This window comes from Diceros bicornis, unplaced genomic scaffold, assembly GCF_020826845.1.
Source record: "Diceros bicornis minor isolate mBicDic1 unplaced genomic scaffold, mDicBic1.mat.cur scaffold_184_ctg1_multi, whole genome shotgun sequence".
Taxonomy (NCBI): Eukaryota; Metazoa; Chordata; class Mammalia; order Perissodactyla; family Rhinocerotidae; genus Diceros; species Diceros bicornis.
Window position 1 is genome coordinate 75,921 of NW_026691079.1, and position 131,838 is coordinate 207,758.

The 131,838-nt window shown below is 42.3% G+C and overlaps 1 protein-coding gene and 6 long non-coding RNA genes across 7 annotated transcripts; 1 reads left to right on the forward strand and 6 right to left on the reverse strand.

Annotated features, from left to right (window-relative positions):
- Positions 1–11,265: 11,265 nt before the first annotated feature.
- LOC131402605 (uncharacterized) lies at positions 11,266–37,183 on the reverse strand. Its single transcript, XR_009218809.1, has 3 exons — positions 37,098–37,183; positions 12,090–12,177; positions 11,266–11,316 (listed from the first exon to the last, which is right to left on the reverse strand). It is a non-coding gene; the product is annotated as an uncharacterized LOC131402605 (long non-coding RNA).
- A 1,540-nt stretch (positions 37,184–38,723) lies between these two features.
- Positions 38,724–46,210, reverse strand: LOC131402603 (uncharacterized). The gene is made up of 3 exons (XR_009218807.1): positions 45,849–46,210; positions 41,166–41,284; positions 38,724–38,873 (listed from the first exon to the last, which is right to left on the reverse strand). It is a non-coding gene; the product is annotated as an uncharacterized LOC131402603 (long non-coding RNA).
- A 5,874-nt stretch (positions 46,211–52,084) lies between these two features.
- LOC131402604 (uncharacterized) lies at positions 52,085–54,144 on the reverse strand. The gene is made up of 3 exons (XR_009218808.1): positions 54,074–54,144; positions 53,438–53,540; positions 52,085–52,208 (listed from the first exon to the last, which is right to left on the reverse strand). It is a non-coding gene; the product is annotated as an uncharacterized LOC131402604 (long non-coding RNA).
- Positions 54,145–54,961: 817 nt separating this feature from the next.
- LOC131402602 (uncharacterized) lies at positions 54,962–59,179 on the reverse strand. The gene is made up of 3 exons (XR_009218806.1): positions 59,112–59,179; positions 57,047–57,158; positions 54,962–55,308 (listed from the first exon to the last, which is right to left on the reverse strand). It is a non-coding gene; the product is annotated as an uncharacterized LOC131402602 (long non-coding RNA).
- Positions 59,180–59,224: 45 nt separating this feature from the next.
- On the reverse strand, positions 59,225–98,899 carry LOC131402607 (uncharacterized). Its single transcript, XR_009218810.1, has 3 exons — positions 98,704–98,899; positions 97,031–97,338; positions 59,225–59,433 (listed from the first exon to the last, which is right to left on the reverse strand). It is a non-coding gene; the product is annotated as an uncharacterized LOC131402607 (long non-coding RNA).
- Positions 70,956–74,718, forward strand: LOC131402601 (adhesion G protein-coupled receptor E1-like). Its single transcript, XM_058537260.1, has 3 exons — positions 70,956–71,322; positions 71,443–71,547; positions 74,481–74,718. The coding sequence occupies exons 1-3, from the start codon at positions 70,981–70,983 to the stop codon at positions 74,484–74,486; spliced, it is 453 nt and encodes a 150-aa protein (XP_058393243.1). The 5' UTR covers positions 70,956–70,980; the 3' UTR covers positions 74,487–74,718.
- A 3,951-nt stretch (positions 98,900–102,850) lies between the features above and the next one.
- Positions 102,851–106,714, reverse strand: LOC131402614 (uncharacterized). Its single transcript, XR_009218816.1, has 4 exons — positions 106,608–106,714; positions 105,781–105,872; positions 103,243–103,278; positions 102,851–102,872 (listed from the first exon to the last, which is right to left on the reverse strand). It is a non-coding gene; the product is annotated as an uncharacterized LOC131402614 (long non-coding RNA).
- Positions 106,715–131,838: the final 25,124 nt, after the last annotated feature.

The window sequence follows — 131,838 nt, forward strand, 5'->3', positions numbered from 1 at the left end:
CTTCATGTTTGTTAATAGCAGTTTATGACTATTAAGATACCTCATTGGATCCCTAAATTTAAAAACATTAGCCCAGTCAATAGTCAACTACATAAAGAATCCATGCCTTTTTCAGGGAAGCAATAAATTAACAAACATAAAAACCAATTTTAAATTGGTTTTAACTCTAACCTCATCAAACCAAAGGCACAGATGTGTGTACAGTGTACCCATTGGATGTATATCCCAAGAAAAATTGGCACCAAGGAGCAGGAAAATGTCAAAGCTCTCATGGCAGCATAAGTCAGGATTTTGTAGGTTAGTGTTTTTCATCCATGGCCACTGCTCCCTTGTCGAGTGTCCCACAAGGACACGCAGGAACGTGCACGTTCCTCTTGTTAGCATAGCAGAACGTCAGGAGACCCCAGGGTCTCTGTGCCGAAAGTTGGAGGGTGACCGTGGGCCTCCATTCATCCATCTGTAAAATGAAAGGACGACCGGGACCGTGTTCTGAACTCCCCTCCACTCTAACAGCCCAAAGGCGCAAAACATGGCGCCTCATCCTTCCGCTGTACAAACTCGGAAGCTGTGTTCCCAAACATTGCCTTTTTGTAGAGATTTCTCCTGTATTAGTGAGCTATCTACTGATGTAAACCAGTGCATTTAAAATACTGTCTCGAGCAGGCTTACCTCTAGAAACAAATGCATTTGGAATTGCGATTGTTTTCAAAAATTACACAAAAACACCAATTCGAGCTGAGACAGAGGAGCCTCCCCATGAGTGTGCCCTGCTTGGTGGACGCCCTTGAGAACAGCCCTAAAAGAAGTCATCGCTTGCCCCAAAGACCAGAGAGTGGGTTGAAAAAAGAGCAAAGGAGTGTATGCCCCGGCTGGCTTGAATTCGAGTGTCCTCTGCAGTGTTGCGCTATCTTCAGGTTCAAAGGTCTCTTGAAAAGGAACCCATTGTGTCCCTGTGTGGGCCGTCCATCACTTGCCCAAGTCAATGGTTGTGAACCAAGTTAGTTGAGACAAAATGTGTCAAAAATGTTGTTTAAGATCCTGGGATTTTGTAATAGCACACAACTCAAAACTCTTCACCATTCTTTTATTTCCTTCTCCCCAGCTGATAAAACTCTGAAGGGTTGTGGCTTATTTTGTTTTCGTTTCTTTGGTTTCGTGCAATTTTCTTGTAACTTTACTTGTACCTATATTTTCTGTTTACAATTTCTTTTAAAGGGGAGGGATAGGGTTCTAAGATCTCGTTGTTTACTGTAGATCAAAAAATTTCTTTTCATGTTGTAGAAAAGCATGGGTTATATGTTTGATGAAAAAGGCACTGTATTATTTACCAAAGGGGTATTGTTTTCACATTTGTTTATAAATGCATTATTTTGGTACTGTAAATTTGGACATAATTTCTGAGTTTATTACTACTGGCATTTTCTTTTCCCTTTTTTTTTTTTAAAACTGTAAGTGCGCGATGCAGGTGCACAGGTCCCAGACCAAACCAGACCACCAGCATGTTCTCGTCCAAACTTCGGGGATGGCGCACGCTGCTGTGGGCGCCTCAGTTCCTCCACCGTTGCTTTGTTTGTTTTCAATTCCAGCATCCTGCTTTGTTTTGCTTTCCAAGCAAGATCTGTTGAGATTCCTGGTTGCAGTCTAACGAGCTCACCCTCGTTTGCCTCTCTTATGTATTTGGTGTATCAGATTGTGCAGGAGGTATTCTAGAAGGCATTAATGGTTTGCATTCAAAATGGTGTGGTTTGTCCAAATTATTTTCTCTTTATTATTGAGATGGATTAATCTCCTTATGTTTTTTTTTCTTGATGATTTGAAGTTGTAAGAGTTGTCCAGCTATTGCTTAATAAAATATTGCAAATCAAAAAAAATCAATTACTGGTGTGCAAAATTCAGATGTGGGTCTTGAGTCCTGTGAGAAGAAATGACCTTGCTCTGTTGGCATGGCCCATCCTTCACTTGCCCCTCCAATCCCTGGGTTACTGCCAGCTCCGTGAGTTACTGCTGACGGTTACTGGACACCCTGAGATCCTTATCATCATTGCTCTTTTCGAGAGGTCAGAGGCTGTGCTGTTGTCTTGACAAGTTGGTTTGAGTTTGTGTTTGTTTTTTCGTGTTTTATTAGAGGGGGCCCATTCAGGATGCATCTATCACAGTACCTACAAGACCAGAGGTGCTAAATACATTGACACCTTCTTTGTTACTTTGTAGGAAAGTTAATAAAACCAGGTTTTGAGCAATTCCACTGTAAGTGCTAATAGAACTGTTCATTGTTGTTATTACTAACGAGTCTTAGGGCACCTCCTTGCCCTGCCCTAGAGTTCCCTCTGACCATGGGAGGGGGCAGGGACAGGGGTCATAGGAGGCTCATCTGTAAACACGGTAGTTCACATGCACATGTGCAGAACTGCCCTTTTGGTTTTTTCAGAGATAAAAATAAACATGTGATCACTCAGGCTTTAGAGACAGAAGAACCAAAAACCACTGTTGGCTCTAACAAATTCTAATTATGCATTGTTTTAAAATAATCATAGGACTATAAATCTGTGCTTTAAGTAGTAGTAGCCATACAAAGCTAACTGACCTGAATTTTGTATAAGAATCAAAATATGTCTTATTTTGTTATGAAAGTTTGTGAACTTCAAGTTAACATTCATTGTATCTTCATCACTTAAACTAGGTAGCAAGGAGACGTGGTCGAACAAAAATGCCTTCTCTCCCTCCCCCCAAAAATACAAGAGACCCCAACCGGAGCAGCCAGGCCGTACCTGGGTCTGTGCCGCGGAAGAGTGTGTAGGAGTGCCCTCCCCACCAGCCCCACAGTCAGATTTGGGGCCTTTCAGTGTGAGCTGGCGTCTCCAGAAGTGAGTTATTTATTTATTTATTTATTTATTTATTTATTTATTTATTTATTTATTTATTTATTATTTTGTGAGGAAGATCAGCCCTGAGCTAACATCTGTGCTAATCCTCCTCTTTTTGCTGAGGAAGACCAGCTGTGAGCTAACATCTATTGCCAAGCCTCCTCCTTTTTTTCTTCCCCAAAGCCCCAGTAGATAGTTGTATGTCATAGTTGCACATCCTTCCAGTTGCTGTATGTGGGACGCGGCCTCAGCATGGCCGGAGAAGCGGTGCGTCGGTGCGCGCCTGAGATCCGAACCTGGGCCGTCAGTAGCGGAGCGCACACCCAACCGCTAAGCCACGGGGCCGGCCCAGAAGTGATTTATTTTTAAAGCCCTGCTAAGAAAACTTAGCAAATCCCTTTCCTTCTACAAACTTATTTTGAAAAGGAAGCTTTCTATTTTTATTCTAGCGTTGAGTATTCTTTTCCTGGTGGTGGTAAGAGAATCTGGAATCCGTTTAGCTCTCATACGTTAGCCCCAAAACTCATTGTAGAAGAGAAATAACTGCCCCATGGAGATTGCATTACCATGCTCCAGGAATGCACAGCTGAACCTCCAAACCTCAGTATCAAGTGGATACCTTTTGCCTTTCCTTTCAGAAGAAAATTGAAGCACTGAGAGGTTGAAATGGTTTCTGGATTCCACAGCAGACGCCGATGCTGAAATAGAACCCAAGATTTCTGGGTCCCATTAATGAATAGACCTCGTTTATCCCCAGCCTCTCACTCTGCTGCTTGGTAATGATTTGCCTGCAGTGAGCTCTGAGCTACTTACACTTAGTCATCTCTCGAAAAAAGAGGCGTTACAGGAGGGCCCCCCGGGCGGGCAGCAGGTGAGCTCACCCAAGGCAGCTGAGAGGGAGTGCTCCTTCTCGACTTGTCAGAAGACGGCACGTGTGGCTCACAGGCTACACTGCTCACCGGGCGCCACAAGGGAGCAGGTGTGGTGTGGACTCGCGTCTCTGCGTATCTTAGAAACAGTTGCTCCGTGCGCCAAAGGATGTGAAGCCATCCATCTGAAGCACAGGCTCATTTCTTCAATCTGCTTCAAGTTCTTGTTAGAATGATAGCTCCAGATAACAGAAGGTGCACCAGCATGGCCCTCAGTGGGAAGCTGGGTGTCAGGTGTGCAAAACTGTCATACCTCATCCCTTCTGCTCTCCTTTTGCTCTCCACGTCACCTCTCTCTACAGGGAATGGGTTCCCCGTGCTTCCAATGACGTTAAAGCCACCTCTCTTGACGCTTCTCTCGAACGGGGATGGGAGCCTTCAATGCAGTTTCAAGACTTGATCCTTGAATCCTTGTACTGAGGCAAAGTAAACGTTCTTTGGGAAACTATAAAACTATAGGAGTGAAATTATGAGTTTATCTTAAGGAGAAATTGGTCTGAGGGATTTATGACACTTCGGCCACCTCTCAGCACTGTCCAAATACCTTGCAAAGCATTTTCCTCTCTGCCGGTTGAAACGTCTGTCCTCTTCCCAAGTTGGTGTCATCAGAAATCCAGAGCTCCAGTTTGCCATAGAGCGCTTGCCCTCTTCCAGACACTTTCTGAGCCCAGTGATGAGGCAGCATTTGCACTGCATCCACAGTCATGGCTCCCTCATGCCCTCCCCAAAGATGGCGAGCGTGGCGGATAGAGGCTGACCACGTGGCAGCGTCTCAAACTGTTGATCCGGTTGCCTTCTCAGTCACAACAGCCGGTCTCCCATCGTCAGCTGCAGGGTCTGGAGAACCCGAGCTTACTCTTCCCACTCTTCAAAGTGGAAAAAATGGCCAGCCCTGACACCGTTCCCCGGGTGTGCAGGAGAAATCTCTTTTCCGTTTGGCCTGCAGCTCATGCAAATAGTCTGTGGTTTCTCATTTCTCATGAACGAACTCCCCAGGTGTGGCCTTGTGGGCCTTCTCTGAACTACCTATCGAAATCCTGCACTTTCACGCAGCACTGGGTGCAATCCCTGTTACTAAAGGGAGGAATCCTTGAATCCTTAAATCCCTGTTCTTCTGATGTCTGGTGTCATGGAAACCTGGGCTTTGCCAGTGTTACATTTTCTTTCTCTCCCTGGAAAAAGGCGAGCAGCCCAGACCCCACAGTACTTGAGAAGCAAACATGTAGTGGACTCCTACTGTAAGGAGAAGGATCGTCCTCCAGTAATTCCCTTCTTTCTGTGCTTGAGCCCCACGGATCCTCTGCGGCCCGCTTCCTGCTGTCCTCAGTACCTGTGCTGACTGCAGGAGGCCCTTATGTCCTGGGGTTACGGTTTCTCACCAGGGCTCCAGTCTGACTCCTTTGTTTTAAATCCTGAGAAGAGACATTCCTCTGACAGGAAGAGGCTGTCTCGATTCATTCCGTTGGAATACCTGCCCCAGCCGAGGCTTCGTGTCCAGCAGTGGAAGGAAGTCTCTTCAGCACCAGACAGTTCATCTGATGACCCTGGATCCCAGGCCAGTTGGGACGGGAAGTTGCTCTAAAAGGCGCAGAGCATTCCATCTACTGAACTCTCAGGATCTCTGTCCCTTCTTGGCCAGGTGGAGTTAGCCTCCCTCTCCAGCCTTTCTGTTCCCATTGGCTACACACCAGTGGGTCTCACCTTCACTTCCAGGGCCTCCCTCCCATGGGGTCAGCTGATCAACATTCTCTTTTCCAGCACCCACACTTCCTGGCATGTGCTGAACTCCTGGGAGGCTGAGAGAGAGTGAGTGTGACAAACTTTTGAGGGGATCAGCCAGTTTCTCCACAAACAGCTCCCAGAAAGAGCAATGTCCCCAGGAAACCCTCAGACTAGACCATACCAGCCTCTGGAGAACGTCACGTTCCAAAGACCTACTCGGTTCCTGGCGTGTAACTCACTGGGTGGGTTCAGCCCACTGGGAGCCAGATGCGGTGAAGGTGGACCTCCTCCTCTGTTCCCGGTGAGATCCCTGTGGCAGCTCTGCCCTCCATGCAGATTCTGACAGTGGCACAGGGCGCTGGCTCTGCTAACCCAGCCTGTCTCGCTTCTTAATGTTGTGTTTTCATGATGTGTGTCTCTCGAGAATGTGCTTGAAAAACCTGATTTCTCTTTCTGCAATAAAGAACTGGTACACTTGTATTCGAAAAAGTAAAATTTTCCAAAACCAGCCAGATATGAGTGCATCTGTACCAGAGACTCTTATATGGAGACTGGTGCCTTTTTCCCCCTCAGTACACCACAGAGACATAGCTAAAAATAATTTAATTCGCTAAGGTCTTGTCCCCTCTAAATGGCACCACACAAGAATGTATGGCTTATGTGTAGTGTTCAAAATAAAGCAAAGGTGGAAATGACACCAACAACCCAGCCCCATAATAACAGCAAGTTCTGCAAACCCCAGTGGGAAGGTATGCCCTCGTGATGTCATAAATCCCTCTTCACAAACCCTCTGTGGGCAGGATTGGTCCCAGTTTAGAGAAGGGGAAATCTAACGTAGAAAATCTTCAGGGGTTTGCTCAAAGCCAGGAAGTGCTGGAACAAGTCTCGGAGCAGCCCAACCACAGCTCCTCTTTGACAAGGGCTCCTGGAAGCTTCCTAAATGACAGAACAAGCAGCGAGTCCCTGGTGAGTGGAAACCTGCCCTGCCCAGACCAGAGCCCAGGGCGAGGCCACAAGCTGTCCTGGACGTTGGCTTTCAGCCTCCTGTGAGGGACATGCGGCTGCAAAGACACGAGTTCATCTCATCCAGACCCCTGACCTGGACATCTCAGAAGTGAAAAGAAACTCAGTGAGTCAAGAATTAAGAGAAGAGAGGCCACTCTCCAGGGCAGCTGACTTTTTATCTGAGAGCCTGAGCTGCGCACAAGAAAGACCTGCCTGGAGAAGGGGGCCGGGGAGACGGGGCAGGGAGATCAGATAGAGTGGTTGTAAAGGGCTCTGGTCAAAGAGAAGAACTGGAGAGGACAGTATCCCCAGAATTTTCCACACCAGCCACCCTCCTCAGGGAAGGAAAGAGTGGGTCTTCAAACCTCCCACATGCGCAAAGAGCTGCATGAGACAGAAGAGACTGAGGCCTGACCCAAACTTGCCTGCACAGAGCTCTCCTTTACGCTGCGTTATGCTGTGAAATGTTCCAGACTCCCTCCCCTCTTCTCACAGAAGCACTCAAGTGCTCTGCCAGGGGCCTGGGCTCCTAAATGCTTCAGCCTCCATCTGCCGTGTGCCTGGCCGTCCCCACGGGAGGCGCTTGTGCTGTGCATCTTTGGAGCTCCAAGGTCACAGGTAAGGGATGGGGGCAAATCAGCAGGATTTGGGCATTCATCCCAGGCGCTTTTCTTGGAAGCAGTGTAGATTTTATAAAAAACCTCTGAAGTATGTGTCTCCTTGAGAAGCATAATGCTATACACACTTAATCTACCTATAAGCACCATTGGAAGACAGAGTTATAATTGAGACCAGACTGAATGGAAAACCATTGGGAGGCTGGGTGGGTCACAGGCATTCTCTTTCCACGAGTAATGACAAAACCAATAACTGTGTGGAGAGGACTCTAGATCAGTGAGAATACCTGGTTGGGCAAGTCACTGGCCAGGGGATCATGGAGAGGCAGCCTGGTGCAGTATGAAGGGTGCTACTCTGAAAGCCAGAAGGACAGGGAGCGTATCCTGGATCTCTCACCAAAACTGTAACTGGTAGGCCACTCAACCCTGGGCTTCATTTTGCTCAACTAAAAAATGAGGAGATTGGCCTAAATCAGTATTTCCCAAGGCATATTCCATGCTTCCTCAGTAATTGTGCACACTGATTAGAGTAAAACAGGCTTCCTTTATGTAGAATTTTCCAGAAACTTCAATATGCTAATTTGTTGTGCATGGTGACCACCAAGGGGAAGAAACTCGGTAGAGTGTTACCCAAACTTTTTTGCCCTCAGAATCCTACTTTAAAGGAGCGTCTTGTAGGACCAGTGACCCAAGGCATAAATAGGCTTTGGGAAATAGGACTGGATGCTCTAATTCTGTGCTTCTCTGCATTTTATTGAAAACCTAAAGCAGGTTTCTTTCCTCCATCTTCTGCTAGAATAAAAGATCTACTTTGCTTCCGCTCAAACAGGCAAGAGACCTTTGCTGGAGTGTGAATTAGTTTGCCAAGCTGTGAAGTTGTTTTGCTCCTACAGTGTACTTTCTCACAAAGCCGAGCTGATTGAAGCAGAAATGAGCTCTTGTCCGTTACAACCTACCAAGATGCAAATATTTAGCTTGTTCCATTTGCAATTCTAACTCATGCAAATACTGTCTTTCCTAAGACAACTGAGATCGAGGATGCCAGACTCATTCTGACCTAGGTCATCTTCTGTTCCTAATTAATACTTTGAGACTTCTGCCTCCCACTTAATTGAGGGCCCTGGACATCATCTTTCACTCAGTTTAGAGAAGAGAACCACTTAGGGTCAACCAAGCATTCATCTGGGTCGAAGCCAGTGGATTAAACCGGGCGTCATGTTGAGGTCTGTGCTCTCCAGGGGCTGGGAGTTCATATCCAGAAATGGGGTCATACATAGAACTCCAGCTGGCTGGGTAGGTGATTTACAAAAGTGAGTGTCTCTTCTGAACTCTTGCAAAAGTCTTCCTGTTATTTCACTTGCCAAAAGTAAAGAGCCAAGGACTGAGAATATTCATCGGACCTGAAAGTCAGCAAATAATGTCCCCTGGGAGCCCCTACAGGCTGGCAGCCACCTCGGGACTGCCTAAAGGGAAGGGGAACAGCTGGTGTCCACCTGGGGACTGCCTAAAGGGAAGGGGGATGGGGCCTCACTGTGTGTTCCCGGGAGGTCCCCAAGCCCCTGGTGACGACCTCCCTGGGAGAGGCCGGGTGCTAAGGGCCCTGAAGGCGCCACTAGAAAGATGCTGAATTGTGCCCATTGGTTCTGGGGAGACAGCCTAGGGTTCAGGGTTGCCTCAAGATGATCTGGAGGGATTTTTTCTTTTACTTTTGTGGAAAAATAAAGACCAACCAAATGAGGATAAGCAAAGGCTGTTTATTCAGAGCTTGCTAAGGGAGTCAGCCACCGCCACTTGTGTTCGGCAGAGACTCAAGGCAGAGAGAAGAGTGGGAAGGCTTCATAGTGGAGAAGAGGGACGGCTTCAGGCGTGTGCTGATGGAGGCTGTGGGCACGGAGATGCGGGAGGCAGCTAACTAGAAGCAGGGCATCCGTGTGATCGCTTAGGGGTGCATGTTTTGCTTTCTCTGGTTGGTCCTAAGTTGGAAGCAGGGACAAAAACGAGGGAAGCTGTCAGTCATTAACCATGTCCTCGCCATTTGGGGGCAACTGTTACAGAGGTCATTATTTGGCTTCCTGGATTGTTGACAGAGATGGCAGTCTGGCTTCCTGGGATGGTTACTGTAGATTGTAGGTCAGAGTTTTCATATATGGTCTGGCCACTGTCCATTTGTATATGCAATCTCTCAGTTTAAATAAGCAAATTTCCAGTTTTCCTGAATTTTATCATCATAAGAATGAACCCCAATGAACAATAGATTAATTGACATTAATAAGAATATCTTACAATTGCATAATTATACTCTTAAATACACAAGAAGTTATAAATGCCCTCCAGACAACATGCATCTTGCCCCAGTGTCTAATTAGACCTTGCAAAAATAGGAAGGGTGTGCTGAACCGTGGGCCCATGCAGAAACAATTGTAAGGGAAAAACATTGTAGGAGCCGCTAGAAGTAAGGTGAGAAAGATAGTTACGAAATACTCTGTAGATCATATTCTAGGTACAATAACATTTTATCACAAACCTCATTTTCATTTTATCGCCTTAGTTTGCCCCCAAGGAACACGGAAACAGTCCCTGCAGTGCTCGTGGTGAGTTCTCAAAAGCTTCAAATTTTCCAGGGCAGAGTTGGAACGATGCTTCTCTTCACTAATAGTGATTAATTCAGGGAAATCTTGCTCACCCTGTCACAGGGCTGTGCCGTTAGTTACCAGGTTGCTTGCTTTGGAAATGTTTAAATAAGAATTCTCCCACCTCTAAATAGTAATACCATCCTGAAGAGGAAAACGGATTCTGAGTCCCACCGTGGGGAGGGTGGGAAGGTGGTGTAGCAACTTTGAGAGAGCTTAGCAGCAAATGAATATTGAAGCCAGCATGTTCTCAGAAATTCACAGAGCATCTAATTCCCTACCGATCCAGTCGCCGTACCTGCAAGTCTCTCAGTAGAAGGCGTGGTAAGTAGGAAATGTAAATGTCTACTTTATCAGAGCTCTGACTTCTCGTTACTCTGGTACTCTCATTTCAGTAATTCAGCCTGCCCGTGTCCCGCTGCTGGATAAACATGATCCTCTCCACCTCTGCCCGTGCGTGTTCTCTGTTGTTTGACATTGTCCCCTTCGTGCTAACCTCTTTATAAGAAGAATTTTTGCAGCAAAGGTCGAATGCAGTGGCCTGCTGGTAAATGCTTAACAACCGGCTCTCCAAAAAAAAAAAAAAAACAAAACCCTGAATGCATAAATATACGTATAAGCATTATAAATTGTAACGATATAAAGGATGTGAAGCACACCATTACAAATAATAAAATATGCAATACTCTTCATTATGAGTCCAGAGAGCCAATTGATTCTCACAGAATGCCTTTGTTGATTGTTGCCAAATGCTTGTGTCCATAGCCAATCTATAGTTGCAACTGACAAACAAATGTAATTCCAACACGAATGTTGACTGATATTTTCATTTACATTTATGAGCGAGACAGTAGCGAAACAACCAAGATGTGTGTTCAGTGAAATGTCAGAACTTTACTTGTACATTAATGATATAAGTAATTTCATATATTTTTTTTTTCTTTGCTAAATTGGATAATGGTTTTCGAATACTGGAAGAAAATTTCCTCGATTTTTTATCCTATTCACGATATAATGGCTATGGACATGATACACTTTTCTATTTAAATTGCATTATTAACATCGTCTCCAGCACTTTCTTAAGTCTAGAGCCTAGACTCAAAACAATAAACAAAACCAAATCAACCCCTGATTTTTGGCTTTGACTGATTTCCATGGTGTAAATATTCCCAGCAGAGTCAGTTTCAAGCAATCAACATAATGCCACCGAATGAGGAGTTGGAAAGAGATGCGCAGTAAGTAGCAATTTAATGTTTAATAATGACTGTGTTTAACAATCAGCCCTCAAGATTCTTGAAAATTTAACCATCAGCTGTCATGAGGCAGTACCAGCCGACTCCAGGACGTCACAGGCTGTGTGTGCTGTTTTCAGAACGCAGAACAAGCCTGGCCTCAGAGTGGACGGCAGTGCAGGGATTGTTTCATCTACAGAGGCGAAGTGCTTCACCGTTACTTAGCTGGTGGGTTGAGGACACAGATTTTTTGTTGTTCTTCCATTAATTCAGCCAATATTTATGGAGCGCCTGCTACATACTAATCAGTAGGATGCCTGTTGAGACAGTAAACCCATGGTGAATAAAACAGACACAGCCCTGCCTCACGGCGCATATGTTCCCCACTAGCTCTCTGTCTACCAGACTCTGCTGAATCCCTTCCCTCCCAGGTCGGCTCATGCTCTCTGCTCAGCACCTCGTGTTCTGGAGCCCGGTGGAAGGGCTCACAGTTGTGCCAGACAGCCAGGAGCCAGCCTTGACCACTCCCTCGCCTTCCTTTTCCACAGCAATTCACCAATCCTGGCCATTTCCCTTCCTGCCGGAGCTGCCAAGCCCTCGCACTACTCTCCCCCTCTGCTGCCACGACCCTGGCACAAGCCCTCATCATCTCTCGCCTTGACTTCTTCAGAAGCCTCCTAACTTCCTGCTCCGTCTTCCCTTAGTCCGCTCTCCACCCAGCAACCAGGAAATTTTTTTAAAAAATAAAAAATCCTGTTTTTCATTTTTTGTTTTTTTGGTGAGGAAGACTGGCCCTGAGCTAACATCTGCTGCCAATCTTCCTCTTTTTTCTTGAGGAAGACTGTTGCTGAGCTAACATTTGTGGTAATCTGCCTCTATTTTTTGTATATGGAATGCTGCCACGGCATGGCTTGATGAGTAGTGCGTGGGTCCACACCCGAGATCCGACCCCATGAACCCTGGGCCACTGAAGTGGAGCACGCGAACTTAACCACTAAGCCACCGGGCCAGCCCCCAAAACCTGTTTTTGTGTCATTCTTCGGCTTAAAACCCTGTAAAGACAGTCCAGCATGGTGGTGCAAGGCCTCACCTCTGGATCCAGCCCACGTGGGTGTGTGGCTCACCAGCTGGGTGACCTGGGGCACGATTATATAGCAGCTCTGTATCTGTTTCCCCACCTGCAGAAGGAGGATGATATAATATCCACTGAACAGGGTAGCTTTGAGGATTAAATGAGTTAGCATATGTGAAGTGCTCAGAACAGTGCATCGTCCTTATCATCATCATCGTCGTTAGGATAAAGACCAAACCCCTGACCCCAATCTTCCAGTCTTGGCTGTCAACACTCGCCCTGCTGCTCTGTGTTCCAGAACCCAGTCCCTCTCTGCAAGGTCCTCACCACACTTGCCCTTGCCCGAGCTCATCTCGCCATTGCCATGACTGCCAGCTTTGCCTTTAACTCAACTCGTCCCTCAGAGCTCCTTCAAGACCATGTCTGCAGTGAAGCCTTCCCTCACCCCAGTCTAGATCAAGTCTTGTTATGTTCCTTCAGAGCATGTGTCCCATTGAACTCAATTAGGATGCGTATATAACAGTCATGCCCCGTCTACACTGTGGGCTCCATGAGCATTCCCAGTGCCATGTACAGTGCCTGTAACATGCTAGGTGCTCCATATATATAAAACCTTTGTAGTAAATAGGGCTTATCTAAGACCCATCTGAGAGAACACTTGTTGTAAGCCATGTCTCATTCAGCAAAATTCCAGTATGAATTAGAAGGTTTGGCTGTATGCATGGATTTGATTAATGGTGGTATTTGACATCAACTCTTCACCCTGTTACTCCCATTTCCCAAAACTTCCAAGGGCCCTGCTTAGCCTCTACCAGCGCTCTACGAGTGCTCGGCATGGCAGGAAAAGAACAAGGATAATATCAAGACTTTGGGGCCTTGCCAAAGTATTTCACCCTATAGAGTTGCTAGCTGTGAGCAATCTCCACTTCCCAAGGCCATTCCTAGAGATTCCAGTGAGTAAGTAGTTGTCACAAACACTTATTGAGCACTCACTGGATACAAGACATCATAGCAGCTGTTTCCTACATGCGACTAAACTGGAGAGGGGGTCAGCTTTTCAAAGGAGAGCCTGAAAACCATGGAGGTTCACCTCACTAGGATCGAGCGATTCTTCCCTTGTGGGCACCTGACACAGTGGCTCCAACATATTTTATTATGTGTTTTAAGTCTTATCTATTAGGGAAACATACTAAATTATTGGAGTGAAATGTCATATCTGGGATTTGCTTTAAACTATCCCAACAACAAAAATGGTAAGGAGAACAGATGAGACAAGAATGGCAAAATGTTGGTAACTAAAGCTGGGTGAGGGATGATGGATACATGGACAGAGAGTGGGTGACGGGATTCATTAGACTAGATTCTATTTTGGATTGTGTGTGAAAATTTCCATAACAAAGTTTTTAAATAGCCTCAAAATAGCAAAATAGCTAAAACTGATAGAACTGTAGGAATTCATTGACAAATCCACCATTGTGGTGGGAACTTACAACATACTTCTTTCAATTACACGTGGATCTAACAATCAAAGCTTAATTTCATGGGCACAAAACTTAGCACCCAACAACTAGAGCATACAAAATCTTTAGAAACACACATGGATGGAACATTTATAGAAATTGATCATATACTAAGCCATAAAACAAGTATCAACAAAATTCAAAGAATCTGTACCATATAGACTATGTTCTTGGAACACAATGCAATTATGATATAAATCAATAATAAAAAGACAAATAAAACTGTCTAAATATTTGAAAGTTTGAAATGCATTCTAAGTAACCCATAGGTCCAAGAAGAACTGTCTGATAATGAATCAAAACTTGTGAAATGCCATGAAAACAGTACTTGGAGATATATTTATAGCTTTAGCTTTATTTTATTTATTTATTTTGTGTGTGTGTGTGTGTGTGTGTGTGTGTGAGGAAGATCAGCCCTGAGCTAACATCCATGCTAATCCTCCTCTTTTTGCTGAGGAAGACTGGCTCTGAGCTAACATCTATTGCCAATCCTCCTCCTTTTTTTTTTCCCCCAAAGCCCCAGTACATAGTTGTATGTCATAGTTGCACATCCTTCGAGTTGCTGTATGTGGGACGTGGCCGCAGCATGGCCAGAGAAGCGGTGTGTCGGTGCGTGCCCGGGATCCAAACCCGGGCTGCCAGTAGCAGAGCGCGCGCACTTAACCACTAAGCCACGGGGCCGGCACAATAGCTTTAGCTTTAAATGCTTATTTTTACCTGAAAATTAGTGAGCAAAGTACACATCTTCAGACATTGGAAAAATAACAGCAGAAAAACTTTTTAAAAAATGAAGGAAACAGATAAAGAAAAAGAACAGAATTTTATGAACATGAAAACCAAAAATACGTTCAAGAAGACTTATGATGTCAAAATTAATTCTTGGAAAAGGTTGATGAATTTGACAAAATATCTGGCATGATATATGAAGAAAAAATAGAAAGGACAAATCGATGGTATTAAGAATGAAAATGGGACGTAACTTCAGATAGAGTTTTTTTGTTGTTGTTGAGGAAGACTTGCCCTGAATTAGTATATGTTGTCAATCTTCCTCTACTTTGTATGTGAGCTGCTGTCACAGCATGGCCACTGATAGACAAGTGGTGTGGGTCTGTGCCCAGGAACTGAACCCGGGCTGCCGAAGCAGAGCGCACCGAACTTAACCACTAGGCCACTGGGGCTAGCCCCAGATAGAGGTTTTTAAAAGTTAAGAGAGCAAGAATATTATGAACAATTGTATGACGTTAGATTTGAAAACTTAGAAATATAATCATTAGTAGAAAATCTTCCTACAAAAAAAATACCCAGCCAAATGGTTGCCGTGGTAAGTGCCATCAACTCTCAAGTAACTTATCCCTCCACTCTTATACAAACAGTTCTAGAATTTTTTTTTAAAAACAAGAGGAAACACTTCTCCCCCACCCCCACCACGAGGCTAATACATTGATACCCAAACAAGACAAGGACCAAATCAAAAAGGAAAACTCCAGGCCACCTCACTTAAGAAATGCCTGGCACATTTGCATTTCATTTTTCTTTCTCCTTCCCTCTAGAAATTGGTATTTCAATAGACAAATATCATATTAGCCAACATTTAATCGCTTAAGTGCAAATTTCCTTTTTTGAGTTAACTCAGAAAAACTTGGGCAGACCAGTCTAATGCTTAGAATTGCTCTCAAGGTCCCATTTATTTCACCTACTTAAAGAAATTATTCTTGGTTCGACATTTTTCACACTGTTCTTAGTTTCAAGCAAAAAGAGAAACAAGTTAAATTAACCTAAGTTTTTGTGTGTGTGTGTGTGAGGAAGATCAGCCCTGAGCTAACATCCAATGCCAATCCTCCTCTTTTTTGCTGAGGAAGATCAGCCCTGGGCTAACATCCGTGCCCATCTTCCTCTACTTTATATGGGACACCGCCACAGCATGGTTTGACAAGCGGTGAGTTGGTGCGTGCCTGGGATCCGAACCTGCGAACCCCGGGCCGCCGAAGCTGAGGGCGTGAACTTGACTGCTACGCCACCGGGCCAGCCCCTAAATTAACCTAAGGTTTTATGGAGATAGAAACAAGTTACCAATTTTGGTTGTCAATTATCCTCTTCAATCCTGCCTGGGCTGTCAGGATGGGCTAGGATCCCTTCCGGGAGGGGGAGTGGCTTGGAGGGGCCTGGGCTCAACCCAAGTTGAGTGCCTCTGAATTAAGTAAAAAGGGCATAGCTGCTTTCAAAGCCCAAATACCAACTCCCAGAACAGTTCCCTACGATTAGGAAGTGCCAGGCCCATAAGTCTCCATAAATATTTGTTAAATAAATGCAATACAAGGCAGATTTATTTCTTATTTATTCTCTCCTCTGGGGAAAATGGAGTCACAGGTAAAGTTTATATTTCTGTAAAATAATTAGATAATATACATTTCTAGGGAAAAATGCTCAGCTACATTATATAATAAGATACCTTGATAAACTCATAACTTAATAAAAGCCAAAAAAGAGAGGGAGAAGGGAAATTTAAGCCTGCTAAATGATAATGCTTCTTATTATTTTCTAGGTATAATCTAGGAATCCATTTTCTATTACATCAGAAACAAAAGCCACAGGATAGTAAGCATTCTTGCTTAAAAGACCAGTGTCCAATAACATCAAATTAAACAGCTATACATTGAGTACTCTAAATTAAATGAATATCAGCGTTGAGTTGCATAGGTAGAATTTTATATGAATGAAAAAGTATCAAGGAGGTAGGTAAGCCCCCAGTACAAATGCTATGGATGACATTTATGAACTGACTCTCCATCCATAATATCAAGATAAGTGGGTGGGAATGAGCAGCTAAGATAAAATGTATATCTGGAATTCAATTTTGATGTGTCAATGCCAGCAGAGATATAACACAAAGTAATCAGTGAGCTAGAATATGTATGACTAGGAGAAAGGAAAAGAACATTTTCTCCTGAGTCTTGTTTCCTGTGATGAAATAATTGGCCCCTCATGAGTGAGTGTGCAGTACAGATTGGGTGTAGAGCTAATCATTGGAAACGAACTCGTTCTATTAGGTTGATGTCAATGAAAGTCATTACTGAGGGTCAAAATGATTGACTATGGGTAATTCTGTCTGGTTCAACATAATACATCCCTGAGCTATTGATCTGAATTTGATCCATGTGGCATTGTGTGTGGCTTATCTGAAAGTGGCATTTAGCTATCTTCATGTCTAGAAGACCATTGAGCTGTGGGCGAGGAGGCAGCAGCAGAAAGCAGCCGAAGAACCAGACAACACAGAGCAGGATGTGACTTAATGACCACAAAGACCTAGTTAGTAATGGCTAGAAAGACCAAACACACTAGTTCAAAAGCCAAGATGTACAAGATAATTAGAAGAGAAAGAAGCGAAAAGAGATAAAGAGAGTAGGGAAAAAGATGATTGTTTTTTTAATGAACGGGAAGGAAGGGCAGATGGAGGTGTGCCATGGAGGATGGAGAGCAGCAGACCCACTACAGGGATGAGAAGAAATAGCTGAGGTGGACGCGAGAGGCCAACTCCAACAACACTGGGGGCCAGGGCAAGTGGTCGACATATCCCCTTAGGGTCTCATAGGTGCTTATAGGTCTGTGGGGACATTGGGTGGATAGACAAGCTAAGCCTGTCCCTTCAGTGGCCTCTGGGGGCAGGATGTGTTTCACAATGCCCCATTGTAACAACTAGGGGCTAAAATGAGGCTGAGATGACCCAGACCTGGCAGAGGGAAGAGCTCTGGGTGGCCAGGCATAGCTTCCACTCCCACTTCGGGGAAAGCAAAGGGCAGAAGCAGAAGAACGCTGCCAACCCTACAGGAGAAAATGGACCTCTCTCCAGTCCTTGAAAATGATGAGAACAGGAACACATCTCTCAATACATCATCTACTCAATCATATTATGTATCACAAAGAAAAATATCAAGTCGTCTTTAGATTGAGTCTACCAAAGGCATAGATCCCTGCCTCCCCATGACAGCGGATGGGACTAGAGCCTGACAGGGAGTCTCCTAAGGGGATCAGAAACACGGTTCTCTCTCTATGGTGCAGCCCATGGGTGCTGCCCACCTGGGGTGTCCGAAGCCAAATCACCATCATCCCCAACAATCAGCACTGCACCTTCAGTCACCAGAGCCAGATAACTGAATCACCCGAGATATCTCCTCCTTTCCCACCCAGTGCCAGGCTTGTAAATTCCACCTTCTAAATGTTCTCCATACCACTATCCCTTGCGTTCCATCAAGACTTTTTGCCTGGACAACTCTAACAGCCTCCTAACTCACCTCATTGCCTCTGTTCTGCCCTCCTATTCCCCAGGAACCTTCCTTCTAAAACTCATTTAATCCAGCCACTCTCTGCCCAAAGTCCTTAAATGGCTCCCATTGCATTCAGGACAAAGCCCAAACTCCTTATCATGGTCCAGGTCCCCCATGGGTCCTCTGCCGACTTGACTACACTCATCCCTTGCCACGCTGAAGCAGACCCTGTGTCCACCCGTGCTGAATTATTACTGATTTCTCAACACACCACTCTCATATAAGCTGTGTTTGTACATACTGTTCTCCCACTTGGAATTTCTCCTCCCCTTATCCACTCAGGGAACTCTTCATTCCTGGTTTCTCAACACAGGCATCACCTCCTCTATGAAGTCTTTCTAGATTCACGTACCCTGGACTTACCTCCACTATAGACTCAATCACATCGCCTGGCTCCGTTTACATGAGTCTCCCCCACCAGACTGTGAATCCCTAGTGGGCTGGAACTGATTCTTACTCGATTTTGAATTTCTAGTACCTCATATTGTCTGGGACAAATGGGTATTTAATGTTTATTAAGATTAAAATGAAATTAAAGTGCTCAATTCTGCCCCAATGTTCAATTGAAAAATCAAGATCTATCTATTATCCAGTGTCATTGGCCCAGCCGCCTGTGGATTCTGATGAGTGGCATGGGCATTTCAGTGTGAGAGATGGCATTTGTGATGATGGTTGATGAGAAATGATCAGCAAACCGTGAAGCCAGGAAGCTTCATGTATACTGTGTGACTCAGCTCTGAGCCCAGAATCTCACTTGACGAAAGTGGTGAAGTCAGAGTGTCTGGTCCTGCTGACCGACATCTCAGCTGCTGGTGCCCGTAAATCAATCTCTTTTGAGTCTCAGCTTAAAGGACAGGTTGGCTAGACAACACTTAAATTAAACTCCGGTGGAAGGACATTTTTATTGCTCTAGATCTTTCACAATTGTTACTTACGAACGACCAGTCAAAGCATAGATAGACAAAGGCTATTTTCTGTCATCTTTGCATGCTGTCAGTGACAGGTCATCTCAGGACTACACACTTCCCTCAGAACGCTGCCCTTTCCTGCAACAAGGCAACCACAGAGCTGCCCTGAGAGCTGAGCAGGTGATGGCAAGTCCCTCGCCACCCCCTTGCCCACCAGTGTCCCTCAGTGATTGCATCCACAAACCAGAGAGCTGGTCCTTCTATCGAACACGATTAGATAAAATTTCCCTGACACGTTTAAGTCATCACAAAGCACCACTGTTAATTTCATTAAAAGACACGTGGTGCCATTTTTGTGTCATTTGTGGCTGAAACCGTGCTAAAATTAAATGTGATGGAAAGTTTAGGAAAAACTGTGGCTTTGTGTGAGATTTCCAGAAGTGTCTGGTGATGGTGAAGAAGAAAGTGAAGGCTTACAGGGACTAGATATGCCTTGAGCCCTCTTTAGAAAAAGATGGAGTATTAGTAATATGTTAAAAACCCTGCACCAGGGGTCAGGAAGACGGGGTCTAGTCCCTGCTCTGCCACCAACAGTGCTGTATTGTATTAGCCACTTAATCCTGTTGCGCCTCATCTTCCTCATCCTGCAGAGTGTTGATCTCATATTCTGTTCGATGGCTTGTAAGCCTTTTCTTCAAATGCTCTAGTGTGGATCCATGAAAGGGGACAATAGCTCTCCCCGTGGCCCCAGTGTTGTCCTGGATCAGCTAGCACCCTTCCCTCTGAGCCGAAGCTACTCCTGGGGCTGAGAAAGGGGCCAGGATTTTATTCTCTTAAGTCTTATTTACTCTCTACCATCAAGCAGCAAACCTCATGGGTTCAGAGGTTCATTCTGTGAGCAGGGTGTGCTGAATATTCTCTTTGGTCCCCTTCCCAGATCCACGTGCCTCCCTTCTCCGTCTAGTTCTGTGTCTCAGAAGCCTGGAATCTATGAATTGCATCACACGGCCCCCTTGATCCCTGGGTTCCCTTCAGGTTTGGTCAATGGGAGGCATTGGCATGAGACTGGCAAGACAGAGGACATGAATACTGCTGTTCATGAATATATATGCATGAATATCACTATCTATTACAACTGTAGCTAGAGTCTAGAAGTTTTGGCCTTACTTGTCCTTAGAGATAGGGTATATCTTCAATGCGTTGTGTGATGCTACATGAAATCAGGGAAATAGAGCTGTTTCTTAATGGAGCTACGATACCTCAATCTCCAAACACCATTGTTCTTTGATGGGGCGCCTCTGTAGAGGCTGTACCCTATGCTGGGTGAAAGTGAATTCTCTGAAGTCAGACACGTCTGGGATAAAATATCACTCCTGTTACTTGCTGTGGAATTATGAGCAGATACTCAACCCCTCTAAGCTTCAATTATATCAAAATGGCAATAAGAATAGTAGCCACCTGAGATGGTTAGTTTTATGTGTCAACTTGACTGCCACGGGGTGCCCAGATTAAACATTATTTCTGGGTGTCTCTGTGAGGGTGTTTCTGGATGAGATTATTTAAATCGGTGGACTCAGTAAAGTAGATCACCCTTCCCAGTGTGGGTGGGCATCATTTCATCTGTTGAAGGCCCAAAGAGAACAAAAGTTGGAGGAAGAAGGAGTTCGCCCCTTTTTTCTGCCTCACTGATTGAGCTGGCACATCTTATCTTCTCTGGACCTCAGTCTAGAACTTACACGGTTGGCCTTCCTGGTTCTTAACCTTCAGACTCAGAGTGGAACTATGCCACCAGCTTTCTTGGGTCTCCAGTTTGCAGAAGGCAGATTGTGGGACTTCTCAGTCTCCTTAATCGTGTGAGCCAATTCCTCGTAATAAATCTCTTTATATATTTATATATCCTATTGGTTCTTATTAGTTCTGTTTCTCTGGTGAACCTAACTATTACACCACCTCATAAAACTGTTGAGATTACTGAGCAAAACACTACCATGAGGTGCTTATCACAGTGCCTGGCACACAGTATGTGCTCAATAAAATAGGTCTATTATTGTAATTATTGGTAATAAAACTACTGTTAATAATATATCCAGGGAGTATCTCAGTTAAGAACCAGAAAACTTATTGTGTGATTTCTTTGAGAGCAGAGACAGAAGTGCACATTTGGCTGTTTGTAATTCAGCAATAGTAAATTGCACCACCCATATTCATTGCCCTTCCCATCTCATCTTCTAGTTAGATTTCCTCATGACTTTCCTTTATTTTATCCCTCTTAGAGGATGAAAATGATCTGAAGAGTATTTTTGATTTGATGATTCTTTGCAAAATCCCTTATGTTCTCAGAAGGAGCAATGCCCTTTAAAATCTAATCAACAAATAAACAAGCCAGTGACCACAGGGAAGCCTGCACAGAATGGAAATGTGTATCACATGGAGGTCTCTTATGATTTCATATTTTAAAAAGACAGAGATGCAAAGGTTTATTTTTAAGGGGTATTTATTTATTGCTACCAACACCTTTTAAAGATGCATCAAAAATATAAAGATTTACAAACTATGTATTCAGTTCATTTTCATTTAGACAATGTATAAAGCTTGTTGGTCTCAAATATTTTTGAAAACCCCATTAACTTGATCTTGATTTTTAATTGAACATTGAGGTAGAAGTGGGGCACTTGAAATTTATTTTAATCTTTAGAAATATGAAATATCTGTTATGTCCCAGACAATATTAGATATGGAAAATTCAAAATTGAGTAAGAATCAGTTCCTGCCTTAGGAGTTTATAGTCTAGTGGGAAAGACACATGTGTAAACAGATCCCAAGGATGTGATTAATTCTGGAAGTCTACCCTATCAGTATACTAGGATATTTTCACCAGGTTTAACCAAATCAGAAAAGGAGCCCACTAAGTTTCTAAGAGTCTTCAAGGCAGCATTTATGGTTTTATTGATGGCAGGTTGATGGTATTAGGTTAACTTTTTAGTCTGGGTGAGACCTATTGTTTGAGTTCCCCATCCCAAACATGAGACTTGAGTGTTGTCCAGGTAGAAAGGAAGCATGGACATACCCTTACATGCCTCTGTGTTCCCTCAGCTTCCTGGAGTGGCCTCGAGCTCACTGTAATTATCTTAAAAGGTAGATATTAATAAAATGCTTATCCATTTGACTTTATGCCTACAGACTAATTTTCATTGGTGTTTGCGTAATCCATTTTAGTATCTCTTATTCCTGGCTGGATGTCTGTTTGCAGGTAAAGTTCACAGAGTGTTAACGTTATTCAGTCAATCAACAGTTGTTTATTGAAGACCTGTTTTGGGGCCCAACGAGGAAGAGGCAGCCTTGTTGGTAGAACAAGTGGTTACCTGCTTTGTGTGACCTGAGAGGCATTAACAGGAAGGTCCCTCTGCCACAAAAAAGAGCCTCCTTTCCAACACATATTAAACTAGCAGCTGTTGCCCTACATTCCACCACTAGAGACTCATTATTTTGATTTAGCAGGCATCCTCCTTTAAATGTCAATTCCAGGTTAAATCTGGTTGATAAAAACACGGGGTTCATTAACTCTCCTCTCTATATGTTTGAAATTTTCCACGATAAACTTTTTTTTTTCATGTTTACACTCTTTTTGACCTAGCAATTTCATTTCTGATCCTAAGGGTATAATCTGAAATTCAGAGATTTGTGCATGAAGATATGCGTTGCAGCATTATTCATAGCAAAAGCATCAAAACAACTAAGTGGCCAAGAATAGGGGAATGATTAAGTCAATTATAGTCCACCCCTGAGCTAGAATACTGTGCAACATTAAAAGTGATATTTAAGAAGGGTTTGTGTAATGATGTGTCACTTATATTCATAAGTGTAAAAGCAGGACCCCAAATAGTTTATATGATACAGTTCCAGCTGTGTAAAATGTTAAGGATTGAGGAAAACAGAGTTCTAGGAGACAACAGAAAGCCCTGGGTGTGACATGTGGAAAGTAATATGTATGCTGTTTCTGTGCTCGACTGCAACGAAAGATGTACCAGGACCAGGCACAGAGTGAATGAGGACATTTATACACACACACTGCCCTAGAGTTATTTTGTTTTGTCTTATTCTTCTTTTTTTTTTTTTTTTGTGAGGGAGACTGTCCCTGAGCTAACATCTGCTGCCAATCTTACTCTTTTTGCTTGAGGAAAACAGTCCCTGGGCTAACATCTGTGCCAACCTTCCTCTATTTTGTATGTGGGATACCGCCACGGTGTGGCTTGAGGAGCAGTGTGTCGGTCCACGCCTGGGATCTGAACCCGTGAACCCCAGGCCGCTGAAGCAGAGAGTGTGAACTTAACCATTGTGCAGCCAGGCTGCCCCTGCTCTGTCTTATCCCTAAATGGGAAGTGGAATAAGCCACGTGGCAAGTGCGAGTGGGCCAGCCTGGTGACGGCTGCGTCAATTACAAGGAGACTGGATGGGGCGGGACTAATGAACTATCTGAATGGAAATGACCAATCCTGCAGAGAAATGGTTTCTGCTGTCACATTAGCAGTGAGCGGCTGGGTATTAATGTTGGCAGGGAGAGGGTCTCTGATACACCAGTGAGTGCGGTTTGAGTTTGTGCCTTTCCAACTATGGTCTAAGATATGGAGAGAACCCAGCCAGTCACTAAAGAGACTTGGGCAGTAATTTAATGTAGTACACATATGACAAGAAAAATGTTTCAAAATGTTAGCAGTGATTCTCTCTCGGTGATGGATGTATGGATGATTTTCATTCTCTTGCCTAAGCTCTTGCGTGTTATATAAGTTTCTATAATGAGAAAACATGGATATCAGTAATCTTGTGGGGAGGAAATATGTAAATGTCCTGGGGGAGTCAACCCATTAGTGAGCACTTACTATGGACCAGGCATTGTATTAAGTGCTCTACAGAATCCTCTCTGCAAACTCATGAGGTAGCCAGCATTATCATTCTCATTTTACACATGAAAGGAGCCAAAATCTAGAGATATTAAGTATTCAGCATTAGCTCACATTTCTAACAAAGCGGTAGAGACAAATCTTTCTGATTAGAACCTGTGCTCTTAGCCACGACTGAACGAACATGCTCTCTTTCTCGTGGTTCTGTAAGAGCATCACCATAAGATAGTGGTCCTTTCGATGGGTGAAAAAGTAGAAAGGGTAATTTGAGGGCGTTCAACCGACGTGTATTAAGTGCCATAGGACACGGCCAAAATGAAGGTGGAGGGTTGAACACACATTACTTTTGCTGAAACCCCAGTAAAACCCCAGTAAAGGGAATTTTTTTAAGCACAATAAGGACAGAGAGAATGGGGAAAGAGAAAACAACAACAAATTTTCGCAAATCATAAAGCAAATGAACAAATATGTGAAACTTAGACCCTTAGCCGGCAGCCAGAAAAACCAAAACCAGCCCAATCTGCACCATGGATTTCTCAAACTTTTCAGGAAGCAGCAGCAGCAGCATCCTCTTTGGAAGCGAGAGTGAAGATGCTGCAAAAATCAGGAGGCTGGACCACTACAGACCACCAGAAAGGCTACAGGTGAGAGACTGATGAGATCAAGGTTAGTCAGCACAGCAGCAACTGGAACTCTCACGCATTGCCGGGGGGAGTGTAAAATGGGACAACCTAGAACGGGACAACTTTGGAAAATAGTTTGGCCATAGTTATTAAAGCCAAATATATGCCTAATGTATAACCCAGCGATTCCTCTACTAAGTATAAACCCAAGTAAAATGAATGCATATGCCCCCCCAAAAAACATGTACAAGATTGTTCATATTCATAATAACCCAAAATTGGCAAGAGTAGAACACACAAACTGTACTATGTCCATACAGTGGCATGCTATATAGCAAAACACCCCAAAAACTACTGCTCCATGAAACAACATAAAAAATTTTACAGACATAATATTCAGCAAACAAAGCCAAACAGAAAAATGCATACTGCATGATTCTATTTATGTAAGATTCAAAAACAGGCAAAATATATTTACAGTGATAGAACCCAGAATAGCGGTTACCACTGAGAGGAGGGTGGCTGGGAAAGGACAATACACAGTCTTCTGGGGTGTAGGAAATGACCTATATTTTCATGTTGGTGGTGGTTACATGGATGAATATATATATATAATTTGGATAATCTATACATTTAAAATTGTTCACTTTGTGTATGTTATACCTTAATCTTCAAAAAAAAAAACAAGAGGATTGATTAAAAGTTTGAGAAGCAGTTACATTTCCAAATCTTTTCCCACTTTGCAACCAGGCAACTTCCATTCCCTAATGCTGGCAGGAAACTAGAGGTTGATCCTGTAGAGACTATAAAATAGAGGGAATCTGGACTGGGACATACTGGCCACAATTTTGGGCAGGGAAGCTGTGCTGAAAACAGGGGTATAGAAGACCATCTCTGAAAATAACCCCAAACAATTGCACTCCTCCCTATACGGGCATGCTGCTGCTCCCATCAAGAGGTGGACTCATGTTGACTCCATTGAATCTGCACTGGGCCTATCTTCAACCTATAGGATGCAGATAGTGACATCCTGGGACTTCCAAGCACTGGCATTGAGAAGCCCTGTCAGCCTTCACTATCTCCTTCTGAGAACTTCTTGCCATGCTGTGAGGAAGCCCAAGTAGCCACATGGAGAGGTCGACATGGAACAGAGTCAGGCCCTTTGCCCAACAGCCCAGCTGGGCTCCCAGCATCCAATCGCCAGCCATGTGAGTGAGCCATCATGGAACTGGATCCTCCAGCTGGGTGGGCCTCCCCAGCTGATGTCATACAGAACAAACACAAGCTGTCTTTCTAAGCCTAGCTCAAACTGCAACATTGTGAGTAAATATATGATTGTTATTTTAAGCCACTAAGTTTTGCAGCACAACAATAGATAGCCAAAACAAAGGGGAAGTGACTATGAATACTAAATGCATAAGGACCCCTCCCATCCTTCTTCCTCCATTCTGCTTCCAGAATGCTGGCAGCCAGTCTTTCACCTTCTAGTAAGAAATGAGAGAGTCCTTCTCTACACAATTGGACTAGTTGTATCAGTTTTCTAATTGTGGCAAAACAAACCATCTCAGAACTTATTAGCTTAAAACATCAACATATCATGATTCTGTCTGTACGTTGGGCTGAGGTGGGCATTTCTTCCTCTGTATGTTCTTCCTTAGTGTTACTCACGTGGCTGCCTTCAGTTGAGAGCTGGGCTGGGGCTGGAACATTAAGATCCCCTTGCTCACATGTTTGGCAGTTGGTGCTGGCTGTTTACAGGGGGCACCTCAGTTCTTCTCACACAGCCTCTCATCCTCTAGGGCACACCGTCTCTCCAGCAGCAAAGCCCAGACTTCCTTACGCAAAGACTGGCTTTCAAGAGGCTGAAAACAGAAGGTGCAGCTCCTCTTAAGCCTGGACCAGAAGACGTACAGTGTAACTCCAAAACCAGTCTGGATTCAAGTTAAGGAGAAATGGATTGCACTCCTTGAGGGCAGCAGTGGCGCAGTCACGTTACAGCAGGGTGCCCTTTGGACACCAATCTAAGAGGAAAGAGCTAACGATATTGACATGGGAGTTCCTCAAGAAGTAGCTCAGCCATATGATGGACAACAGAGGCCCCTTCCTCTGGGGCCTGTTGTTCCAAGTGCAGGAAGAAAGGGCAAACCCCAATGTGCAAGCACTTTTCAAATCTCTGCTCACATCCTGTTGGCTGCTGTTTCATTGGCCAAAGCCAGCCACTTGGCCAAATTTAAAGTCAGCATGGAGGACTACATGCGAAAATGGGGGAATTCTTGCATCTGTTTGTGCAAATAATCTGTCACATGCAGAATTAGGCTGTGAGCACATGAAATGCTCAGAATTTCAGGGACTTCTCTTGGAGTTAAGCATTTCAATTTAATATTCAGACCATTTTCACTTTAGCCCAGCTGACAATTATAGGCATAAACCCTCTTTCATTTGTCATTCAAAAGAAACATTTTGAGTATAACATAAAGCAAATATTTTGTGTCTCACATGGAGAAGCTGACTGCCAGCCCACCTAGACAACCAGATCTAGGTGATTAGTTGAATATTTTATTGCATTAGCTCTAATTTACTTATAAAAATAAATGGGAAAATGAAAAAGGAAGATGTTAATGTTAGGGATAATAAGGCCACATTTCATAAATGTAATAAAACCAAGACAAGGAGTAAATCACTAAGCGTGTATTTTGACTTGTCAAACTAGGGGATATTTGCCATATTTGTGCTGGATCGGAAAACGTTCTTCTAATACAAAGGAGAAGAAAATTTCACGACACCATGGAAATGGGAATTTTGCCAGCCATGTAGATGAGTGTTATTATGTTGGATGACCTTATCTCAAAGACCAGGAATATGGTACATCATTTTCCCAAGGTGGTAAAATGAGAAGTGATACCGTGAGAGGGACTGGGTTATACATAGATACAGTGACTCTCTTCCACATCCTGGCCTTCAACTCTCTCACTAAGAAGTTCACCATATTAAAGGAGCCTCCACATAGTTGGACCCATTTTCTTGGTGTAGATGGAAGTTGACACCACTCTTCATTATGGGTTTTCCCCGTTGGACACCATCACCATTTCCAAGTTCGTTTTCTGAGGCACCTTAGTAGGGTCCACCCTAGTAATGTACTATTTAAATTACTTGAATGAAAAGAGAACTAACAGACCCTGCATTATGAAAACTCCCCACCCAACACTCCCAGCCCTCTCTGCCACCCACAAGACTCCTTGAAGAACTGGACCTCAAGATGAGAAGCGACATATTTCCTCTTTTGTTAGCTCTGAGAAGCTTCCAGACTGGATGAGAAGCCAGAACTTTTCATCTTGTGGGTAAGTAAGAAGTGGTTTAGCGTCTTGCCACAGAAAATAGATAATGTTTCACTTGCGATCTTGGGTCTAGAAAAATGTTCTGCCTTTGGAAAAATTTTCAAGGAGACCTCGTTACATGTCCTGTTGCTTTATTTATTGAAAGTTGTTATAGGGGCCTCTATCTTACCTTCATTTTCGCACCTCTGCTTGGGCAAGGAATGTGTGTTTTAAGTGGTAGTATGGAACTCACTGAAATGCTTTAGCACGCTCAAAAGAGATGGTGAATTGTGTATTAAGGGGCTTAAGGTGAATTAAAATAAGAAAGTTTTAAGAAACAGAGTCTGAAGCCAATGTGATGTATAAGCAATTTGTCATTAAAAATGAATAAAACAAAATCTAAAAAGATGAGTGAGTTTACTGAAGTTGCATAGCGAATTAACAACCTTTTTTACAAGCCACACACCTCATCTCCAAAATAAACACATCAGGGCAGTTAAATGCCAGGCTCACAGTGAAAGAATTGTGTGTTTTATTCACAGTCAAAGTATCTACAGGTCAGTATTTTTCAACCAGCGGCTTATGACCAACTGGTGGGGGGCGGGGCCATGAAACCAACGTAGTAGGTAACAACCAGCATTTTAAAAGAAATGAAAAGGACTATAATTATAAAGTATCAGATGCTGCATGTGGTGAATATTGATTTCTGAAACTTGGCTCACTTCCCTCTATCTCTGTGATGTAAAATGTATTTTTCACAGTGGGTCATGGCCAGAAGTCCCTCAAATCAGCATTGCTAGACACTTGTAAAAAGCCAGACACAGAAAGGCAAATACTGTATGATCTCACTTGTATGTGGAAGTTACAGTAGTAACTCATAGAAGAAGAAACTCATAGAAGCAGAGAGTAGAATGGTGGCTGCCAGGGGCTGGGGGGAGGGGAAGATGGGAGGTGGTGGTCAAAGATGTTAAAAAACAAAATTCAACGAAGTAAATTTAAAGATCAAATTGGCTTTATTTGATGATTCATGCATCAGGCAGAATCCCATCTAGCAAACAGAAAGGAGCTCCAAAGAGCTTTACAAAAGGAAAGGTTTTTGAAGGCAGAGAGGGAGTGAGACAAGGAAGTCGTGAACAGAAAAAAAAGATTCTTTCGAGCAAGTTCACCTTCTTTTGAAGGACAAAAGGGGTCTATTAGGAGGATTATCTCACAGCGCTGATTGAGAAATTCCAGACTGATCAGTTAAGATTACTTTCCTGGGGGAGGTTGAAACTGCAATTAGATGAGGTATTAAGTCACATTTTGGTGACGTGGGCTTAGCTCAAGTGACTCCATCTTGGGCCTACTGTCTCTTTTTTAACCATTACCCCTTTTTGATCAGACTCTCATGTTAACTGAGAGATGTGATGAAAATTTAAGGCATTAGCACCACTCTCAGCTACTGCTCTCAGCTTTTGGGGATCCTTTGCGTGGTATCCATAGGTCATGACATTTTTTGTTTAATCACTGTGACATTCACAGGTCACATCTTCAGGTTCACAATCTCTAAGTCAGACATTCTCTTTGTTCCTTTTCTGATGTTCCACCCTTAGCGAGATCATTTGTTTGGTGGTCAGCAGCTGGCAACATGCATTTAAAGCTTGTGAGAGAACACAACACACCAGGAAGATTGTTATGATTATCATGAGCAGGATAATTCCCAATGTCTGGGGTGCATCTCAAAGCCAGGGTCCACAAGACTCAATCCAATCAAAATCAAACGAGTCAAAGACAGACCCAATCGAAGGAGTCACCTTTTTAAGCCAAATGTCTTGCTCAGTGATCTTATGTAACTGAGTTTCAACTTCCCCAGAAGCGTTAATCCAGGAGCAGCAGGTGGTGTTCGCCACAGCGCAGACACCTCCCTGCTCAGTTAAAAGATAATCAAGGGCTTTCCTATTATCAAGAACACTTTGGCCAGAGAGTCTAAGGATTTTTACTGGGCAGGTTGTTGCTTTAGCAGCAGATTCTACAATCTTTCCAAGAGTTAAGAGGAGGTTTCCAATCAAAGCTTCATTTATATTTACCTCTAACCAAGAAAGTAGGGTTCTGCCAAAGGAAGAGAATCCTGAATCATGAATGCCTCCTAGTAATTCCCATTTGAATCTGTGGCTCAGGACTGGAAAGGTGACAGCCTTGGAGGCCGGTGAAATTTAAGTGTCTGTAGACCATACAGATGGTTTTATTCTGGTGATTTTTGCCTGTGTCCCTTTCTTTGCATAGATCCTGGATGCAAAGTTCCCTAAGTTTGGGGTTGTTAACCAGAGACAGGGAAACGGACCAGGGGGTCTCTAGCATTATGGACAGATGTGTTTTTTGATGACAAATGAAGCAGTCTGAAAAGTGACCCCCCTTAGCAATGGCCTAGGAGATACAGATGATGGCATTATCTTTCTAGGCCCATGTCAGAATAAAGAAAGGAAGAGAAGAGGACAGGGTTTCACATTTAGTTAAAGTATGAAGTCTTGATCTGGCCTCTTGGGAGGAAGCAAGTCTTCCTTGATGTTGGCTACTTCTCTTCCTCGTCACTTTGCTTAGGAGGTCTTCAGCATCTGTACAGGACCAGGTGTCAGGTGGAGGCTTTTTCATCTGTGAGAAGTGTACCCAAGCCTCAAGTCCCTGGAGTTTGACTGCCAGCTGGGTGGTGAGGAGGAGCTGGTATAGTCCCTTCCAAGGAGATCCAAGGGCAGTCTTTGTTCTGAGTGATTCCGACTCAGAAGGGTAAGAGAAAATTAGAAATGCTAGTTTGGAGATTCATAGCCAGATATTTTAGGAAACTGGAAGAATTCAGGATCCAGTCCAGTTTACAGATATATAGCAAAACCTCAAAGAGATAATAGGATTAGAATCTTATGTAGACAAATATGCAAGCATAATTTTTCTCTCTATTTTTACTCCCCTTTTATCAAAGATAATCACAGTAAAACTAATTGCTTTGTATTAAACTCATCCGGATTATTTTCATAAGTGCAGGAAGAATAGTGATTGACCGTATAAGCTCTTTTTAAGACTGTTTGCTGGAACTTTGTAAGCAAGATATCAGGCTGATTTCTCCAAGGGGCTTTATTGGCTCCATAAAGCCAACTTTAGTTTCTTAAAGGTTTCTGGGCATCTCCAAATCTATGTACATCTCCCCGAAATATGGCATTCTAGTCAAAGCCTTAGTAATATAACCAATGTGTTCAATTGTGTTCTGTTACAAGGATAACAGATTCTTACTGAACTTATGCAAATAACTATATTGCCCTAAAAAGAATACTCATGAGTTTCTGAATTGTGGAGAGATCAAGTAGGGAGAAAAAGTAAATGATTCATCTTTATTTAAAAGGGTGTACTTTACCAAATTGCTGGTATTCATAGACACCTTAGGAGAAAATGTTTCCTTAAATCTGGAAAAATAAAATATCAAGGAACTGGTAATATTTCAAAGAAAAAGTTATTAAAATTTTAATCATCCTCCTCAGTTTAGTCAGTCCCGTGTGATTAATTTTTGTTCTGTGAGAATCCAGTTTTCCATTATTTCTGGAAATTCTTATCCAGTTCAGTTTTATGATTTTAAAGTTATTAAAAACTTGAACTTGTCAAAAGCCCTTTCCATGAATCTCCTTGAAGATGAAGTACTTTTGTGGGAACACTTTTGCAAAACATCAGAGTAAAACAATAACTGTCTGTGAAAAGTCTTAAAGATGCTCTTTGTTAAAGATCTGATGGGAGTTCATTATAATGGAATTGACAAGGAAATTTGGTTATTTCTGTAACATGCAACATTTTAAGATAATAACTGGAATTACGACTGATAACATTATACCAGGATGTACTAGACATTAGGAATTTCATATAATTTCTGGAACACTTATAACATACCTGTACCTATACGAATACTCCATAAAGGAGGCTTTGTACTAATTCTTATTTGACAATGCTTCCCATATGATTTAACATATCAAATAAGCCTAATTAGTTTAACATCTCCCTTTTTGCAAGGAGAGAAAACAAATCTTTTGAGATGTTCCAGGAACCCTCTGGAAAATCTCAAAGTTAATTTGAGGTCAAAAAGACTTCATTTAGAATTGATTTTTGGGAAGTTTGTCAAAAAAATAAGAACGGTTTTTGAACACTTGGTCAAATAGGATCATAGGACACTGTGTAACAATACCTAGTTATCTATTTAACCATAGTGACAACTAAAGACTTCACATGCAAGTATAGAATGTTACCCAATTGTCAAAAACCTTAACTCTTTTAATAAAGAAGATTCAGTAGTAATCAAAGACCTGATAAAGATAGCACAGGAAATTATTTTGACAGGTCACAAATTCTTTGTTTTCTAAGCAGATTACTTAAGAGGTAAAGAAAAACCTTTCGAAATCTCTAATCAGGAGCAGACTAAAAGTCTAAGAAAACCTTGTCCTTTTATCAGATGAAAGAAAATTATGTTCTAGTTTTACATAAGTACATTGCTGATTTTAAAACTTAATTTTATGTCTCTTATAATAAATTCATTTGATTTTAGCCAACTTTACACAATGCAAGATTCTCTCTCTCCCTTTCTCTCTTCCCAATTTTCTATTTAATTAGTCCTTATTCTCTTCCTTCCCATCCTGAAATAACCAGCCTCACTTTAGGACAAAATTACTTTCTTTTCCCTCAGAAAATGCATCTCCATTCATAACTTCTCCTATCAAAAACAGATACCCTACTTTCCTAGCTTACAGACATGTTTCCCTTATTACTTCTAGTAGTTTAAATCACATATGTTAGAATTTTTTAACACTAAAAAACCTTAGTTTTTTAGTGAAAATAAAGAAGTAAACAATTATGAACTGTCTTTTATAATAGCATTCTGTGGCTTGGTAAATTTATAAATACTGTTGATAATTTTTGGAAACGTGCTTTCTTGTAGTAAATTTCTCAGTGTGGCACAACACATGTCTACTAATAGGCCCAAATATCTTGAATTCCTTTGTAAAGCAAAATGTGGATAAACCTATGTTCAGTAATTAATATTTCAGTATTTTATCTTATTTAGAAATGATCTAAATATTCAATGCATTTAACTTAACTCATCATTTAACGTAACTTAGCAAAACTTTAAAGTTTCAGGTTACCAAAAAGATTTGGGGAAGCTATTTTAAAAGTTCACATAAAACTTTTTATCCTACTTAGATCTATTTAATTTACTTGTTCTTAACAACCATGTTTAGACTACCTCAAAAACCTTCATGAGAAGAGTCATAAGACAGAACAACCAAACCGAATTGGCAGTCCAAAACAAATGGGACAAGAAACAAAGGAAATGCAAAAGAACCAGAAAATAAGTGACAAAACAGCAACATTAAGCCCTCATATATCAATAATTACCCTAAATGTAAATGGATTGAACTCTCCAATCAAAAGATACAGAGTGGCAGGATGGATTAAAAAGCAAGACCCAACAATATGCTGCCTTCAGGAAACACATCTTAGCACTAAAGACAAGCACAGGCTCAGAGTGAAAGGATGGAAGACAATACTCCAAGCTAATGGCAAACAAAAGAAAGCAGGTGTTGCCATACTCATATCAGACAAAGTAGACTTCAAGATAAAACGGGTTAAGAGAGACAAAGAAGGGAAATATATAATGATAAAAGGGACACTCCATCAAGAAGACATATCACTTATAAATATATATGCACCCAACATAGGAGCACCAATGTACATAAAGCAACTATTAACAAACCTAAAAGGAGACATCAACAACAACACAATAATAGTAGGGGATCTTAACACCCCACTTACAGCAATGGATAGATCATCCAGACAAAAAGTCAATAAAGAAATAGTAGACTTAAATGACAAACTGGAGAGATGGACCTAGTAGACATATACAGAGCACTCCATCCAAAAACAGCTGACTACACATTCTTCTCAAGCGCACATGGAACATTCTCTAGGACAGACCATATGTTGGGAAACAAAGCAAGCCTCAATAAATTTAAGAAGATTGAAATCATAACAAGCATCTTTTCAGACCACAAGGCTATGAAACTGGAAATGAACCAGGAAAAAAAAACTGGGAAAGTGACAAAAATGTGGAGATTAAACAACATGCTACTGAACAACCAATGGATCATTGATTAAATTAAAGGAGAAATCAAAAACTATCTGGAAACAAACGAAAATGATAACATGCCATATCAAACCATATGGGATGCAGCAAAAGCGGTCCTGAGAGGGAAACTCATAGCGATACAAGCCCACCTTAACAAACAAGAAAAAGCCCAAATAGGCAACCTTAAATTACACCTAACAGAACTAGAAAAAGAAGAACAAACAAAGCCCAAAGCCAGCAAAAGGAGAGAAATAATAAAAATCAGAGCAGAAATGAATGAAATTGAGACCAAAAAAACAGTAGAAAGGATTAATGAAACAAAGAGTTGGTTCTTTGAGAAGATAAACAAAATCGACAAACCCTTAGCCAGGCTTACTAAGAAAAAAAGAGAAAAGGCTCAAGTAAATAAAATTAGAAATGAAAGAGGAGAAATTACAACGGATACCATGGAAATACAGAGGATTATAAGAGAATACTATGAGAAATTATATGCCAACAAATTGGACAATCTAGAAGAAATGGATAAATTCGTAGCCTTATACAACCTCCCAAAATTGAACCAAGAAGAAATGGAGAATCTGAATAGACCAATAACAAGTAAAGAGATTGAAATAGTAATCAAAAACCTCCCAAAAAATAAAAGTCCAGGGCCAGATGGCTTCTCCAGTGAATTTTACCAAACATTCAAAGAAGATTTAATACCCATCCTTCTCAAACTATTCCAAAAAAAAGAGGAAGATGGAACGCTTCCTAAATCATTCTACGAGGCCAACATGACCCTGATACCAAAACCAGACAAAGACAATACAAAGAAAGAAAATTACAGGCCAATATCGCTGATGAACATTGATGCAAAAATCCTCAACAAAATATTGGCAAACCAAATACAACAATACATTAAAAAGATCATACACCATGATCAAGTGGGATTTATACCAGGGACACAGGGATGGTTCAACATCCGCAAATCAATCAACGTGATACATCACATCAACAAAACAAAGAATAAAACCCACAAGATCATCTCAATAGACGCAGAGAAGGCATTTGACAAGATACAACATCCATTTATGATAAAAACTCTCAATAAAATGGGAATAGAAGGAAAGTACCTCAACATAATAAAGGCCATATATGACAAACCCACAGCCAACATCATACTCAACAGGGAAAGACTGAAAGCCTTCCCTCTGAGAACAGGAATGAGGCAGGGCTGCCCACTCTCACCACTCCTGTTCAACATACTACTGGAGGTTTTGGCCAGAGCAATTAGGCAAGAAAAAGGAATAAAAGGAATCCAAATGGTAACGAAGAAGTGAAACTCTCACTATTTGCAGATGACATGATTGTATATATAGAAAACCCTAAAGAATCTGTTGGAAAACTGTTAGAAACAATCAACAACTACAGCAAAGTTGCAGGGTACAAAATCAATCTACAAAAATCAGTTGCATTTCTATATGCTAATAATGAACTAACAGAAAGAGAGCTCAAAAAGATAATACCATTTACAATTGCATCAAAAAGAATAAAATACCTAGGAATAAATCTTACCAAGGAGGTGAAGGACCTATACAATGAGAACTACAAGACATTATTGAAAGAAATCCATGATGACATAAAGAAATGGAAAGATATCCCATGCACGTGGATTGGAAGAATAAACATAGTTAAAATGTCTATATTACCTAAAGCAATCTACAGATTCAATGCAATCCCAATCAGAATCCCAATGACATTCTTCACAGAAATAGAAAAAAGAATACTAAAATTTATATGGGGCAACAAAAGACCCTGAATAGCTAAAGAAATCCTAAAGAAAAAGAACAAAGCAGGAGGCATCACAATCCCTGACTTCAAAGTATACTACAAAGCAATAGTAATCAAAACAGCATGGTATTGGTACAAAAAACAGACACACAGATCAATGGAACAGAATTGAAAGCCCAGAAATAAAACCACACGTATACGGACAGCTAATTTTCGACAAAGGTGCTAAGAACATGCAATGGAGAAAGGAAAGTCTCTTCAATAAATGGTGTTGGGAAAACTGGACAACCACATGCAAAAGAATGAAAGTGGACCACGTGCTATCGCCATTCACAAAAATTAACTCAAAATGGATCAAAGACCTGAAGGTGAGACCTGAAACTATAAAACTCATAGAAGAAAATATAGGCAACACACTATTTGACATTGGTTTTAAAGGAATCTTTTCGGATGACATGCCTACCCAGACTAGGGAAACTAAAGAAAAAATAAACAAGTGGGACTTTATCAGATTAAAGAGCTTTTATAAGACAAATGAAACCAGAATCAAGATGAACAGACAACCAACCAGCTGGAAGAGAATATTTGCAAAACATACATCTGACAAGGGGTTGATCTCCATAATATATAAAGAAGTCACACAATTGAACAACAAAAAAACAAACAACCCGATCAAAAAATGGGCAGAGGAAATGAAGAGACAATTCTCCAAGGAAGATATACAGATGGCCAATAGGCACATGAAAAGATGCTCAACATCACTAATCATCAGGGAAATGCAAATCAAAACAACACTAAGATACTACCTCACACCTGTTAGAATGGCTATAATCACCAAGACAAAAAACAACAAATGTTGGAGAGGATGTGGAGAAACAGGAACCCTCATACACAGCTGGTGGGAATGCAAATTGGTGCAGCCTCTTTGGAAAACGGTATGGAGATTCCTCAAAGAATTAAAAATAGAGATGCCCTATGATCCAGCCATCCCACTACTGGGAATCTATCCAACGCATCTGAAATCAACAATCCAAAGAGGCTTATGCACCCCTATGTTCATTGCAGCATTATTCACCATAGCCAAGAAGTGGAAGCAACCTAAGTGTCCCTCGACTGACGATTGGATTAAGAAAATGTGGTATATATATACACAATGGAATACTACTCAGCCATAAAAAAAGACAAAATCGTCCCATTTGCAACAACATGGATGGGCCTGGAGCGTATTATGTTAAGTGAAATAAGCCAGAAAGAGAAAGACAAATACTGTATGATCTCACTCAGATGTGGAATATAAACCAACACATGGACAGAGAAAACTGGACTGTGGTTACCAGGGGCAGTGGGGGTGGGAGGTGGGGGGTGGGGGGTGGGCACAAGGGGTGAAGGGAGTCATATATATAGTGATGGACAAACAAAAATGTACAACCCAAAATTTCACAATGTTAGAAACCATTAAAACATCAACAACAAAAATAAATAAATAAATAAAATTTCACCTTAGGAAAAAAAAAAAAAAAGGAATGATGTCTAAATTTTACCTTGCCAGGCATATTTCTTCCCATTTAAATCAATAGCAAAATCTTCAGGGTAGAAGTCAATTATACTAGAATCCTGTATCAGGGAGAAAAGCGAAGATTCAAAACAAAAGTCACATATTTCTGTTATAAAGAATTTGATACAACTTTCATTCAAGTTATCAGGCCTGATAAGAAAATGAAGTTTCATTCCTTTTAAAAAATGTTATTAAGATATCAGGTCACTAATCCCGGGCCTAGTAAAAACAAAATTCACAATTTTATTTTAAAAGATGAAAATAAAAAGGCCTTATTATAAAAGAATTTTAGAACTGACGACTGTGGGCCCAAGACAGTGAAGAGTTTATTAACTCTAATAATTCCTACTTCTCAGCTGGGTGTCACTCTTTCTAGCTAGGACACAAAACACACGCAGCGGTGACTGCAGGTAAACCAGCCTTCATGCTCTGGTACCCACCACACATGGCTAGAACCAATAAAAATAATGACTTACAGGTATGCTGAGAACAAAATGACTGTTATAAGAATTTCTCCCAAACACACATCAATTTTATTTACTGGGTAGGGTACTGATGGCCAAGGAAAGCAGGGGAAAAAAAGTAGTAAAAAATATACAGAAGAATCCAAATACTTTTACTTTGTTTCTGGACTTCACTATTTTAACTATAAAAAACAGTAAGTTATATTCAAAGAAAAGAGAAGCCTTCCTGAAATGAGTTTTGACTCTGCGCCTAGTGAATTAAAATCCTGAGGGTCAGAGCGGGCCCAGTGGCACAGCAGTCAAGTTCACACTTTCCACTTCAGCGGCCCAGGGTTCGCCGGTTTGAATCCTGGGCTCGGACCTACTCATCGCTCATCAAGCCATGCTGAGGTGGTGTCCCACATAGAAGAACCAGAAGGATTTACAACTAGGATATACAACTAGGTACTGGCAGCTTTGGGGAGAAAAATGTTGAGGGTCAGAGTAAAACACGAAATGAGAATATTTTACAATTGATACTTAGTGTATTAAATTACTTTCTACTTTCCAACAAACTTCACCTATTCCCAAGTCACATCAAATTTGCTTCACTCCCCAAGCACGAAACCAGGTATTATCAGTGCTACAATCCCCTATATGTCCGCCTAATCTCTCACCAATCTGACATCTCATTTATCAAAAGCTTTAAGTCAGATACAGATTATTCCAATGAGAATGCACTTCATGTAACATCACTACACTATATGGAGGAAATGGTATCCTTCAAATTCCTTTCAAATTCTTACCAGTTATTTTCCAGGCTTTTGTCCTTTGTTCAGCCATTTAGCGACTGTGTATTAGTTACTCTGTTATTTTTTATTCCAACTAAACAAAACAATAAACTTTAATAATTTTAAAGACCAAGTACTCTCAACCACAGTATTTAATGCTGAAATTCTTTAGCATAACAAAAATTAGCTTCGTTTATATATTAACACCTAAGGAGCTTCAAAGGCTTTACAAACAAATCTTATTTAAAGTAATGAATTTCTTTATAGGAAGCTTGAAAATATGAGTCTGGGTTCAATTTCAGAATATAGCTCAACAACACACACTATTATAGAAATAACTATTTTCTTAAAATGATTAACTAGAGATTTAGAGGAAAATATTCATTTTGTACCAGGTAATAATATCGAAGAACCCAGCAGAGCCCTTCAACGTAAGACTGTACAATTTTACAACGGAATTTGTCATCAGCTGCATCAACGTCAAATTTGTTCTTGTAGTACCGCTGCTTCCAACCAGCTTCCCAAAGCCTAAAAATCAGGCAAAGCCAGTTCATGTTGCATTCATACACTTTCAGTAACTAGCTACCAATTTATCATCCAAATCAATTTATACTTAATATCCAGGTAAAATGTAAATGAGTTAAACAGGAATATTAACATAGCTTCATTTAATTATTTCTAAAAAGTCCACTTTCACAGGATTTATTATCAACTTAAAGATAGTTAAACGTTAAAAACTTAAACACGGATTCTAGAAAGATCATTACAAAACTACAGTAAAAAAAAAAAGAGAATAACCATTTATTAAAGTAGATACACAACACTTGTTTGCTCAGATTTTCATACTGTTTTACATGTTTTTTTGATTGTAGAACAATTCTAAAACTACATTTTAAGATGCAAATACTGAAGATATTTTATATAGTTCAAGTTCCTCAGTTTGTTAAAGTATATCTAAATTACACAAAGAAAGTCAACTAAATTACTTTTTTAAAAAAGAATAATCTAGAAGCCAGGCAGAAATTAGGTATATACCTACTCTCCCTATCCTTGGGCCTTCTCCCTCATTCAACAAAGCGTTGTTGGCATAAGTGAAGGACACGGACACACACACACACGTTCTGGTAAAACTTAGAAGGAGGTCATCAATTCACTAAATTTTCATTAATCACTGAAAATACAATGTGAAAAACCACATTTTCACTCAAAGTATATTTCTTTATTTTTTTAAGTACTCATTTCTCAATCTCTGAAAGATTTAAAGATGCCAAAGAATACTAAAAAAAAATCAAGAACGATCAAGAACGTCAGGATGATTCTCCATTAAGGGCTCTTTTCTACCATGTGCCAGATCTTACTAATTAATTGCAGTCATGTTTCAGAATACACCATATCAATTTTTTTATTTACATTTTTTTTTGAGGATGATCAGCCCTGAGCTAACATCCAATGCCAATCCTCCCCCTTTTTGCTGTGGAAGATTGGCCCTAGGCTAACATCCATGCCCATCTTCCTTTACTTTATAGGGGATGCCACCACAGCATGGGTTGACAAGCGGTTGAACCTGCGAACCCCACGCCGCCGAAGCGGAGTGTGCACACTTAACTGCTGTGCCACCGTGCCGGCCCCTACACCATACCAATTTTAACTTTGCCCCCACGCAAAAGATTTACAGAACATCAATTAGGAGAAATATCTTCTATCCATAATGTTGAATATCACTATTTTACAGAAACTATTAATGAAATAAATGCTAAGAACTCCAAGCATTTCTTGATAGAAGCAATTCTACTTTGATTATCTTCAGCACCAAAATTAAACAATAAAGTACTAAAAAAATCAAGTTAACTATTAAGCTTATATTGATCATGATGGCTACATGGTAAAACAAAAAATATACTCCAAGACTTGCAGAAGCAGAGGATAAAAACTCAGATCAGGTAAATGCTCAATCACAAGTCACCACAGATCTCTGAATCTGACATCAAAAGTTGTTGGGAAAATACAGAACCAGACATCACACTTTTGAAGTTTCTAATCATAAATACAAACACATCATCCACATCCTATAAAAGAAGCATGAGCTGTGAACCACTACTGTTTAACTTTGAAATAAATCATTTTGCAAAATTCTAAATGAGTTACAATTATTGAGGTTGTTGGCCCTTTGCACTTGAGCCCAGGGTTCAAATCCAGATTTAATCACACAAGAAGCTGTTAATCTTATTATATAATGATCTCAAACTTCTGTATAAATTAAAGAATCCAATATTCCTATTATAAATTTTAAGTATATAGCTAATGGGAAACTTCTCTGTCATGAAATATAGTTGTGCATATGCAAGTTCGTGGTTTTTAAAAATACATTTCTCTCTTAACCGAAAGCTTTTTGCATATTTCATTTTAAAGAAGAAACTTTTCAATTGAGATGATTAAAACAAACTATATCAAGTAACCAAATGTAACTGAACTTTCTGGGTTAAGCAGCTTGAAAATTTAATCTCATAACAGTAACATTCAGATCACATAGAGCTAAACACCTCATGTCTAGCCGATCTAGTGCCTGGTCTCAGAGGGAAAAGGGGCTTGGAGGACAAAAACCAGCATGCATACTAATCTAGATACTTAGGTTTAACAGCTATAGCTTACACATCTCACTGGAATTTACTGACTATCCTAACCCTCCACATTAATTACTGGTGGATAAAAAGATCACAGGCAAGCATCTGAAGGCACTGCTGCTCTAAGCTAAACAGCATTAATTAGACGGCGTCTATTTCAGCAATTTGCTAACAAAGTGCTACCAAAAAATGGCTTCACCTGACGTTATCCTCTGGTTCAGGTTCACTGTCACTGTCTTCTGCTTTTTGCTTAATTCCTCCTATCGGAGTCGGGGAGCCATCAGAAGTGAAACTCGTATTAGGAGATACTGAAGGACTCTGTAGACAATTATGACATTACAGAGGAAGGATTTAATTATTCATTTCACGTAAGAAGTTACATCCAACTACTGTTACCACCATGCTTCACAGTAATACATTTTTTTAAAGCTATTAAATAGATATGGTAAATATATTTAGAAAGTATAAAGACTGATCTTGGCCTACTCCACCTCTCCAAAAAAGAATAATATAGTACCAAGCCTCCTACGCTTAGACTCAAAAGAATTTGAACATTAGGGTAAAAACTGCTTCAGAAGAAATAAGAAAAACTTAATTTCATAGATTTTTTTTTTTTAATTATAGGACTTGAACATTTTTTTTCTTTGGTGGTTCCCTCGTGTTATGAATTTGTGATCACGTTCCACCAATTAACTAACAAAGCTGTAAGGGGAAAAATATATATATATGTATATAAACTAATACATAAAATAATGCTGGTGAGAATAAAGTTAGATGTAAGTGGTTCAACCTAGTACAACCATTCTAGAAAGCAACAGTTTAATGAGACTCCGCCAGATATCTGTTAAACTATTTTATACATGCTGTTTTAAAATTCATTGTACAAATAAAATCTATTAGTCATCTTAGAAAAATGCAGCTTTTATTATTATTTCAAAGACTTGGATACCACTTTAAATTTACCATTATCTTCCCTTTGTACCTAACTCAATGAACATAGTAGCACCCTAAAGTATTTTAATATTTAACTAAAAAATTAGGGGCAGCTTGGTGGCATAGTGGTTAAGTTCACACACTCCGCTTCAGCGGCCCAGGGTTCACAGGTTCAGATCCCGGGCGCACACCTACACATCACTCAGCAAGTCATGCTGTGGTGGCATCCTACATACAAAATAGAGGAGGATGGGCATGGATGTTAGCTTAGGGCCAAATTTCCTCGGCAAAAAGAGAAAGATTGACAACAGACGTTAGCTCAGAGCCAAACTTTCTCACACACACACACACACACACACACACACACACACACACAAAAATTAAAATGTTCTGCAACTTTAATGTTAAATGACCAAAAACCTAAGTGGCAGAAAATGTTTTCATGGTAAAGTTTTTCTTCTGTTATTCACAGTATATTAGATATTTCAAGTAAGTTATTTTTAAATCGAGAATTCAGGAGCCTATTTTAATGATACTGTAACTAAAACCTCAGCATGAAGGTAGTTCACACCAAAGGCCAAGAAAAGTTACAACAAAGCAAAACTATATTTCACATAGAGCTCACAACACTTTCCTTTAATAAATGTATAATATCAATTTTATTCATGATACTGTATGGCTAATACTATCAAAAAAAAAAAGAAAAGAAAAAAGAAAACAGGGGCCAGCCCTGTGGCCTAGTGGTTAAGTTTGGGGCCCTCTGCTTCAGCGGCCCGGGTTCAGTTCCCGGGCACAGACCTAAAACACTCGTTGGCAGCCACCTATATACAAAATAGAGGAAGACGGGCACAGATGTTAGCTGAGGGCAAATCTTCCTCAAGCAAAAAGAGGAAGATTGGCAACAGATGATAGCTTAGGGCCAATCTTCCTCACCAAAAAAAACCAAAAAAAAAAAAAAAAACCACAAAGAATAAAAATAAATCCAGGAAGGCACTGTTGTACTTGGAGAATGAGATGGGTATTTTCAGTCAGACACATCTGAGTCTGAAATACCAAGTCCAATCTTTACCAGCTGTATGGCCTTGGGCAATTTATTTAACCTCTGTCAGCCTCAACTTCAAACAGGGACGATACTGTTCTATCTCTTTACAGGTTATAGCAAGGAGTAAATGAAACAATATATGTGAACCATCAAAGCTGCCTGCCTGGCGCATGGCGGTTAACCATTCAGGAAGTCGTCCCTATTAGATTTTAAACAACACTAATCCATTTGGATTAAATTAGGAGACTGATATTCCTGTCAATCATCTAAGTACAGAGAAGGTGTAAACAAAGCAATCTTTCCCAAATTCACAAACAAGATATAAATTATCTTTAGACAACAAAAATAATATACCTTCGAGGGAAGAAAAGAAGAAAAGAAGTTGTTTGCTCTTTAATGCTAAAGATCTGCTGCTCTTTTCTGCTCTATCTCTACTAACAAAAGTATTCAGAAATATTTTTTCCTAAACATACCAGAGTCATACCAATTCATTCAAATTTCTTTTTAAAAAGCTGTTTTTGCAATCAAAGTTGATTAAACTGAGAATGGTCGCAAATATAATGAAACTACACTTCAGAATGCAAAATTTAAAAACATATTTATGAGGAAACAGAAGCTATCTAATAAAACATTAACCATGTTGACCATCAGTAGATACCAGTCAAGCACTGGAGCCCAGCACACCCAAACAGCTCAGAAAAAACAACACAGCAAAAATCCATAACTGTAAAGCCTTCCTTTAAATAAACTGGTAATTTGGCTTCATGATTTCCTTAAATTCAACACATTCTAGATGAAAATTCCTCTATGCAAAGATTCCAGTAGAAAGAACGGTCTCAAGGAGAATTAAGACAGGATCAAATAAGCAACCTAATCACCAATCTCCCCATTCCCATTCCCATGGCAGACATTATTAATCAATATAGTCTAATCCTGTGGAGCCTGAATATTGGAATCTTTCTCAAAGCAATCATAGCTGGCAAAGTTTAAACCTACCTGCCTCCCTGAGAATAAGAAAAAAGCATTTTATCATCAACGTGGTCTTAGCAATACTAGTCACTCTCAGTTCATTCTGTGAGGACGGTAGTCACTATAATCTTAAATGATGGACATCAGCTTTTTCCATTCTACACAAGCATCTCACTGCAAAACCTTTCACTGACTCTCCATATCCCACTCTGTTAATGGTGTAAGGAATAAGACAAGAAAGCAAAAACAGAACAAAAACACAACAGAAACTCCAGCCGCTTCTCTCAGAAGATGCAAAATCTGTTTCCAAATTCCAAATCTAAGGTCCTAAAACTTCTAAGTGTGAATTTATGGGACTATAAATTCAACCAGTCTCACGATATGGCAAAAATTTCACATATAGGGTTGCCTTGTAATAAAGGATTTGAGCATCAATAGGATAACTATTAGAATAATGAAATTTAAATGTCCCAACTTAGGTAATTTCCTTGGATATATCACAGCAAAAGTTTACATAGGATACTGTACCTTATATAATATCTTTCCTCCCTCTACAACACTCTCTCTTTCTCTCATGCCTACTATCCTGAAATAAGCAATAGCTTTGATTACCTTTTGTCTGTGTACATTAGTTCACGGTCTGTTCCCTTATCCCTGCTGCTGCCCTGCCGGGTGCTCTGAGCTCATGGTCTGCTGCCATTACAGGAAGCTACTGGACAGAGCACAGCCTTGCTGGCTGAGATGATTTGCTTCTGCAGTCTGGATTACAACGTTCAAATAAGGAGGAATACCACGAGGCAAATCCATTCAGTTCCTGAGTTTATAAATAGGGAGCAACTGAGCCAGCCCTGATGGCCTAGTGGTTAAAGGTCGGCGCGCTCAGGGCTGGCCCCGTGGCTTAGCGGTTAAGTGCGTGCGCTCCGCTACTAGCGGCCCGGGTTCGGATCCCAGGCGCGCACTGACGCACCGCTTGTCCGGCTGTGCTGAGGCCGCGTCCCACATACAGCCACTAGAAGGATGTGCAACTATGACATACAACTATCTACCGGGGCTTTGGGGGAAAAAAAAAAAAAGGAGGAGGATTGGCAATAGATGTTAGCTCAGAGCCGGTCTTCCTCAGCAAAAAGAGGAGGATTAGCACGGATATTAGCTCAGGGCTGATCTCCCTCACAAAAAAGTTTGGCGCGCTCCGCTTTGGCAGCCCAGGTTCGGTTCCCGGATGCAGAACCACACCACTTGTCTGACAGTAGCCATGCTGAGGTGGCGGCTCACATAGAACTAGAAGGACTTATAACAAGAATATACAACTATGTACTAGGGCTTTGAGGAGGGGGAAAAAAAGAGGAAGACTGGCAACAGATGTTAGCTCAGGGCAAATCTTTCCCAGCAACAAAAAAAGAGCTTCAAAAAAAATTTGGATAATGAGAGCTACCTTAAAATATGTATTCAGATATATTCCACATCTGAGTTGGAGAGTGAGAGTGTAGACAGTGAGGAGTACCTGTATTTGACAAACTGAAGAATACTATTCTGCAAAATGCCCATAACTGATCCCTGGGAGGAAAGGGGAAATACGGCAGTAAAACCACCCTCTTCTCTTGCTCTAGCTATGAGACATTTGGATGTCCTGTCATGCTTCTAGCACCATCACCACCCAGTACCTTTGGGGAAGCAGGAAGCACTGTGGCCCGACTGCATTAGAGAAACACTGCAGCCACTTAGCTATCCACATTTACATGTATGTTCTTTTCTTTCACATCATTTAGATATTTTCATATTAATAAGGATTTAACAGAGTTAAAAATATCTCAAGGCAAAAGAAATTGAGAAAAACTATAAAACAAAACAACGCCAGGCTAAGTGATAAATTCACACACAACTGTAAGAGGCATCTGAAAGTCACCACTCTTCAATGCTACATAAAAACAAGTTACTTACAGAATTATTCTGCATCCTCATTTCATAGGCTGCTTGTCTCGGATTACTGGCTACTTGAGAACCTGGTGAATTTCTTGAACCCAAGGCATGAGGGGTTAATACTCCACCAGGAGTGAAAGCTGGTTGATCTCTCTAACATAAATGGAAATGAATGTAGAAATTAAAATTAAATCACAACACAGTTAGATGACAGGAAGAAATGAAGGCAATGGAAAAGAGTCCCTGCTGTAAGCTCTTTAAAGATGAAATGGATTTCCGTTAACATTACAGGGTTGTCTACAGTTTGATTTGATGGTAACTTACCCTGTAAACAATAGTCTGTAATATTTAATAACTCTGCTATAAAAGTACATATAATACACTTTTCTGATACACAGAAGCTATTCAAATCTCATTAGGTTATTCCCTTATGTTCACTTACAATTTCAAAATGCATTCAAGACACAATTTTAGGCAAATAAAGATAACTATTAAGGTAAAAAAATAAGCCAAGAGTTTGATTTATACTTAGGAAATACAACTTCTATTTACCCTTCACCTTGATGGAATTTAACTCTTTGTTTCCAATTAGTCAGAGCTATGATTATAGCTACAGTAGATGACAGTCATGGCTGACTGATAAAAGATATTTTTTAAACAGACAATGACTGAAAGAAAATAATAATATATAAGGTAGACATCAAACATGCCCTTCCCGATCTAAGTGGTTTTGAACCCACCTGCAACAATCAATAACTCTACTTTTCTCCCTTATAGGTTCCTGAAATTGCTCGATTCTAATAAAATATAATAATAAAAGGTAGTCCCCAAACTCCATTTGTTTAAAATCCAGTAAGGAAGACAAGAAAAACAAAAACTTAAGAAGTTAAGTGACTATAAGTGTTATGCAATTAACTAAGAAAACAAATATCACAAGCGAGAAGCACTCGAGTTAAAAGAAATGACTGCTCAACCCGGATTACAAGCAGAAGCAATAGGGAGGCCTCGTGGAAAATGTAAGATGGGAGGGAGCCGTGAAGTCAGAAACCCACTTAGAGGGACCAAACAAAGGCAATGCTCGGAGTCAGGAGGGACTTGCTATATTTAGAAGACAACTGGGGAAAGCAGGGTGAGAACTTGACCAGATCATAGTATGCTCTGCACGCCAGACTAAGACAGAACTGGATTCTGCGGGAACTAAGGAGTCACTGGTAATTTCTGAGCAGAGAAACAACAAAGTTTCGAGTGTTGTCTTCTATGAAGAGTAACCTGACAAGGATATAGACAGAGTGTAGTAACTTTCAAGAAGATACAAAGAGCTAACTATTTTTGTTACAAAAACAATACCCAATTACCGTAAAAAATTCAAACAGCTAAGTGCTACCCGGCCCCTCTGGCCCATCAAGTGTATCCCCTCAGACTCTAGAGCTTAGAAAGGACTTCTTTAAAACTGACACCAGCATTCTTTCTCCAGGTAAGAGGCAGCTGGGTAGACATTACGTCCCTAACAAACTACTGGATAAGGAATAAAAAGCTATCTTCCTCCCAAATTGTAAATGTATGTTATTGCCAATCTGATGAAATTAATTGAAACTCACCTTCATTCTTTCTCTTTTCTTTCTGTCGTCTTCTAAAACTGTCCTAAAAGTATAAAATCCACATATTCTGTCAAATAATTACACAAAAATCATTACCAGGAATGATTTGGGAGACAAAGTTTTAAAGGAAGACCCCAGAAACGTAACTAATTAAACTAGGCAATGGACTATATGTTCAAAGTGCTGCTTATCAGAACTTTAGATAGACAGAGAGCATTCTAAATTGAGTTTAGATACAATTTAATTATTCCTCTTAATTTTTTTCAGATAGTTTTTGATATCATTTCAGGAAAGAATGCAAGAGTCATAACAAAGACCCTCTGTTTTACCCTGGAGCAAGTAGCCCACCAATACGGAGAAGATACAAATAAGTAACTCCCCACTTACTTTGGGCCACTGAAAGGCCTCCTTTACCCCAGAAAGCACTCCTCCCACGCCCAAGTTTCTGTGAGCATCAAGGCACTGAGACGACAGCTACGGTGGCCAGGGCTGCTGCTGTGGACTGAAACAGGGGCCAGCAGGTCCTGTACTGACTGTCATTCTACCAGCAGCTGCACTTCCATCACTTCCAAGTCAGTACTGCCACCTGCAATATAACACCCTATTGAGATCTGAACTTTGTGCTTTCTGCCAGGAGAGGGGCTGAATGCTGGATACATGGTGACTGACGACCTTAAAACCTCCTAAGACAGCAACACCACCAATTTCTTTAATCAAGCTTTTGTCCCATTTTTAAACTTATCTAGCTCACCAATGACCCACAGACTGTGAAATCCATTATTCAGTTTTCAGTCCGTATCTGACCGTGACTCTTCCTTCTTGATCCGTGCTCTTCACTTGGCTTCCAGGACACTACACTCACCTGGTTCTCCTCTTTCACTCTTGCTGAATGCCTTCACTCCTCAACTTCCCAACACCTTAATACTGGCGTTCCTCTTCACCCAGTACTTGGACCTCTCACTCTCATGGGAGTGATCATCTAGTCTCACGGCTTTAAACACCATCTACGTGCTGATGACTCCCCAGTCAGGACCTCTCCCCACTCAACATCTCCACTTGGGTGTACAAACTTCACATGCCCCAAATGGCATCCCCACCCCTAGCTTTGTGCCTCCCAGTCTTCTTTATCACAGCAGCTCAGACCATTTTTCAATTGCTCAGACAAAATGCTTTGGAGTCATTCTTAATAGCTTTCCTTCTCTCACCCCTAGCATTTAATTCACCAGCCAAATCCACTAGTTTTACCTTCAAAACATGTTCAGAATCCAATTACCTCTTATCAATCTCCACTGCCACCACGTTGGCTCCCTTGGATTATCGCAAAAGAGCCTAATTGGGCTCACTGTTTCTATCTTTGCCTCCATACAGTTAGTCTCAACAGGGCAGCTAGAGTGATCCTTTTATAATATGTGTCAGATCTTGTCACTTTTATACTCAAAACCCTCCACTGATGCAGAGTGAAAGCTAAAGTTCTTATAACGACCTATAGGGTCCTACCAGATCTGGCCCTCCACCATCTTTCTGACCTCCTCTCCTACCCCTACTACTTTCCCTCTGCTTCCTCTGTGCCTGCCACACTGGCTCCTTGCTGTTCCGTGAACATCCTGGGGAAGCTCCTGCCCTAGAGCCTTTGCACTGGCTATTCCTTCTGTCTGAAATGCTCTTCCTGCAAACACCTGCATGATTACTCCCTCATATCCTTCAAAGTCATCTGTCAGTGAGGCCTTCTCTAGTCATCTTTTCTAGAACTGCAATGTCCTCACATCCACCTTCCCAGATATTTCCTCATCTGCTTTTTTCTTCACAGCACTTATCACTCTCTAACACATGACACACTTTACTCAGTTTCTGTGTTTATTGTCCATCTCCCGCGGAAGAATATCAGCTCCGTGAGGTCAGGAATTTTTGTCTGCTTTTTTCTTTTGTTTTTTGTTGTATCAGTAACACTCAGAATACTATTTGGCACACGGTAAACACTTAATAAATATATGCTGAATAAATGAAGAAGATTTGCAAGACAAAAGGCAAACATCAAAGCTCATAAAATAAAAAGCATCATATTTCTGACCTAACTGCTCAATTTTAATAATAAATATTGATATATTCCTCTTTTACCACGTATTCTGCTGGTCAGTTAAATACCTATTTCTAAGGGTGGTAGTTACACATAAGCAAAATAGGTACACCTGGTTGGACTTTACTGATCTTTAATTTTTGTGTGCTATGAACTCCTTTGGAAGTCTGTCAAAAGCCGGAGACACACTTCCTGGGAAAATACACACACCTAGATACTATTATATTGAATTTCTGAGGGTTCATAAATTTCCCCGATGTCCAACCATGCTGACAAACATCATATGATGTCAGGGATACCAAAAACGATCCAAAGCTTTAAAATGCCCTCTCTGCCAGGCCAGCTGGAAACTTTATTACTCAAATCTGAAGCACTCTGGTATCTATCAAATCCCATACATCCCACTCTAACGGCAAATATCACCAATACTTAATAGTACAGAGTAACCTAAAACCACATAAAAGGACTGTTCTAACGTGAGGCTTTTACACCAAGTACTACACCGTACGTGTAGTTTTTTCTGAAGCATAAATGGCAGCAGGTCAGGTGGAGCCACCAGAATTGTTGAAGGCTTAGTTAAAAATGGCTGTCCTGATAGACATTTGATATCCTAGACAAAGTCAGTTATGCTATTTAAATTTTACATGTGAAAAATTCTTGCCTTCACAGAAGATTACCAAGTACCAAAGGCTTTAAAAAGAACACTTACAGTCTACTCACACTGGTATATAAAATGGTACCCAAGATTCTAAAAAAGAGATCACTAGCTATAGCATACAAAGCTGAAGAAAATATAAAATCTTGTCAGATGCAATGACATGTTTTAATCTGTTAGGAGATAATGAAGCAATGTAGCAATATTATTATGTTGCTATTTGCTCAAAATAGCCATGTGACTTTTTATAAAATCAGTTTCTAAAAGGATTTCCTTCACTCTCTTTCTAAAAAGCTACTATCTGCTCATTTTACCCACTGCTTGCCTCCCTTGCCACTCTTTCACAACCACCCTGCAACCTACTCTGCCTCCAGGCTACTGCCCCCCCACCCCACTAACTCTTCAGGACCTCTGAAACCCTGGCCATGATCTAGGGGCCTATCTCACTCTGACGCCTCTGGCAGCACCAGTGGCTTCTCATCTCTTCAAGGATTTCCTCCCACCTCTCTAGAACTGACTCCCCTTTCTCCTTAACCTCCATGCTTCTTAAGGTTTCTGTTGGAGGCACTTGAACTCCATACAAAGCTCCAGGGATTTCAACTTCACACTCATGAGGTGAAGTATTCTGCTAATGTTCTCAAATTTCCTTCCAAAAGACTTCTGCCCTGAGCTTTACACATATCCATCTAACTGCTTCACGGACTTTTCTCCTCTCAGGTGTCCTGTGACCCCTCCAACTCAGTACCTCCAAAATGAACCTCAATTTCTACCTTGTCCTCACCCCAACCTGCTCTACTCCCACTGCTTGCTGTCTCATGAACGGCCCAACCACACTCCCAACTGCCTAAGCCAGACTGGACTTCTTACCTAAGCACTCACTCTATCACATGTCATCAATTTTCAAGTGCTTTATTATTTTATTTCCTTCTTTTATGTTTAATTGCTTACTCAGAGCTGCAACCCTCTGCCTAGACTGATGCTATCTAACCCAGAGGCCCCTACACTCCACTACCAGAGTACAGAGTTCCTAGGTCTTCACCTGACTTCCACAGCATAAACTTTTCCTATAAAACATGGCATCCACTAGTTCATTCCCAGCATTCTTCCAGTCTTGGAACCCTCATTTCACATCCTGTTGATCAGACACGTATTTGGATTTTTATGTTAATCAAGATTATGAAGAGAGAAAAAAATTACAGTGCAATTCACACAGTGTGCAATACACAGTTCCACACAGCAAGCATCACAGCCTTTATAAAATAATCAAAGCACTGGCCACTCATGATTACATTGGCGTTTGATACACTATAATAATATAACAACGCACTCAAAGAGGTTAAAAGTACAATCACAGGATCATCATAGCCTATTAGAGAGAGGAGCAATTTAGCTACTGCAATAGAAACACTTTACCTCATCATCCTTTCTCTTTTTAAAAATGCTATCCTCAACTTCACCAACTGCTAACATGATCATCTGTACTCTTTGCAGATTGACATAACCACTTTCTGTAAGGTAACCCTGTAAGTGATAAAATACATGTAAAATGATCTTCTTATAAAAGCAAATACATCTGTTTTGAAATTATTCAAGAATGAACTTACCCCAGTTTTGTGAACCACATTTTTGTATATGTTAACTGAACGGTCAATTGCACCTTCCCTGCCACCAGGAAACAAACATTATGTATTAGGACCAGTACGCACTGTAAGCAAGAAGGCTACAACAGTAGTTTAAAAACCCACACAAACACACATACCGAATCTCTAACGACAGCAGGTGAGGAAGGAACTCATTTCCCACAAAGAAGCACATGAAGACCCAGTCATCAATGCTCCTCTCGACATCAAATGTGAGTGGTAGGCTGGCCATGGTGAGCTCTCTTTCCAAATACTACAACCAAAAAGGAATGCTGCCATTAAAACTATGAAACGGCACTCTGCTTTAGAGGGCTGATTCTAGTGATTATTGCTACATACCTCACGAAGAACACTAAGACGAAGGAAGATAAACTCTCCTTCTGCACAAGGAAGACTATCTGCAAGTTCATCGTGCTGCAACAAAAGGAGTGAAGATTAAACAAGTCTACTCTAAACCCTGTAATTTGTTTCCAGCCAAACGAACATTATAGCTTTTTTTAAAGCAAGATCCATTTTAATATTACAAGTACTAAATAAAAAAAGAACACACCAAACCATTTTAAAAATAAAAATTACCCATAATCCCAATCATACCTAGACCAGGGATCGGCAAATGTTTTTTGCAAAGGGCCAGATAGTAAATATATATATTTTAGCCTGTGCGGGACACACAGGGTCTCAGTTGCATATTCTTTCATGTTTTATTTTGTTTTTACAACCTTTTAAAAATATAAAAACCAGGGCCGGCCCCCTGCATAGTGCTTAAGTTTGGCATGCTCCGCTTTAGCGGCCAGGGTTCCCAGGTTCGGATCCTAGGCGTAGACCTACACCACTAGTCAGCCGTGCTGTGGTGGCAACCCACATATAACATAGAGGAAGACTGGCACAGATGTTAGCTCACGGCTAATCTTCCTTTAAAAATAAAAAATAAAAAATAAAGTAAAAACCATTCTTAGCTCATAGGCCAAATCTAGAGGGCTGGAGTTTGCCAATCTCTGACGGATAGCCAACCAGTATTTTGATGTGTATGCCTCTAGACCCTTCTCTGTGAGCATACAGTATACTTCTTACCTGCTTTTTTCACTCACTATGTCTTTTAAAGAGGTACTATATTCTTAAAACAGATAGAAACCTCTTTAGAGACTGGATATAATCAAGTGAACCCAAAATATGCAGAAACTAGGAGTAACTTAAAAGTATCAACAAGTTTAAAGTATCAACAAGTTTAATATATTTGATTTGTAGTTCCTTTTAAGAATAACCATTTGAAACATTACTTGTACAAACAAATCATGTGCCATGGACATTATTACCTATGAGACTTAAGCCTCGTATACTTACAAGCTATGTTAGAAAAAGTGGAGAGTAGAAAGAATGAGCACACGCATGCTTTTGAATGTGTCTTTAAAGAGTTTTCAAAGACACATTTCTATGAGAGGGAACAGAGTAAGTAGGTAAAAAATCTAATCAAAAATAGTCTTCTCTTTATTTTAAAAATGAAGCAACCTGAATATATTTAATGCTGTTCAATTATACACTTAAAAATAGTTAAAATGGTATATTTTGTATTATATATATTTTATCACAAAAAAAATAAAATAAAATTTTTAAAAATGAGGCAACTACCATCTCAAATTTCTTACCTTTCCCTTCTTTTCTCTTGGCAAACCTTCACAGTCCTTAACTTCATGTTCAAACTGATTACAAAGAGCACATGGCTTGGGTTTGTTTGGTTTGAATTCTTCTCTAATAATGGTAAAGTTGGGTTCATATGTAGCAAGGCCGAGCATAATGAGATCAGCTATCAATCAACAATGACAAAACACTGAACAGTGAGCACTTTCAGAAGATCCTTACCATAACCAAAGACATAAGACATTACCATAACACAAGACACCAACACAAAGAAAAGCCCAAAGGAGCACACAAACAGAGGCAGCAAAGTCAAAATGCCTAAAACTTCCTAGTAGTTCTCAGTCAACAAGATGTCCCCCAGATACATGGGCCTAGAGTGTAGACTACCACTCAGGAGTCAACACTCGTCCATTTTAAAGGTATGTGCAGCCATATTAAAAGGTAGAAAAATGTAAGAAAAAAATTAAAGATAGGTAAACATTAATCACAGATTAAATAACTCAGTACTAATTTCCTCTCAAACATAAAATCAGCAAGGCACTTTAGAATTTCCAGGCAATCATGAATAATTCATTACTATACACCAACTCATCAACTTGCTACGGTTTAATCCAAGAGACTCAAATTCCAAAGAAGAAACTTACCATCTGCTCCACATAAGCAATGATGAGTGTTTGGGTCATGGTTAGGCTGAGCTAAAGGAGGAGAAAACATATATTTATTATATTTATACCAGAGGAATATCACATTTTACCATTTTCTATATAATGGCTTGTCAATCAGATATTCATAAGTGATTTTTTCCTCTTTGTCTTCTAATGTAATCTATAATTTTATGTTCTCCTTCACCAGGAGCACTAGCATCAGATAAAATAACCTATAAAAGACAGTTTTTAACACTTTCAGCTCATCTCCAATTTTCTAGGACAAAAATCAACAGAACTGAGTATCTTAAAATAAACTGGGATAATTCTATTAAGATGTTATTAATTGGAAATTTTTCTTAATAAGGTGTGTGTGTATTAAACACCAAAACTGTTTACTTACCGCATGGAATAGAAAATCAAATGTCTGGGTTAAACTTAGCCATTAGCAAAACCGACCAGTCACAAGTCTCCACCATTCTCACTGCCACCTAAGGACACAGCACTGAAGCACACAAACCCTGGGAGCAATCAATAAAAGACACCCAGTAAACACAATTTCCCACACCTAATAACAGGGAAATAGGCTTATGACCCTAAAATCACACAACAGTTTGTTTAAATTTTACGTAAATACTTAGGAGAACACAGTGATTCTTTAAAGGCAGACCCACGACTTTAATTTTGCTATATTTTGATTTCAAATAGAAATTTTCATTTAAAAATTACTTTCATACATAAATAGATATTTTTTAAACCATGAGTACCATTTTATGGCTTCATAGTGACGGTACGAGGATAAAAAATTGGCATTGAGAGAAAATTCGACTGTCTAAAACTGGATCATGCAAGACATCCCATTTCTAATAACCCTGGCAGCCTCTCCTTTCCTCTGACAGTCAACTAGGATTTCACAGGGGGGAAAAAAGAAAAAAATACTATCAGTCATATCAAAGTATAGACTCAAATATCACCTTCATCTTTTTGAAGTACCAAAATGTGAAACTTACTGTCAAAATTTTCCACCCAGGATCATTATTTAAACGATCAGCTATGTAATAGCGAAGGCATTTAGCAAGATTGTCCATGAACTCGGTTCCCTAAAATGATAGAAGGAAATAAATTAAGCTATCATTTAAGAGTTAGCAATAGCCAGCAAAGTCTGAGACTACTTACTGGTGTAACACAGTTGCTGTCAAATCTTTCTTTTATTTCTTCTGGAGGAAGAAAGCCACCTAGAGAAAAAGGCAATGTTTTGTTATCGCCATAAAAAGTGAGGTAAACTACACAATATTAAGCCCAAACAACAAAAACAGTAAGTTCAAATACAAAAAAATGAGAAGTATTGTCACTTGAGGAACAATGTTCCCCTTTCTGGGAAGAAAATAAGATTCCTCTCCTCAAATTTAAATAAAGCTTTAACAGAAGTGTCAAACAATATATAGTACACAAAAGATACTATATTGTTATATAAAAATATAAAAATTATGATGTTCTTCCTAAGGCCCTCTGCAGCAGAATACACACACGGGTTAGGGGTTCTAATTTGATACCAGTTCTTAAAATAAAGGTGCCTTAGAAAAACAAAATTAGGGCCAGCCTCGTGGCTTAGCCGTTAAGTGCGCGCGCTCCGCTACTGGCGGCCTGGGTTCGGATCCCGGGCGCGCACCGAGGCACCGCTTCTCCGGCCATGCTGAGGCTGCGTCCCATGTACAGCAACTAGAAGGATGTGCATCTATGACGTACAACTATACACTGGGGCTTTGGGGGGAAAAATAAATAAATAAAAATTATAAAAAAAAAAGAAAAACAAATTAAAATGCTGAATTTATCACAGCTTATGATAAGAAATAAATGATAAGAAATAAAAATATCAGCTAGAGGGATACAAAAATCCTATTTTTCCCTCTGTATCACTGATTAGCTTTTTCTCAAGACACAAACATATTTCATAACATGTTCAAGAAAGAAGACATCTTTAAAATCAAAGATAATCTGTTATAGATACAAACAGGTTTTAGAGTATTAGTATAAGCTACAGCTAAAAGTAACTATATACTCGCATACTTCTAGCAAATTAAAATAACATAGAATGTATCATAATTGCAGGCTTGACCTGACTACACCATGGTATCCTTTTTCAACTTCCAAGTGTAATATCCTGAGCCAATAAACTGTGGCTTTCCTGGTCTATCATATTGCCCTATGTAACAAAACACCAAACAAACCACTCTGCTACAACCACACCCCATCTCACACACAGGTGTCTTGGGAAAGAACCAGTCAGAGTGGGCATGAAGACCTCTTGACCTTTCTCCTCTCTGAGCTTTAGCCAACTCCTACCTATGTACCCATCAGGAATTTCAAGGCTTTGAAGAATTGCAAAAATGGCCACATCCCACCCCTCCCCTCCTCAAAATTGAGAGAACCCTGGGTACCTCACTGCCTCGGTTCCTGCTACATCAATCTAGACTGACAGTGTGTGTGACTTGGTGAAAGCCTGGAATATGGATCACATCATCCCAGGCCTCCTCATGTAGACCTCTGAGTTCTAAGAGGAAGCAATAGGCAAGCTACCAAGACTGATTTGAGGAAAATGTTTATAGAATGCTAGCTTTCTAATAGCCCCCATTAGAAAAAAAGAAGTAAGAAGCACTTAAAATATTTCTGTTTTACAGATATAGAAAAGTTAGCAGAAGAGCTGCACTTGTCCTGAGAGGGACTGACAATCTGCTCTTCCTACCAGAATTCCCTCCTTGTATTCCCAAGTTTCTCTTTTACTACAGAGTTTGGAAACAAATAGTGAAGAATTCCATTAACAACTTTTCCTCAACAGTGAACATAAATTTTCCTTGCATATTCTGGGATTCTAAGTAAATTAAAACCTTATCTATTTGAAAGAAAAAGTTGCCGCCCCTCCCCCTTCTGCATACATCTTATAAAAAGTCCACCTTCAAGACTCATTTTCTTTACCTTTTGCCAGTATTTCTTCCCTGACTCGCTGCTTCTCTACTGCTGCTTCCATTCCTTCCTTTGATGCTCTGAACCTCCTCGAACGCTGCTGGCTCATTTTAGCACGTGGTTCCTGAAAAACATGTATTTCACATTCACATAATATTATTCAAAATATTTGCAACTAAATCTGCACATTATTTTGAATCAGTTGTTTTTATAAAAATAGTACACTAAAATGGAAAAGGTAAGTAATATGTCTAATAATCCTTTCACGACAGACAGGAGATTCTGAGGACTTAAATTTGGACCAAGAACCTAAAAGCTGAGCTCAGTGAGTGACATATCAAATGGACAAACATCCTATGAAGCCACAGCACTTAACAGTGCAGGCCCCACGACCTAATGCCAATTCCACTGGGTTATGGTGCTTCAAAGCACCCAAGAAGAAAGCTCACTTGACTCAAAGACTCAGCCAGCAGACAATGACTACAGAACCAGGATCAGGAAGAGCTTCCTTCTGTCCTTGCCTAAGAGGAAGGACGGTCTCCAAATGAGATCCACAATGCCCTATAAAAGCAAAAGAAAACTACTTGATCTATAGGACCCCAAGGCACTTCCATTTTGTACTTCCCACAATAAGCTTCATAATCACCACTCTGTCTCTACAAGCACAGCAGGAGACAGGGAACAAGGTTTTTACCAAAAGTACTTTTAAATCATTCTAACCAAGTGAAATTTAAATCACTGGATAAACCTAAATGAAGTGAACTGGACTGTAAGTTTCTGAAGTTACTGAACTGAGTTTTGGGGTTGGAAGGGACTCTAAAGTATCCTGTCTACAAAAAATAAGTTATTTTATATTCTCTTTTAAACAGTTCCCTTTTTTGTAAAATGAGACCACCTAATCTAATTCTTTCAAGCACCAAGTTCTGTGATCTACATTTATATTTTAACAAAAAAACATGTTACAGACATGAGCACATACACAACGCACACAAATATGTACATATTTTATACTTGATCTAGCAGTAAGGGCATACTGCAGTAAAGTTAAAAATTTTCTTCAAGAAACTTAGCTAATGTGAATTGGCATATGCTCCAAATAAGACATATTCCTGTTCCCTTTATTCTTTACTCCACTTTAACTACAACTTAACAAGTTATCAGGTAGCTAAGATTTTTCTTTGAGTAAAGAGAACCTCACAGAAAAGTTAATCTTCTTGGACCCAAAGTTTTCTGGATTTTCAAAATCATTCCATTAGCTACTACAATTGCTAAATCTAAAAGATAAAGAGAATCTATTTGCATATGGATAAATAAATTTAGGCTTATGATTTACCTTAATTTTCCTTGAACCCTGGTATATAGTTTGCTAACCAATTATAACCTAAGCTACTTGATATTATTATCATAGGTCAGTAAGTTATTCCCCTCTTAAGGTCCTGTGATGACTAATCACAGCCTATAGGATAAAATCCAAACTCCTGAGTATGGCAAGTGAGGCCTTCTTCAAGTCATCACTCTACTTCCCTTTCCAATCTAAAACTCCTACAGTTGCCCAAATATGTTAGTGTGATCATAGGCATGGAGAGTGTGTTTACCTGCCACATTTGAGAAGTCCATAAGGTCCTCCCTCCCCATATCTGTCCCATCCATCCCCTTCCACTGCCCACCAATCTCCAATTATTCTTTATCCTTCAAGAAATGGGACAAAAGTCACCTCCTCTCTATCTTCCAACTCTCTTAGTAGCACTGACACCTTCTTCCCTCAACATGCTGCATGTGTTATCTAGTGCCTATAAAGCCCATAAATAACTAACCTCACTCATTTATCTAAGTCTCTGTCCCTTTACTGGTAAGCCCTTCAAAAGCAAGGGCAGTCACCAACATCCCCAGCATTTCACAGTACTTGGTACAAAACAGGCATAAAAAGTGTTTGAATGCATGACTGAAGGATGAGGCTTGCTTTCTCAAATTTACCACACTCAATATTTTTCTTTATTTAGCTGACTTTCATTCTAGACACTGGGAACACAGCAAAAACAAAAACGGAAGACTCTAAGTTAATTATTTTAGCACTTACCACTCCATCTATTGCCATGTAGAGAAGTCATCTTGGTCTTACTATATTGAAAAGTCTGTCAATGTATTCAAAAATTGCAACCATCATTTCATCTTCGTTTTTTGGTGCCGGTCTATAATGATAAGCAAACAATGTAATATAATATAGTACTCCTCTGTAACTGGTGATGTCAGTGACAAAAACAGGTTACGTACTTGTCTTCAGGATGAGTACAGGGATGGATGATTCCATTCATATCCAAATACAGATTACCAAACTCCACGTCATTTGGATTAGGTTTACTGACATCAACAGGAATCTTTACACCATTGCATTCTTTTGGCTATGAGGAAATGATAATTAATAGTAGTTTGTTCAAGTCTGAAATTGATATAACCTAGGCTCAGTAAATACCTGTGTTTCATTTCTGAATTGGAAATAAAACACTTTAAGCAATCTTTAAATTATAAGTTATCTTATTCCTTAAAGCAAACTGAAGTAGATATTTCATTTGTAGAAAGGAGACAGCTTCCAACACAAGTTAATCTTCTCTATGTGGGGGATAGTTATCAAATTTCCAAATCATTCAGTTGTCCAAGCGAAAGACCAGGGGAGTCACCTTAGAATTCTTTTCCCTTACCACCCATTCCAATAAGTCCTGTCAATTTAACATGAAAAACGCTAACAGCATCAGGGCATCATCTCTCACCTACAAGACTGGAACGGTCTTCGTGTGGACTGCCCACCTCTAGACTCTCCTGTCTCCAGCCTGCCCTCTATGCTGCCAGAGCTTTTTTTTCTAAAATACAAATGTGGCTGCATCTTAATCTTGCCTGATTCTCCCAGTGATTCCCATAGCGGGTGTAAACCAATGAGCCTGGACCCACCCTAGTCTCCTGTCCCACCACGATATTGTTCAGGTCCACCCCATCTCGTCTAAGTTCCTGGAAAACGCTCTCATCTCTCAATGTCTTTGCGCACTGCTTCCTCTCTCTCAACACCCACTTCCTGAAATCTTAGTAATTTTCCAGGGTCAGACTCAGATCAAATGTCGTTCATTTTATAACGCTTTGTACACATCTCCTAAGAAATTAACTGCTCTTCCTTCTGCATTTCCACAGAATTTTGCTTATTCACTTGTAGCACTTCCATGGTTTTATAATTAATTTGTCATTCTAACCCAGCTACACTGTGCATTCTTCAAGAGGTAAGGACTGTGCCTTACTCACTCCTGGAGGCACTCAATTATACTTTTGTGATAAACATTACCTTTGTCTTTTTCTCCCAGAGCTTCAGCAGATGATAAGAATATGAGATAGGTTTTTACTGTTACTAATAGTAAAAGTCACTTAAAAAATAATAGTTCCCCAACACATGCAAAGCATCATTTGTAACAGCAAAAAACTGTGAACAATTTAAAAGCCCACTATGTACATGCTATATCATGGATGAACCTCAAAAACATTCTAAGTGAAAGCCAGTCATGAAAGACCACAAAAGATTCCATTTATATGATCCAGAATAAACAAACCAATAGAGACAGAAATAGATTAGCTTTAATCTGAGGGTAGAGGAAGGGGAAGGGAGATAGGAAGTAACCACAAGTGGGTACAACATTTCTTTTGGGAGTGATGTAAATGTCCTAAAATTAGATAACAGTGATTGTTGTACAACTCTGTATATATACTAAAAACCACTGAATTGTACGCTTTAAATGGGTGAACTTTATGGTATATAAATTATATCTCAATAAAGCTATTAAAAATAGATAAATAAACGGTCAACTTAATTAGGAAAAAAAAGAGCCCAAAGAATGCATTAATAATCTGTGATATGTCCATATAGTAGAATATCAAATAGAAGTGAGATTCAAAGAAATAGAGCTGGATAGTCACAAATATATTGCTAAGACAAAAAAGCAAGCTGCAGAAGAATACATACAGTATACCACTTATTCAAAGTTATCAAACAGACAAAACAATATTAGGTATTGTTCAGGGATGAATACATATGCAATGAAAGCAAAATTAGAAAAGCAAAGGAATGATAAACACCAATTTCAGGACAGTGGTTATCTTTGAGAGAGAGGGAAAGGAATGAGATTGAGCTTCAGTTTGGATTTATAATTGGGAAAAAAGGATATCAAAAGAGATTTAAGGGCAGAATAGGGAAGAAGCTATCAGACAGTGTTCCATACTCCGTGCTATGAATCAGGAAAGAGGGGTTCAATCAGAAGCAGTGAATGGGATAACTGGTAAGGAAAACAGGAGGTCAATTTTTGGGGGGTCTATTGAAAAAGATAACCTGATGACCCCCAAACATAACAAAACAAATTCTATGAAGGCAGGAGGCTCTCTGCCTATCCAACTAACCTCTACACTCCAAAGTCCACATTTTCCTCTCTCCTGCACCAAATAGACACCACACTCAGGAGAATCCAGACTCACTTTCTTTATGCTCCCCAGGAAGCCAGATAGTTAGTATTTTAGACTTGTTGGCCATGTGATCTTAGTTGCAACAACTCATATCTGCCTTTGTAGAGTGAAAGCAACCCTAAAGAATACAGACATGAATGGGTATGGCTGTGTTTCAGTAAAACTTTATTTACAAAAACTGTACACTGGCTTGCTAACCTCGGCCTTAGTGCCTAGCACACCAGTAGGCATATTGTAGCTCTTCAACGGATGTTGCGTATAGCTACATGAGAATTTCTACTTCCACTACCTAGAAAATATAGCACGGGGAAGGGTGCATGGGGAGGTCCTAACTTTGAGAAAAGAGCTCCAGGCATTCCCAATAAGAAAACTGAACATACTTTCCTCTCAGGAGTTACTGTAGATATAGTCAACACATTAATTATGTAAACTTAGAGTTTCTTTCTTCAAGAGAAGATTTTGATGCTCACCAAAGGAACTCACTCCTCAAGAGCCTTGCCAAACACAAGCCAACGTGTCTCCTGCTGCGTTAAAGAGATCCTCAATCAAAGGGCAGCTAAAAGGAGAGCCACTCTGAACCCTAAAAACAATTCATTTCAAAGAACTTTTCAATATCTCTTGGATTTACCAGATGATCAGAAAATAGTACCCTCAACTGAAGAAAGGAACGAATGTTAGATGGGATTTAAAAAAAACATGATTCAACTATATGTTGTCTACAGGAGACACACGAGATTCACAGAGACAAAAACACTGAAAGTAAATGGATGGGGAAGAATATCATGCAAACAGCAACCACAAGAAAGCTGGAGTGGCTGCACTAACATCAGACAAAATAGACTTTAAAACAAGAATACTAGAAATAGTGACATTTTATAATGATGAAATGGTCAATAGTTCAAGACATAACAATTAAAAACATATATGCATCTATTAACGGAGTATTGAAATACATGAACCTTTTAATAGAAATGAAAACAGACAATTCAACAATAGTTGGAGACTTCAATACCCCACTTTCAATAATGTATAGAACAACTAGACAGAAGATCAACATGGAAATAGACGACTTGAACAACACTACAAACCAACCAGATCTAACAGACATCTACAGAGCACTCCATCCAACAACAGAATATACATTCTCAAGTACATAAGGAACATTCTCCAGAACAGATCAAATGTTGGGCTATAGAACAAACCCCAATAAATTTAAAAGCATAAAAATAATACAAAGTATGTTCTCCAACCATAATAAAATAAAATTAGAAATCAATAGTAGGAATAAATTTGGCAAATTCATAAATATGTGGGAATTAAACAACACATTCATGAATAACCAATGAGTCGAAGAAGAAATCTAAAGGGAAATCAGAAAACGCTGGTTCTTTGAAGAGATCAACACAATTGACAAACCTCTGTCCAGTCTGACCAAGAAAAAGAGAGAAGATTCAAATTACTTGAATCAAAAACAAAAGAGAGAAAACAACACTACGCTATTACCTCACGCCCGTTAGGATGGCTATAATCACCAAGCCAAAAAACAACAAACACTGGAGAGGATGTGGAGAAACAGGAACCCTCATACACAGCTGGTGGGAATGCAAACTGGTGCAGCCTCTATGGAAAACGGTAGGGAGATTCCTCAAAGAATTAAAAATAGAGATGCCCTATGATCCAGCTATCCCACTACTGGGAATCTATCCAACGAACCTGAAATCAACAATCCAAAGGGCCTTATGCACCCCTATGTTCACTGCAGCATTATTCACCATAGCCAAGAAGTGGAAGCAACCTAAGTGTCCCTCGACTGATGACTGGATCAAGAAAATGCGGTATATATATACAATGGAATACTACTCAGCCATAAAAAAAGACAAAATCGTCCCATTTGCAACAACATGGATAGGCCTGGAGGGTATTATGTTAAATGAAGTAAGCCAGAAAGAGAAAGACAAACACTGTATGATCTCACTCATATGTGGAATATAAACCAACACATGGACAGAGAAAACTGTATTGTGGTTACCAGGGGCAATGGGGGTGGGGGGTGGGCACAAGGGGTGAAGGGAGACACATATATGGTGACGGACAAACAAAAACATACAACCCAAAATTTCACAATGTTAAAAACTATTAAAACATCAATAAAATAAAAAGACAAAACTGGAGGAAAAAAAAGAAAAAGAGAGGACAAGATTACCAACCTTACAGAAACAAAAAGGATTATAAACAAATACTATGAATAATAGTACACAAATTAGATAACTTAGATGAAATACACAAATTACTAGAAAAACACAAACTACAAAAATGACTCAAGATAATCTGAATAAACCTATAATAAGTGAAGAGATTGAATCAGTAATCCACAAACTATGCACAAAGAAAAGCCCAGGCCTAAATGGTTTCACCGCTGAAATCTACCAAACACTCAAGGAAGAATTAACACCAATTCTTCCAAAAAAAAAAAAAAAAAAGAAGAGGAAGAAACACTTTCCAACACATTTTATGGGACTAATATTACCCCAATACCAAAATCAGACAAAGATGTCACAAGAAAGCAAAACCACAGGGGCCAGCCTGGTGGCGTAGAGATTAAGTTTGCACGCTCCACTGTGGCGGCCCAGGGTTCACAGGTTTGGATCCCGGGTATGGACTGATGTACCGCTTGTCAAGCCATGCTATGGTGGTGTCCCATATGAAAAAAAATAAATAGAGGAAGATGGGCACGGATGTTACCCCAGGGCCAATCTTCCTCCGCAAGGAGAGGAAGACTGGCAACGGATGTTAGCTCAGGGCTAATCTTCCTCACCAAAAAACAAAAAAAAGAAAGAAAACAAAACTACAGACTAATATCTCTTACGAACATGGATGTAAAAGTCCTCAACAAAATACTAGCAAACTGAATCTAGCAATATATAAAAAGAATTATACACCATGACCAAGTGGGATTTATCCTAGGGATGCAAAGTTGGTTTAACATCCAAAAATAATTAATGTAATACATCATACAAATAGAATGAAAAACAAAAAATCACAAGACCATCTCAGCAGATGTAGGAAAAAGCATTTGACAAAATCCAACACGCTTTCATGATTTAAAAAAAAACTCAATAATCTAGGAACAGAAGGGAAGTTCCTCAATATAAAGGGCATCTACAAAAAATCTCCAGTTAACATCATACTTAATGGTGACATACTGGATGGTTTCCCTTTAAGATTAGGAACAAGACAAAGATTTCCACTCTTGCCATTACTATTCTAAATTGTAGCAGAGGTTCTAACCAGGGCAATTAGGCAAGAAAAAGAAAGAAAAGGCATCTATATCGGAAAGGAGGAGGTAAAACTATCTCTATTTGCATGAAGTGATCCTGTATATAGAAAATCCTAAGGAGTCTACCAAAATCTATTAGAAGTAATAAATGAGTTCAGCAAGGTTGCAGGATACAAGATCAATATACAAAACCCAATTGAATTTCTATACATTTGCATTGAAAAACCCAAAAGTAAAATTAAGAAAACAATTCCATTCACAATAGTATCCAAAACCAGGAATAAATTAACCAAAGAAATCCAAAACTCATGCTCTGAAGTTGATTCTAAATTCATACGGAATTCTAAGGCAACAAGCTACAACTAACAAAACAATTCTGAAAAAGAAGAATAAATAGTGTAAGACTCATACTTCCCAATTGCAAAAGTTACTACAAAGCAACAGTTGTCAAGACAGTGTGGTACTGGTACAAGGACAAACATACAGATCAATGGAACAGAACTGAAAGACCAGAAATAAACCTATACACCTATGGTCAACTGATTTTTCACAAGGGTGCCAATGGTGCTGTGACAATTGAATAGCTATATGCAAAAGAATGAAGTTAGACCCTAACCTTATCCCGTAAGCAAAAGTTTACTCAAAATGGATCATACACTTCAATTTAAGAGTTAAAACTATAAAACACTTAGAAGAACACACAGGCATAAATCTTCATGACCTTGTATTTGGCAATGGACTCTTAGATCTGACACCAAAAGCAGAAGCAACTAAATAAATGAATAAATAAGTTAAACTTCATCATCAAAATTAAGAACTTTTATGCTTCAAAAGACACTATCAAGAAAGTGGAAAGACAATCTAGAATGGGAAAAAATATCTGCAAATCATATATCTAATAAGGACCTTGTATTCGGAACATATATTAAAAAGCTCTTGGGGCCAGCCTGGTGGTGTAGTGGCTAAGTTCGCGCGCTCCACTTTGGCGGCCCAGGGTTCATGGGTTCTGATCCCAGGCACAGACCAAAGTACCGCGTATCAAGTCATGCTGTGGCTGCGTCCATATAAAGTAGAGGAAGACGGGCACGGATGTTAGCCCAGGGCCAATCTTCCTCAGCAAGAAGAGAAGGATTGGCAACAGAAGTTAGCTCAGGGCTGATCTTCCCCACCTCCTCCCCCCAAAAAACTTCTTACAATTCAGTAATAAAAAGACAACCCAATTTAAAAATAGGCAAAGAATCTGAACAGATATTTCTCCAAAGAAGATATACAAATGGCCAATAAGCACATGAAAAGTTGCTCAGTATCATTAGTCATAAGGGAAACGCAAATCAAAACCACAATAAGATACCACTTCATACCCACTACGATGGCTAAAATTAACAAGTTAGATAACAAGTGTTAGTGAGAATGTGGAGAAACTGGAACCCTCAAACACTGCTACAGGAATGTAAAATGTTGCAGCCACTTTGGAAAATAGTCTGGCAGTTTCTCAAATAATTAAACATAGAGCTACCATGTAACCCAGCAATTCTACTCCTAGGTATATATCCAACAAATGGAAACGTGTCCACACAGAAACTTGTACATGAATGTAACAGCATCACTCATAATAGTCAAAAGGTGGAAACAACCCAAATGTCCATTGACACACAAACAGATAAACAACATGTGGTATATCCACACAATGAAACATTATTTGGTCATAAAGAAGAATGAGATACTGACATATGCTACAACATAAATGTACCTTGAAAATATAATGCTAAGTGAAAGAAGCCAGCCAAAAAAAACCCATATACTATATGATTCTATTCATAGGAAAGTCAGAATAGGGAAATCTATAGAGACAAAAAAGTAGCTTAGTGGTTGCTTAGGGATGGGGTAAACAGGGTCAGGGGATAAAGGGATGGTAGCTGAAGGGTTCAGGCTTCTTTTTGAGGTGATGAAAATATTCTAAAATTTACTGTGGTGATGGTTACACACATCTGTGAATATATTAAAAAAAACCACTGAATTATAAACTTTAAATGGGTGAATTGTATGGTATGTGAATCATATCTCAATAAAGCTGCCTAAAAAACGTAGCAGCCAGCTCCAAAAAAAACCATCATAGTGAAGAAAGCAGAATGTAGGGTCAGGGAGCAACATCGCTTTTGTTCATCATTAATCCTTCCTGCCCTTAAAGCCATGCCTGCATGTTTGCAAAAAAAAAAAGGACTAAATGAAGTAGACGAGTGACAGGAAAAAAGCAGGGTAGGAAACCTGGATTTCACCACATGAAAAGAGCACAATTCTACACTACGCAATGTCACCAAAAATTAGACATAAAAATATCCTCACTTATACCTGGACATACAAACTACTAAAAACTAACTTACCAAATAAATTTCTGAAACATCAAATGAGTCTGTGTTAAGGCACTGTTTGAAGAACTTAACTTGTATTAATTGATTTAACCCACACAACCACCCTATGTGGTACATATATAGCTGATCTTCATTATTTACAAGTTCCATATTTGTGAATTCACCTACTCACTAAAATTTTTTTGGAATCCCAAATCAGTATTTGCAGCATTCTCATGGTCATTCGCAAACATGAGCAGAGCAGTGAAAAATTTCAGTCTATCAACACACACGTTCCAGTTGAGGTCAAACAAGGTGACACTCTGCCTTATTTCAGCTCTCATACAGAAATGACCAGAGGATAGAGATGGTAGGGAGCAGTGCGGTGTAATGCAAGAAGCTCCAGTTCTTTCGAGTTTAGGAGAGTTTAAGTCATTTTCCCAAGATCAGAAAGCTAACGAATGGAGGACTGTATGAGCCAAGGACACAAAGTGAAGAAATTGATGGTTGAATGAATTAATTGTTAAAGGGCTAAAAAAAGAGATAAAACAAGATCATAAAAAATACTTAAACCAAAAGAAGAAGAAATGGAGAACGGAAACAAAAAACAGATGAGACAGAAAACAAACAGTAAGATGACAGATTTAAATCTAACCATATCAATAATCACATTCAACGTAAATGTTCTAAATGCCCCAATTACAAGGCAGAGATTGTGAAAACAGTGTGGCAGTTCCTCAAAAAGGTAAACATGGAATTACCATATGAGGTAGCAATTCCACTCATAGGTATATACCCAAAGAAATGAAAGCAGGAATCACTCACAGGTATACACCCAAAGCATTGATGTGGCATACAGATACTTGTCCACCAATGATCACAGCAGCATTATTCACAATAGTCAAAAGGTAAAAATAACCCAAGTGTCCAAACAAAATGTGATAAACACATACAATGGGATATTAGTCAACCTTAAAGATGAATGAAACTCTGACATATGCTAAACATGGATGAAACTAGAAAACATGCTAAGTGAAATAAGCCAGACACAAAATGCCAAATACTATATGATTCCACTCATCTTAGGTACCTAGAATAGGCAAATTCATAAGACAGAAGGTAGGGGAGAAGGGAGAACGGGGAATTATTGTGTAATGGGTATAGAGTTTCTGTTTAGGATGATGAAAAAGTTACAGAAATGAAGAGTCACAATGGTTTCACAATATTGTAAATGTACTTAATGTCACTGAATTCTAAACCTTATAAAGGTTAAAATGGCAATTTTTATGTTGCGTATATTTTGCCACAATAAAAAAAAAGGGCAGAGATCATCAAACTATAAAAAAGCAAGACCCAACTGTATGTTGCCTACGAAAACAAACACTTTAAATATAAAGACACAAACAGGCTAAAAGTAAAAGGATGGAAATAGACCATGCTAGCACTAGTCAAAAGATCTGGCTACATTAATATGGGACAAAGTAGACTTCAGAGCAAAGAATATTACCAGGGATAAAGAGGACCACTTTATAATGATAAAGGAGTACATTCATCAAGAAGACGTAACAATCCTAAGCATTTATGTACCTAATAAAAGAGCTTCAAAATGCAAGGAGCAAAAAACAATGGAACTAAAAGAAGAAACAGACAAATCCAAAAAATTATAATAGGAGATTTCCACACCCCTACCAATAATTGACAGAACAAGGAGACAGAAAATCAGTAAATATTGTTCAAGTCTTTCATATCCTATCAACAAACGTGATAACATTTATAGAACACTCCACCCAATACCAGCAGCACATATATCTTTTTAAAGTCAAAATGAAACATTTACCAAGACCATATCCTGGGACATACAACAAATCAGATAAGCTTTTAAAAGATTCAAATTATGCAAAGCATGTTCTCTGACAGGGGAACTAAATTAGAAATCAATAACAGAAAAAAAGTCTGGAAAATCCCCCAAATATTTGAAAATTAAATAATACTCTTCTAATAACACGTCATAAAATTTTTCTTGTTTGATTAGAAATTTGTCAACTATCCTTTTTTTCTATAACTGTTCAGCGTAAGGAGCCAGCACAGTTTACTTAAATCATCCCTCATTTATGGACATTTAAGTTATTTCTGACTTGTTTTTGTTTTTGCTATTATAAACAGTATTGTCTTGAACATCCTTGTAGGTAAATTTTCTTCCACATCTGTGGTTATTTAATCATAACACTAGGCATGAAATTGCCTGACTCAAAGGGTAGGTTGGATTGTAACACTTTTAGTGTATATTGCAAATCGTTTTCCAGAAAAGTTATTTCCATTCACAAGAGTGCTTGTTTACCTCCAGCCTTGCCAGCATTGGGGTTTATCATTTTTGTTGTTTTGCTGATTTAATAGATGAAATACACTATCTCGTTATTTTACCTTCATATATATTATTCTATCATACAGAGGTGGGACTTTTTCGTATTCTTATAGAGCATCTGTGTTTCTTAATTTCACCATTCAACTAATGTTCATTTTAAGAACCCACCCAAACCAGACATTGTCTAGGTTTTATTGTCGGTAACCTAATGATGGTCCCTTGTTTGTTTTCCCGTCAGAGTCCAATCCTTCATCCATCTTAAATATTTTTTTCTAAAAATTACTTTTTAAAAATTAGTGCAAAAAGTTAGAATAAAGTTAATGTATGCCATGGCAAGAATAATTAAGCATTAAAAAAGGAAACACCTGAAAACTAATTCCTTCTCTCTTCCCTGACTCCTCAGGTCCCCAGATCTCTCCCACCTCAAGCAACAATTATCACCTGAATTGAGCTTCCTTCCAGAATATTCTATACTTACACATCCATCTTCTATTACATAAATGACAGGATACTGTACATATCATTCTGCGCTTGGTTTTTTTCCACATAATAGGTAGCTTATTTCATATCAGTACTTAAGGTTAAAAACAACTAACAAAAATGTTTATTTTGTGCCAGACATTGTTCTAAGCACCTTTAGGTCTAATGCTATCTCATTAATTGGTAGAACAAGCTTATAGGGTAGGCATTGTGTTGTCATCCTTATCTCAAAGTGAGGAAACTGAGGCACAGTGATGTTAAGTAACCTACTAAGGCCGCAAAGTTAGTGAATGGACCAGAATTTAAACACAGGCAGTCTGACCCAGAGCCTTACCCACTATAGTATATTGTCACTCTCATCTCATTTTAAAAAACAGTTGTATAATCTGATTTCTGTCTCTATGGATTTGCTCATTCTGGACATTTCATATAAATGGAATCATATGCTATGTGGACTTTTGTGACTGGCTTCTCTCATTGAGCATCATGTTTTCAAGGTTCATCCATGTTGTAGCGTGTGTCAGTGCTTCACTCCTTTTCATGGCTGAGTAATATTCTGCTATATGGATGGACCACGTTTTGTTTATCCAGTCATCTGTTGATGGACATTTGAGTTGTTTCTAATTGGGGGAGAAGGAAATGGGGGATGACTGCTTAATAGGTACGGGGTTTCTTTTTGGGGTGATAAATGTGTCTGGGAACTGGATAGTGGTGATGTTTGTACAACACTGTGAATGTGCTAAATACCACCGAATCGTACTTTAAATGGTTAAAATGGTGAACTTTATGTTATGTGAGTTTTACCTCAGTAAAAAAAAGAAGGCTTCATGGTATTTCATTGTATGGCTTCATTGTTCATTTAACGTGTTCTAAAATCTTGGACACATGGGTCCTTCTCGCCTTTCATTACTAATGAAAATATTGCATTAAATACATGTGTTCACACATCTTTGTGCCGATGTGTATCTGTAGGCCAATAGCCTTTTAAATGCCTATAGGATTCGATTTCCCTACACCTAGGCTTGGAGGCTCCACCCCACGTTTATTTCCATCTAGGTGGTGGGTCACATGGTGGCAGCCTCAGACCATTCCTGGGAGTGTGTCCCATGAGGACAACAGCCACCTCCCAGAACCTTATCCTCTGCAAACCTTCTCCTCCAGGTTATTGACATTCAAGGCATTTGCCCAGCTCTTCATCTTGGGGAGCTCCCGGGTGTTGGGCATTTTCCAGATTGGACCCTTGGCTGGTATCATGGCCTACCTGTTCACCATCATCAACAGCCTGCAGGGGGCCTTCATCTTCCTCATTCACTGTCTGCTCAACCGCCGGGTATGTAGCTGCTGCCCTCGCTGTCCCTGATGCCCCTCCTTCCAGGGGACACGCCTGTGCCAGCATACTTCCCTGCATCTGGGAGTGATTCATCTCCCCGTGATGTGTCTCCATCTCCAGGTACGGGAAGATTACAGAAGATGGATTACCAGGAAGACCACACCCGGATCCCAGTCCCAGACATCAGGGGTCATACTGACATCCTTTGCCTTCACTTCCAAAACGGTGAGAGACTGTGTGTTTTATGAAGGTTCTGGTCAAACAGAATACTTGCTTCTTAGCAATCCCAACACCACCATGTGTTGAGTGTCTACTGTGAGTTAAGTGCGTCCATGTACATTAGCTCATTTGATGGAGGGTGGGGTTTAAGAGTGGAGGTTCAGGAGCCAGGCTGCCTAGGTTTAAATCCCAGCTCTGCCTCTTAGGAGCTGTGTGATCTAAAAAAGATAAACTCATGGGGGCTGGCCCCATGGCCTAGTGGTTAAGTTTGGTGTGCTCCGCTTTGGTGGCCCAGGGTCGGCTCCCAGGTGCAGACCCACACCACTCGTCAGGGACCATGCTGCTGCAGTGCCCCACATACAAAATAGAGGAAGACTGGCAACAGATGTTAGCTCAGGGTGAATTTTCCTCAAGCAAGAAAAAAAGATAAAATCGTGACTCATACAGATATAAAATGAGCATACATTAAGGATTTTATTCCACTCATCAATCAGTGAAAGAACCAGGCAGATGTTATAACTGGCTCAAAAGAGAACACAAAGAACAGACATATATGTATATAATATATAATATATACAATGTATACAACGTATACATAATACATCATACACATAATGTATACATAATACATAAAACACATATAATGTATACAACGTATACATAATACATAATATACATATAATATGCATAGTGTATACATGATATATATTATATATTGCATAATATATATGCAATTTATCCAATGTATATCATGTATACATAATACATAATACACATATAATATATACAATGTATACATAATACATAATATATATTACATAATACATGTATATGTCTGTTCTTTGCTTTTCTCTTTTGACCCAGTTATAACATCTGCCTGGCTCCCTCATTGATAATTATATATACATAATATATATAATATAATGTTTAATTATATATTATATAATTATACGTATAATTATTAATATTATAAAATACATATAAAATTTCATATACCTATATGTTATATATGTATTACATATATATGCATTATAATACCTATGAATTATAATACATATATATAATTTCAGGAATATTGAAATGAATGTGCAAATGGACGCAAAACTGTTTTTTCCATGGAATTATTTTGCATCTCTGTCAGTTATTTAAAATTTACAGAATTGTAAAATATCTCCCACATAGATCAGAATTGGACAACCTGGAGATGTGTGCTCTGACAATACATCATTTTCCATGGAAGTACTCATTTTTCTCTACACCATAGATCTCATCCAGTCTCACAGCCATAAACAACATTAGCAATGACCCCAAAATATTAAACAATGTGCAGTCCAGCTCCTCCTGAATTCTACACTCATATAACCAACCACCTACCAAGTGCCCCCACTGAGATGTCTAACAGATGTCACAAATGTAACCTGTTCCAATCTGAGCTTCTGATCCCCCACCTCTCATATCCATGGAGGGTTCCCTATCCTTCTATTGCTCAGCACAAGGCCATGGAGTTATCCTTGACTCTGCCTTTCTTCTTACCCTCCATCTCTGATCCATCAGCAAATCCTGTTGACCCTTCCTCAGAATGTATCCAGAATCTGATCGCCTGTCTGTTCCTTTGTTGCTTCTATTCTGTTCCAAGTCCTATTGTCTGTAGCCAGGATTATGGAAATAGCCTCATAAAGGGTCTTTCTGCTTCCCCTCTTGCCTTTTCCCTGCCCCACCTTTGGTCTATTCTCCTTGCAGCAGCCAGAGGGCACCTGTGAACTCCTGAGTCAGGTCACATCCCTTCTCTGCCTACAACCCTCTATGGCTCCCACCTTACTCAGTAAAAGCCAAAGTCCTCCTGATGGCCCACAAGGCCCTGTACGATCTGACCCTCTTTTCCTCCTTGACCTCATCTTCTGTTAATCTCACTTCCCTCTGCTCCACCCATGCTGGCCTGCTCAGGATTCTTCAGACACGCCAAGCTCACTTCCTCTTTAGGAATCTTGACCTGGATGCTCACTCTGCCTTGAATGTTCTTGTCCTGATACCCACATGGCCAACTCCCTCACCTCCTTCAAATCTTTGTTCCAATCATTTGTTATCAATAGTATTTCCTCTGGCAACTCTATTTCGTACTGCCTCCTTTTCTCCTACCCTGACATTCATGCTTCTCCTGCCCCTAATCCTGATTTTCTTTTCATAGCGCTTGCCACTTCCTAACATGCTATAACTTCCTTATTTATTTATGGTCTTCCATCTCACACTAGACTGTCTTATTTTTTCACTGACATATTCCAAACTCAATTAACTAAGATCCAGTGGCTTAATTAAATAGGGAATTATTTTTTTTGCAAGAATAGAAGCCCAGAGTTAGGTGTTGCTGGTATTGGTACTATTGCTCAGTGGTATTGTAAAGGATTTAGGCTCTTCCCGGTTTTCCAATCCACTAGCAGCATGTTGGCTTTTCATCAAAATGTTTTTTATGGTTGCAAGGTGGGTGCCATAGCTCCAGACATCACGACCATGTTCAAGGCAGAAAGAAGAGGGATGGGGCAGAAACAGCAGCCTCTCCTTTTATGCCTCTCCCTTTAACAGGAAACAGAAGCTTTTCCCAGAAACCCCTCAGCAGATTTCCCTTTCACCTATTTGGTCAGAACTGTGTCACATGACCACTCCTAGTTACAAAAGAATTTGACAAAACAAGTATTTGGCTTTCTAGCTTCTAGAGCGAGAGCTATCAGTGGTGAAGAGGTTAAGAATGGCTTTGGAGTTTGCCTGCAGTGCCTGCCATGCTAGAGATAATCACTGTTAACATTTTAAGGTTTATCCTTCTAGTCTGTGTTGCTATATTTCTCTCTCTCTGTATTTATAAGACCCATGCCTCTATAGATATGACCCCTGGGATCATGTTTGTACTAATCTTGGTACTGATTCCAGTTCTGATTTCTCTCTCACAGGGTTAAAGCTCTTTCTTGCTTTCAAATACACTATGAAGCAACATTTGAGGACAGCAGGTGCCGGCAGGAGCTGACGCTGAAATCTTCTCTTCATGGCTTAATGTGGAATTGCAGATCTCACCAGCCCCAGGACTCTCTGGGTGATTCAGAGCACTGATGGGTGGGGCGCTCTTCCCACGTTCCATGCGCTGGTGAGAAACAAGACTTTCTGTTCCAGATTACCATTTTATCTTCTATGTTCTGCAGCCCTTTGAATTTCCAGAGTTTTGAGGAAATAACAGATCCTAGTGCAATGGCATGACCAAGAACATCTGGCTACCGTTTTGTTTTCTCCTAAGTTCTTTGGCGTGTGGCTGCAAGCCTGCCTCTCCAGCACCTGTCACAGAGTATGGAAACGGCTTCAGGAAATGGCTTGTCTTCTGACCGACTGGCTTACCCTTTAACAAAGACTCCTCCTGCCTTTAAAGAAATGGCCAGTAAAACTGTAACGAGAGCCCCAGGGGATAAACAAAGCTCACTGACGTATAGGCTACTTTGGCACAAACACTTAAAAGAGTTATGTTGGTAAGCAGGAGTGTCAATGGAGCAGAATTCCAGCGTTTCACAGAGAGTTGAAGGACTTGATGACAAAGCCTTGGGAAATATTTTGGTTTCCTGCAACCTTTCAGGGAACCAACATCTCCCTTCCTTCCTGGAACTGTTTTGTGACTTGGCTAGGATTCACACTGCTCGCAAAGTTATCACCATCCTGCCTTGCTCTTCGTCCCCCATAAAGTCTTGAGTGCCAAGGAGAGAAGAAGGAAAATTTAAAATGTACATGTCCTCCCTTCCATGGCCACTCTCCAGCCTGCCTCCTCAAAGTGTGGTCCGTGGACCAGAAGCATCAGCATCCCTTTGTTGGATAAACAGGATCTCAGGCCCCAGCCCAGATCTGCTGAACCAGAACCTGTGGTTTAATGAGATCCCCGGGGGGGTTTTGTTGTGCGTGAGTGAATGCTCTAGAATATTCTTCTGTTTTCCATGCTGATAGCAGAGCTTGTTTTTAAAACTAGAAAGGAAAACATATTCTTGGCTTTAGGACTTTGCATCTGCCATTCTCTCTTCCTAGGACACCTTTCCTCAAGATTGGACTAATTTCTACCCTCTCTTTGAGTCTCAGCTTAGTCGTCACTTCCACCAGGAAGCACTCTTTAGATCTCTTCAAGTAGGATTAGATGTCACCTCTGCGTGTCCTCTAAGGCTTCATGCTTTCTAGCTCTGTATTATAATTTCTTTTCTTCTTGAGTGTCTCCAATTAGATTCTGAGCTCCATAAGTGCAGGGAAGTATAGTCAGTGGATTCTTCATAAATATTTTGAATGAAAGCGTGAATGAATGGTTACTCTCCATTTTGAAGATGAGGAAACTGAGGCTCAGAGAGGTTAAGTAACTTTCCCATCATTACACAGCTGTAGCGGGCTGAGCTGGGCTTTGAACTCTTGACCAGAGAGCTCCTCTTCCAGGCCACTAGTCCTTCTCCTTCTCTTTCTTTGACCCTAGGAATTCTTAGTTTGGGGATACAGAGAAAAGACTATTTACTTTGAGTCAACTTATCATTTAGGATTCAGTTCGCTCGGTAATGATCCTGTGTTGAACAATTTGATCACAACATTAAACTTGATTGATGGAGGCTCAGTCTTTGTTATTTGTGGCAGCCACAATTTGGGAGGGGGGCTGACACATGTTTACAAACAAGAGTTCATTTATGATAGGTTGGTCTTCAATGCCTGGCTTGTCCAGAGGGTTCAATATAGAGGCGACAATTCTAAGGGATATTGAAGCAAGAGAAGGCATGATTTTTACTCATTGCCAATTGTGGCAGGTTAATTGCATCAATGCCTTCAAGAATGGTTTCCATGCCTCCACACCCCTTCCCTGTAACTTTGTAACCCTTCCTTCTCTGACTCTGGCTTGGCCTTGAGAGTTTATTTGGCCAACGGAATGTTAGCAAGCATGACTCAGAGGTTTCAAAATTGGGTGTGCATCCCTTCTTGCCCTTTGCATGATTTGTCTTGCTCGCTCTTGCACCCCTGCCTCCGCCATAAGAACGTGCCCAGTCTAACCTGCTGGAGGGATGTGAGAAACATATGGAGGAGAGTTAAGTCATCCCGTTACACCAGCTGAGGCTGTCCTTAATCAGCCACCTAACCAACTTGTAGCTGACTGCAGTCACATCAGTGAGCCAAGTCAAGATCAGCAGACCTGCCCACCCAACCCATCAACTCAGGAACAACAATCAGGTATCATTATTTTAGGGCACTGAGTTTCAGGAGTGGTTTGTTATGAAGTGTTATTTGTGGCAATTGCTAACTGATACAGCAGCCAATGGATTGTCAACATTTTGCATTTGATTGCAACAATTTGGAATATACAAAGAGGAGGATTTGCATCTATATTTCCTCTTAGCTATCAAGGTCTATAAATCTATAATGCTTGAATAAAGTTCTTTCTGACAGAAGACTTGCACAAGGCATTGTCTATCTCTATTACAGTGTTACATGTTAGTTTAAAATGCAATCGTGTTAAGGAACTCTATGTTTCTAAGGTAAGTGAAAGCTGTAACCTCCACAATAAGGATCTTTCTTACTATAAACATCAAGCTATGCTTGGTACGTTCCTTTACCCCCATGGCCTCATATGCCTCCCCTAGAGACAGAAAAAACACTTAGAATAAAAACTGCATGGTTCTCAAATCCCATAAATATAAAGTGAAATAACTCTGTCCTCTTATAATCCAAATAATTTATGGTGTCCAAAAAAAGACAGATCCATTCATTCAAGAAATATTTATTGACCACCTAAAATGTACTTTTCCTTCCTAAACCATTAAACATCATTGAAAAAAATTAAAAAATTGAAAAGCAAGGATATTAGAACATAAAATATTATTTTAAATTTAAATATTTTATTTTCCCCAAACCAGAATTTATTAAAATTTGACTTTCTTGATTTTAATGGAAGAAAATTCATCAATAATTTTTCAAAATCAATTTCTAGAAAAAAATTAACTATTAAAAGTACATTGAAAAAGTATATGTAGGGGCTCACATTTTTCCTTTTGTATCAGGTTCCATTATGACCCCAGCATAGCACTGTCAGATCTTGGATTTGGATATTTTGCTTATCATGGATTTTTCTTGCATTGATTTTGATATTTTTAAAAATTGCATTTACATGGTATTTATCTTGATTACTTAGTTTTTTTGATGCACACTTAAATTTTGTGCCTGAGACGAGTGCTTCCCTCCCCTCACCCCAGTGCTGGCCCTGATTGTGATCTTTTGTTTTACTGAGGAAGATTCTCCCTGAGCTAGCAACTGCTGCCAATCTTCCTTGTTTTGTATGTGAGCTGCCACCACAGCATGACCACTGACAGACGAGCGGTGTAGGTCTGTACCCAGGAACCGAACCAAGGCCACCGAAACAGAGCATGCTGAACTTAACCACTAGGCCACTGGGGCGGGCCCTGGTCATGATTTTTGGGGGGCAGATTCATACTGGTTTTTCAGGAAGTGGGACAACATCCTTGGCACCCCTTGCTTAAAAACACTTGAGTATTAATAATGCTGTATTAGTCACACCTGTCTACATGGAAAGAGAAAACCATAACATAGTGCCAGATGTCTCATGGCTACACAGAAAGTTATCCTCAGGGTGACATAGAACAAGTATGCCCATGTTATTTTAAAACCTTTATTTTTCCCACTTGTCGTATTGTGAACATCTTTTCAACTCGTTGAACCTCTTAGAACTTCATTTTTTTTCTCGAGAGCTGCACGGTATACATGCGTCATAATGTATTTAGCCTGTGTTTGCATCATTTCCAACTTTTTAGTACTATAAACTATACTGTAATAAACATCTTTGAGCTAAATTTTGAGCACTCTTCTAGTTAAATGCTTTTAAAATTAGTGGTAGGTTATCAGTGAGAGGAAGCTTATATGTCTTCCTTAATGTCTGGTTGAAGAAAAACATTAGTAACTGCACAAATCTATCAAACTTTCACAAACTGTCCAAAAGTAAATCATTAGAAATATAGTAATTTGAAGTTTACTTAAGCTCTACTCATAGAAAATCTTTCCATCCTCAGTTCTAAGTCATCTGGTTGCCTCCCTGCCTTAACATTTCTGTTCTGTTGTGCCTAAAGTTATCAATCTTTTATTTGTGATACTCAGCATGTTGGATTATAATCAGATGCTCATGTGTTTTTGTGCCCCTCTATCCTATGAGTTCCTTGTCATTTATCTCTGCACGCTTATGACCCAACAGAAGATTAGGTTCACGGATTGGATCAATAATGTTTGTTTAATGAATGCATCAAGGAAAGAGTGTGTCAATCTACCACACAGCAACAGGACACTGTTCTCTATTCTGCCTCCTGAAGGACACCAGATTTTACAGATAATGTCATGCTCTTGCAGAGTCACCCAAAGACCCTTTTTTTTAATATGCCTTAATTTTATCTATTTATTTATTTTTCCCCCACAGCCCCAGTAGATAGTTGTATGTCATAGCTGCACATCCTTCTAGTTGCTGTATGTGGGGCGTGGCCTCAGCATGGCCGGAGAAGCGGTGCACGCCCGGGGTCCGAACCCGGGCCGCCAGCAGCGGAGCACGAGCACTTAACCACTAAGCCACAGGGCCGGCCCAAGACCCTTTTGTTTAAGTTTACAATAACAATATGTCTGTGCTAATTCCATTATGAACACTGCTATTTCTAAAACGACAATAAGCAACTTAGGTCAGCTTCCCTAAAAGCAGAGCCTGAGACAGGGATTTTGGTGCCCATGATCTTTGAGGGAGTGCTCTGAGAAGAGAGAAAGTACGGGAAGAAGAAGGAGCGGAGCAAGGCTGTGGTCTCAGCTGGAACCTACTTGCAGCCTGACCTCACTGTGAGCTCTGGAGCATGAATTGTACCTCAGCGTTGGTCCCATTTTGAGGCACAGGGACCAGCCTGTTTTGTCCCTGTGTCAGTTAATTATTGGCTGCGTGCTGCCCCCATGGTGGTGGGAAGATGTATAACAGCTCCCCTTTGGCTGAGGCCAATTTTCTGGAGAAGGGGACAGCTGGCCCAAAAAGGGGACTAGGGAGAGCCACCAACAATATTGACTATTTCGCCCCATCCTCGTGACCACCAAATATGAAAAAGTCAGTTGTATCAATAATTCAGATACTTGCTTGAAGCTCATTGTAATGAGATTTCGAACTGCATTAAAACAACTTGTTTCAAGTGATGCTGCAAACTTCTTAGGCCTTCCAGTAAAACCTTCCTCTTACTAAAGATCTTAAAGATTATTTACTGTTACCATTTGGCTTTATTGAGTCTAGAATGCAATGGTTTTTATATTTCCAAATATACCTCTAATAAAGTACTTCCATCTTTAAAAAATATGAAAAGTGTCAGAAAGAGACATTTCTAATTCTTATCTTGGGAGGGGGCATACTTTCTATTTGAAATCCTATAATGTACAACACCCAATAGTACTTGCCATTACTCCCTGAACATTATATCGCTTTATTATCGATATTTAATCTTTGTCATGTCCCACTTCTGTGACCCTACTTCATGGGTAATTCCCAGCTTTAATAAAAGTATCCACTGTATGTGCAATTTGAAACTCTCAAGCTGCGTCTGCCAGTGCTACAGATATCGGCTGGCTCAATTTGCCTGGCTAGCTTTTGACCATGGGATCTCAGACTGTCTTCCTTCCTCTTCCCTATTTCTCATAAAAATCCCTCTTTGGGAGTTTGTGGGTTTTGCTGAAGTAGCATCTGGTCTCTGCTCCCCATCTTCCTCTACTCTGACCTCCTTGTCAAAGTCCCTCATATGCCTTCCCCAAGTTTCTGCTCAGCTCAGCACAGCGATATTTGCTTGTGGCCAGGTCAAGCCCACAGAGTGCCGAGAGTCATCCTGACCTGTGCCGGAAGAAGCAGGTTCTCTCCCCAGCTTGGGGCTGCCATTGTCTCCCGAGCTTGAAAGCAGCTGCCCTTGGGCATGGAATCACTTTTGACTCATAAACACCATGGCACCATCTCTCATTCTATCCCTTCACTTGAGGGGCCACCAAATAACCACTTAGGTCTGCTGGACACATGGACATTCTCCACCCTTCTGTCTTCTCTCTCTTTTTCTTCCAGTGGAATCTTCTCAAAACCTCCATGCATATCGACTCATGCAGGTAGGTGTTTTGGAGGCGTTATAAGGGTGTATCTCAATCACTTCCAGAAGCATCTAAATTCTACCTCTGGTCCAGCCCAAACACCCTGTGACAGACAGCTGAGAAAACCCAGGAGGCTTGGAGATGTTAAGGAATTGTCACGATGTCATTTATTCATCCTCTGAATATTTATGAAGTATCTATTGTCTAGAAACTGGGGCTATGATACTAAACAAGACATACATTGTCTTTCCTTTCATGGAACTTACATTCTAATGGTGGGAGGAGACCCAATAAACAAGTAAATAGATATTAAAGTGAGCTGGATGTCTTCCATTGACCCCTCCAAATCCATCCAGTTGTCTGCCTGGAATGCTAACATCTTTGGAGTATGACAATGGACTTTCTTGACCTCTGCCTTTCAGTTGGTTTTGGCCAGTGGGAAACACCAATAGGATATCAGAAAAATGGAGGAGAGAGAGGTCAGAGTATTTATTCTCTTAGCTCCTTCCCTGTGAGTCACCATGAGCTATCTGTCCCTTGAATGAAGACCACAGCTCCAAGATGTGGTGCACCAAATCTTATCAATTACAATTTCTTATCCTTGTCCATTCTGATATTGTCTTAATAGCATTACATGCAGTTCCTAAACATCTTCAGCCTATCCTGTGATTTTATTTCCACATAGAATAAAAAGAAAACTTAGAAAGCTTCAGTTAGGACATTTGCAGAATTAACATCCATACTTTTTGTATGAATTACATCATGTTGTGCCCTCCCCACCAGCATTTTGCATGATCGCCACAGAGATAAAAAAAAAAAAAAGCCAATGTTGTCTGGATTTTATGAAAAATAATGTTCATCAAAATCCCTGGGTAACGGATATGATTTTGCCAAAACCCAAACTGATCAACTAGGTTCCCTGTTTAAACCCGTATGGGACCAGTAATTTATTTGTTATTTTTTAATAAAAGTCACATAACATAAAATTCACCATTTTAGCCATTTTAAATTAATATCCAGTGGCTTTTAGAACACACAAAATGTTGTGCAACCATCACCCTGTGGGGCCATGTTTTAAAGCATCTCAGGTACCAAGCACACTTGGCATGAGAGGTTTCTTTGAAACAAAAGTGACAGTATATTCTAAGGGCAAGATTCAGTTGATTTCCAGTGAGCCGGGTGAGAAAGAACGTTTGTATGAGCCACTAACCAGGACCACGTTGGCATCAAGTCTAGGCTGCCGTTCTGATGGGGCAGAAATACTGGGCTCTACTTGATACTTGTGTCCTGTTCTTTGCAGGGCAGAACACCTTCACCTTATTTCCAGCCAATCCTCCTAACCAAATATCACTGCTTCAAGGCGTGGGAAGTTTGCTGAGAAACAATTGTGTTCAAACGATAGGCAAAGGAGGAAGTGGCTTTTGTGTTTTGTGCTTCAAACTCATATATTGGCAAAGGGTGACGTTTCCTTCTTTTCTTGAAATGTGGCTTCCTCTTCTGTGACAGTGAATAAGAAAGATTTGGCTTCTGGTTAGAATGAGTAGAGCCCCTATAGTGCCAGGGTGTACGTTAGCTGGCAACTTGTTGAGAAGCGCCTGCCCAGCCAAACGGATTAAATGAAGAGGGTTTAAAGAAGATACAATTTATATAAGTGTGCACAGGTAGAATAGGTTCTGAATCCAATGCCACAGCATGAGGTGGGGGGGTTTCCCCACACATTCAAGCAATTCTCTGACACCATCTGTGTGTTCTACAATGCATCTCAATTGTGACACTATCTACCCAGAGATAGCGTCAGATCCCATAGGTTAATGGCTCAGTCCCACAAGACTGCCTCCCCTCCTACTTCAGAAGCCAGTCGAAAGCCTAGATTGTCACTTGTGCTTCTGACTGACCGGCTATAGATTGGAGGTTCCCATGACCCCCTCCTCAAGTCCCATTAATTTGCTAGGGTGGCTCATGGAACTCAGAGAAACATTTTACTTACTAGATTACTGGTTTGTTATGAAAGGATGTAACTCAGGAACAGCCAGATGGAAGAGATGCATAGGGCAAGGTACGGAGACGGGGCTTGGAGCTTCCATGCCCTCTCCAGGTGTGCCACTTCCCAAATTTCCAGGTCTTCACCAACCTGGAAGCTCTCCGAACCCACCTTTTTGTATTTTTCTAGAGGCTTCATTGCATAAGCATTGATTGATTGGATTGATTAAATTATTTGCCATTGGTGATTGAACTCAATCTCCATCCCCTCTCCCCTCCCTGGATATCAGGGGGTAGGACTGAAAATTCCAAATCTCTAATCTCTTGGCTGGCTCCACTGGCAACCAGCCCCCCTTAGGTGCTCTCCAAAAGTCACCTCATTAGCATAAACCCACTTATGCTGGAATGGGGCTTGTTATGAATAACAGGTCACCCATTTCACCTTTATGGCTCAGGAACTGAGGAGGAGAGACCAAATACAACAAAAGATGCTCCCATGGCTCCTATTGCTCAGGAAATTCCAAGGGTCTTAGGATCTTTGTGCCAGAAACAGGATGAAGACCAAATATATATTTTTTATTATAAATCACAACATCACAGCAGGGCTAAGAGAAACCAACAGAGGATGGTGGGACACCCTGGGAGTAGCAATATGAGGGATCGCTTATCATTCCTTGGATTAAAGGAGATACCCTTTGATCCAAGGGGATGGAGCAGTTACAGGAACCTGGAAAGGGGCTTAGCCTGTGACAGAAGAATTGAACCACTGCCCAAATGTGCAGTCTCTGCAGGGAAGGGGGAGTTTCTTCATCTCTCTCTTCTCTAGCCCTCTTCTCTCCTTCCACGGCTACCATTTTCAAACTCATTTGGAAGAAAGAGCACAAGAGTGGGCTGATAATACAATCCATACAGGACAACCTACCAGTGCACAGAGCAGAGTAGAGAGGGATGGAGAGCAGATTCTTTCCCAGTTGCCCAAAGTGAATTGTTATAAACTTGTTAAAATTTGAGAGGCAGCCACACCCCATTGAATTTTTTTCCTCCTCCTTCCTCCCATTGAGATAAAATGAGTACATGAGGAAGGGCTGTCTGCTTTGGCTGAAGCAGAGGCAACTCCTTCTGGTTATACCAGGAACACGACTGTCTCTTCCAGGCCGAATTTTTCCCACCACGAGTCCATTGTTTAAGTAAACCAACATTCCCTCTCTTTCATGGGTCTGGTTTCCCCAAGAACACAGTGAACCATCCCCTCTCCCTGTGCTGCATCACCATAAACCCACAGCCAGAAGATAAGCACCAGGTTAAAACACCACCAGATCCTGAATTCAGTCACTGCTGAGACTCTCCCATCAATGTTGTCATTCAATGGTGACTCCTGAGGACACCTTTCCCCTGAGACCCACTCCCAGCCTGTCCTCAGCTTCTTACAGTAACACTGAGATTTCCTCAGAGTCCTCCCAACTTGGGCAAGAAACATTCTGAAATGTTCTCTGTATTAATGTTCAGGGACTGGGGACATTGGTAGATGTAATTTGAGTGTGTATGTGCAGTAGTTTCTACGCAGGTATTCTACTTTTCAGACACAGATAAAATAGTGTGGCTACTCAATGCACCAAGAAAATGGATAACTGATCACATTTTTTCATGATGTGAAGTCTTTAGAGAGTAAATGTCATGCTTAGGAGCACAGACTATGGAGCTAACTCTTCACGTCCAAATTCCAGCTCAATCCCTTACTAGATATTTGTATTGACAGAGTTATTTGCCTTATTGGTGCCTCAGTTTCTTCATCTCTCAGTTGGCAATAATGATCAGCATACCTACTTTGTAGGTTTATGGAGAGTATTAAAGGAGTTAATGTTTGAAAAATGCTTGGAACACCTAGTGTATTCCCAGTGCTGTACCTATATATTAGAAATAAAATTTAGAAATTCTTCTGACACTGCCTGTGAGCCCCAGAGGGTGAGACTGTTGCCTGGATGTATGTAGAAAGCACTCCATGACATACGATGAATAAATGAGTGAACAACATTGGCAAATGCATTACCAATGTCACCTATGTCACCCTACAGGCATTCCCAAGCCGAAACACACGCAGACATTCCTGCTCTGTCCTGCATCACATTCCCTGGAGGAATCACTGGGGCTTCTTGGACCTGGTAACCATGCCCACTAAAGGTTCTTTTCTGTCAGCAAAGTCCAGTCTTTGTCCAATTGCTGCAGCTCACAGGGTCTGCACTCTGATCTTTGTCTTCACTCGAGGGAGAAGTGCCATCCCCAGAGCTGGGCACACACAGAGCCTGAGCCTTGGAGAAAATGTTTCCCTGACCCTGGGGTAGGTAGAAGAGCGCAGGGACAGAGTGGGATTTGGGGAAAATCCTCCAGGTGTTGTCAGCAGGGATGGAGGCAGGGGATGTGTCAGCAAGGACTGGTCTGGTTGGTGGGCCTCGGTGGTTAAATAGTAGGGCGGGCTGGGAAGTTTCGTAGGTTCTAGCATAATACAATCAATATGACGGTCATGAAATCAGAATCAGCCTAATTTAGGGGAAATTAACACAATGTCAGCTGTTCCCTGACTCTCTAATCCAGTAGTGACTTATAATAAGGGTATTTGTGTTCTATCATCTCCTTTTCATTGATTGGCTAGAGTAATTATTCTTTACATAGCCTGTCTATTTTTACATAGTAAAGAAAAAGTGAGTTTTAAAACAACCCTCCTTGGAAAAGTCTCCCTAACATATTGAATTAATAACAGAAGCCATGACAGGAAATTCACCACATATCTTGAGCTTTAGTCTCTGGTTTTAGATCTTCCTAACTGGTAAATTACCTTGACTTCTGCCTTCTTTCTTGAGATTAGTCCACTAAGGACTAAGTAGGAGTGCAACCTCATGCCATGTGAGAAGTGGTGGGACTCTAGGAAGAGGTTTGTTTCATTCTATCAGTGTGTGTGTGTGTGTGTGTGTGTGTGTGTGTGTGTGACAGTTTTTGCTGCATCTTGCAGTGCGGGCCAGTGTAGACTCCATTTCTAGGGAAAAAATTTCCCGAACCACTTTCTCTGGACTTTATTTTCACTGATGGCTTCATCGGCACTGTCCAATAGCAACATTAAGCACACTCTATTATAGAATTTAAATATTTTTTTTAGTAGTCACATTTTAAAAAAGGAAAGCGAACAGGTGAAACTAATTTTAATGGTATATTTTAACCCACTATAACCAAGATATCATCAATGTGGGTGCAGTCTATACAAAACTAATAATGAGAGAGTTTACATTTTTTTCCTGGGTTTCATAAATCCAGTGTGTACTTCCCACTTACAGCACAATCTCCATTTGTAAGTTGAGTTTTTTCAGACATACGTTCTCTGTACTGAGATTTAATGTTCACAGTTGTCAAATAAGCGTCACTAGGAGTGGGGTGGATGATAATTTCACTACTGATTTAAGCTCTAATGGAGCTATGAACACCAACTGGTCAATGGGTTAATCAAATGAATAGTCATATATTACAGAAGACTGGTATGATTTGGGATTTAGAAAAAGACTGTGGACCGTGTGTCCTGACAGGGGGCACCAGGGATTTTGTTGTTGAGAGTGACAAGGACAAGAAGAGAATAAAGTCATACTCATAAGTGTCTGACAACATAGGGGAGAAGAAATGACCTGCCGTAGTCCTGAGTTTTGACCTCGAGCTTTCTGTTCTGGACCCAAATCTCTTTGATGATGTCCCAGGACACAGGTCAGATTAATCCCCACAGGGAGAGAGGGAGTGTAGAAGCACAAGGCATCTGACATAATTGTCCTGGGAAGGCAGGTTTCCCTGCCAGACTATAACTCTGATCCACTTTCACAATTTATTTTTATAGGGTAAGAGGAAAAGAAGTATGATGGTCAAATCATCACAGAGGAAGTGACATGATTGTGGAAACCAATCCAAACCAAAGCCTGGTTTGAGCATCTCCACCCCTTTGAGGATGTCCAGTTACATATTCAAGAGGCCAGTTACTAGAATCACATCCTATCCTGCCAATGAGATCAGATGCCATCAATGGGAAGAAACCTTGGAGCAGCCCCAACAACTCTGCTGGCAGAAGAGACTGCAAGGTCTCCAGGCCTGCAGAGTACAGGAGAACTGTTAAGTCCTTTGGACCTTGCCAAAGCCCTGCCGAAACTTGCACCTAGTTGCACAGGTGCATCCCTGCCAGGTGTGCTCACAGGTGGTCTGAACTCCAGTCCCATGCCCACCCCTGCCTAGTCTTCAGATTCGGCAGAGATGATCCCAGGAGCTGGTCTGTACATCCCACAGCTCCTTTGCAAACAACTTCTGGTGACTGAGGAGGATATCAGGAAACAGGAAGGGAAAGTGAAGATGGCAAGAGAGACACTGGCGGTAGCACTAATGCAGACAGACTCGCTAGCGAGGTAGGGAGAGTGAGGGGCCAAGAAGGACGTCCGGACAAACACGATGAAGAAAAGAGAAGACGGCGCAGATGACATGCAGCTCACACTACATTAATGCCTCTGCAGGGGTCCTGATGTCTTCTTGCTTTAAGCTCTTGAAACTTTAATATATACCAATAGTTTTCTTTTCTTTGATTCCTTTGCATGACAGAGAAGATACAGACAGTGATCCTTCGGAGGTGAGAGATTGGGTTTCAGTGAAGAGAGAAAGGAGATCTTTCCTTCTCACTTTGTTCTCTCATTTTCCTTTCCTGAGTGTCATGTACTTGTATTTTAAGATCAACAGAGAGTTATCACAGTCAGGGGATTCTTTAGAGTTTTGCCCTCACAGTCACAGAGAAAACATACCTAGTCCAAATGGACTGTCCTTTTTGCGTAATATTGCAACAGATTCCAACATAGTATTTCACTAAAGAGCTGTTATATCTGTCTTCTCAAAAAAGACACCTACTTCTGGGTCTCTATTTTTCTGGTATTTGTTGCATGTTGAATCACAGTTCCATATAATGAAATACTGGATTTTCCCTGTTTTTAGATTTATATGCATTGGAAATTTGATTCATGAAAATTGATGTCCCATTGCGGTATCATGCTGTCAGGAGAACGACTGTTTTCAGCATCACAAGTCTCACAATAAGCCAGTGTGTTGGGATTTGTCTATTTGCCTGATCGAGCATGTTGCACTCTTCAAATCCTCTTTATCATTACTTACTTTTACCCCACAGATTTATCAGTTTCTGAGAGCAATGTGTTAAACAATAATAGAGTATCTTAGTATTTATATCTTCCCTAAAAATGAGTTATTTTTTAGGTAAATCTTCTCTCCTCTATTCTTCCATGGGTAATCATCTGGAATTTTGGTTCGAATGTGTTTTTAATGTCTTGTTTTAAAACTAATACTAAATTAGACAGACTGTTTTTTCCTTTCCTCGTGACTCCTGTTTTGTTTCCCTGGGTTCACATTTCTTCTTCCTGATGCACATTCTTTAGCGGTTCTTTCACTGCAGGCCTGTGGGAGGTCAACTTTGAGTCTGTTTGTAGGTCAGATAACGTCTTTCTTTCTTTGACACATAGTTTGAATAGGTGTTTAATTTAGCTTTGGAGTAATTTTTTTCCTTCTTTGTCAAGTTATTTAATATTTCTGAGCCTCCATATCTTTAGCTTAAAATGGGAATAAAACCCTAAAAATGGTGACTGTAACTGAGATAATACACGCAGAGCTTGCCAGTCATGTTGCTTAGCAGAAATTAAATAGTCAATAACGGTAACTATTATTAATCATTAGAATGATATTATTATAATAATGTAATATATCATAATAATATATTTAATGTATAATTATTATTATACATTAATTTATAACTATAATGTACAGTGTATAACGTATAATGTATGCAATGTATAATAATAATATATTAATATTATTAATCATGATAATCTTCAGAGTGTGCATTCTCAGAGAATCACTGCTTAAGACTGAGAATGTGAAGCTCACACACAAAAAGTCTGAGAGAGTGGCATGACTGTGAATTTAATTCTCAGCCCTTGGGTATGTTCAGCTGTGGTCGTCTACACAGTGTGCACAGATAATGTAATCTGTTCCCACAGACCCACGGCAGAACAGCGCAGCCTGCCTCATGCCTGGATGCTCTGGGCTGCTTGTTGTCGGGGCCAATGCTGTGAGGCTAGTTGGACTCTGTACAGAGAAAGATGAAAAAAGACTCTTTCTTTTCCCTCAGATTTCCTCCCCCCCCCCGAGTTTTATTCACTTTTACATCCAGAGCAGATACTCTCTTCCCAGAGCCTTGGTGTTACTCTGGGATTCAGGGTCTCCAGACACCTAGTCATTTCAGCTCCCAAGGCCCAAGGTGACTGCAGAGTCATGTCTCACCCATTCCTCTCATCTTGGCCTGTTTCCCATCACGGAGGACCCATGAGTGGGGAGAGGAGCCATCGAGGGAGATTGATCTGGAAGTCCTGGTGAATCTGAGCTTCAGAGAATGAAGCAGAAAAGGGGAACGTGAGACTGCCAGTGCTTCAGTGGGGGAGGAATATGGAGGAACCGAGAGGGGTGTGATGGCTGCACAGAGTCAAGGGGAGGGATGTTCCAAAGTTTCCTAATAGGGAAAACTTGCACTGAAGTGGGGGTTCGATTTTACATGATGGCAATGTCTGTGCTGGTTTCACCAATTCTGGTGTCCCTGAGGGATGAACTGGTGTGACACCACAGGACAGAAGTTACGGTCACTTTCAGGACTTAAGGAAGTTGAAACCTTTCAGCTTAGTCCCCTGTGAGCCAGTCAGGGCCCAAGTCTAGAAAGGCTCGGAGCCTGTGTCCGTCCAATGTGGTTTCGTTCTGTTCCAGTCAAGCTGCTCCGGACCCCATCTGGGAAATGGGACTCAGATCTAGTCAGATCTAGTCATCGCAGCTTCCGTAGGTCGCCACGAGGCAGGTAATAGCCCAGGTGTCGTCACTGGACCTCATAGTTGCCCTCCTTCTTCTGCCGGCAGACAAGTGACTTGTGAGGTGACGAGGGCGCATCAGAATGGTCCAGTCAGCTGCCCAGTATGGGAGACTCCAGGGGAAGGAGATGCCAAAGCCACAGAGACCCGAAGCCTCCTGTGTCTCTCTCTTCCTTTTGTCCACTTAATTTTCACCCTCCGTCCTTCTTTTCCTTCCCTTTTCCCTCTTTCGGCTCTCTCTCCCTCTCTTTCCCCTACATGTTCTAGCTTAATTGAGGTATTAACGACATACAGTAAACTGCATATATTTAAAGTGAACAATTTGATACATTTTGATTATAACTTATTGAACCATCACCACAATAAAGAAAAGGAACGCCCATCCTCCCCAAATTTCCTCATGCTCATTTTAATTCCTCCTTCCCTGCCGTCTGCAAACACATTCTCATTCCCAGGCAACCAGTGATCCGGTATATGTCCCTATAGATTTTCCTGTATTTTCCAAGAATTTTTATAAATGGGATCATATACTATGTACTCATTATTTACCGGCTTCATTCACTCAGCATAATTTTTCTGAGATTCATGCTTGTCATTGCATGTACTATGAATTCATTCCTATCCCCAACCCTTCCCTGGCAGCACTGTACACAAGCCCGAGCACTTTCCAGGTTGGCGTGAGATCCAATAGTACTGCTGCATCCCCAAAAGTGGGAATGCACCTTGGTGCAACTCTGGGAGGGGTTGGCGGCAGCCCTGGACCCACACATGAATGCTTTCCTGGATGGCTAGAAAGCCCACCGTGCCACTGGAGTCCCAATGATCGGCCAATGCTCAGACCCGTGAAGAAGCCCCACCCACCAAGCACAGAGGCTGCCATGAGCATAAGAAAAGGCAGCAGCAGATACACGCGCACATGCAGATGCTTTCCCAGATGCACACACACCCATAGCAGTGCTGCGCTCTCACAACTGGGTACTTGCCTCCGTGTGGCGGGAGCTCTGAGCCCAGTGTGAATGCTTTCCCAGCTGGCTGGAACACCCACTGTACCCACACAACTTCCAGCATATGGGGGGGATCAGAAACACAGCTCATGCTTCCCCCACAGCAGTAGCAGGTGGAATCTGCGACCTGATACTACCACAAATACTCAGGCAAAAGATTAGTTCATCAAACACCATAAGAAACTACAGTAACAATTCAGAGCAGAAGGAAATGACAAATCTCCAGAAACCAACCTTGAAGTCACAGAAATTTACAATCTAAATGACAGAGAATTCAAAATAACTGTCATAAAGAAACTCACCAAGTTACAGGAATGTTCAGACAGTTCGATGAACTCAGAAATAAAATTAATGAGGAAAAGGAATACTTCATCAAAGAGACTAAAACTATTAAAAAAAAACAAGCAGAAATTCTGGATATGAAGAACATAATTAGTGAGATAAAAAAGAATCTAGAATCCTTAAAAAATAGATCTGATATTATGGATGAAAGAATTAGTGATTTAGAGGATAGAAATATAGAAATGCTTCCAGTGGACAAGGAGAGAGAAGTCAGATTTTTTAAAAATGAAGGAATTCTTGGAGAAATATATGACTCAATTATAAAAGCAACATAAGAATTATACGTATTCTGGAGGGAGAAAAGAAGGAGAAAGGAGCAGAGAGCTTGTTCAAAGAAATAATAGCTGAGAACTTCCCAAACCTGGGCAAGAACCGGAGTTATAAATACATGAAGCCAACAGAATGCCTAATTACATCAATGCTAAAAGACCTTCTCCAAGGCATATAATAGTAAAATTGGCAAAAGCCAATGACAAAGAAAAAATATTAAGGGAAGCGAGACAGAAGAAAATAACCTACAAAGGAACCCCTATCAGGCTTTCAGTATATTTCTTGGCAGGAACTTTACAGGCAAGGAAAGAATGGAATGATATATTAAAAATAGTGAAAGACAGAAACTTTCAGCCTAGAATACTCTATCCAGTGAAACGATCCTTATGATACAATGGAGAAATAAAAGTTTTCCCGGATAAACAAAGTCTGAGGGAGTTCATCGCCACTAGATCTCCTCTACGAGCAATGATCAAGAACGCCCTCATATCTGAAACAAAAAGAAGGCAAATGTCTACAAAGCTTTGAGCAAAGAGATAAATAGACAAAATCAGAAAGCTACAGCTCTGTTTCACAATAGGGTAGCAAATACTTAATTATAACTTAAAAGAAGAAGGGAAGGGAAGCATCAAAAGTAACTATAAACACTTCAGCTTAGTCACAAACGCACAACACAAAAATGAATAACTTGTGACAACAATAACTCAGAAGGAGAAGAGGAAAGGGATGGAACCTGCTTAGACTAATGGAGACAAGAGGCTATCAGAAGATGGACTATCTCATCTATGAGATCTTCATACAAACCTCACAGTAACCATCAAACAAAAAATCAGAGCAGAGCCATACATCATAAAAAAAGAGAAAACCTCCACAGACAACCCCCAAAATGAAATGGCAGTCAGAAACACAAAGGAAGAGAAACAATGGAAATATAGATTAGGTGGGATTAAGTCCTCATGTATCAATAATCACTCTAAATGTAAATCGATTGAATTCTCCAATCAACAGACACAGAGTTGTGGGGTGGATTAGAAAACAAGACCCAACAATATGCTGCCTCCAGGAAACACATCTCAGCTCTAAAAACAAACAGGCTCAGAATGAAGGGATGAGAGACAATACTCCAAGCAAATGGCAAATAAAAGAAAGTATGTGTTGCCATACTTATACCAGACAAAGCTGACTTCAAGATAAAAAAGTCTATGAGATACAAAGAGGGGCGATATATAATGATAAAGGGGACTTTCCACCAAGAGGACATAACACTTATAAAGATATATGCACCTAACACAGCAGCACAAAAGAATATATAGCAACTATTAATAGACCTAAAGGGAGAAATTAACAGCAACACAATAATAGCAGGGGACCTGAACAACCCACTTACATCCATGGATAAATCATGCAGAGAAAGACAACAAGTAAATAGTGGAATTAAGTGAAACATATGATCAGATGAACTTAATCGATATATATAAAGCATACCCTCCCAAAACAGCAGAATACACATTCTTCTTCAGTGCACATGGAACATTCTCAAAGATAGACCATATGTTGTGAAACAAGGCAAGCCTGAATAAATTTAAGATGGAAATCATATCAAGCTTCTTTTCTGACCACAATGCTATGACACTAGAAATCAACTACAAGAAAAAAGATGGGGAAGTCACAAATATGTGGAGACTAAAGAACACACGACTGAAGAACCATTGGATCAATGAACAAATCAAAGGAGAAATCAAAAAATACCTGAAGACAAATGAAAATGAAAAGACAACAAAACAACTCTTATGGGATGCAGCAAAAGCAGTTCTAAGAAGGAAATTCATAGCAATACAAGCGCACCTCAACAAACAAGAAAAATACCAAATAAGTAACCTTAAACTACACCTAATAGAACCAGAAAATGAAGAACAAATGAAGACCAAAGTCAGCAGAATGAGGGAAATAATAAAAATTAGAGCAGAAATAAATGAAATAGAGACTAAAAAAAACAGTAGAAAGGATCAATGAAACAAAGAGCTGGTTCTTTGAGAAGATTGAAACAAAACTGACAGACCCTTAGCCAGACTCACTAAGAAAAAAAGAGAGAAGGGTCAAAGACATAAAATTAGAAATGAAAGAGGAGAAATTACAACAGATACCACAGAAATCCAAAGGACAATCAAAGAATACACTGAACAACTTACATGCCACCAATTTCAATAACCTAAAAGAAATAGATAAATTCTTCGATTCATACAACCTCCCAAAACTGAATCAAGAAGAAATAGAGAAAATGAACAGACCAATCACAAGTAAAGAGATCAAAATGGTCATCAAAAACCTCCCAAAAAACAAAAGTCCAGGACCAGATGGCTTCTCTGGAGAATTCTACCAAATATTCAAACAAGATTTAATACCTATGCTTCTCAAACTATTCCAAACAGTTGAAGAAGATGGAACACTTCCTAATTCATTCTATGAGGCCAACATCACCCTGACAGCAAAAGCAGGCAAGGACAGCACAAAGAAGGAATATTACAGGCCAAAATCACTGATGAACACAGATGCAAAACTCCTCAACTAAATATCAGCAAATCAAACACAGCAATATATTAAAAGGATCATATACCATGATCAAGTGGAAATTATACCAGGGATACCGGGATGGTTCAACATCCACAAATCAATCAATGTGACACACCACATTAAGAAAATGAGGAATAAAAATCACATGATCCTCTCCACAGATGCAGAGAAAGGATTTGACAAGATCCAACATCCATTTATGATAAAAACTCTCAATAAAATGGGTATAGAAGGAACGTACCTCAACACAGTAAAGGCCATATATTACAAACCCACAGCCAACATCATACTTAATGGTGAAAAATTTAAAGCCATTCCTCTGAGAACAGGAAGAAGACAAAGGTGCCCACTCTCGCCACTCGCATTCAACATAGTACTGGAGGTTTTGGCCAGAGCAATTAGGCTGGAAAAAGAAATAAAAGGAATCCAAATTGGAAAGGAAGAAATGAAACTCTTGCTGTTTGCAGATGACATGATTGTAAATATAGAAAACCCTAAAGAATCCATCAGAAAACTATTAGAAATAACCAACAACTACAGCAAAGTTGCAGCATACAAAATCAACTCACCCCAATCAGTTGCAAGTCTATACTCTAATAATGAACTAACAGATAGAGAACTCAAGAATACAGTCCCATTTACAACTGCAACAAAAAGAAAAAAGTGTCTAGGGATAAATTTAACCAAAGAGGTAAAAGACCTATACAATGAAAACTATAAGACATTATTAAAAGAAATCAATGATGACCTGAAGTAATGGGAAGATATTCCATGCACATGGATTGGAAGAATAAACACAGTTAAAATGTCCATATTACCTAAAGTAATCTACAGATTCAATGCAATCCCAATCAGAATCCCAATGACATTCTTCATAGTAATAGAACACAGAATCCTAAAATATGTGTGGAATAACAAAAGACCTCGAATAGCCAAAGCAATCCTGAGAAGAAAGAACAAAGCTGGAGGCATCACAATCCTAACTTGAAAATATATTACATAGCTATAGTAATCAAAATGGCATGGTACTGGCACACAAGCAGACTCATAGATCAATGGAACAGAACTGAAAGCCCAGAAAGAAAACCACACATCTGTGGTCAGTTAATCTCTGACGAAGGAGCCAAGATCATACAATGGAGAAAGGAAAGTCTCTTCAATAAATGCTGTGGGGAAAACTGGACAGCCGCATGCAAAAGAATGAAAGTAGATCATTATCTTCCACCATACACCAAAATTAAAACGAATTGGATAAAAGACTTGAATCTAACACTTGAAACATAAAACTCCTAGAAGAAAACATACGCAGTACAGGATTTGACATTGGTCTTAGCAGCATCTTTTCCAATACCGTGTCTACTCAGGCAAGGGAAAGAAAAGAAAAAATATACAAATGGGACTACATGAGACTAAAAGGATTCTGCAAGGCAAAGGAAACGATGAATAAAACAAAAAGATAGGGCCGGCCCCGTGGCTTAGTGGTTAAGTGCGCGCTCTCTGCTACTGGCGGCCCAGGTTCGGTTCCCAGATGCACATAGATGCACCTCTTGTCCGGCCATGCTGAGGCTGCGTCCCACATACAGCAACTAGAAGGATCTGCAACTATGACATACGACCATCAACTGGGACTTTGGGGAAAAGAAAAAGGAGGAGAATTGGCAACAGATGTTAGTTCAGAGCCGGTCTTCCTCAGAAAAAAAGAGGAGGATTAGCACGGATGTTAGCTCAGGGCTGATCTTCCTCACAAAAACAAAAAAAATGAAAAGACAACCCACTAACTGGGAGAAAATATTTGCAAATCATATAGCTGACAAGGGGTTAATCTCCAAAATATATAAACAACTCAAACAACCCAACAACAAAAAAAAACAGATAATCCAATCTAAAAATGGGCAGAGGATATGAACAGACATTTTTCCAAAGAAGATATACAGAAGGCCAACAGACACATGAAAAGATGTATAACATCACTAATTATTAGGGATATTCAAATCAAAACTACAATGACAGATCACCTTACACCTGTCAGAATGGCTATAATTCCCAAGACAAAAAATAACAAATGTTGGAGAGGATAAGGAGAAAAGGGCACCCTCACACACTGCTGGTGGGAATGCAAACTGGTGCAGCCACCAGGGAAAATGGTATGGAGATTTCTGAAATAATTAAAAATAGAAATACCATACCTTTCAGCTATCCAACTACTGGGTATTTATCCAGAGAAATTGAAATCAACAATTCAAAGAGATTTATGCACCCCTGTGTTCACTGTGGCATTATTCACAATAGCCAAGACATGGAAGCAACCCAAGTGCCCTGCTACAGATGAATGGGTAAAGAAGATGTGGTATGTATTATATACAATGGAATACTACTTAGCCAGAAAAAACAAAAGACAAGATCATCCTGTTTGCAACAACCTGGATGGACCTTGAGGGTATGATGTTAAATGAAATAAGCCAGACAAAGACAAATATGCATGATTTCACTCATATGCAGAAGATAAACATACACAGGGATAAAGAGAACAGATTAGTGGTTACCAGAGGGGCTGGGGGCTGGGGGTTGAGTGAAAGAGTTAAAGGGGCACATATGCATGGTGATGGATAAAAGTCAGACTACTTGTGGTGAGCACGATGCAGTCTATACAGAAATTCACAAATAATAATGAACACCTGAAATTACACAATGTTAACACCCTTTATAATTTCAATAAAATAATGAAAAAAAATAATTCATTCTTTTTTATGGTTGAATAGTATTCAATTGTGGGGATATACCACAATTTGTGTATCCGTTCACCAGTAGATGGACATTTGGGTTGTTTTCCGTTTTTGTCTACTATAAATTGGTTGTTATCAACATGTGTGTACAAGTCTGTGTATAGACATACGGGTTTATTTCCCTTGGATGGATTCCTAGGGGAGGAATGGCTGGGTAGACGTATGTAATTATTAAAGACGCATCCAAGCTATTTTTCACCAGCACTCGATGAGAGTTTCAGTGAATTGACATCTTCAACAACACTTGCTATAGTCAGTCTTTTTAATTTTAGCCATTCTCAAGTATGGTGGAATCTCATGATGACTGTCACTTACATTTCCCCAATGACTCATGTTGTGAAGGAGAAGGCAAGCCACACACAGACTGGGAGAAAACATCTGCAAAACATATCCCTAGAAAAGGACTTGTATTTATAATATATAAAGAGCTCTTATAACCCAATAGTAAGAAGACAAGCAACACGTCATGGCTTACCAGCAGACAGCAGATCAGGCCTGTGATGAGCACCAGGATTCCCGCCAAGCAGATGAGGATGAGGGCCCAGACGGGGTGGTCTGGGGAGACAAGTGCTGGGGTGAGCCACCTCCTGTCATCGCCCCAGGGCTCCTGCTGACCCCACTGTGCCTCAACCGTCCTTGACAAGGGTTGGCCAACTTTCCTCATCATCCAAAACCCTGTGCGCATGGTTCTCTTCGATGAGGCACAGCATCAAGATACTCGCCCCCTACCATGGGCTGGGGCTTCCTGCAGGTTTACTAGGCTTCTCAGTCGAGGTGTCATCTCTGTTGGCAGAATATTCTGGAAGTGAATGAAATGGAGAATGCATGTGAATGTGTTTCACTCTTTTTAATAAAACTTTTTAGACACAGAAAAATAAAGGGAGAGTCTCACAAACATCCATCATCTAATTTAACCATGTATATTCCATCCAATTAAAACAATATTTCATCAATGTATAAATTATTAACACTTGCCACCCTTGATTCATCCCATGTTTTCAATGAAATATTAAAGTCAAGTAAACATCATCATGTTTCACCCCATTTTACTTTCCATCTCTAAAAAGTGAGCACACTTTGCTACAAAATCCAAGACCATTATCACAGAACAAAAGTTTAATAAATTAAACCAAATTCATACCTCTGGGCACAGAGGACTGAATTTGGGGTGGACTATCTTATGACGGCCGGGGGGAGAATGGGTCATCACAGTTGGCAAGCCTATGGGATCTCTCTAAATTTGTAAATTCCCACTCAAAATTGTTCTTCCGTGCCTAGAAACACATTCATCCCCTTCTCCTTTATCTATCTGCTTAATATTCATTTTCTAGGATTAACCTACAATGTAATATCCTGCAGGAAGTCTTCTCTGATTTCCACCTGCAAGTATGAGTTTGTTCACATCAAATAATTGATAATTTTCAATTTTCTATTCTTGTTATTGCCAGCTACAACATAAACTCCAGGAGGGTAGGACACGCAGCACCCAATGGGCATGGGAGGAGGGGTGCAGGTCCCCCTACTTGTACCTCTACCCAGACAACCTCTTAGAGGAGTGCTGTCTGATATGGAGCAGCAACAAGTCTCTTTTTGAATTAAAATTAATTTTAGTTAAATAAAAGAAAAATTCTAGTACCTCAGTAACATTAAAAATCAGTAACAATAAAGACCAGTCACAATACCATCCTTCAAGCACTCAACAGCCACATGCAGCTATGCACTGGACAGCACAGATAGAACATTCCACCACTGCAGAAAGTTCTAGCGCATTGCTGCTCATCTAGAGCGGGACTTGGCAAACTATAGCCTGTGGACCAGAAACCACATCCACCCCCAAACCTGTAAGTCTGCTTCACACACAGCTGGAGGCCCTCACTGACCATCCGGCCAGTGGCTCTCAGTGCAGAGATGAGGAAACAAAAGTCCAGAAAGAGGAGGTGACTAGTTTGAGGTCACAGAGCTGTCTAGGAGAAGGTGAGGGCCTCCCATACTACACTGGTGTCCTTTTCTCTCTCTCAATGGTGGCTAAAGACTGGGGGACTATGCCACCTCCTGCCAGCCTGAGAAAGTTCAATGTTCTCTCAGCCCCAGGCCTCCAGAGTCCCCAGAAAGGCCTCACTTCCTTTCCCAATGACCAGGGAGCCTTACCATCCCCAAGGACACTCTTCCTGTCCGGGGTCAAGTTCTGCAGCTGGGTACCATTCTGGGTCAGCCACAGGAATTCCTCATAGATGGCAACTCTGTCCAGTCTCTGTGCCAAGGCGTCAAGGTACACAGGGAGTCCACTCCAGTGTGGTTACTGTGGGGGACAGACCTGGAAGGGCACAAAGGATAATCAAGGGTGTCTGGAATTCTACCCTGAATCTAGATTCCCTGCTTCTGGGTCCTGTCCAAGAGAACTTTCTGCAATAATGTAAACATTTGTCTGCACTACCAAATACACTCATTATTAGCCTCATGTTGTTATCGAGCACTTAAAATGTGGCTAGTGTGTGTGAGTGAGGAACTGAATTTCTCATGTAATTTCATTTCAAGTAATTAATTTATAAATAAATAACTACAGGGAGAACATTTTTGAAACTTTGGAGTAAGGACTTCTGCAAATGCATAAAAACAATGAGAACACTGGTAAAAATGGTCGAAATCATCTTTTCAGAAGTCTAGAAATTAATCAAAGGCTTGTAAGAATCTGAGGAGGGTTTAGTGAAGACACACGGTGGAATCTTGATACAGGGAGCAAAATCTGTGGCACTATAACTTGCACTATTCCCATCCTGCTCTCACAACATCCTCCATGACTGTGAAAACCGTCAGTCTCAGAACCATGGTGGCTGAGACAACCCGCAGCACAGCAGCCATAGTGGGTGTGGAGCTCTGAAAAGACCCCTCCCCACCCAACTGCAACTAGCTGACCTGCCTGGCAGCTCCCCGAAAACGCCCCATGTTCAGGGCTTGTCGTTACTTGAGTCAGAGCTTGCCCAGGATGGAAAGTCTGTCCCCAAGGCACTTGCTAAAAACAATCAGGGCTAATTGTTTTCTATTGTAGTTGCTAGAGGGAGTGATACCAGGAGAGGCAGGCAAGAGGTGAGCCAACAACTTAGAAGAAAAATTGGGGGAATGAGATGTCCACAGGGGGCTTTGAAAAGCTCCAGTGTATTTGTGGGCCTCTAGAAGGCCACAAGGGCTCAGGGATGTGGCACGCCCAGGACAGACTTGAGAACGTCTGAATCTCTCACCTCTAGTTGGAGGGGTGGCTTAATATCTGAAAACTGATTATGTAATACACCATATTAATAGAATAACCGCCAATACCACGTAATCTCGGCCATATACATAGAAAAGAATTTCACAAAATACAACACCCTTCATGCCTAAAAAACAAAACACTCAACAAATTAGGAATAGAAAGAAACTTTCTCAACCTATAAATAGCATCGATGAAAAACCCACGGTTAACACCATATTCAATGGTGAAAGACTGAAAATTTCCCCCTAAGACCAGGGACAAGACATTGATGTCTTCCCTCATCTGATATGTTAATCACAGGTACTAGAGGTTCTGATGAGGGCAATTAGGCAAGAAAAAGGAATAAAAGAAACCCAGATTGGAAGGGAAGAGGTAAAACTATTTGTTTTGCACAGGAGAAGATATTGTATATAGAAAAACCTAAAAAATACACCCCCCGACACACACACAATATGTGAATCGTATCCCAAGAGGTGTGTAAATAATTTAAATTGCCCCATGTGGTTAGTGGCTCCACTATTGGAGAGCACAGTTAGACTGCTGATATTTGTTGAAAGTCTCCAGAAGAGGAGGAGGAGGAGGATGCTGGAGGTTGGTGGCCCCAAATGTTAATGCTTTTCTCAACTCCCGAAAACCTATGGAAGGAGATGGTAGGATTAGCTGACAGGGATGTGGGGGAGACTGGGCACCATGTCAGTGACTTCCAGATCAAGGATATGTTACGGGAGCTCAGAGCCATCAGCCACCAACTCAGCCAATGCTTCCAATCTCCTCAACCTACACCAAGTCGGTGACCAGGCAGGAGTGGAATATGTCTCACAGCTGGCTGCATCTGTAGAGCTTGGTGACCTAGAACAAACGCGAGGGAGAGTGGGTGAGAGGTCTCCTGGGGATGCAGGGGGCCACTGGAGCCAGTGAAAGATCACAGATCTTGGGGCAAGGGAGACCTGACTTCAAATCCTGGCTCTGCCCCTAACACATTGTGTGATCTTAGGCACAATACTCCCCTTTCTGAGCTTCAGTTTACCCATGTGAGAAATGGGGAAGGCAGCTAGGACATCACCTCTGGAAACTGAGAGAACCCAGACACGCAGGGAAAGTGAAGGATTGAAACAACCAGGTAACAGACGTAAGTCAGGCGGAGGAATGAGGGTGCCTTCAGGGCAAGGAGAGACGGGACAGGGGAGACCCCACCTGGTCCTGGGTGTCCCTCAGCAGGGCGGCGTACTCCGAGGATGTGGGCTCCGGGTTGCTGAGGTTCCAGCTGATGCTGGGGAAATGCAGCTGGTGTTCTCTCTGCATGCATAAACTCCAGGGTGCAGAGCCTGGAGCCACCGAGAGGAAGAGCAGACACGTGGAGACTCTCAGCTCCCAGCACAGAGGCATGGAGGCCCACGGGGTCAGGGCGGTGGGTGCAGACAACGTCCACACCGGTGGCTTCCCCATCCTTCTCAGGCCTGGGGAGAGAGGGACGTGGGGACTCTAGAGAGAGGTCCTGAAACCTCTGGGGTGGGGGCCAGAACAGGAAGGAGGAAATGGGAGGACAGGGGGGAGACAGAGAGGGGTGGTCACAAAAGTGGTCATTAGGGGCAAATGCTCAGGGGAGGGTCTTACCTGAGGGAGAACAGTCTGCAACTCAAAGAGAAGAGGCCCAGGCTGCTCTTCTTGAACAAGGATCCAGCTGGGGAGGAAGGAGGAGGAGGATGAGCAGGAGGGACAGGGGTTGGGGGAGGGGCTGGTTGGGATTTAACCCAAAAGGAGCTGCTGGGACCAGGGTCTCCCCAGGCTCTGCAGGACCCTCTCAGTGGAGTGGAACGTGGCTGAGCCGTTGCTGCTGTCTGATGAATACCAGAGGGTGGAGATGGGGAAGGTGACTATGAGGGTCTTCAGGTTGTGCCCCAGAGCTGCAAAACGAGAGGGAGAGCAACGGCCATCACTGAGAGCTGGCCTGAGACCACACCAGAGTCCTGCACTCATTATCATCTGTCATCTTCTCTCCCAGTGGCACCACCACCCACCCGTGTGGTCACCCAAGTCAGAACCAGCACATCTGCTCAGCTCCTCCTCCCTCCCAGTAACACAAATTCCAGTTGCACACTGGTCCTCACATACACTCCCTCTCTCCATCCCTGTCCCAGCTTAGGTGTTAACTTCCTTCACCTGGACCAACACCCCAGCAGGCTCACTGGATGCTCTGTCTAAAGGATGTTCTACATGGACTACTAGAAGGATCTTTCTGAAATGAATACCTCACTAGGACCACCACTGCTCTAGTACCACCCGTGGCTCCCTATGACCTTCAGTGTTAGTTCAACCTTCTTGACCTGGCACTCAAGGCTCTACTCAATCTGGCTCCTGCTCACCTTTCAGTCTCATTTTATCCATGTACCGCGGGTTAAACTTCATGCTTCATGCAACCCAAATTCGTTTCAATTATCCCCATATGCCATGTTGTTTCTGGCTGGAGCCTTTGCTCATGGAATCCCCTCTGCCAGGAAAACTCTTCATCCTCTATTTGCCAGGGTCCCTCCTAGTCATTCTTAAAGACTCCATTCAGGTGAAACTTTCTCTAGCAAGCTCTTCCCCTCCAAATGATGCCAGGTGCCTCTCCCCGAAACCTCCCACATTGTACTATAATGGTGTGTTAATTTCATAAGACTAGGGGCTCTCTGAGGGCTGACCTTAGACTGAATCGTTGGTATAATCTATAATCTATAATTTGTGATCAGCATGATTGCCCTAAAACCAGAATTTCACACCCTGGCTTCCCAGCTCCTGGATCACAACTGGCTGGTGGAGGAGTGGGGCTGGAGAGCTTCTCTTGGGAAGGAAAAGGCACCCCCAGATACCTGTGGTGGCTTCTGGTGGCACAGGTGATGATCAAGTATGCAGGGACGTGGTGGCCGGCTCGGGAGCTGTGGCGAGGGCTGTCTCAGGGAGGGACAGAGTGGGAGGAGCCCCCAGGCTCACCCGGGCTCCAGCAGTGGCTGTGCCAGGACCACCATTCACAGGTGAAGCATACATGAGAGTGAGGGGAGGGGTGAGTGTGTGAGTAGAGGGATGAGCAAGCCTGTGGATGAGAGGAGCCCAAGAGAGAGAGATAGGTGAACAAGAGAGACTGAACACAGAGGAGAGACAGATGGACGGGAAGAAAACTGGACAGACGGATGGGATACCTGGAAAAGGAGGACCAAGGGCGGGGCTTCAGGAGAATTAAAGTGAAAACCACGTGGGGTCAGAATGTGGTGGAGAACACGTCTGTGTCTAAGGCTTTCTCACACTGGGCTGGGACTCTCCACCAGAACCCGGGAGGGAGAGAAGGGATGAATTAGGGCCCTTCCAGGTGCTTCCCTCACCAAGGACAGCGGGTGAAGGAGAACAAGTGCTCCCCAGCCCCAAATGCGGACGGGACCCAGGATGTCAGGGCCAGGAATACTCACTGGTGGTAGTCGGGGCTGCAGCTCCATAGGTGTAATCTGTGGAGAGAAGGCGAGAGGAGCTGAGCAAGAGTTGGGGTGAACATAAAGGATTAAGGGAGAGGGAGGATGTAGGGAGCTTGGTGGGGAAAGCAGAGGGGAAGAGGGGAGTGGTGTTCAGGGGGGGAGGCAACGAGATGGAAGGTGGCTGGACCCAGTGATCACACAGTGATGAGAAGACTGATCTCAGACCAGGAGCATAGAGAGATGGATCATAGCTCACTTTAGAGCAACGGAGGCAACACAGAACTCTGACTGGGAGAGAGAGTGTGGCTGTAGCACAGCCCCTCACCACTGATGTAGAGGCTGTCCCCGTCCAGGGTGAGGGAGCCCAGGTGGGTGACGCCCTGGGTCTCATGGCTCGGCTCCCAGTAGAGTCACTCTCTGTCCAGCCCTGGACCAGCCACCTTCCATCTCGTTGCCTCTCTGAAGTGGAAGGTGCAGATGATGTCCACCCCAGTGGCTGCCCCACCCTTCTCAAGCCTGGGGGAGGGAGAACCTGGGGACATGGAATACTGAGCAGGGGTCCTTCTGGGTGTGGAAAGCGAGAGAGTGGAAGGGAGGAGTCTGAGGGAGAGGCTGAAGGGGGCTGCTCTGATGTCTGGAGAGGCTCTCCTCGGTGTCTCCCATGTGAGACAACCCCCTCACAAGTAAGGCCTGACTTCCTGTAGGATGTGGAGCGGGGCCTGTGAGTGACAAAGAGGGGTGAACACACAGACCTGAGTGAGGGGGCGCCTGCAGGTCTGCACGGACAGCAGCAAGGAGCACAGTCACTGCCCTGTGCCATCTGACACATGCAGGCAAGAAAGTACCGTTACGTTCTCTCGGTTCTACACTCCAAGGTCTTTTCTTTCTACTTCTTTCCTACTCCACAGCCATCACCCAGGCCTAGGGAACAATCATCTTATTCCTAATCTTATTCCCAGTACCTTGCATCTTGCCTCTTAAGTCTACATTTAAACATGAAGTCCATTTGAACCAAGGTGCTTAGACCAAACGCTAATCACATCATCCTTCTACTTGCATCTCTCCAGAGTCTTCCCACTGGTCTTAGAACAGAATCCCAAGTCACCCCTGATCTGGTCCTGCCTGTCCCCCATCGCCGGCGTGGCTCACACCCCTCCCCCTGTGTTGACTCGGCTCAGCCATCCCTCTTCTCAGTTCATGGACACACCAGGCTCTCTGCTTCAGGGGTGTCCTCATGCGGGTCCCTCTGTCTGAAACGCTCTCTTGAACACACTCCCACACCCTCACTCCAGTCTAACCCTCCAACTAGCTAAATCCAGTCCCAACTCTAGCTCTCAAGCTAAATATCAGTCCTTCTCAAGAGCGCTTCCCTGCCCCCTCAGGTTGAGACCCCTTGTGCCAAACTCCCACATCACTCTCATCATTAACTGTCTAAAATCCAAATTCCCAAATACAATATAAATTCCACGGAGGTGGGACAAGGTCTCTCTGGTTCTCCAGGTCCCCATGCATGTGGCCCAGGGCCTGGCTCATCAGATGAGGAACCATCCCGGTTTGTCTAGGACTGCCCTGGTTTGAACACTAAACGTCCTGTGTCCTGGAAAACCCCTCTGTCCTGAGTAAACAAGGATGGAGGGTCACCATAAATTATACACTCAAAGACTATCTATTGCATGACAAGCACACATTCCCCTCAAGAACCTCACAGGAAAGCTAGAATGAAAAAGGCACACACACATACACACACAATTAGTAGAGGCCAACAACTAAATACAAAATTACTTAACAAGATTCTCTGCAACGTGAATCACCAGACCGTTATTTCAGAAAAGTTGCAAGAAACAAAGTTAATTCCCTTTAGAAGGCAAGGTGATGAGGACAGTCTTTTTAGAGACTAGTGCCCTGCCCTTCAATCTACAGCGTTGCTTAGTACTCCTCCAAATGATTTGAAATGTCATAAAGAAAAAAATGTTCAAAATAAATCTGGCTACTGGCAAACTCAATGTTAAATTTGTTATTAATATAAAGAAGTTTCAATCATCTTTTTCCCTGAATGCTCCTATATTTCAAATTTTTGTGGAGGATTTATAGGACTTTAGAAGTCAAGTTGAATGGGTCTAAGGAATGTTGCTGAGTATCCCTGCTAATATTTCATGGGATGTGTTCTAATACTACATACACACGCAAAACATTTCTGTATTTATATTATATATAAATCCTGACTATTGAGTATTATGCAATGCAAGTAAATCTATATTTTCTACTATAATACACATTTGCAGTTATTTACATTTGTTTTATGTGTTCTTATTTGCATATAACTGTACTTACTGAAATATTTACCACACAGAACCACACACAGCTTACCATCTTTCCCTTGAATATAATCCATCCAACATCAATAATTTTTCTCAAGATACCCTCACTCTCAGTGTCCATGTGGTGACAACCTGAGCCCAGGAAAGCCCACTAGCAGGTCTTCTGCACAGCGGAGGCTGCCGGAACCTGTTGGTACCAGGTCCACAGGGTACTCACCTGGTCACACAGAAATCCATGGATCAGCGAGCACAGGTGGACTCTGAGCCTGCTTTCACCTCAAACTTGAGCTCCACAGATGCTTTTCGTGTCTGAGGGGGGAAAAAAAGCGCAAACAAGCTTTTGAAGCCTTTTATAGGGTGTTGGATGGAAAGGTCACCCAATTCACCTTTCTTTTTTGTATTTACTGATTTAACTGTAACTGTTGGCTGAGACTGGATTTTCCCGATTCCTATGCAGTCACCTGCTCCCCAAGATGGGAGGAAGTAGCTTCGTGCTGTGTGCACTTGTGTCGCTCAACTCACTTGGCTGGACAGAGACTTTTTGGTGACTCTGGACCCTTTAAACAAGCTTGTCCTTTAGGGACCCTGTAAGTGACTCGCTGACTTGTAAACAATTTTCACACTTCATTCAGGGCCCGGGAGATTTTCAGGCCCTGGAGCAGCTTTCCCAACCTCGGCACCACTGACATTTGGGGCCGGATGATTCTCTGTCGGGCCGTCCTGGGCCCTGGAGGACGCTGAGCAGCATCCCTGCCTCCCCCTCTAGATGCCAGGAGCGCCCCCATTAGTAACAACCCAAACACCGCCTCCAGACGCGGATAAGCCCCCTGGGGACAAAATCACACGGAGGACGGTGACGGGGACTCTGAGGAGGGGCCGGCGGCGCCCGGAGCCGGGAGGAACAGCAGCCTCGGGCGCCCTGAGCGAACAGCCCGGGGAAACGGGGCTCCGGGGGGACGCGGGGACGCCGGGCCCTGACAGGGCTGCCCGCGGCCCAGGCCCCTCCCTGGACCGCGACCGGAGCCGGGACCGCCCGCTGCTCACCGCGCCTCGCCCCTTCGGCCGAAGGTCCACGGGAATCCCGTCCGCGCCGAGAAGACTGGACACACCGCGCAGACCTCCCGCTCCATCCAGGGCGCCGCCCGCGCTTCCGCTTCCGGTCTCGGGCGGGCGTTCTGGGAGGACGGACGTTTGGGGGCTCTGGGTTGAGGCGGCGTGGGGGGCGGAGCAGGGCGGGGCCGCGCACCCCAGCCTCGGGGGAGGTGTCTAGTTTCTAGAGTTAATGTGAGGCCGGGCCTCGGGCTGGGTCAGCACCAGGGACAGGGACCAGGTCTAGGGGCGGGGCTGTGGGTGGAAACCAGTTCTAGGGGCGGGGCTGTGGGCGGGGACAAGGGTGCGGGCGGGGCAAGGGGCGGGACCAGGCTGTGGGCGGAGCCAGGCCCGAGCGTTGTGCGGAGACCAGTTCCAGGGGCGGGAGGAGGTGGGGGTGGGGCTGGAATAAGTCTGGCCGACTTCACAGTGGGAGGAAATCAGCTCCAGGGGCGGGGCTGGAGGCGGGGCTTTACGTGGACCCTTGACTATACAGGTAGCTGGATGTTGAACAACTTTTCTTCATTCCTTTCCTCACGTTTATACAACCTCATAGAATGATGTGCCCATATTTAGAATTACAAATTTTTTGTGCGTGTTTGCTGTTCTTAATTTCGTTAAAAAATTGGATCATATATTCACATTTCTCTACAACTTGCTGTCCCAAGCCAGTAGATAAGGATATAACGCTATTTTAATTTTAAAAATCTGGGGGGAGGGAGGCCACTACGTCGTAGATACACGTATAGGAAAACTTCAAATAGTGGTGCAAAGTCAGTAAAATATTCTCACTCTACCACTGTCTCCCAGTCCTTTTGCACAGAGATAAACATCCTTTTCTCCTCTATCCTTCCAGACATACTGTGTATATGTGGGCCTGTGTATATGTTCAAGCCCAAGAGGGATGTCCCCAAGCAAAACCTGAAGCCCATGAATTGTCTCATGCGTCAGAAGTTACTGAAAAGAGATTTAAATTTCTGGTGGAAGGAGATGAACCAGTGATGAATCCATAGGAAGACAACAAAGAAATAAGAGAATTTTACCATTTAAAAGGTCAAAGGACAAAGTGAGAAAGAAAATGTGTTCATAATATCTGATGTAGCACATCTCTGGATAAGATTCGTATGCTATAAAATGGTAAACACTTATGTCATAAAACAGTAGACATTGAATTTTGATTTATCCTAATTCATTAAATAGTTATATTGGGCAAGGGGAATTATGTTTTTAATGTATGTAAGAACTCTTCATGCTGATTGTTTCAGAGAAGAAAGAAACTATAAATAGTCAAAAGATGAAAAATGAAAAAGTGTATGAGTAGCTAATATAGAAATATAGATTTTCAACCAGAAAATTAAAGTTGTTTTTGGAACCAGAGTCAAGAGTGGGGAAGGTAGATTTCATTATAAGGCTTGAAGTATTATTTGAGAGATGTGCGTATAGACACACACACACACACACACACACACACACACACGGAAGCCTGAATTTGTATTCCAAAGTGATCATCTAACTCTACAAATAATTTGTAAAAAGGAATCACTTTACAACAGTAGAACATATTTTGAAAACTACCAACTTCAAGCATAAAAAAAGCTCTCATCATCCCGGTAGAAAAATGAGTGGGGCATCACTTTCCAACTGACATGGTGATAGGCATTTGACATACATTACTCTTAAGTATTTTCACAGCAACCCATAGGAAGATGGTATTATCTATCTCCATTTTGCAGATGAGGAAACTGATGACAGCATATTGCTAAAATTTTCATATAATTTCTCAATAGATGTTGTTTTATGTTAAAATTGTTTATTGAATTTTCTTTTCATTAATAAAACGATATATGCCATTCTTACAAATAAGCAAAGGGTGTGTAAAAACAATTTAGCAAAACGACAGTTTTCTTTTGATGTAATTAAATATGACAATCACTTTATTATTTTTCTGCTCTCTGCCTCACATCTAGGAAGATACTTCCTATCCTAAAGGCTTACTAGAAAACTCTACTAAAAATCAAGTATCAGGGAATACCCATATTATGCAAGGTTCCTGAATACATGCAAAAAAAGCCATTATAACAACTTTTTGTACAAAAATCTAAGATCATTCATGAACTGATAACAACACAAATCATGATTAGGCAAGGTATTTCTGTAGAATGACAAATATTTAAACTTTAGACATTTAGAAAGTAGTTCATTACAGTAACTAATGTGTAGAAGGAGAATTTTTTCAAACTCACTAAGTGCCAGGAAAACGTTTGACAAAATGCACTGCAATATTATTCACAATATCCAAGAGACGCAAACTACCTAATTGTGCATCTGTGGGTGAAATGATGAAGAAAATCTGGGGCATCTGTACAATGGAATATTATTCAGCCTTAAAAAGGAAAGAAATCCTGTATTCAGAATTGCTTGCCCGGATCATTTCAGTAGTCATGTGCTTTCTTGCTTAGTCCCCTCTGGTCCATTCGCCAACCAGAAACCAGGGTGATCCTTTTACAATGTAAGCGCCACGACCTCTAATGGATCCCTAAAAGAGACTTCGGAGGTAGGCTGCCTGGGTACCAGCTGTGTGACCTTGGACAATTATATAACCTCTAATATTCCTCATCCATACAATAGGGGTTAATAGTATTGTCTCCATAGCATTGTTGTGAGGATTAAATGAGTGAATACATGTCAGATGCCTAGAATGTGCCTGGCACATGGTAAGGCAACATGAAAAATTTAACTGTAATTATAACCAAATTAAATATTGTGATGGCCTATTAATTAAGTTGAACCATATGAAATTTCTAATATTCACCCATTTTGACCCATTATTATGGTTGAATAAATGATAAAACTCAGTCTAGGCAGGTTGTGTAGAGTCCAAAAGGATTGGATAAATGAAAATATTATTAGAAAAAATAAGCTGAAATAGATGGCTTTGCAATTTACAAAGCAGTTTCTCATACTTTGTTTCATTTAATCTCTATAGAATGCTTTTCAGGGTATTATTACCACTGTCTGTGAAGGAGTAACTGACTTGCCCCAAATCACACCACATTAAATAACACAATTAGAGTGGAAACATCATTTCGAGTATAAATCCCATATGATATTTTGTTTTCCTTTCGTAATATCATCCGTCCTCTCAAGAAAGTGATGAAATAATGCAGATTCATAGGAACTTAGTCTTAAGGAGACATACTCTCAGATTATCAACACTATGTCTTTGAAACAGGGGTGTTGCGAGAAGAAACATGGGACCCATGCTTTCTGGGTTTTCAAGTCCATGCTTAGAGTTCTGGGAAAGAGTAAAAGAAGGGAAAGAGTGAAAAATAGTCCAGAATGAAAAATGTTTGACATATATATAACTTTATTGATCACCTCAGGATTCTCTTTTTGTTTATGGTCTGTGTCACCCTACTAGAATATAAATGCTCTTAGGGTAGATCACTGATATCTTGCAGCAAGTGGTAGGCGCTGAGTAAATATTTATTAAAGGAATGAAAGTGGCCTTGAATACATCTGCTCTTGACTCACCAGAGAACAGCCCCATACTAGGCAAATGGCATCATTAGTAAAATTTTAAAAATCATATCTTTATTAACTCGTAACCATGGATTCAAGGCTCCCATTTATTTCATACTTTCAAAGTACGGAAGAATTCTGGTGTATTGGGGAATGTTTCCACAGCCTTGCTGTAAAAAAAAGCAAGACATTGCTTTAAAGCATTGATTGCTGGTTCCAGCAGGGCCCATCTCTATACTTACCTCTAAACAATTAACTATAGATTTGTTATCCCAATGAACAGCGATTTGGTATGGAACCTGTTTTATCAGTGTCATGCAAAAGTAGACATTTGATATGTCTTTAAGTGGTGATATGGATAATAATGTTGATGCAGAAGAAGACAACTAAAAATTCTCTCTGATCTTTGTTAAGTGTATCTGGGTGAAGGATATCTTGGAATCACTGGATTTCAGACCTCAAAAAGACTCATCCAACTCTTCATGTTACAGGTGAAGAAAACGAGGTCTAAAGAAGTTGAGAGATTTGACCAGGACTAATTCCTGGGACTAGAGAGAGATGCTCTGATTCTCAGCTGGCTACATTGTCATAGCATCTCCAGCTCCAAACAGCCAAGAGAAGCAAGTCTGTTGATTTCCAGGTAGAAGTGATTCCCCTGCACGTTTTTACTTTCTCTCTCTTAGATGCCTGCTCTGCCCTGACAAGGAATTTATCTGGTGTTTACGCTACACTTAAGAAGAGGAAAATGCTCCTGGCAAACATTATTGTGATTCAGTGTGGCACTGGAGAGCACAGTCATGAAAAAATGAGAATCAAAAAGTAAGAGGTAAGTAATATTAGAGAAGAAGAGAAAATCTATTATTTGAGTGGGACATAACTTATAAAGTTTACAACTGGTAAATAAGTTGAGGAATGTGAAAGGAAGCTAGATTCCTATATGAAACATCAAAAATACTGTTACATGAGCAAGAATTAGTTTAAACACAAAGGAAAAGAAAGGGTGAGTCCACTCTCTCCTCCTGACCTGGGACGCCCATTGTTTCCTGCCCTTGGACATTAGAGGTGCTGGTTCTCAGGCCTTCAGAATTCAGCTGAGTTATACCACCAGCTTTTCTGGTTCTCCAGCTTGCAGATGCCAGATTGTGGGACTTCTCTGCCTCCATAACCTCGTGAACCAATTCCTGTAATACATCTCCACATCTCTATGTTTATATATATTCTATTTCTATTTCTCTAGACAACCGTGACTAATACATGTGGATGACAAAGTCCATAGTAGGTGCACGGAGAGGAACTTTCCCAAAGCAAAGGAGGCTCCCCCACCCCACAGGAGAAAGCAACTCATCCTATCCTGGCAGCATGCATCAGCACATGCACGCGCGCACACACACACACACACACACAAACACAGCTAGCCTTGAAAATGTACTCAAGCTCAAACTCTCTTTCTCTGCCCTATTGTTCATCACAATGGTTATTTCCACATGGCATGTTATAAATTCTTTGCAGTTTATTATGTCTTTCCTCACGTTAAGACTAGGTCAAACAGGGGCGGTGAGTCTGTTTAGCTTTTTTGTAGATCACAGGTTTTACACCAGAGTTTTGCATGTGGTAGGTGCTCTATAAATAGAATGACCAAATAGTTTTCTCTCCAAACTGGAACATATTGAGGAATGAAAAGGGTAGTATTAATAATTATGATAGGACAACAGGAAAAATATCTGCTGAAGACAGAAATTGAGGATTTAAAAGGTAAGGTGAACTGATCAGTTTTACATTTTAAACAGATCACTGTAACTAGAATCTCGTTGGCTGATTACAGGGAGAGAGGATTTGGAAATCTTAAGCTGTAATTGCCAATTTATTGCAGTATACCAAAAAAACTTGATATCTTTGCATAAATGTAGTTAAGTGGATGGGTTTAAAATATTTCAGGAAGTGAACTTTTAGTATTTGAATTAGATAGGTAGGTAGGTAGGTAGATAGATAGATGGATATAATATATGAACTCTTTTTGTGTGAAAAGCCATATGAGAACACTGTTGAGGGAAACATCTAGAAAATCTACATTAGTCATGTCTATATGGAGTATCCCATTTAGTGAGAACTGAATATTGAAAGAAAGAGATGATGCACATATAAGTAAAGTGGAAAAAAATATCAACAAAGAGGAAAAATGGAGTTTTGTAATTTAGGTTGCTAGAGCAGGAGAGTTCACTGTGTGGGAATGGTATTTTGTGTCATTTCTGAAAGGTGATTAGAAATAATCCAAAAGTGAAGAATCTGTAGGAGGATTCAGGAGGGTGGATGGATGGGTCATTGATATGAATGTGGGGTGGCAGAGCGTCCAGAATGACACTCAGGGACAGACAGGATATTAGCACAAACAAGTGAATTTGGGAACACTGAGAGAGAAGTGAATTATTTGGGAATGTGTTTTTTTCAATTTGGAACCTGGACACTGTGAGTCGAGTCATCACTGATGGGCTGAGTGGGCAGGTAGATATTTGGGTCTGGGGGGCAGAGTCAGATCTGTGCTGATTCTTTGAACATTTTTAGCTCATTAGTGGTATTTGAAGCCAGGGAAATGGATATGATTGCCTAGTAGGAGGGTGCAGGTGGACAGCAGATGTCAGAGCAGGGCTGACTTCTGGGAAGCATCAAGCATTGTGGGTTGGTTATAAAGAGAAGCCAAGAAGTGACTCAGGAAGTTTGGAGCAGGAGAAGGACAGTGTAGCACTGGTGGATCCCAAGGACAAATGAGCTTTCTAAAGGAACTTGAAGACCACAAAGTCACATGCTACTGCAGGACATGTCAGACAAATAATGAAAAGGCCACATTGGAATAGTAAGACCCCTGACCTGTGAGCTTAGCAAGAGAAGCATCCACAGAATGGGGACATGGGATCAATTGCCAGTGTGGAAACAGAGGCATTGGGATGTAAGTGAACTTTTCACAATGAGTCCCTGTCAGGAGGAGGAGAGGGAGGACATCGAGGGTGAGGGGCATTAGGAACAATGGATGAGGGATTGGTTTGTAGATGGTAGAGATTTGTGCATATTTGAAACATGAGGCATGATCCCAGTAGGGAGGTGATTGAAAGTACTGCGAATATTGAAAGCATAAGGTCATTGAAATGGAAAGATGAGATGAAAATCAGAATGGTTTTACCTAAGAAAGAAATATATCTGTATAAAACAACAGAAATGCTGTGATAAATGAATTGCTTATGAGGAAAATTTCTAGATCTGATGACTAGAGTGTGAAATAGTTCTTGTGTGGTGGTTAACAATTTGTCTGTGAGATATGAAGTAGGTCAAGAGAAAATAGTTTTATGGAACTCAAGAAATGGAAAGAAATTAACAGAGCATTCAGGAAGCATTAGAGAATGCATGGAGGCCCATTGGTTGCTGTTGATTCTCTGTTGGGACCCCCAGGCTCCTCGTGTGCTCTCTCTTCAGCGGTGATCCTCAGTGCAGGTGTCAACATGGCCTGGCAGGTATTTGGAATCATCCAAAGTCAGAGGCTTGCAGAGCAGATATGATGAGAGTAAAGAATTAGGGAGCATTGTCAGTGGGTTATTGAAATGATGGACCACAGAATCCAAGATTAATAGGGAGGAGTAGGAAGAGAGAAGGAAGAGAGCCTTGTTAAGATACTCTAACTGGAGTAATCTATTTTCTTAAAGAATGGTTATATACAGTAGAGTTCTTTGTGTAAAAACTAGAAATGTGGAAATTTGTGGTGGGAATGTGGTGTTTCTGAGTTACTGATTTGCAAGCAGGAGAATTTTGGTTGAAAACAGGCTCTGGGTGTGGAAGTGAGTATCTAAGGGTGGAAGAGTGCGTGATTTCATTAGAGATGGGACACTCAAAGGAGTTATGGAGTCCTTGGATCTCTGTGTCCCAATAACGTAAGTTACAGGGTACCAGCATGTGTATAGTTGACAATGATAGAGAAGGGAAGAGAATAACACCCTTAAGCAAGATGGAGGAGGCAAATTGGTCTGGATTTGCACTGATAGTGACACATCAGCTTGATAGTGTCCCAGAATCCCGTTCTCAACGTGTGATGCCTATATCAGCAGCATCAACATCAGCTGGGAACGTCTTAGAAATGAAAATTCTCCGTTGCCTCCCCAGACCTACTTGGGTTGAGTTCCAGCAATCTGAGTTATAAAAACTCTGCAATGATTGTAATGGACAGTATGATTTGAGACACATTTCTCCAGGGAGAGAAAGAGGGTGCAATATCCAAATGAGCTGCGAACATTCTCCATGGATGGTAGTCTTCATCCTCCTCTTTGTTCCAATTTTGCATTTTATTCTGTTTTTAAAGAGAAAGCTCAAAAAATATGTCCTAACTTCATAGTAGAAACAATGAGACCATGAAACTAAAACCAAGTAGAAAACTGAAGTTCTATACAGTCTGAAGGCTGAGCAGCTGTATATTCCAGATGTCAGTTACTAGAATCACTTCCCATCCTGGCAGTGAGGTCATGTGCAGTCAATGGGAGGAGACCTTGGAGAATCCCCAGCAAATCTGTGGATACAGGGGTCTGCAGGGACTCCAGGCCTGCAGCAGTGAAGGAGAACTCTTAAGTCCTTTGGATTCACAAATACCTTAAAAACAGTTGCACTGGGGGGTCCAGGTGAATCCCTGGGCTGTGGCTGGAGCTGAGGGGTCTGCACACCAGCCCTGAGCCCACCCCTGGCCAGTGTCCATATTGGGCAGAGATGAGTCCTGGTTTGGGTGTGGGTCTCTCATAGCCCCTCTGCAGGCAACGAGCATCTTTTGGAGATATCAGGAGACAGACACAGAAAGTGAAGAAAAGCATGGGAGGGAGTGACTGTGGCCTCGAGGACAGACGAGATTGCCCAGGAGGCAGAGAGAGCAAGGAGCCAAGAAAGGCATCCTGAAAACAGAGTGAGGAAAGCAACAACGGTGCTGAAGAAAAAGAGAGTGATGTGGTTGAGAAATTCCCCATGAGACAGGCTTGACTTTCACAGCATCTCTTTGTAATGTCCGTCGTGATCTTAACCTTTCATGATAACATCAATTTTTATTTACCATGATTTTTCTTCCTTTTTATATTAAAATTGATAGGATAATTGATGCTGAGGAATTAGTGTTTTGAACTTATATCTGTTTTTTCATTAAGTGTTAACTCAATGAAGAGATGATACCTACTTGAATGAGATTTATCTTTTAATATATATTAAATCTGATTCCATAAATTATTCTCATTTTGCATGTAATTTTATTTTTTTTTAGCTGAGGGAGATTCACCCTGAGCTAACATTTGTTGCCAATCTTCCTCTACTTAGTATGTGGGTCACCGCCACAGCATAGCTGCTGAGTGTTGTAGGTCCACACCTGTGAACAGAACGTGGGCTGCCAAAGCAGAGCTTGCCAAACTTAACCACTAGGCCAGGGGCCAGAACTATGATTTTGCATCTAATTTTAACATAAAATCCATCAATCTTTCTCTTCTTTGTCACATGTTAATTCAGACATAGGTCATTTCTGTATCATGAATTAAGTATCTCTTGTTTGTTACCTGGCAAACCTGTGTAGCTTTGATTTTGGAATCTTAAAAATGAGCACACCCCCTGGGGGCATTATTTTCCCCGTAGAGAACCTTGGCAGCAGACTCATTGCCTTCCTTCCCACACGAGATCCAGAGTCGTGGAAATGTGTTCGCCTTGCACACAGCACAGAGCACATAGGAATTACTCCACAAACATGTGGTAAGTGAACAGTTGGTGGCATCATCAGGTCATTCACAGAACGAGACTGAGAGAGAGCTTCCTTAGGTCAGGAAGGAGAAGCATTCCTTTATATTTTCAATCAATGTTTTAATTTGTAACATTGTAACGTGAACACCGAGTATACTATTTGTATCAAAATTGTGTTCTGAAAGTTTTCAAAAATCTCTAAATCTCAGAGTAGAGAAAAATCAACCTCTGTGAACCTGTCACTTGCTTCAAAAATTGTCAACTCGTATACCATCTGGCTTTGTTTATCCTCACACCCACCCCGCTAGAGGTAACCAGCTGAGATGGCTGAGAGCACATCATTTCAGCTGTAAATATTTTCAGTTTCTCTTACAGATGAGGGATTTTTTGAACACAAACACACTAATGTTATCACACACAAAAATAAAAGTGTCATTCCTATAATCAACTATCTGGTCAGTATCCAAAGTCCCCCAGTTTTCTCAAGATGATTTCCTGGTTTTGCATTTTATTTGAGTCAGGATCTTTAAAAAACCCTTTTTTTGCAATTGGTTGATGTGTTTCTGAAGCGCCTTTTACTCTCTTACTAGTTCATGCATCTTGATGTTTGGGTGGGATATGCCTGTGTGTGTTTACATGTCTACACCGAGGTGTGAATTCTTTCTTTCCTGGATGGCAGTGCCCTGGCAGGAAGGGCCTGGGCTGTGGGAACCAGGATTTCTACTCTGCATCTGGCTGAACTGAAAAGGCCTCCCTGGGTGACACTTGCAGCCTTCAGAAAGGAGAGGGAAGAAGTACCAAGGAATTCAAGACAATGGCCCTTGTCTTACAGGGTGTTTCCAGGGCATGATGTTCAAAATGCCGGGTGGTAACCCTTTAGCTCCTAGTCGTAGGGTGGGTTCTGGGGGTGAGCTCAGAGTAGTGTCTGTTTACCACCCATGTGGGAAGCGTTTCAGTATTTTAATTGGTAAGTTTGTGTCTGTTGTGTCTGTGTTGTCTAAGATGGGTTGCATTCCCCTGCTGGACCCACTCCTATACCTGCCGCTCTCATGCCTCATCTTTAAAAACACCCAACAGGCAAGATTCACAGCCCTGTAACACACATCCACATAACCACAGCACAGACTGGGGAAAAGAACACAGTCATCCCAGGGGCTACGTGCTCTATGTGCTCAGGCCCAGCTGCCCCTTTGGGACAAGTCAGTAACAACACGACTGAGTGTGTAAACTAGTGATTGTCTGAGACCATGGACCTCAGAACACCAGGGTCCCAGATGTCACCCTAGGCAGCAATGGACAGTGTGGGTCATTCAGTGGCCAGGATTAAGGTCTGTTATCTTGGCAAACCAGAGCTCACCCCTGATCCATCAGGCCCAGCCAGGGAGGAATGGCCACGATGTACCTGACAGAGAGGCTGGGGGCCTTCTAGGGAATTTCTGCCCAAAAAGAATCATATAAGGAAGTGCGGGGATGCTGGAAATCCTAGTTCACGGGGAGTGGTGAGGTTTATGGAAGAAAGTCCTGTTGTAGGTTTAAAAGCTGCATCATGAATCTTTTCCTCTGGATATGAAACAAGTGGGAAAAGGACTTCCATGGCATGGGCCAGGATCCCAGGAGGATTCCAGTCTAGGCGAAGGGTGAACAGGGAGCCCTAGAGGCGTCCTGATGGGGATATCCTGTCGGCCCTTATTCCATCAGCACATGGTCTTCCTCTGGCCTTGTCCTTTCCACATGCAAACTTTTATCTTTTTACATTTTTTCCTCATTTAGTGTTGATGCAAATCCAGAGACTGATTAGAAAACGGTAACCTCCAATATTTGATCAAAAGAAACCTCAATGGGAGAAGCAGAAAACATTCCTTCTTCCTGGAAAGCTGTAGAAAGACAGCCGCTGTCCTGGGGACGGACATGGTCCTGGCAAGTGGTATTTGAAAGACACCCACATTTCAGTGGTTGTTGCTCTGCCTGGGAAAGTCCCTCCAACCTCTACATCCAGGGAGATCTGAGGGGCTGTCTCTGCTCCTGGCCCAGGTGAACCACACTGAAATGCACCTGTCCTGTGAGGAAGGGGGACTTGAGAGTGTCATTCAGTAGCCAGGGAGGGGACTGGCCGTCCTCCCTTCTCCCACATACCATAAGCTCTGACCATACATGAGTTCTTAACTCAAGGCAGAATGTGAGATTCTGTGTCTCATTTACATGAGCATGAGAAGTGAAAGAACCACACCACAACACCCAGGCTGTGACAGAAACAAAACTTACTGCAACATTCAAATCTGATATTTACTCTTAAACATATACTAATGCTCTTCCTCAATGGATAAACAGTCCCTGGGGTGGAGATGTCAGGGATTTGGAGGGGGGTCGTGCTCTCCATCTGGGGCTTTAGTGGAAACCAGGGAAAGTCGTCAGATGTCCTCCTTTACTTGGGATGGGGGGGGAAGAGCTGACCCGGTGCACCCCGAGGGTCCCAGTGGCCCTGCTGCTCAGGAGGAGCTGAACTTGTGGTCTCCAGAGGGTTATGGCTCATCGCCAAGGGCACGGTGGCTGAAGAGAAGAAACAGACTATTTTGGGGTGCCTCTCTGAGATTCACAGCACACCTCCCTGCCCCCCTTCACTCTTATCCAAACCCTGTGCCGAGTGCTCAGTCCATCAACAGCACCCTGTTTGTCCCTGATGCAGGAGGCATCATTTAGCATCACCCATTTAAGAGGAGGCAACCGAGTCCCAGAGAGGAGAGGGGAGCGGCCTGTCCCAGGCCTGCTCAGCACTGGAGCTGGGATCCAGGCCCATGCTTAGCCCGAAGCTGTACTGAGCCCCTGGATTCAGTCGCTGCTGCTCCTGACACTCACTCGGCCCTAAACTGGAGGATGTCCGGTTCCTCTTTCTCCTGAAGAGCCGCATTTTGCTCGCCTTCTGGTGTGCGGGCTCCAGCCGGCAGGAGACCCAGTAGCTACAGGACAGAGTGGACCTGTGAGCTACCAGGAGCCACACCTCAGGTGCCCCTCCCAGAGCCTGCCAGCAGCTGAGTCCTGGTGCCCCATGGGTCACCACGTTACGAGTTCTGAGGCTGATCAGCGATCCAGGCCACAGGCTCTGGAGCTGGTCATCAGAGAGAGTCTGGCCTGCCCTCACCCAACTCCTGTCCCCTTCACCTCTCATGGACACTGATGGGCTCCATGGCCTGGAACCAGGCCCCAAATCGCTCATCGGGCTCCAGGTCATATGAATTTGCAGCCTGCTGGAGCAGCTGGATCCTATGGATGACTTTAAATTTCTGGGAGGAAGGACAGGATGCAGACAGGGCTTGGGTGGGGAACGCTGCCAGGAACTTGTGCGGAGTGGGGATCTGGTCTGGGGTCTGTGCTCACTCGGGAACCCTCCTTCCTTCCCACTCCATTCAGGACTTGCCTGTCCTCACAGTTGGCTTGAATTAGTTCCTCATCCAGGAAGGTGTCCTTGATGCCAGCCCCTCCCGCACCCGCCAACGTGACGGGATTCCCAGCTTTGTGGATCTGACTCTCCCAATAAATGTAAGACCCAAGGGATGAGGCCAGAGAAAGTCTTGCCAGGGGAGGTCTCTGATTTCCACATCCCCACCCTCCCCATAGCTGCTCACGTCACACCATTTCTGGAAGTTGACCCAATTTCCCTGGAAGGGAGACAGCCAATGTCCATCAGAAACAGCCCCCTAAGCCCAGAACCAACCCCCATCCCAGCCCTTCTCAGGCTGCAGGAATGTCAGGGCCCAGCAGAGGGCAGACCTTCCACAAAGAGAACTTGACACTGGGCCAGGCTCTGGGCTCCAGAGCAGGAGGGACAGGGGAGCTGAGGCCAGAGACCTTATGTAGCACACCCTCTCTGATGACAGACGGGGAGACTGAGGCCTCAGGGAGGAAGGGACAGCTGGAACACAGAAGTGCTTCCTCACTTGCAGGGGCTGATGGCACTTCCCCAGGGGCAGGGCCCGAGGGGGAGGCTGAATCCATCTCAGACACAGCCTCCTGCAGCTCTGCAGGCAGGCAGCTATGAGCTTCACCAGCCCAGGTAGACTGGTGGGGGGCTTATGCGGAGCGTTTATTCACGCATTGCTAAGATGGGCCTGACTCCCCAGCTCCCAGCGGTGGCTATGTGGCTCTCACGAGAGGAGGTTTGCCAGATACTGAGAGCTCAGGTCCCAGTGCAGGGCTCTCGCCACCCAAACCTCAGGATCCTGCTCCCTGGCCCCACCTCCAGGCTCACTCACTTCCAGATCATCCTCCATCCCAATGTCCAGCAGCTTCAGGTGATTGAGGAATGTGCCCAGGAAGGGGACGACACCCTGTGAAATCAGGGTGGGAGTGGTGAGATGAGTCCCACCTCTCAGGTGCCCCCATGGACCCTCCCCCAAATCCCTTCACCCCAGCCTCCTGCCCACCACAGACTCCCACAGAGAACAGCCTAGGACCCTCAGCGGCCTCCCCCCAGTTGCCCCCTCCAGGACCACCGAACTTCCCCAGTCACCTCCCAGGGGCGGCTTTTGGCAAATCCCAGGGTATGTGGTCCCTGCCCCTCCCCTCCCTAACCCATCCTGGGCCCAGCCCTTCCAGGCCTCCTCCTGGTCACTTCTAGGGCAGGCATTTCAGGCTCTTGGGCTCCTGGAGCTGGGCTGGAGGAGGAGGGACCCCTCTCTTAGGGAGGCCTCCAGCCATGAGGAGAGTGACCCCTCCTCTGACACTTGGTCCCTCCCCCTCAGGCCACCTCACCTGCTGCCTCTCCTGGGCTCCCTGCGGATCCATCTCATGGGTGGCCCTCACAGATGACACCTCCTGCAGGGTCAAGGACAGGCTCAGGGAGGCCATGTTCCCTTCCCCGTGTCTCCCAGGGCCCTGATCTTGGACCCTGGCCATCTGGTGTCTATGGCTGCTCCCATTCCAGGGTGCCCTGATGCTAGATCAGTCCCAGCTCCAACACTCCCTCCTCTGTGCCCTTAGGCCTGCCCAGACCCCTAGGCCTCTCTCCTCATCAGGAAAGTGTGACAAGGACTCCCCATGCCTCCCAGGGTCCCCTGAGGACTCAGTGTCATCTGACTGTCACCAGTGCTGTCCCCTCCCCCCTCGAGGAGGAGGAGCACAAAGCTGCTGCACATTCCTCTCCCCCTTGTACCTCATCACCCCTGTGAGGCCTGCACCACAGATCATCTCCCTCCATTTCCCAGATGAGGAGACCGAGGCCCACAGAGGGGCAGTGAATTGCTAAGGGGCCCACAGAGGAGACCGCTGCCCCTCGCAGCCAGAGGCCCTGGCCCCTGGCCTTCACTCCTCCTTCAGACACACCTCTGACCAATGTCCTGTCCTCTGGACTCTCGGGGTGTGTTGAGGCCCTCAGTCAACCTGAGCCATGGATGGAGAGGCACAAGGTTTCTCGGTGTCCCATGCAAGTGGCTTCTGTGTTTTCCAGCCCCCAGGGATTTTCTGACACCAGGCTGGACCTGAGGCCATGCCAAAGGCCTCAGCTCCCTAGAATCCCCTCAGGATGGTCCCTGCACAGAACTCCTCCTTCATTCACTCAGGAAGGGGACCCCATTGTGCCACATCTGAGTGACAGTGTAGGGGGTGACCACGGCACTGTGTAATGGTGACAATTGCATCCTTTTTCACTTGGAAACTTCTAATGTCCCTTCTCCTTTCTCAGCTCTCATGTTTGAAGTCTGTGGTCTGAGCCTTTGCACAATCCTTAGGCCCCTCCTGCCAGGGCCTCGATGGAGGCCATTAAGAATCTGTCAGGAAGGTCCATTAAGAATCTGTAGGTTCCCTGATAATTCTCATTGCCATCTGGGGCGTATCCTTGACGACAACGCCCTGGGGGAGACTCACTGGTTTGTCAGCAGTGACCACTATCGGGCTAGAGTGCACAGTCCCAGAGAGCACACAGTTCTGTCTCAGATCCACCATTTGGTCCAAGGCTGTGCAGCCCCTATGTTCACAAGGCATGTGTGACCTCACAGTGCCCATCCCTGGGACAGGCAGAGTGCCCTCCCCTGTGAGGTGCAGTGAAGACAGAAGGAGCAGCAGGGGTCTGGCTTCCTGAGGACAGACTGGGCTGCTTTAGGAAGAAAGGAACCCCCACCCATTCCATCCACCCGCCAGCCTGGAGGATGATGAGGGCCAGCTGATGGGTCTGCATGGAAGCCAGACATCTGCTCATTCTGCCAGCTCCTCACCTCTTGGAACAGTCCAGGCGACACCACTGTATCCCGTGACCAAGGCCTCCTGCCCCAAACAGTCCCCACCTGCCCCTGCAGCTCACACCCCCGCTTCCTGTCCAGCTGGACAAGACAGACCGTTATTTCTCGGGGAACCTTAAGTGAAAAACTTACCAAAGCACATCCTGCCTGGTCCCTCCCCACCTCACCTCCCGTCCTTCCAGATTTCCAGCCTCCACTCACCTCCTTGAGAAGCTTCCTGCTCTCCCGGTGGCATGTTTGGAAGATCTTTTCAACTATCTTACAGTTCTTCCTGAGGAGGGAAAAAACGAAAGAAATACTGTGGAGTGGTTTTAGGGTAAATCCCTTTTATTTGAAAACCCAGAAGACCCAGAAAGCCTGGATGAGCATTTTCACTGTGTCCTCTGAGCCCTGAGGTGTCTGGGACTGGGGAGGGGCTCTCCTATTGTCACCTGGGGCCTCCATTCTCTTATTTTCTCAGCAGATGTGTTTTAAACAGTCTTAATTTCACGTGGACAGAGAGTACTGTTGCTGCAAACACTTGAAAATCTTCAATTTGGTTCAAGCCATGATCTGTCACTTAGGGAAACTGATTCCTGAAGCAGAACCACTGGCCTAAGTTTTCAGAAAGACTTGAAGCCTGCCAACCAGGTCAGACCCTAACCCCAGGGTTTGCTGTCTCCCAGGAGGTCCCAACTGACTGAAGGGCAATGCCAGCCCTGTGGGGGGTGTCTGGTCCACCCAGGTGGTGCTCGCATGGAGAGAGGCCTACCCACCTGGACACCTGTCTCCACGACTCTTTTAAACATTGAATGGAGGGGCCCTCCAGAGCCCAGAAGATTGCATGGAGAGAGGAAAGGTTCCTCAGGCCGTGGCATTCCTGGGGAAGGGAAGAGAATGAGCTGTGAGGGGGAGCTGGAGCCCTGCTTCTTCTGGCTTCTGTCGCCTCATTGACGTCTCCTGTCCTGGATGAGACAGCGGCTCAGGGAACCCGGAAAAGGCACAGCTGGAACCTGATGAGAAATACTTCCAGGGAGGAGGATTTGAGCTCAAGCCAAGAAAGGAGCCCAGGAAGGGGTGAGCTTCCTACCACTGGGACCAGGAGTCAGGTCATCGAGGCCTGGCAGGAGGGGCCTAAGGTTTGTGCAAAGGCTCAGACCACAGACTTCAAACATGAGAGCTGAGAAAGGAGAAGGGGCAGTTCCCCCAACTCCAGAGAGGGGCTCCCAGGGCTCCCACATCTTACCTTGGCCACCTGGATCCAGAGCTCCACCACCCTGGCCCTGTCCTGGGCCGTCATGCTCGGGTCCCCAATGCAGGTGGTGATGATACATTCGACCACTCTGTTAAAGTGGGTCATGGTGGCATGGATGGTCGGTGCCAGGTGCTGAATGTCCCTGTTGTCACCCTGGGACCAGATGGAGTCCAGGAATTCGTGGGGCCTCACTGTCTTGAACAGCTCCTGGGGAGGACAGGGAGTGTCACCCAGCCCTGCCACAGCCCAGCTCAGTGTCCACAGCCCCCAGTCCCAGGCTGGGTCAGTGGTGAGAGCTGGAGCTCAGGAAGCTGAGAATGTGGCCTGAGGCTTGTGGGAGTCCCTGGGTGTTGCCTGTGTTCCCTGAGGGCACCCAGCACGGGATGACCCAGGTACCGATACTGTGGCGCGGGATAGTGACATTTGCTCCCAGCCCAGTCTCACTTCCTCCAAACACCAGAACTCGGCTCCTGCATGACCATCTCTAGGGGCATCTTCCACCCATTCTGACCATCCTAGGGTCTGACTCCTCTTTCAGATGCACATTCCCCCAAGGCAGCAACAACCAGGGGCTTTGTTTGTCTGCCTTGTAGTCATGTACACATTAAATGCCTAATTAGTGTTGAGGCTGTTGAGGCCTCCTGGGCAAATGAGTGAAGTACCCAAGGACAAGACAGCACTTCAGTGTGCTCCTCTCCCCCACCAAAGCGCAGACTCTGCCCAACTTCCTCTCTGCTCCACCTCATCCATCTGCACAGCCACTCTGCATGGCAGCTGCTCTCAGTGTCAATCTCTCCTGTCCACATGAGGACAGCAAAGGCTCGAGAGTTAAGAGGGCTGCTCAGGTCACATGAGGGTATGTGGGGAAGCAAGAGGTTGGACCGAGATCATGGGATTCTGGATCAGGAAATGGCAGGTCTGGGGCAGCTGATGGCACAGGGAAGGCCGGCCCCACCTGCCCTGAGAGCCCCGCTGCTCACCACATCCATCAGTGTCAACTGCTCTGCCACCAGCCAGGGAGGGAACTCCAAGAAGTCAGGCTTCTCCTCCCTCAGCAGCTTCTTGGTGGTCACGTCCCAGGGGCAGGCGGGCTCTGGGACTGGATCTGGCTCTGCTGTTATCTCTCCAGGTGGAGGGAGGATTCTCCCTGGAGCCAATGGTGCAGCTGGCTCCAGCTCAGGAGCTGGCACTGGGGCAGGAGCTGATGGTGTTGGTGGCTCTGGCCCTGGAGGGACTAATGGAGGTGACACTGGCTCCAGCTCTAGCACAGGTAGTGGAACTAGAGCTGGAGCTGGATCTAGCCGTGGAGCTGGCCCTTGCTCTGGTGCTGGAGCTGGAGGGAGCTCTGGAGATGGTACTGCAGGAGGAGAAAGAAACAGTGTCACTCAAGTAGCTGACTTCCCCTGTGCCTGTCAAAGCCAGGAAAGACCCCACTGCCTTGAAGTGAACCAAGCCTCTGAACATTCTGCAAATTGTCATCCGAGACTGCAGTCGCCTCACCTTCCAGCTCTGCCTCAATGGGCCGTGGATGCTCCAGCTGGACCTGGAGAAGGTAGGCGTGGCCCTGCAGCCCCGAGCCAGGCAAGCTGAGATGCAGAGAGGCCAGCTTCATGCTGAAGCAGAGATAGTGCAGGAGCTCGCAGAAATCCTCCCCTGGGTCCGGGCAGGTTCCCACCAGAGAAGAGATGGCACTGGGGGAGGCAATTGGGCAACAGAGTCAGAGGCCTGGCCTTTCCCTCCACGCTTCTCACCCAAGGCACCCTGGCTTGTGACTGGACCCTATGCCTGCCCCTCTCCATCCAGGTGAGAGCCACATGGCAGCCCTGACCCCTGTGAGGCTGTCCTGGCAGTGGCAGGCCTGCTTATCCAGCAGGTTGACACAGAGTCTGTTGTGACTCTCTTCCCACTGACACTCTTCTCCTGAAGGTCTGGGACACAGCCCACCCCAGCCCTCCATGCACTTGTGCAACTGGACTGAGCACTGAGACAGATGTGTGACCAGGTTGCTCACACACCTCCTGTTCTGGGCCTGGAGGCGGTGGTCAGAAGAGGTAGATGTGGAGAAGGGGAGGCAGATTCAAATGGGTCTGTGGTGGGAATGGGTTTCTAGGGGAGAACTCAGCCCAGCCACCCCTCTGTTTCCCAGGGGTCCTGACACCCATCCATAGCTCTTTGACTCCTGTCCTCCTGGAGTGGAAGCCACCGGGCCTCTGCCTTCCCATGGGAATCAAAAGATGCGTGAGATGCGGCTTCTGACAGGCTCCCCTCAGCCACAGCCTCCATCTCTCCCCCGACAGCTTGTTCTTTAGAGACAGGAGGCCGTCCTTCTGCACCCAAAGACCACTCACTGTTTTAGGTGGTCCTGCGCTCTGCCCTCCTGGCTGGAATAAGGGGAGATGCCTTCAGAGGTAAAGGAGGCTATGAGGGCATCCCTTGGGATGGACGGTGGATGACAAGACCTGCGAATGATGTCGAATGTCAATGTCTGACTCTCAGATGGAAATTGAGGCCACACATTGTGTCTCCTTCATTCACTGGGTTTACTGTCTCCAAATGTCCTGCATGCAGTAGGTGCTTAATCTACATGGTTGAATGAATGTAATCCACCCAGAACCATCCCAGACACCTGAGTGGGCCTAGGGCCTCTCTGCTGCCCCAGAGATCCTTGACTGGCTACCCCAAGGAAAAGGACCAAGACCAGGACCAGCTGGATGGAATCTCCAACTCCTTGACAGGGTGGTTTCCATGTGCTTTTCCAAACTCAGAAAGGCCGCATCTGAGACATGGGTGAGGCAGACTACTTTTCACGGGGAAGAGAGAAATAAACACCATGAACAACCACAGCATGTCCACAGCCCTCTCTGCAGAGCCAGGCACCAGGTAAGCACCCACCATGGCTGATCCCATTAGTTCCTGCAAGATCACCATGAAATTTATCCTCTCCCACCCCACTTTTCAGAGGAGCAAACTGAGGCTCAGAGAGATTTGGTGACACTCCCAGGACATACAGCTGGCAGGGGGCACAGTCACCACTGTGTTGAGGAGGGAGTGGGCACTCACCTAGTAAACAGCTGGTCCAGGACCTGGTGGGATGTGTCTAAGGCCGAGTAGTTGACCATGAAGGTGGTGAAGCTAGAGATGTTCCTCCTCAGGAAAGCTGGTGCGATGGACTCTGTCAGCTTCTCCATCATGCCTGTCTGGAGGGCCCGCATCCTGCAGGCCTCATTGAAATTCACGGTGGACTCATCCTCACACTGAGGGAGAGGAGGAGGTACATACACTCAATGACATCATGGTGAACCAGCAGGAGGATTGAGGTGACTTTCTACCCTCCTGTGTAGCTGGTGGGAAGGAGTGGAGGTCCAGATTCCTTTGGGAGTGGGACTGTGGAGCACTCTAATGAGAAAACCCTGGGGGGTTCCAGCGGAGACTCAGATTTGAGTCTGCATTCTAGTAGTGCCTTGGTCATCTCAGAGTCCTGGGTATGAAGACCCCTCTGCACCCACACTCACCTCAAACCAGCCCTCTTCATTGATGGACTGGTGCACCTGTGTCCTCTCCAGGGAGATGGCGAACTGGAAACCATCTACCAGCTCCTCAACCATCACTTGGGTGCAGCTCTGCAGTGACAGTGCCCAGAAGTCAGGCCAGGAGGCATCAGAGGCCTGCCTGGACTTTGCCACAGAGGGAAACCCCACCACAGTTCAGGCACAGAGGGGCATCTGCATAGTCTCCATCAGGGAAGGAATGTGATGACACCTCGACGGCCTGGGATTCACATGTGGGTAGAAGAGCTTGGTCCCCAGCACTCACCATCCGCTCCTGCAGCCGAGATCTTCAGTATGAACATGACACACCACCAGATCTCCACCATTTAGCTACCTGCTCCTGCTCAGGGTGGTTCCTCCTCATACTACCTTCTCTAACTCCACCTCCCACATACACACACACACACACACACACACTGAGGGTCAAGGAGTGTGGGGCTGTCCATGTGGGATCACAGTTGTGGCCTGATCTAGAGTGGCCTGCCCTGGGCTACGCTGTTACCTGATGGTTCCTCCTGCCAAAAGGCCACAGACATTCGAGGTGAGGGCTGAGCCAATGTCTAAAGCGACTTAACATGCTCTCATTCTTGGCTTTCCGGGAGCCAGAGCCTCGGAAAGTCACGGGACAACACGAGAACATCCTGCTGTGTCGAGTGTCTCCACTCAAATGAACCGGACAGGAGGCTGTGGTTACAATGTGGGTGCCTGGTAACCAGAGTTCTAAGTTCTGTTGGGGGCTGTCACCAAGGAAGTGAGGTCACTTCTTCAAGGTTCTATTACTTGGCCCCTTCCTTCAATCAGACCCACCCAAAGCCCCCGCTAGGCTGTTGGCTGCTCTCCCTCCTTGCCCATGTCATCTCCATCACTGTACACAAATATCCATCACCACCCTCCCCACAGCTCCTTGGGAGTGGAACCAGTGGCCAGCTTTGAGGAGACAGAGCTGAAGTCACACCTCTTTTATCCTACCAGTTCTGTGTCCTGGAAAAGCCACTGTGCCTCTCAAGATCTCCCCAGTCTCCCAACCTGCACAATGGGGATGGTGCTAAAAACAGCTTTCTAGGAACATCGTCAGGTGTATATGAGATAATACCTACGACACCTGTGGATTGGTGTCACATGTATCTAATGCTGAACCTCCCATCTATGTCAGTTCCATCTGTGCAGCCTCCACAAACCCCCACTCCATACTTCTTGTCACACATCATTGGCCTGAATTTGGTCTGGTCACTCTTATCTGCAAGAGGGGTTAGGAATTTTATCTTTTAGCTTGTTGAATTGCCACCCAAAATAAAACTGATTCTCTGTTCTGAATATTAAGGGAGAAGGTGAACAGTGGAAACTACCCGTGCTCTCGCCCTACACTAACCTTCAAGTTGAAGGGGAGGAGATGAGCTTTTCAGATAAATCAATCATGTATTTACCTACCACAGGCTCTCTTTTCTTGTTGTTTATTCATCCACAGAGAACAAGTAGTCTTGCTTCCAAACCAGAATGTATGAGACGTCCACTGCCCTCTGTTCCCAGCAGAGTAACCAGAACCAATTTGTTGGCTTTTATTTGCCTGGCCCTTGTAAGTAGATCTGAGAACATTCTTTCTATGTCCTTCATAGAGTGGGTCTGGGAGGGTCTGAGGTTGTAGAGAATTGTAGGCAAGTAGCAGGCTCCTGAAAAACTGAGTCAAATTTGAATCTCTGTAATTCGAAGAAGGAGAGTGACATCAGCATCATGGTGGAATAAGACACCTTCTGTTTTTCTACTCCTGCACTAACAATGCTTTGGCATCCATCCATAGACAAAAGTGCCTTTGTGGGAGAAGTGGGATCAGCACCATATGCCAAGGGACCCAGAAGGAGTCTCACCCACCCATGCATCTGGTAATAGGCAGACAGACCTCGGTCCCAGCTCTGGACCCTGCAGTGGCCTGTAAACCAGCTCAAGCTCCTTTCAGCTGCTGCATGGAAACCCCTGAAAACACTGTCTTAGATCATGACACACAGAGGAGAGGGCCTTTGTGGAAGTCCAGGTTTCAAGAAGAGAAGTTCCAGCCCTCTGTTGGAGCACAAAAATATGAGTGTGGATGGGTTGAAGAGTTTGGGGGCATTGGCAGCTAGGTACACTTAGAGGGCTTTAAAGGATGTGGATCCTGTAACTGCACTGAGCACTCCATCAAGAAGTCTCCCATGACTTGTGGGGTATGCCTCACCCATGGATCTCCCCAGCTGGCCTTTAGGCACCCCCAGTGCTCTGCGTGCCTCACATACACACACCTCCACCCTAGGGCTTCTTCCCTGTGTATGCTCCCAACAGTGGTGGTTAGAGTGAATTTTGGAGGACAGCTAGTGAGCACGTGCAGAAACTTAGTCCAAATCCGCAGGCCAGAGAGAGACCACAAACTTGAGGTTTCACACAACCTCTGGAATACAAAAGGGAGGCTGTCAGCGCCCAGCCTATTACATCACAGCATCAAGAGAATGCATACAAGCTGGAGAATTCTGCCATTAATGAACAAATTAAAAATGCTGAGATTATACTGGTATAGCACATTAAAATGCAAATGTATTATTGAAACATGCATTAAGTTTAAAAATTGACATTTCAAATGTTGGAAAAATTAAGTTTGAGAAACCTTGTAGGTGGTCAGTAAACATCTGTCCCTCCCTCCCTCGCCAGAGCAGCTGTATGTATATGTATAGATACACACACACACACACACACATATATATACCCCCTATAAGTTATATATATAGAGAGACGCATATGTGCATGTGTGTCCACAAACACTCATACATATATATAATGCATGTACCTATGTATATCATATACATCTATGTATACATGATAGAATACTCACATGCACATGTGTGTATCTCTACAATTTCACCTTCAATAAGGTAAATTTCAGGTTTGTATTGACTCTAAATATCTCTGCTTTTTAACTTGTTAGGTCTGTTTCGGTTTGTTTTCCCCAAACTTTCTGGTTAGTCCTCTGGGCACTTCTCAATTGGATAACTGTTATGGTTTTCATTCGTTGTTGTGCTTTCATTTTCTCTTTTTAATAAACATATTTGTTGGAATATGACATACAATCAGAATAGAGCACAAATCCAAGTGTAAAGATTGATAAGTTATCAAAAAGTGTACACATGTGTTAACAACACCCAGGCCAACAAACAGAACATGACCAGTTCTATTTACAGTAGATTATACATGATGTATATAATAGATAATAACCACAGTTACCCAGATTATTATTTCTCCTTTTTCAGGAAGTAGCACACTGAATGGCAATGCATAAAGGAAATTTGGTCATGATGTGGCCTCCTTCAAAAATATAGCTGGATTTGGAAGGTTAATTTTTTTTAGGAATACATGAGTTTAGTTCCAGAAAAAAAGAGGCTTGTAAATTTCCTTTCCTGTAATGACCTTGTAAGATTTTTGTAGCAACGTTAAGCTATTCTCATAAAATGAATCAAAAAGTTTTTCCCACTTTTCCTGTTCTGTGGAAGAGCTAGACTCAATGTGTATTATTTCTCTCCTGAATGTTTGGTGGAATTTGCCAGCAGAGGTGTTGGCCACGATGAAATGTGGGAATGTTTTAAACTATGGATTCAGTTTCTTCTTTAGATATGGGACTATTCAGATTTCTCATTTCTTCTTGAGACAGTTTTGGTAACTTTCATTTTCCTGGCAATTTGTGAATTTCATCTAATTTTCAAATGAATTGACATGTTATTTATGATGACACGTGTGTTGTCAGGGAAGGTCTGGGGTGACTCTCCTGGGGGCAGATGTCAAGCTCAGCTCATGTGTCCCCGAAGCTTCAGGCACCTGGATGCTGGAGGGAGAGCTTGTTCTCATTGCAGGACGAGAGGCTGAATGCTTTTCTTCTCGCCTTCTGCTCTCCATTCACACCAGCTCAGGAAACCTTGTTCCTGGGCAAGTTGGCGTGCATGCAACACCCCATGTAAATTCTTCCAGGCCTGGTGGATATTTGGAATTTTTTTCTCAGATGTCCTCTTGAAACCACATGGCCACTTTTGTATAATATTTTCTCTTTATGTTATATTTTAGTCAGTTTTTGTAATCACATTTTCAATTTTTACACCATACAAGGCTGTCTCTTAGACTCCTAAGTGTTTTCAGTTTTAACTCCTTCATACTTCTCCCGGATGTGCCTGCCTTACGGTGATTCCTCCTTCATGGGAGCTCTGAAGCTCATCCTAGCTGCCTGGTTGTTGATGGTGGCAGATACACAGGTTTGATGGGGCCGAAGTTTAGGCAGTTTGATTGCCTGCCTTCTGCTGCACCATTCTCAACCCACAGACGCCATGCTTCTCTGCTTGTCCCAGAGCCTTCAGGTGTAATTACTCTTCCTCCCCAGCGCTACCTCCAACCTCATGTTGATATTATTGCTGTTCTCTGAAGCATTTGATGATGTGTTCAAATGAACAAGCATTTGGATCCTGAACCAAAGAACCATTTACAAACCGCACTCTGAATGTGATCTGCTTTTCCATTCATTAAACTTTTCTCATAAACTTAATCACTTTTCTCCATGTGTGTGGAATTCACTAAGGATGTTCCAGAGCCCCGGTGATGTTACTTGATTTAGCTATAAATTCTAAGGCTTCAGGAGAGCTGTTGCCACAGATGGAGTGAGTTGGCTGGGCATTCTTCCTTAATTAAGTGATTGCATTGGATTTGAAGATAATTGTGGTTTGAGTCTGTTCCCTAAGGAGCCCCATCCCTCTCAGCAGGTTTCAGTACAAGAACTAGCAGTATGTTCTGGCCTTGGTTTTTGCCATTGAGGAAATCAACAGAAACTCCCATCTTTTACCCAACATATCTCTGGGAGTTGATCTCTATAATGTCCTGCACAATGAACAGAAGGCACTGGAGAGTTCCCTCATTTG

Coding starts and splice junctions, on each gene's coding strand:
- LOC131402601 (XM_058537260.1), top strand. CDS start 70,981: ATGCCTATAGGATTCGATTTCCCTACACCTAGGCTTGGAGGCTCCACC. Junction 71,323..71,442: donor ACTGTCTGCTCAACCGCCGG/GTATGTAGCTGC, acceptor CTCCATCTCCAG/GTACGGGAAGATTACAGAAG.